Genomic DNA, 144,179 nt, shown 5'->3' on the forward strand with positions numbered 1-144,179 from the left:
GGATGGCACTTGTGTAGTCTTAACCTGGTTACTATAAATCAGCCCCACCGTCTCAGACACCACGGCCAACATAGCACAGGCTCCAGTTGCTCTTCGAACCAGGTGTATGTTGCTCTGTTATGTAACTTCACCGACCAAGCCTAGTCTCTTTCCCCAGTTGGTCACAGCCTGGGATTCAGTGTATAAATCCAGTACTGCATGTCTTACACATAACTGTTTTAAAGGATTTTATTTTGTGTATTATATATATATCAGTAATATACATTGCCATATAATGTAAAAAGGAAACATCTACCTGTGAACAATGTAACCAAGTGTCAAACCAACTACATCACCAAATAAACCTTGAACAGTGAAAAAAAACAAAACAAAACAAAAAATATTTTATTATTTACAAAATGTTATAGTGATGTATAATAGCATAATCTTGCAAATTGCAAAAATTTTGTTGTTATAAACATAGCAACAAATAATGAGACTTTATTAATAGATCTTGATTGATTTTTGGACTTCTTTTTCTGCGAATTCATTTCTTGTGTCATCACATACTTTCAGCAAATTAATTTTTGTTTGATATAATTGAAAGCTATGTCAGTTGCTATTGGGAAATGAAAGTAAGTTTTTAATTTTGAAATGGATCTTTCTTATAATGTAACTGTTCCTATTGATTTTGGGTGTATTTTGCAGCCTGTTTAACAATGGAATAAATTTCTGACAAATTATTTAAAAATAGAAGTCTTTATACATGTTGAACTGATCATTATTCTAGAACAACTTTCTGGAAATACTCTTTTCCCACAAGTCAATTTTAAGTCTGAATTTAATTTTAAATGTAAATTATAAATTTTATACTTTTGAAATTATAAAATTGTAGCTGGAGTAACAACTGGCATAACATTACATTGTAATGATTCCTCTGATAGTTCCTGTAACTTGTGAATGTCAACCAAGAAACCCCAAGTGACTTTAAGCTTTACTATAATTCTAAGTACCATTTTATGCATTCCATCACTGTATTTTAGGTTATAAGGGAAAATTACTTTAAAAGACTTTTCATTAATAATTGGCTCATCTGAAGTTTCATATAAAATTGTGCTCTTTCTTGTCAAATTGAGATCATCTTTAAATTTACATTTTGAAATCTTATGGGTATTTGATTTGCTGTGCTGCAGAAGTTTTCAAAACTAGGCTCTAAACTCTGAAGAATTCAAGTTGTTTCCTGATAGGCTTTATTGCAATGTCTGTGTGGGCTTTTATTTTATACTAATTTACTGTTGTGTGCTGCCTAAACTCTGGCAGTTCCTGTCCCAGTGCTCAGGAGTTATTTGTGCAAATGCCACAGACATGGAATTTAGGAACCAGACTGGCAACCTAGAGCCCTAGAGCAAGTCCTAGCCCTGGCCTTATGCAGAGTCTGTTTTCTCTTCAATCGCTGTCATTGCTGCCGGCAGCACTGCTGCTTATCCACTGCTCTCTGCACCTTCACTGTCACCAAACGGGGCTGTTACCCACCTGACCCCCTATTCTGACCCCCCCGCCCTGTGTCCTAACTGTCCTGAGGCTAATCCTCAGGACAATAGCTTGGTGTCTGGTGCTCCCTGTTCTACTTCCTGGTGTGACTATTTGTTCTGCTCATGCACATGCCTTGTCATCTTATTTAAATTCACAAGTTGAAAAAAAGTTCAGCTAGACATGGGGTGCATGCTTGTAGTCTCAGCACTCAGTATGCTGAGGTGGAAGGATTGCTTGGGCCTAGAAATTTGAGACCACCCTGGGCAACATAGTGAGACCCAGTCTCAAACAACAATAATAAACAAAAACCTCCACATGGGTTAAAAGATAAAATTATCAGTAACTTCAAGGTAGTGACAATAAAACATTAAACCAAGTACGGGGACCTTCTGAGGATGCGACTTTGTGGAACTGCAGAGATTGAATGGCTTTGAAGCCAGTCCTGACAGCAGGACCAAACTGTGGAGCAAGTAAGTTTTCTGCTCAGCCCATACACTCTCCAGGCTTCATGATATTCCACGTGCAAGTGGTGGAAAAAGATGCCGTGTGGAGAAAGCCTCAGGAGGAAAATCACAAGGAAGTTGCCTAAGGTTTTGGAGTAAGGCCTTGCCATTTATAGCATGAATTCGGCACCACTGGAAAAACAGTTCCTAATGAGCTCTGATAAAAATGGAACTTTAAACCACGAGACGTAAAATGATCATACTGCCTGAACTACTCATATGTTGGATCCTCTTGAATCCACCATGTAATAAAGTTGGTCAAGACCAGCATGAATTCTGGTAAGACAAAACAGTATATCCAGAACCAAGTAGGACCAGAGGGCAAAACCAAGTGCACAAATATGTAGTCTAGATTCCTACATCACTCAGTATGGTTACAACAGCACCCCTCTCTCAGCTCACTATGTTGAGACCACTCTGGGCAACATAATGAGACCCAGTCTTAAACAACAAGAATAAACAAAAATCCCTGCATAGATTAAAAGATAAAATTATTAGTAACTTCAAGATGGTGACTTACGGTCTCATATGAGCAGATGAAGGAGAAGGAAGCTTGGTTTATGGATACAACAGCTTGGTTCTATGGGAGCAAGATGGAAAGAGAGGGTGGCTGCATTACAGCCTCACTCAACATAAATTGTGAAAGACTGTGGTAAAAGAAAACCACCCTAATGTCCTAATGGACACAGCTTTGGTGGTACAACTGTCCATCCAGTTTGTGTGGAAGAAGACATAGCCTAAAGTTAAAAATATCCCCTTTCCCTCCCTCCCTCCAACTCTCTCTGCCTCTCTGCCTCCCTCCCCAGAGTGGTGAATAGCATTGGTGGATGGTCATTAGCCTGGCAGAAAAAAAGTTTGGATTGCAGACATGGAGGTCTGGGTTAGTGGCAATGGATGGACATACAGAACAGGCACAAAGTATGTGACAATATGTGAAGATTTTTGTAGTTACATTCGAATTTATGACATGAAATTATTAGTGTAACTAAACGTTAAGCCTAAATTTTCATATTAAAAAGCTGATCATAATCAGCAACATCATGAATCTTAGTAAATTTCATTTTAGCTATTAGTCTCAATCGCAGTGTTCAACAGTTAGGTTCTGTTAGACCAAGGTTCTCTCTTAACTCTAAGTAGGCAGCTATAGAGCCCTCCCAGTCACCTGGCAAGATTAATGTGGGAAAAGAGGCTGCTCTTGGCCAACACTACTTCTAGAATTCTAGTTAATGGAACTCACTTTTCTCAGGAAAGTAGGTAACTGGTTGGTGTTTTCTCTAGTTTTCATTTTATTCATTTAACTAATTAATTCAGAAAATATTAATCACCTACAATGTACCACAGAATATTTCAAGTAATGGGTATATATGAATGAACAAAATGGACAAGCATTCCTGCCCTCCAAGACTTACATTTTAGTGGTTGAAGACAGATAATAAGTCAGGAGAGTATATATTATATAGGAAGACTGTGAGTAGAGTGGAAAAAAAGAGAAGCAAGAAGGGAAATAAAAAACTACTGGGGGATGGGAAGCTGCAATTTCAAATAGGGTGGCCAGGGAAGGACACACTGAGGACATTTAAGCAGAGAACTGACCTGTGAGAAAAGAGTTAGATGGGTATCTGGGGAAAGATAATTTCAATAAGTACAATGACCTTGAGTCTGCTTTCCTACTTAGCTTGCCAATTTCCACTCTTCTAGTAATTTGATGATGATGGGGAATGGGAAATAACTTTGAAGTTTTGACTAATTTGCAAATGTTAATAATATATTGCTTTCTTGGCCTCTTTCTTCATCCACTTCAGCTCACTTTGAGTTTCTTTATCATAGTTTTTGATGGTGACATCCTAAAGTAGAATAGTGCTGAAGACTAGTAGTTATTACATCTCTTTCTAGGAGGTAGAGACAGAAAGGGCTAGGAAGTCAACTAAGAAAAGAGATTCAATGTCAGTGTCCTGCTCTGAAAGTCCTACTTGTTGAGAAGTTTGGCACGTGAAGGAGATCTTTGGGATTCATTCAGTGCCAGGGAAGATGGGGGGGGGGGCGCGCAAAGCAACAGTGACATAACAAATAGCTCCACTTTATTTCGTACATTTTAATATTAAGTGGTAACCAGAAGTTATAACATAGTACTTCTATTATAATTTAAAAACTATGGCTATGTAAGGGAAAAAGTTACAAAACTTCTGCTTTCCAACTATTAACTCCAGTTTGAGGGCCCTCTTATTGTGATGGTGTCAAGGGGCAGGCAATCTTATGAAAGTGTCTTGAACCTTAAAAAGTGTCCTGACCAACATGAAGCACCACTACTGTTCAGCAGGTGCATCGCTGCCTCTTTTAGAAGCTTGGGCAAGTATTTGACAGCATTAGGTTAATAAATATTCATTTGTTGTGAAAACTGGACACTTCAGGCTTTAAGAAAAGTTCAAGTCATTCTTCCTGAGTTATTTAGCCTTACTGCCTCAGTGCTTCCTTCCTTTATAGTGTTTGTCTTACTTTCCCATCTCAGGGACATAATACCCAACAACCACAACTTAAAGGAGAGGTTTATTTTGGCTCATTGTTTCAGTCTGTGGTCGGCTGGCTCCAAGGCAGAAACCAGATGGCAGAGGAACACGGCTGAGGGAAAGGTGCTTAACCCATGGCAGCCAGGAAGCAGAGAGAGAAGCAGGGGACAAGAGTAAGCCCTTCCACATCCTGCCTCCAGGGACACACCTCCCAACAGCAAGCCAGCTGTATAGCGCCCCATAATCCAGTCACCTTCTCAAACTCCACCTCTATTCAGAGGTACTTTTCATGATACTTTTGGAAGACGTTTATATCTAAACCATAACACAGTGAGGATTAAGTGGGACAACTCATGTGAATCACGAAGGACACCTAGTTACATGTGAAACAGCGCTAAAAATGTTGAGAATTATTATTAAATCCACAAAAATATCTATGGAAAAGGTGCACCTCGTGGTTCTTCTGAGGCCTAGGTTAAAGATATACCTCTCGTAAACTTGATTTTACCACTAAAACCAGCTCTATTGATTTCATAGTTTGTTCATCTCACGAACGTTAAGCCCTCATTCTGCGTTGCGTCTTGTATCAGGGAATTGATTGGCCTTAATCCACTAGTACTTTGTTTTTCACTGGAGAAGAAAGTTCACAGCGTTACTAAATCCCAAGTAGGTGCCAGGTGTTCTGAATTTTAGAAAAGTTATCGTTAGAAAATAACTAGAACGCCTCAAAGGCCCTCAGATCCTGTGGAAAGGTGAGATGGGCTGGGTATTGTGGCCGATTGTGTGAATAAGGAGCTCCTGGCCTCGACCTATTGGCTGGCGTTTAAAACCCACCCGGGGATTATTTCTGGCCGGTGGCTGAATAGGATACTAGAGTTGCCCTCTTTCTTGAGTTAAATCACGTGCTTCAAAGTGAAGGTGCTAGCAGCCGAGGGCCCTTCCCCCTCCGGCTGCATCCTGATCTGGCTCCGGCCACATCCTGCTCCCGGGGGGCTCTCCGCACCACGCTAGAGCGAGGCTGGATATCCCGGCCGCAGGTGTCCCCAGGTGTCCGGCGGCGCGGGGTTCCCTTCGGCCTCGGCCTGAGCCCGGGGAGGTCGGGGCGCGGCGCCCGGCGGAGGGCTCCCGAGCGGGAGCGGGGCCGCCCCTCCTCCCGGAACTGGCCGGCGCCGCGGGGCGGGAGCGCGCTGGGGCCATGGAGGTCCTTTCCGCGGGCGGCGGCGCGTCGAGGCGGGGGCACGCGGGGCAGCGGGGAGCCGGGCCTGGGGCGGCGCGGTGCGCCCTGGACTCGCGGGAGCGCGAGGAGCAGCCGGAGCCCGGCGGCCGCGCGAGCCGCACGGCGTCCCTAGTGAGCGGGCTGCTGACCGAGCTGTACAGCTGCGCCGAGGACGACGAGGCGGCGGGCGCGGGCCGCAGGCCGGGGGACCCGCAGCAACGCCGCGACAGCCTGGACAGCTCCACCGAGGCCTCCGGCCCCGACGCGTTCTTGGGCGGCCGGCCGGCGACGGGTCCCAGCCAGCGGCTCCAGATGCAGTACTTGCGGCAGAAAGGTGAGGGTCCGGGAGGAGGACGCCTGCGCGCACCTGTGCAAACCGGGGCGCCTCGGCCGATCGCGCGGTATGAGTTCGGGGAGTCCCTTTGGATCTGATGCCCATACTGCCCCATATTTTTGACCACACTTGGACTCCTGTCCCCGCCCTCGTACCCACTCTCCAGGGGTCGCTTAGAGTATCAGTGGTTGGAATGGTTGGCTTTCCCCTTCCTCAACGCCCAAGTGTTTGTGGAGTCCCAAGGGGAGAGGCTCCAAGGCAGAATTTAGTTTCGGCAGGCAGCTATTAGGATAGCTTTCGAGTTTCTTGTGGTTTTTGATGTGTGTACCTGAAGTTCCCCATAGGACTTTCGGAGAATAGAGGTGACTCCTATACTCCTAGGGGATTTTTTTTTTAAAAGTCCGCCCTACCTAGCCACACCACTTGGATAGTGTTTAGTGAAGCAGAATAATTTGATAATGCAGTTTCGAAACACAGCGTGTGAATTCCATTTCTGCCAGAATTTAAGGTTCCAAGCAACTCACTAGGTGTTTTCTGTTTTGTTTTTTTCTGTTCTCCCTGTGGATTAGTGGAGACTCTCCAAGCATTGGCTTCATTACAGTATTTACCTGCTGGTACCTTGAGTTGGCATGCAGAGGTCGGTCTGAGAAAAAACCCTTGATTTCATCTGAGAGAGGCTGGTTTTGTGTTTCTTATGTTATCAAACACTGAAGCTCACGTCCTGACAGATTTTTTTCCCCCACAAATGCTCATCATTTCTTGTCTTTCATACACTAACGCAGTTATTTTTTCCCCATAGATGTAGTGTGACCTCAGTTTACAAAATTTATTGAGGTGTGGAAAATAGAAGCTAAGTCACAATAATATTTCTTGGAAATAATGACTTTGTACTAAATTGCCAGGGGAGAAATGAAAGAAAGGGTATTTTATAATGGTCTCCTATCTTCTCATTGTAAAATCAGTTTAGCTGCTGGTGGTAGCGGGTGGGCAGGTGGGGGAAATAAATCTGTCTGCTTTCTCCAGCCTATCTATGCAAACAGCTTTTAGCTTCCTCTGTTGGCTTCCTGGTGAAGATTTTTTTCCTACAGATGATTGTTGCAAGTAGCTTCTACCTTCCTCCCGCTGTGTAGAATTTAGGCTGGAGTTGTGCCACTTCACTTCATACAATTGTTTGACTGTTTCTCATGCCAGAAGTTCCATAGGGTGATTGATAATTCTTTCAGACTCCAACAAAATCAGTTCTGAAGAATTGATTTGCCTTTCTCTTTCTACAAGGCTATTCACTTTTAATTACTGAGGCATTTGGCGTTTTAGTAATTTCCTTTTGCAAAAGGAGAATTGGCAAGACAAAGTTTAGAGAATAAGGAAATGGTGAAGCTTTGCAAGTGGACTTCATATAAATGACCATTCTGCTAATCATTGACAAGGCCTGTAAGAATCCATTTTGCTCCAGTTTCAGTCTTTTTGCCTGCCTAGTTGCCAGCTGATCTTTTCTTTCCTTGTAGTCAACCCTATTAGAGTGAGCAAGATGCCATACTCTAATGCACACAATCTCTATTGACAAACATCACTAGGGTGCTAAGATTAAAGAATCAGGTGATGGATACACTTGTTTGCTTAAATAATGTTGCTTATTAAGTGATTTTTTTTCAGTGTCAAGATGTCCCTCCTAATGACTACTCTACTCTGCATTCAGTTAAGAGCCTCATGTGATACACATGACCTGTGTATTAATTCTTCTCACTGTTAGGAATTTTGCTGTAGTACTAATGTGGCACCTGTTTAGATATTTAATATGTGCAGGTTCTTTGCTTAGGTGAGGTATCAAAATGGTTTCTCAGTAAATCTGGACCATCAGTGTTTCCATGGTGAGGAGGATGAACTCTGGAGCTGAACTCCTGGGTTGACACCCTGCCACAGTTCCTTACTAGCTGTGTGACCTTGCTATTTAATATCCTTTGGTCTCATTTTCCTATAAAGAGGGATAATAATAATGACAATAATAATACCTCAGAGGGCTGTGGTGAGAAGTACATAAGGTGATGTATTAAAGTGCTTAATGAATATTAGCGTGTTTTTTTTTTTTTTTTGAGAGAGGATCTCATTGTGTAGCCCAGGCTGGCCTAGAACTCACTGATCCTCCTGCCTCAGCCTCCCGAGTGCTAGGATTAGGCATGTGCCACCATATCTGGCTGTTAGAGATTTTTATTGTCATACACCCTGGAATTCCTTGGTAGATTGGTCACAATTTTTCAGATGACAATGTCATTTTTTTTTCAGTTAGAGGGGATGTGGCTGTTGTAGACCACACAAAGATGTTGTTTCTATCTGTAGGATGTTTATGTCTTAGCAGATATTGCTGTGAGGACATTTCCACACTCAAGTCTGAAAATTAGGAAGTATATATAATTCAGAGAATTGCAGATTCCTAGGTAATGTACAGGAAAATGAGATGAGTTTTTACATCATCTCAAACTGTTATGAATGATAGTTTGAGGTATGTAGACATTCTAATTTATCTGTTTAAAGGAAATGTGTTTTCTACCTTATATGAAAAAGTACTGAGTTCCTAAAATGAAGTATTGTACTTCATAGATAGGCTATTGGAGGACCATAGGTTTAAAACAAAATCAGTATCAACACATTTACCTGCATTACAAAATGTGGTAAAATTATTTACTCTTAACTGTTAATTTACAAAGATGAGTGCTTAAAAAATTACCAGCTGTTAAGTTTATCATTAATGTAAAAAGATTTTAAAAGATTCTTTCAAACTCACCACCACAGTACTTTGATAATCCAAAATGTACAAGCCAGTTTTCAGGCATTGAAAGGTAACTGCAATAGGAGCTGGGCATGGACAAATTAAGAACCTTTACTGACATGTTACAGGTAGCTTCAAGGTTAAAACTTGTCTTACCATATTTTACTCAAATTTATCTTACAGTATTTGGACAGGGAAAGGATCGAATGGGTGATTTATTTGATCAGAATGTATCAACTGTGTGCAAGAACCTAGAATTAGGAGGTTTAAACAGATATTCTAGACATTTATCTTTTGTGAATGTCACATTGGGATTTGTATTCCTCTTTGGGTATCTATTGTTTTATTTTTATTTTCTTTACTGATAGACCCTAATGAATTGAAGATGATCCTCCGAGAGCTAAAGTATAGAATTGGCATTCAGTCAGTGAAGTTACTCCGGCAGCTGAAGCAGAAAGATAGGCTTCTGCATAAAGTACAGAGGAATTGTGACATCTTGACTGCCTGCTTGCAGGCTGTGTCACAGAAGAGAAGTAAGTACTGGAGTGGGATTAGTCCTTTTGCCCCGTTTAACTGGAATGCTAGTGGAGCCATCAGTAGTCGATGTGTTTTTGAATATTCTGAAAAGTTCTGCATGGAAGCTCATACTCTCAGAACTAAGAACAACTCCGACAGCTTCCTGTTTTTTCAATTAAAGTGAATACTTAATGTCTAATGTCACAACCTTTGTTTTGTTACCCTACTTTGAGGTGGTGCTTCATTTTGCCAGTGGTTATTTTTACATCATGCTAAGACTAATTAAATTCTTTCTTTTTAAAGCAGCATTGAATAGACATAATCTAAAAGGCATGTCTTTTTTCTCTTTATCACTATGTTGCTCTAATAAGCGAATTAACCAGTTGACCTGAAGGAGACTGTCATAATAGGATCTTTCAAATTGCTCAAAAATCTGAAAAGGGCAAAATATTTTAACAATGAAGCCTGTCTCTTGCGTGATCCACTTATAACTAAGAGCTGCATGATTTGTTAATTGAGTTAAAAATAAATTGTTAAATTACTCATCTGTCGTAAAGACTAGATATAAAAACTTGTGACTTAATTTTATAATTCTCCATGCGATAGTTTTGAGTTTTATTCTGCTAACATTTCCCTATTTCTGTTTTGCATTCTTTATTAACATGCAGCACGGCAGATCAGTGTGTTCAGGTATGGTAAATATAGGCACAAGTGATAAGTTTTAATAAAATGCCTGTGGTGGCTTTTCAAGTGCATGTGAAAGTTACCCTTTATTACTCCTTTACTCTCACATTTTATATGTAAATTAATATATCCTACAGCTGTACAAATTAAGAAATGTTTGTTTTCATGAAAGAATTTTTAGGGCTTGACTAGTTTCAGGTAATAAAATTAATATACTATTCTAATGTTTATCATTAAAAGAAAAATTTGTGTTTCCTTGTTCATTATTTTGTCATTTGGCATTCCCAAACTATGATTTGTCCTTTTTACTAAAGGAAGTTTTACAGAGTATTTATTAGATAGGATGCAGCTGATTATCATAATGTTATTATTATGGCCCATATCAAGCAGGAATGTAATTGAATAAACTGTCTTTGAACAGGGTTTTCTTCAGAATCAGTCACCTTTCTGAAATAGCTAGAGAAAGAAATGTGTGTGTGTGTGTATGTGCACACTTATACCTATCTATAAATGTTGACATGTGGTACAAGTATTTGATAGTTTTTCATGGGTCCTGATTGATTCAAACATCAAATGAAAATTATTGTTTTCCCCTTCTATCATGAGATTCCTTGATACTGATTTTGTCTCCTTCAAATGTATTTCTGTACACCCACTATTATTGTTTGTACCAAAAGTTAAAAGCACAAAATAGTAAATGTGTAAAGTTTTGATGAGTGAGAGAGTACAAGAGAGGATTGAGCAGGAATCAGAAGACAGAGAGGAAGGCCTAGGGATTTACCTCAGTGGTTCTGCAGCCTGCCTGGCAAGTGCAGGGTTCTGAGTTCGATCCCCAGTACCAAAAAAGAAGACAGAGAGGAATATCAGCCTATCACATGATCATGGATTGATGGAGTCTACAGTGGTCACTAGGGATTGATGATCATTTAGAATTTAAATTTGTTTGATTGATGGGAAGATTAGCATTTGTCTTTTTAAACAAATATTCCCATAAGCACTCAGCTTTGCTTGTGAGTTTGTGAATGTGTATTTCTTATGTATGTTAAGGTTTGTCTCTGAATTCCAGCCGGGTTTTGGATCACAGAGGACATGGGGTTGTCTGGCTCCTTTTCTTGAGAGTTGAATTCTCACCTTGGTAATGTGACTCTATTAAATTGAACAGAACGTTTTTGTTAACACTTGTATTAGAATTATTACTCTCATATAGTACTTTACTGTGATATAGACAGTGTCAAAAATTTAACTGTTATCCAATTTAGAACTCTCAAGGTTAGATGTCTTGCACCTAAAAACCCAATTCCACTAGCTGCATATTTTGCTTTTTTCCTCAAAGTCAATTAATAATTTAAAAGCATATAGAGAGTTTTGAAGAATTGAGATTTTACTCTAACACTGAATAACTGGGCTTCATTTTAGTAGCAGTTGGCCATGATGTATTCAAATAGAACATGTTGACTTGTTTGTATTTAATATTCAAAAGTCCAGATAATCCTTATTTCTGCTTCCGTATAAATATTTTTTTAAGAGTAGGAAAAATTTGAGAGAAAGGAAGCTTCTGTCTGAGACAGAAGAGGGACCGGAAAGTGGGTTGCCCTTTTAAGTTTGATGCTTATAAATTCTTTGCATAAGTGACTTTTGCCTTTCCATAGCATGCAATAGAATCAAATGTTTTCAGACTTTTATTAAAATAGATTATTTCTCATTAATATACCAGAGGAAATATAATTTTGAAATAAGAAATCAGAATTAAATGTGGATTATGAATCAAAATGACTAGATCATTTTTATTTCTAACATATATGATATAACTGCTTAGTCTTTATGGGTTCTTACACTAAGCTTTATGGTAGTATCTCTTTGCTTTAAAACTAGGGTAGGGCTGGGTGTGGTAGCACATTCCTATAATCCCATAACCTTCTGGGTGGCTGAGACAGGGTATGAATAGGAAGTTCAGCCCCAGCCTGGGCAATTTACTGACTTAGCAAGAACCTGCCTCAAAATAAAATAAAAAAGGGCTGGGTATGTAGCTTGATGTGAAGGCCCTGGGTTTAATCCCTAGTACTACAAAAAATAAAATAAAGAAACAAAAACCTGAGGTAGGAATAAGAAAAGCAGGATCATGGTCTTAAAGAAGGGCATATTTCTCTCTGTATTCATCTAAGGATAACTTGGTATAACCAAACTTAATACTGGTAATAAAAGCTGATAATAAAATTTAAAAATAATAACAGCAGCTGTTATAATTTATTGAGTACATGCTTTATGCCAAATTATTTCTTTCCTTTCTCATAATAAGTCTCAAAACATGTATCTTTAGGCACATTTTATAAAATATTAAGATTCAGAAAGGTTAAGTAAATTGTCAAAAATGACACAGCCAATAGTGATTGCGGAGTATAAAGATAAGAGTTTCAAAAATCTATCCTTTCCACCATAAACTATAACATAAAAGGTTCTACTTTTTTTTAGCAATTAGATTACTCTGTAATATTATTGGCATATTACTGAGCAATAAGAAATTTATAACATGCAAAGGACAAAATAGAGTTCCGCGTTTATTAGAATGGTCTGCTTTCACATAATTTGCATATAAAGTTACTTTCATGTAATATAATTTTATCTTAGCTAGGTACACTTTATTTACCTTATCTTTGCTTGGCTAAATGGATTATATCGAACATCTATAGCAAGGTTTGTGGTAAAATCCATCGAAAGGCTTCAAGACAATGAAAAGAAAAAAAGAATATTTGGTCAAGAGGTTGATTTTGATGTGAAGAGTTTTATGTGGTTTGCTTAACCAGTTTTTCCTGAAAGCAGAGGGAGACCATATTAATTATTAACATTGTATAGTTTTACAGTTTTCTGCCTTGGTATGGTAAATATTTCAGTTAAATTGATTGTGTTTGTAAATTGGTATTATACCATGTACTAAAACCTAGCAGCCTCTTAAAAAATGGAATAAGAGAAAACATGAACAAAATATGAATATGCATAAAATATTATCTTTATTTTAGTCATGCCAGTAAATACAGTAGTTTTAGACAGTTTACAACCTCATTAATGTGTCCATTTTGGGATTCTGAATATAACTATTTTTTTTGTTGTTGTTTTTTTTTTTGAATATAACTATTATAAATGCCTTTCCCAGACTGGTATCTTGTTGAACAGGTGAGTGATCTTTTGTTTCTCTATGCCTTTGGTGGCTCTGAAAGTCAACAATTTTCATTTACAAAGAATTCTTTGTGTATGTTTTAATTATAAAATACATCCAACTAGCAATTCTATTCCTAAATATTTATGCAAGGGAATTAAAGACATGTCTCCACAAACACTATGTATAAAAATGCTCTTAGAAGTGTCATTCATAATAGCCAAAAAGTAGAAACAAATCAAAATCTATCAATGGGTCAATGGATAAATTGATAAACAAAATGTGGTATTATCCATACAATGAAATGTTATTTTGCCATAAAAAGAATGAAGTACTGATTCATATGATAACCTGGATAAATACTGGAAACATTCTAAATCTACATACTGTTATGATTCTATTTCACATGTCCAAAACAGGCAAATCCATAGTGGCAGAAAATATGTTAGTAGTTCCCAGGAATGGGGAGTGATGAGATTATTCTTGAATTAGATAGTGGTGATGGTTGCACAATTTTGTGAATATCACTAGTATGTACAGTTAAAAGGGGTGACTTTTATGCTGTGAATTATATTTTAATAAGTGTTAAATTGCAATGTACTTACAGGAACTTTGAAAAACACTGGAGTGTAAAAAGAGAAGAAATCATTTTTCTAAAGAAAATCCCTTCATATTTTAGAATATCAAGTTTTTTATTTATTTTCTTTGTTTTTGTTTTTGGTACCGGGGTTTGAACTTGGGATTTGCAAGGCAGGTGCCAGACCCACTGAACTAAATCCCTGGCTGTCAAGTTTTTTATATGCAGTTTTTCAAAAGTTGTTGTACTGTATAGCATTTCTGTATATATATATACATATATATATGTATATATATATATATTTTTAAATTTTTTAAATTTTTTTAATTTTTATTTTTTTTGGTACCGGGGATCAAACTTGGGTCCTTGCGCTTGCGAGGTAGGCGACGGAACCACTAGGCTAAATCCCTGGCCCACGTATACTGTCTTTTTCATGTAACGTATCATAAGCTGGTTTCATTGGTACAAATTACTCTTAAATATAACTTTTAATGACAAAACTAAAAATTTAGTTATCTTTCAGTCTATCATTTTGTTTTGTTATAACATTGTAATAGTGAAGAATTTTCTTTCAGTCACAAGAACAGAAACACTATTCAAAATGATTTAAATTGAAAAAGGAAATTGATTGGCATACATACTTAAAAGTCCAGGATTGGGCAGGGTGGTTCCAAAAACAAAGCAAAACAAAACAAAACAAAACAAAACAAAAATGCCATTTGGGCTGGGGATTTAGCTCAGTGGTTCCACCACCTGCCCTGCAAGAGCAAGGTCCCAAGTTCGATCTCCGGTACCAAAAAAAAGTCCAGGATTGTGCCTTCAGAAATAAGTAAATCAGGTACAGATGCTCAAACAGGTTCTTTGAGAATGTGATTTCATCTCTTACCTTTGTTTTCCTCTGTATTGCACAACACCAAAAGAGCTCAACAGCATCTCCAATTCAGCAATGTTACGGAAAGAACAGATTTCTTTTTCCACAGTTCCAAAAAAGTCCCACAGTACACTTTCCTTGACCTTCTTGAATCCTATGCTCACTAGGAATCAATAAGTAACTTATTTATACATTTAAGAAGGTGATGAGTACTACAGAAGTAAAAGAAGCAGCAGATAGAGTTGGAGTTGTATTGATACTGGAATTGGCAGTCTTTTAAATTTTAACTATTCTATTGAGTGTGTAATGGCTGTGTGATTTTTGTTTTCATTTTGCTCATGTGATTCAGCAGCTTTTCATGTTTGTTGGCTATTCCAATATATATGTTTTTGAATGCCTGTAGAGGCCTCTCTTGTCTGTTTCCCTGTTGGATTTCTACCTTTTTCTTATACATCTGTCAGTGCTTTTATATATTCTAAATTTGAACCTTTGTTGGTTATATGTGTTACAAATCTCTTTTTTGACTTTCTTTTTTGGCTTGCCTCTTTATTCCCTTAAGAGTGTCATTTAATGAGCAGTACTTCTTGACTATTATAGTCATTTCTCAGCCATTTAGCTTTTTGCAGTGTAGCGTTCATGGGCATGTGACCTGTGCAGTCACATGAAGTCCCATAATCAGTAGGGTCTCATACTTAGTTTAATGCTCTCCTGTTGCTGTCTCAAGTTCTTAATAATGTTTGAATAGGGGGGCGCCACAAATTGTGTAGCCATTCATGGCTGCATTTATGGCCCGTGCTTTTTCTATCCTTTTTAAGAAAGTTTTTTTTTTTAAACCCTAAATGTATGAAGATATGTTAATTTCTAGGTTTTTTTTTAATTAAAAAAATTTTTTGTTGGTACTGGGGATTGAACTCAGGTCCTTGTGCTTGCAGGGCAGCCGGCAGAACCGCTGAGTTAAATTCCCAGCCCTAGAAGGTTTATTTTTAATTTACTTTTTTTGGTGTGTGTGGTGCTGAGATTGAATCCAAGGCCTTTGCATGCTGAACAGGTGCTCTACCACTGAGTTACATCCCCAGGTTAGAAACTTTATTATCTTGTTTTTATATCTAGATCTAACTCCACCTGGGAATTGATTAATTTTATTTCTGTTATATGAGATAGGAGTCAAATTTCAATTTTTCTTATGTGTATCTAAGTGACCCAGCCCTGTTTATCAAACCTGTTCTGTGACATCATCTATGTAATATCAGATTACTATAGGTGTATGGATCTACTTCTAGGCTCTTATTCTGTTTTGTTGTTTTTATTTGTCTGTCCCTAAGCCAATAAAACAGTGTTTTAATAATTGTATTTTATTATAACTCTTAATGTCTGATCATGTATGTTATTATACCTTGTTTATTTCCAAGATTGTTTTGACTATTCTAGGCTTTTTGTGGTGAATTGCTATCTTTATAATGTTGAGTCTTTCATTCCATAAATGTGGTATATCCCTCCAACAGTATTTTAAAATTCAACAATATAGTTTTTTTTTGTAGAGGTCTTATATATCTTTTCCTAGATATATTCTTACAGAGTTGATGTTTCTTGATGGTGTTTTAAATTGCTATCTTTTAAGTTAATTTTCTATTTTTTAAAATTAATTTTATTGGTATATTTTAGAAATTTTCTATTTTTTTTCTGGTACATGAAAATAGTTTTTTATGTTGATTTGGTATCTAATCTTATTCTTTTGTTGATTCCAATAATTAATAAATTCTTTTGTATTTCCTAAGTATACAGTTTTTATCGTCTGTGAATACTGTTGGTTGTATGGTTTTCTTTTTCTTGCCTTGTGTACTGGTGGGGACCTCTAGATAACGTCAAATAGCATTAGTGATAAGGGATAGAAATTTTCTCCATGTTCAACTTCAAAAGGAAAGTTTTTAAAATCACTGTAAGTCCAATGCTTGCTGAAAGTTTTCTGTGTACCTCTTATCAAATGAAGGAAATTATTTTGTTCAGGTTGAGATGTGGAACTTTATCATATACTTTATGTGCTGTGTTCAAATTATATATTGAATTTTATAAATTCTTTTAATTTTTTTTTTTTGTACTGGGCATTGAACTTGGGTCCTTGCACTTGGGCAGCAGAATTCTGTTGAATGTTAAAGCAACATTACATTCCTGGAAAAATACTGATGAAGTTCTAATATGTTCTTTATATATAAATTGGCTGGGTTTAGTTTGCTAATATTTTGATTATGATTTTTGCATCTCTATATATTCATATGTGAGATTAGCTTATAATTCTACCGCTCTTGTCAGGTTGCTCCTCTCCTCCACCTCTGTGGTAACTCATCACCTTACTTTTCTTTATGCGTTTTCCCCTTCCTGTATTTTCTTTGTACTTTTTCCCTTTCCCAAGAAATATATGGTTTTGAAAAACTGACTAGCAAGCCCAAGCTTGGTTGTGTATGGAAAGAGTAATGTTGCTACTAGATAAAAGCTCTCAGAAGGTAAACCACAGTCTTTGGGTCGCTGTCTGGTGTTGGGTTCCCCTGAGAGTTCACGGGGGTCTTTCTGGGGGAGTCAGAGGGCATGGTTATAAATGAATCTTAGGACTTCTGTCAGGTGAATATTTGGACCAGTTACTGAATAATCAGCTAGGTTAGAAAGTAGCGTGCTTTTTATTTTTGATTCACAGCTCACGATGGCCTTGCTCCTGCTCTTAGAAGTAGGTCAGAGCACAACTTTTCTGAGAGCATGGAGAGAGGAGCAGGCATACTATCAACACCTTATGAGATAAGCAAGTACAGGTGAGAATTGAACCAGGTCTCTGGGGGGCCTTCTGTCATTACGTTGGAAGGGTGGCCCAATAGCAGGAAGCATCTTGTGTTGACTACCCTCTACACAACTGTTCTGAGCCATGCTGCTCCAATCTGCACTGGCTGCGCAGTGCCTGGCAAGCACTTGTCAATTCAGGATCTTCCATCACTCTCACGAGGAGGGTTAGAAAATAATTTAAAAATGATTTCTATTTACCCACAAACTTGGTTGAGCACAGTGAAGCATGAAAGTGGAAGAGCACTGCCATTGCTGGTTGGTGACTCACCAGGATTGCCCTGCTTGGTGCCCTCGCTGTCAGCGACAGCCAGCAGGGGGAGCTCTCTCTCAAGCCTTTATAAGAAGTTTGCTTTCTCTTTTGTCTCTCCTGAAGGACAGCCTATAAAACAGCCGATAAAACTAAAAATGAGGGGCTGGAGATTTAGCTCCGTGGTTCCGCCGCTTACCTTGCACGCACAAGGTCCCGAGTTCAATCCCCAATACCAAAACAAAACAATACTAAAAATGATACTAGAATAGATACCATATGAAAGAAGCAATATTATTAGAAGGGAGTATTTCATAATTTTAGATTTTTAAAAAAGAAGCATTTCCACACTGTTTCAAAAATATTCATTCAATAAATACTAATTGTTCATTTATGGTTTAACAGACGTGATTATAGGTACTGGTAATATAGTAAAGAGCAAGAGATCAAAACTAATGCCTCAGAATTTGAAGTGTTTTTATCCTAAGCATAAATTTGAGGCTAATTTTTCTCCAAAACAATCGACTCTTTGTAGAACAATTAACTGCATTTTTCCTATGCTAAATACTAAATCAATAGCAGAATATAAGATGATAATTAACTTATACTGAATGCTTACTTTTAGAAATTTTACTTAAATCTTCAAACTCCATTTTCTTCTGGAGAGAAATCGACAATTCTAGGGTTCCCACTTTGCTGCACTTTGGAGCCACTAGATTTTCCAAAGCTAGAAAATAGCTACTAGTGCTTGGCTCTCATTTTCTAGACATTTGGATTTAGTTGGGAATGAGTGTGATCTGAACTTGGTGATTTTTAAGCTCCCTGGGCTATTAAAATGTGCAGAAAATTCTAGGAGCCCCTGGACTATTGACAGCCCCCTGAAGAGAGGGTTGATGGTTTATACTCCTTTGAATCCCTATTCCACAGCATATTTGACTTAGAAGTAATCAATAAAGATCTAATGGTTAGCTCCCTGATAATTCTGCCTAAAGCTTATAGACATCACCATAATGATTCACTTGGTTACACACTTAACTCATTTGTCCCACTCTCCATTTATTATTCTCCCCTATCAGAAGTCCAGTTGTGATTAAATGTAAATCTGTTCATTCTGTTTGTGTATCTGCAAAGCCGATTGTGGCTGGAGAAATATTCCATGGCAATTACTTGACTATTCTCTCTCCAAATGTATGACTGCCAAACTCATGTACACCTTTGGCGCTTCCAGCGGTCCTGTTGTATTTTGCTAGTTGGTTCATGCTCCTTCTCTCTCTTTCTGTATCCCATTTTCTCTCCTCACTCTCACCTAGCAATTTTGCTTTATATTTCAGGAGAAAATAAAAGCAATCAAAAGAGAACATCCTTTTCCTTCCTTGTATTGGTAGCATTTCTCTTATTACTCAGAATGAACTCAAGTACACTCGACCCATCTTCTTTCCTACTCAATCTTCTTATCTGTTATTTGTTCTTGTCTTTTATCTGTTTTTCCATCTCTATTGGATCATTCCAATTAGTACACAAATCTATTTCAATAATTTATTATTTTAATAATGTTTATTTAGTTTTGGTACTGGGATCAAACTCAGGACTTTGTGATTGCTAGGCAGGTGTCGTGTCCTGAGCTAAATCCCCAGCCCTGTTTTATTATTTTAATAAGAATAATCTTCATCTATTTTGTCTTTCATCTAAAACAAAACAGTAAAGTCTTATCTATACGTTCTGCTGTTACTGCATTTTTCTATGTCTCTGTTTACCTGTAAAATGGACTTTAAGATTGGCCTTATTTCAGGAATGTTTTGAAGACAGAATTGAAAATACTTTGACATGTTAAATGTGTATATATATTTATTTATAAATTTAAAGAAGTACTGTGTGGGTACCTGCTAGATGCAGAGGTACAAACATGAAAACATACAATCTCTTTGGTGAACTTTCATGAAAAAAATGAAGATTCACAGAAAGAACTTAAAAAAATCAGAATATAATTATTATTCTGATAGTGGTCCTGGTATATTGAAAATGATTTTTGTATAGCTCCCATTTTCATAATGTGTGTGTTAACATTCTGAAGTCCTTAAAATCCACCTTTCCAATATGATCAGATAACAATGGTTTTAACTGAACCATGCTTCAGCCTGTAACTCCAATGAGTTTTTCAATATTTCAAGATAAGACAATACACACTTATTAATTTGGGGAAAATGCATAGGAGAAGGTGTTGCCAATACAAGGGAATTTTAGGGAGGTAAGTCAAGGCTGATTTGATCTTTTCAAGAGAAGGACTTACTTTGAGTGGCCTGAGATCACTGTAAAAACAAAAACTAAACAGTGTGAAAGGTTTGCTGAATTATCAAATACAGAATTGTTCTGTGGTTGAGTGGTAGAAAGAATCAGAGTCCAAAATAGTCTTTGTGTATATAGTTTCTCTTTTCAGTCCTGGAATCAGTCACTTGTATGTTACTGAGGCAAAATACTTAATATACACAATTTAAGGAGAAAAGGTTTATCTTGGGTCATGGTTTCAGAGGTTTTAGTTCATGGTTGGCTGGCTGCAAGGCAGAAATAGCATGGAGAAAGAAAGCTGCTCACCTCATGGCAACCAGGAAGCAGAGAGAACAGGAAGAGAGCCAGTGAGAGAGGTAGGGTCTGGGGACAAGACTCTATGCCTCCACTTTATGCTCCCAATGACTTGCATTCTCCAACCAGGCTCTACCTTCTAAATATCAGCTTTTTTATTTTTATTTTTTTGTGTTTTGAGATATGGTCTTGCTATGTAGTTCAGGCTGGCCCTGAACTCACTCACTGTGTAGTCTAGGCTGGCCTCAAACTTGCAGTGATCCTCCTGCCTCAGCCTCTGAGCATTGGGATTACAGGCATGCACCACCATGCCTGGCCAAACATTCAGCTTTGAATTCATCAATGGGTTAATCCTGTAATAAGATGAAAGCCCCCAGGTTCCACCACTCCCAGCCCAGAGGAAGGGGTTTCCGGGCTACCATTCCACCGCTCCCAGCCCAGAGGAAGGGGCTTTTGGGCTGCTGATACATGGCTCCCAGCCGAGAGGAGGTAAGCCGTGCGGGTGCCAAAAGCACCCCCCTCCAGTCGAAATGAGAAGACACGTAAACAAGTCTCAAAACCAGACTTCCAGATCACCTACAGCAACCCCACAGGGAAACAAGATGGATCACTCTGATACTCAACCACCTGCACTCCCTGAACTGGCAACAAAAGAGGATCTGGAAAAAATGAAATCAGAAATAATTTCTCACATAACAGCAGAGATTGTGCCCATAGTACAAGACAAGATTAATAAATCTAGAGAGGACACAGATAAAAAAAATAGAGGAGCTGAGGAACATGATGGAATCCCAACATAGGAAACAAATGGAATCCATAAAACAGATGCAAACAGATTTCCAGGAGATTAAAAACTCCATTGAAAGTCTACACAGCAGAATGAGCCAATGTGAGGACAGAATTTCAAATATAGAAGATAAGATTGCAAATAGTGACCAGGAAAAGAAAAGTTGCCTCAAAATTGTAAGGGAACACGAGAAATCATTCCAGTAGCTGCTAGTCGATGCGAAGAAGAATAACATAAAACTGACTGGAGTCAATGAAGAAACAGGAGAGAATGCAGATGACATAAAAAAACTGTTCACAGAAGTGCTGGCAGAAAACTTCCCAAGCAGGAAAAAAGACCTTGACATACAGATAAGTGAGGCATATAGGACTCCAAATAGCCTTGATCAAAAAAAAAATCTACACATAGACATATAATTGTTAAGATTCCAGAAGCCAAACAGAACAAAATTCTACAAGCAGAGAAAAGAAACAAATCACATACAAAGGAAAGCCCAACAGAAACACAGCAGGCTTCTCAACGCAAACTCTCAAGGCAAGAAGAGCTTGGAGTGATGTATTATTCCAAGCCCTAAAGGAAAACAGCCTCCAACCCAGATTGATGTACTCTGCAAAACTATCTTTCAAAATTGATGGAGAAATAAGATACTTTCATGACAAAGAGCACCTTAGGAACTTCATGAATACCAAACCAACACTCCAAAAAATTTTAGATAATATCCTAGGAACAGACAATGAGGATCACAACCCCAGGAAGCATAGCAGAATGAATCCATTGGGCAGGACAAGAAATTAAATGTAAAGGGGGAGAATCCCTAAAAAAAGAAAAAGTCATGAAATTCATATCCCTAATTAGTATATAATTCAATCTTGTTATTGTACTGATTAGTATTTTTCTGATTCTAGTGTTGCACACCTTTCCTTGTGCCGTACTATTTATCATCATCTTGTGTCTACTTTTAAATTAGTTTATTAATGAGCTGTAAGAGTTCTTTATTCTGGTCATAGGTTATATGCATTATAAATATGGTCTCTTTAAGGACTACTTTTCATTTTCTTAATGATGTCATTTAAAGTTCTAAATTCTGATGTAATCTCATCAATTTTTTCTTTTATACATCATGTTTTTTATATCCTAAGAAATTCTTGCCTATCCTAAATTCATAAACATTTTCCCTTATAATTTCTTCTTAAAGTTTTATACTTTTAGGCTTTCATATTTAGCTTCATAGATTCTTTCAAATTATTTTTATGTATGGAAATAAAGGGTTGAGGTTAATTTTTTTATATACAGATAGCAGGTGTTCTAGTGCCATTTGCTGAAAACACTATCTTTTCCTTGGCTCTTGAATTGAGTTCATGCTCTATAAAATGTTAATGTTAAATAATCTTTCAAAACTCAATGGACCATATATGTGTGGTTCTATTTCTAGATTCTCTGTTTTATTCCAATGATCTGTATATGTCTTTCCTTATACCAACACTGCCTTGATTACTGTAGCTTTGGAAGAAGTCTTAAAATAAGGTACTAAATTTCTTACAACACTGTTTTCTTTTTCTTTTTACTTTTCTAGGTCCTTTGTACTCTTACATAACATATTAAACGTATTACATTTCAATGTCCAAGTCTTCATTTATAGCAAGTATACATAGACCCGAATTTTTATGTATACCTTGTGTTTTCTAATCCTGCTAAATTCAAATATAAGTTCTAGGGCTCCTTGAGATGTCTCAATATTTTCTCTGTAGATGATCATTTCATCTATGTATAAAGATTTTACTTCTACCTTGCCAATCCTATCCTAATTGTGTCATTTTATTGCCAGACTATTTTGGTTTGGGCCTATGTTTCAAAGTTTAATGGACAGATGAAGAGTAGGCATATCTGTCCTTGTTCCCTACCTTAGGGAGAAAGCATTGTATCTTCTCCATTCATATAAGGCATTCTTGCTGGAAGTATGGAGTACATGTCTTTAATCTATTGAGAAGGTTCTGTTCTACTTCTAGTCTCCTGATAGCTTTTACCATGAACAGCTGTAGAATTTAGTCCAATACTTTTTCTCCAACTAGTGACAGGATCATATGGCTTTTTCTTTCTGCTTTAAATGTTTGATATAATTTATCATTTAAAATGTACATGAGCCTATTGTTGTCATATAGGTAGGTTTTTAAGCTAGGAATATACTTTCTTTAATAGGTGCTATTCAAATATTATATTTCCTCCAAAGTCAGTTTCATTAATTTGTCTTCCAAGGTACTCCATAGAAGTTGTCAAGTTTATTTCAAAAAAGATCTTTGTAATATGCTTTCTATATCCTTTTAAATTCTGTAAAATCTGTGGTAATGTCTCTAGATCTTGATATTGTAATTTTAAAAGTATATAATTGATATTGTTTAATAGGAAGAAAAGGTCTAAAGGAGCAGGGGAAGTGGGAGGGGTAGGAGAAAGGAAAGAAGGGAAAAGAAAAAATATGAGAAAGCCCTTGTGAAAGCCCCATCTCTGAACACATGAGACTTTTGGGGGACTTTTTTTTGGTACCGGGGATCGAACTCTCAAGTCCTTGCGCTTGCACAGCAGGCGGTGAAACCACTGAGCTAAATCCCTGGCCCTGGGGGACTTTTTTTGATCCAAACTATATAATAATCTGCTCTGGTTCCCAAAAGGCACATGCTCATCTCATTATGCAAAATGCCTTTAGTTGATCTTCAAGAGTTGCTAAAATCTCAGCAGTTCAAGCACTGCTCAACAGTCCAAGTCCAAAGGCTCTTCTGAATTAAAGGCAAACTCTTAGCTGTGAGCCCCTATAAAAAAAAATAAACAAGCAATATAATTCTAAAATAGGATGGCACAGAGTAAATATTCCCATCCATAAGCGAGGAATATGGGAGTAGGAAAGAATTGGACCAAAGCAAGATTGAAAAGCAGCAGGGCAAACATTAAATCCTATAGCTTCATGTCTGGCACGTAGGGCATGTGGTAGTGATATGTGAACTCCAGAGGGCTTGAGCAGCCCTGCCCCTATGGACTTCCTTGTTGCAGCCCACATGGCCTCTCTATTGGGTTGGGACTGTGCACTGCCTGTAGATTATCTCTCTAGATATTCCGTGTTCCTGGCATCTCTAACTTCCTGGGGACTCCGTTTCAGGTTCACATGTCACCCTCTCTGAGGCTTTCAGGAAGAACTTCAATCTTGTCACATATTGCCTGGCCTCCCAGGCATTCCTTTTGTAACCTAGGTGGAATTCTCCATGACCTCACAACTCTTGCATTGTGCATGCCTGCGCAATCAGCATTATGTGGGCAATGCTAAGGTTTGCCACCAGTGCAAGCCATAGTTGGGCCCTCTTGGGCCATGGCTACAGTGGCTTCTGAGTACCTAGATGGCCAAATACACAGAAACACCTTAAGCACTCGTGAACGAGAAGGGCACCCTGGGGCTGTCTTCTCAAAGCAGGGTATTTTGCTTTGCACTTTTATACCCTTGAGCCTACAATGGATGGGTTTTGACCAATTCCTGAGGTGTCTTCAAAGGCATTTTCCCTGTCATCCTGGTGCATAATTATTGGCTTCTTTTTTTGGATCACACTTAGCCTTTATTGGATACATCTTCCCATGTTTAAGTGACCAAAGAAAAGGTTTTAGTATTGGAAAGTATCATATTTTATTGTGAATTTTTTGTGTCTTATCCTAGTGAGTGTGAAATGAAGACTTCCCTTTTTCTAACCCATCTGCTAATCGAACTACATACTAATGGTATTTGCTATACTAATGGTTTAAGTTACAGAAGCTAAACAATAAAAATTTTAAAGTTCCTCAGCCATGAACCCTCCCCAGTCCCTGTAGCCCAGAGTGACCTCTCTCCTTCCAACCCTGTTCAGCCTTATTGCATGAGACACTTTTTCAACACTCATTAGAGGCCATGCTATACTTCTGCCTTTCTGTTTATGCATCTTCTTTCCTCCAGTAAGCTGCTTAGCATTTATATTACAGTAGTAGCCCCCTAACCTACTTGATGTGAACCAGAGGCAAGTTATCACCAAAGTCCATTAGGATTAAGAATGATGAAAATTGACACATAACTAGAACATTAAATTTTAACATAAAATATAAAACATATATTGTCTTGCCAGTCTTTTTACACAGGGGGAATCCTGTCCTTTAAATACTATTTCTTTTTGGTACTCAGGACCTTGTGCTTGCAAGGCAGGCGCGGTGCCACAGCTAAATCCCCAGCCCTAAATACTATTTCTTTGTAACTTCAGCCTCTAACACATTACCTTGCATGGAGACTCCGTTCAATAATATTGTCCAAGGGAGAGTGAAGTGGTTGCAGCACTTAACGTATTAATTTCTCTTCGATACTGAAAGCCCTCTGTGTCTCACCTTTCCTCTTCATGACATATTACAGGGGGAACCTTTTTGCTTTCTGCTTAAAGTTTTAAATTCTAAAGTTATACCAAAGGTAGGCTGAGGATGTAGCTCAGTGGTAAAGCATGCACTTAGCACATACAGGGCCCTGGGTTCAATCCCTAGCACCACAAACACATAAAATAAATGAAATAAAATCCCAGGGAATTCAGCTTTTGGGTCTGGGACAGAAGAGATGTTTCATTTTATGACAGTTGGGAATGTAAGTCCCCAAGGGGGTGATAGTGGACACACTGTAAATGGACTTGCCAGCTCATTGGAAAGCATGGGCCACCTCCCTCTGCTCTTTGGATTCTACCAGTTACTTGTGAGTGTGGCCACTAGGAGACCTCGGTAGTGTTTGTGCATTTGTGTGCATATGTGCACACATGCGTGAGTGTGCAAGTAGCATGATTTTCTGACTAAATGAAAAAAACCTGAGTTATGAGTGACATTCTTTTTAGTCTCAGAAGATGATTGCATATCTAATACTTCCCTTCATTATCAGCGTGGTTCTGTGTGATCTCTGTCCACACAGCATGCACAGCTTAGGGGCGCACCAGCACTGAAGGCCTCTCCAACTCCTCATGCACTGGTTAGCCAACCATGATTCTATCTTGAATCTTGTTTGCTCAGAAAGAACGTACTGTACTAATTTGAAGTAAAGAATAAGAAGACAAAAATATCTATCAACCATTCATGGGCCTATGAGATCTATCATCTTTTTAGAACATCATGGCCTATTGGTGTAACTATTATAAACTTGTCAGCAGTTTTTTATTAGGTTGATAAGGGAGACACTTCCTTTGAAGTCTAGCCATTCAGTGAGTGACAGTGACACCCACACAAACCCACGACCAACCACAGATAGATTTGAAATTTAACAATTTGGTAATACAGGACAGTTGGACTTAAAGAACAAAACACGTTGCCTCACTAGCATTAATTCCTTTAAAATTTAAGTCTACTTTCTCCTTATGGTCCAGAAATATTATTATTAATAGAATTAGTTAATTTCTCATCATCAGTGTTCATAAGCTTAACTAGTATGCTTCAGTGTAACAAGACTAACTTTCCATGAATACTGTGCTTAATATTAAAAAGAAAACAAAGTAATAAATTTCCAACAGATCATTAACATAGGCTTCTAAAGCTATTGAAACTAACATATGCAAATAAGTTAAGTGGTTGTGGACTTAATTTTAAGTTATCAGATCTAATACAGCCATCAAAATCCCTTTTGTTTTCTTTGTCTTTGGAGGATTTAGGTCAAGAACAGAGGAAGAAAAGTTCACTTTTGCAGTTTCTAAAGTTATCAAAATACCTTCAAAACCCAAAGAAGGTCTGACAAATTTTTGCCATCCAACTCAGAGGCACAACATACAGAATGGAAAATAGTCTATTCCCTGAGGATTCCTTTCAATGTAGCATGGAGTCATCTAGAAAGTCCCAGTAAAACCTCTTGTGAGATTTTAGTTCGAGGTTTGCATAAGTGAAGTTCTGGGGGTCTTTGATAGACATACATTTTGCAGGTACTGGAATCTACCACAGGATATTCACTCCAGAAACGAAGGTCCCTAAAGAAGCCTTTGAGATTGGCACATTTTGAAATTTCGAACTGCACGGACAAATTGAAAAACAGAGGGTGGAACAGTCAAATCCTTCCCATCTCTGGGGAGTGTTCCTGAGTCTCTCTTAGAAATAAACGTCTAGAATTTATAATATTGGGTGTGTGGACATCACCAGCAAAGTCCCTTTGCTAGAGAGTGAGTGCCAGGCCGAGAGAGCCTCATAGTCTTTGGTATGTATTGCTCTATGTTGAGCTGCTCCCGGGGGGCCAGTTAGAACCAGCTCAGAAAGATGCTCAAACTTCTCATGTTTAGGATCCTGACAGAAAGCTACTAAGAAAAGGAGAATATTCCCAGACATCTTGAATGCTTGAAGAGTCCACTCTTTCCAATGATTACTTTTTATTAGTCCTCTTTAATAATAAAAAATCAAATGATATGCTTATAAAATGGACATATCTACCCAAGGAAAGCATTTTATATCTTTTCCCTAGTTACCATTTCTCTCTTTGCAAACCACTGGTTTCAGAGTCATTATTTGGAGCCTAAGACTTGCTTCTCAATGTTGAGCTGAACTAAAGGAAATAAAATTCTCTTTATTTTATCTTTCTTATCATCAGCCTTTTCCTCCCGAGGTGGTGTTTGCTCAGATACAGAGCCATTACCTTCTTCAGACTTCCCTACATTCTCCTCTCAGGTAGATTCCTCCATCTTGATCAGGCAATTCCTTAATCAGGGCCCTTCTTATCAGCCCCTCTCTACTTCCTCTCTAACACTGCTGAGGTTTCTCCTAATTTGTCACTGGTCTTCTTTTTCCTCCATTTCCAAGACTTGAAGACTTTATCGATTGTGGACAGTTTCCCTTTTGTCTTGAAGGGCGGTGTCTGGGGATTGGTTGGAGGGCCATCTGAATTTGCTATGGAAGCTCTGTCCAGTTTGTCAGAGCTGCTGGGCTGTGGGGACAGCGTGGACACCGAGGTCTGACCCATGGCCGGGCTTTCGGGGCACAGGCTACTCCCATTGTGGGTCACCCCCACTGGTGGCCGTGCAAGCCTCCATGGCCCAGCCAGGCCCATGCCATGCCTGGGTCTCCCTGGCTTCTTTTCAGTGTCACCAGTCTCTTTAGTGACTGCATTTTGTTTACCCCAACTTTACACAGACTTCTTTTCTGGCTACACTGCAAGTTTTTCAAATATTTCTGCTCTCTGCTGCAGATTCTCACTGTAGATCTGGCTGAAAGCAGTGAGAAATAGCCAAGGCAGTACTTGAATGTTGCACTGCCTTGAATTTCCTCCAGCAGGTTAGTCAGCCACCTTTAAATTTAGCCACACACAGTTTTAGACATAGACAAAAATGTCGACAAATTCTATGTATTTTGAATGGCCTCCAGTCCAATTCCCCGTAGAGTACTCATTCCCATCCTTAGGAGCACATTTTTACTATTGGTATTGCTATCAGCATTCTTTTTTTTCTGTAGTTTTTTGAGACAGGGTTTTGCTATGTAGTCCAGGGTGGCCCTGAACTCATTGTATAGCTCAGGTTGGGCTCAGACTCTTGAGTGCTGGAATTACAGGCATTTGCTACCACCCCCAAGCCTCCTATCAGCATTCTGATCTTTTGAGTTCTTACCCATCAAGCTCTGCACACTGCCTTTTAGGCTTTCTCCACCATGATTCTCCAAACTTCCAAACTCCTGCCTCAAACTAGTTCTGAAGGCTCCTGAACCACATAGTCAGAGTCACAGCAATGATCCTCACTTCCTGGTACCAGTTTTCTACATTAGTTACCTTCCTGTTGCTGAAACAAAATACAACAAAATACCTAACGTATACAACTTAGAGGAGAAAAGGTTTATTTTGGTTCATGGTTTCAGAGATTTTAGCCCATGACTGACTGACTGGCTGGTTCTAAGGAAGAAATAACATGGCACCTGAAAGCTGCTCACCTCGTGCTAGCAGAGAGAGAGAGAAGAAAGAAAAGAGAGGAGGAGGAAGGAGAAGTAGGAGGAGGAAGAAGGAAGAGAAGAGGAGGGAGAGAGAAGAGGGGAGGAAAGGGAAGGACAGAAGGGAGAAAGGAAGGGGCTGGGGAAAGGAATAACCAGCGGATGTGTGGAGTATTAGAAGGAGGCCAATGCAGACCAACAGAGTTGATGGGCCCTGGAGGAAGGAGCCCCATGAATGGAGGAAAGACATTCAGCTACTTCAGAAGATGACTCCATAGTGGTAGAGGATGCCATGGGAAGAGGAGGAATCTAGGTGGGCTTGGGTAAGGTATGGGTCGCTCCATAAGTGCTGACAGCTAAGAGTCTTTCAGGGGAGCCACCAGGACTGCTAGGGAAGAATGTGGAACTGCTAGGAAGAACAGAACCCTAGGAGAGTAGGCCTAACCCAGGAGTGCAGTGTAGAGGAAGTTGTTGGATGGCAGAGGCAGAGTTTGGAGATGGTTTTATTTTCTATAGAACAACTTTCAAGAACACCCCTCATGTGTCACACATACAGTTATATGGAGAAGTCAAATAGGACAAGGATTGGGAAGGATTAGATTTTTGCTTTTTTAATGTGATGATAGAAGAATTTTTGTTGTGGTAAAGTGATGGGGAAAGAGGCCACATTATACTTGGTTTACACAGCAAGGGTGTGGTCATTCTGAAGTTTTTGGTGACAAGATGGGATGAGAATTAAGCATGTTCTGTGTTCCTAGCCTAGATCTTTATCTGCCCCTTGTTGGTTAGAATTGATTAACCTTTTTTCTTCTATACCCTACTGTTCACTATACTTCTATTAGAGCATCAGTAATATTTTATATTTGTTTCTTTATACATCTGTGTACTCCCTCCCCCATTAGACATAGATCTTTGGGGCATGGGATTTGTCATTCATCTTTTTTTCCTCAGCGTTTATGCAAAGCTTGACATTACAGTGGAGCTTGGTGAATGTGTGTTAGATGGCTGGATAGTTGGGTGGGCAGATAAATTAAGAGGTTGGATCAAAGTTTCTCTGTATGTATATGCACATGTAAAGCAGGTGACATGGTTACAGCAAGAGAGGTGGACCAAGGTATGCTTGGGGCTTAGGAATGAGAGTAGATATTTGGTATCATCACTTTGATAAACAGAAAAGGGACTAATTAGGAAGGAACAGTGCCAGGATGCTGCTGAGCAACTTAGTTTGTAAACATACAGAAAGTTTGTGGAGTTGTAACATCTTAGAATTTTGAAGCTCAAAAGTACCTGCAAGACTTAATGTAGTGCAACTTTCTGTTGAACACAGGACACTAGTATGTGTAACTGCCTTCCTAGGTAGATCAAAAGCAACTGGAGAGTATAGTTATCAGTCCATAAATGTTTGTTAATGATACTGTTAAAACAATCTTTACATAAGGTGGAATGGAGAATATGAAGTTGTGTCAGTGCAGTTAGGAAGAAAGCCTGAAAAGGAGATTGAAAATGTATGTCTTAGGCAGGAGAATAGCAAAGACAGGTCAATGCAGATGTATTGTCTTTACAGAGTATCTTCTTAACAGCATTAGGAACATTTACCTAGTCAATACTGAATGTTTATTTGACCCCATTTCCTCCCCCAAATGGAGGAGTATTTCCTCTGCCTGCCTCTTGGCATTTTTTTTTTTTTTGGCCATGATTTATATTTTCACTGGATTATATACCTTTGAACAATAATTAATTTTTTTCTGGTGTTGTCATGAACAAGCAAATGTCTGTAATGGACACTTTGCAGAAATATATTTTGATATCTGTGTTGGAAAAGAATAGTTTCTAATGAGTGCATGTCATATCACACATCTAGCCTATTAGACCTTTTTTTTGGGTTGTTGTTTTGTTACATTTAGTACTGCCTTCCTAGCCTTATTCTCAGACAGAGATGTTCCAGGACATGGTCATTAAGGCAGAAAGGTGTGCTGTTTGGCCTGTGATCTCTTGCATAAGGTTTGTTATGTATGAAAGGTTCATGTTCAGCTGGGCTGTATGGTTTTTATGTGTATCTGGGTCTTACATTTCAAGGAGTGTCTCCACAGCTTGCTGCCACTACACAGCATGGCCAGTAGAGGGCAGGGTGATTCCTTTTCCTGATCTGGGAGCTGGGACTCCTCTGTCTTCCCTCTGTCTCTGATGGCACCAGTTTTCTGTTTTATCAGATCACACTGACTCTAGAATCAGTTAGGTAATTAAAAGTAGTGGGAAAGGGACACAAAATGTGCTTCCTTGTCTCCATTATAACCTGACTCTTTTGTAGCAAGTCTCTTTTGGCCTACACTGGTAGCCTAAATGAACATTTTCTGCTCTAATTCTCCTAAGATCCCTGTAAAAGCTATAAAGAACCCAATCCCCAGCCTCTGGAAGGTGGGGGAGGTTTGGGGTCTTCAGGTTTTGGGTGATGATTCTTAGCAGAACATTAAAGAGTCTTCTCACATTTCATTCCACATCAAGGTCCACAATGCTCCAGCACTATTTCAGGAAGATGTGGATTTTTATGGAATGAAACCATCTGTGCATGTCTGTATTAATAGATTTTTGTTGTTGTTCTCAGAAAGATGTGATAATAACAGTCATCACTTGTAGAGAAGGAGCTAAATTTGTGAACGATACTGGGCTTTGAGGTCAGGAGTCCTAGTTCCTATTTTTTGATGCTGCTGGCTTTTTTTCTATAAATCACCCTGCTTGCCTTTGTTTACTTGTTTATAAAACAGTATTTTTCCCAGGAACTTACTGGTGACTCCTAGAGTGCCTCAGTGAGAAAATACTTTTTGGTCTCTATATTTGAAAGTGGGAACGATTAATCCTACATTAGAAAACATAACAGATTTTTGGAGAAAATCAGTTTCTCTCTGCCCCAGCATGACAACTAAAAATATTTAGTTGCAGTTTATCCCTGCATAAACAATGTCTAGTATGTGTCGCTGTTGTAGTCCTCACTGATAATCAACCGTAGTCTTGGAAGACAATGAGATACAAAAGTTGTTCCATGGGCCGGGAATTTAGCTCAGTGGTTCCACTGGCTGTCTTGCAAGCACAAGGTCCTGAGTTTAATCCCTGATACCAAAAGAAAAAGTTGTTCCATCGTGTGGCCCATTCAGTTTCAGTGTCCAGTGACAGTGTCCATCCTCTCCATGGATGGCTGGGTCAGGCTATCTGGAACTTCTCACACAGTTAATGCTCCATATTCTCAAATATCAATCTGTATTTTACTTGAAACAATATCCAAGTATGTGTCATCATTGTGAAGAGGTTAGGAAATGCAAGCCTGAGAAGGATTAAGTGACTCACGTTTCCCAGTAAATAACTCTAAACTTAATTCATAAAATAATGAAATTTGAGATCCTTAAGGATCATCTCATCCAGCTTGTTCATTTTACAGATGTGGAAATTGGCAACCCAAAAACTAAATAAGATGTTTAGAACTATCTCATACCTGTGAGGATGGCAACTATTTAAACAAATGAACAGAAAATAAGTTTCTGCAAGAATATGAAAAAAATTTAGCCCATTGTACACTGTTGATAGGGTTGTAAAATGGTGCAGCTGCTATGGAAAACAGTAAAAAAAAAATAAAAAAGAATTACCATATGATCTAACAATTCCACTTTTGAGTATATCCAAAAGAAATGAAAGCAGAGCCTCACAGAGATGTTTGTACATCCATATTCATAGTAGCATTACCCACAATAGTAAAACAGTAGAAGCAATTGAAGTGTCTGTAGATAAATAAATGGCAGAAAACATGTGGTATGTGTATACAGTGGAGTGCTATTTGGCTTTCAAAAAGGAAAAAAGTTCTAACATAAGCTACTACATGGATGAAACTTGAAGACGTTATGCAAAGTGAACTAAGTCAGTCTTAAAAAGACAAATATACTGTATGATCCCTCTTAAGAGAGATACCTAGAGTAGTAAGATTGACAGGGACAGAAGGTAGGATGGCAGTTGCCATGGCTGGGGAGAGACAGGAATGGGTATAGAATTTAAGTTTTGCAGGATGAAACACATTCTAGAGATTGGTTGCATAATACTGTTGGCTGGGTTTAACACCATTGAAACACCTACAAATGGTTGAGATGATATATTTTATGTTTTGCATATTCTGCCACAATTTTTTAAAAAAGATACTTTCAGCCACGTGAATAGTTGGTGCTGTGTTGCCTCTGAACTTCCTATCTGGTGCTTTTCCTAATCTGCACTCATGGTATTCTTTCTACAAAACTAATCATAGATAAAAAAACTTAAGCATCTTTTCCCAACTGGTTTATTACCATCCAGCAAAATAATTTTCACATTCTGATACATGTTACAACATGTGACTTTCCACCTTCTTCTCTTCTTCAAATCTCTCCTGTGTGCTCTGCTCCAAGTAGAATAAGTTACATGCAGTACTTAAAATTTACCATCTTCTCTGTCTTGCTCCATGCTGTTTTCTCTGCCTGGTACTTTTCTGCCTGCCACTACCCCTGTCAGCTAACATCAGTTTTGAGGATTCAGAAGACCCATCATTGTCCTTTTCAGAAAGTACTTTTGACCAATAATCTGAATTAGTGCTTGCTGCTCTCAGGGTTGTCTTCACCACACAACATTGCAACAGTCAGTTTCCTGTTCTGCATCTCCCACTGGGCCGTGCCTTGCCTGCCTCAGTGCTGTCAGTAGCTAACTCATTGCTTGCACAGGTATGCACTCAAAAATGTTTGCTGCAAGAGGAACTACAGACCTCGCCAAAAAGTGTATCAGACGTCAGCAGTTCGCTGTACTAATAAATGGGCCACCACTTTGAGCACCTCTTGTAATTGTAGAGGCCAAAGGTAACTTGTATTAATCTCATGATGTCTCAATAAATTTAGTATTAAAATATTTATACAAGTTTTTCTTTTCCTGATGTATACATTTTTTGGGCGGATGCTATATATTGGAAGATGCTTCTTTAAGAGGATATTCGCATTTGTGCAGTATCAATACCAGTTGCTAGTTTCCTCTTCTGGCTAAAAAAAGAGCATATCTCATTTTTTTTTATTGTGATAAAATATATATAGCAAAAGCTTGCCATCTCAAACCTTTTCAGTGCAGAATTCTGTGACTGTAATTATAATCAAGTTGTGCAACTATCACCACCATCCATTTCCAGAACTCTTTTCCTCTTACAAAACTGAAACTCCATTTGTTTGTTTGTATTTACTTACTTATTTATTTATTTATTTATTTATTTGTACCAGGGAATCGAACTCAGGACCTTGCACTTGCCAGGCAGACATGGTGTCACTGAGCTACATCCCTGGCCCAATTCTGTATTTATTTTATTTTATTTAAAAAATTTTTTTTAGTACCGGTGATCGAACGTGGGACCTTGTGCTTGCGAGGCAGGTGCCGGAACCACTGAGCTAAATCCCCGGCCCTCACCTCTGTATTTATTAACAGTGACTCTCCGTCCTTTTCCTCCTAATCCCCTGTCAACCACCATTCAGTATTTACCCTTTTGTGACGAACTTATTTCACTTAGCATAATGATCTCAAGTTTCATTGGTGCTGCAGCATAATACTGTATAATATTTATGCTATAACATGGATTTTTAAGGCCGAATTCCTTCTTAAGGCTGAATTCCTTCTTAAGGCTAGTAATTCATTATCTGTATATATGTTGTTCATATATTGTGACACCTGTCTATGGCTGCCTAGGTTGCTTCTGCCTTTTGACCATTGTGAGTAACGCCACCATGAGCATGAGTGCAACTCTGGTTTTTTAAACATGGCAAGTGTATCTTTGTTCTATGTGTCCAGTGATACACAAAATAATTTTAGTAACTTGAATTCCTTATAGCCCTCATTCTGTAGCATTTTTTCATCTGTTTTCTGGCCCATCCCATTTTCCCACTTTTTATCTTACGAGTTGTTTTTCTTAAAATTGTTTATCTAGCATGCCTCTGGATCTGTGACTCATGCTCTTCCTTTTGTTAGTGGCTTTGGAGCAACAGTGTTATAGATCTAGTCTAACCACTTGTTCCTACATTTCATATTGTTGTTCCTATATCTTTGGGATACTTGGCAGCAATATGTTTTTCTCCTTTCCCTCTCCATCAGACCTTTATTGTTCACATTTTTAGCTATTTCCATCAGAGGAAAGAGGATAAACAGCTTTTTGATGCTTTTCCCTTACCTGACCATTCCTTACCTTTCACACCTGTGGCTCTTCCTCCACCTTCCATGATCTCAAGACTTTCGGGAAATGAACAGTGACTATCTGTACTAGAGTCAAGCAACAGATACATTAGTGGGCTTGCAGAGGGATTTGTTTCATGTGTGTTCTGAATTGGGCCATCCTCCTTCTCTATTCATGTTTTCTTTGTTCCTTCAACACTATTTTCTCCACATTGCTTTGGTCCAAACCTGTGCCGCCTTCGTCATTTTCTGAATTACTTCCAACATGACGCAGTGTAACACATTTTACTGAAAGTTTCACAGTAACAATGAGGGGAAGGTGTAGAATAGAAAATAAAAGGAAATTGATAACTACTGAGTTAAATCTTAGACAGTACTGTTCTCAAGTGTTCTTTAACCTTCTCCTGGGAATTCCTTGATAATCTTTTTTCTGTAGGTCCTATTAATCTATTTTATAGCTCATCCACTCATACTGTCAGGAAGTCAGAAGGGTTCAGAGCCTAGAAGGTAAATCCACAACACTGGCCCAATGTGGAGGATTGAACAATAAACAAATTTGCTGCATATAATGTCTCTCTGTGTAGTTCCATCTCACCTGGGTGAGGTCAGGATGGTGATATTTCTTTTATCTAATGCTGATTTCCAATCAAGCTCTATCTCAAATTTTGTAACACAAGTGCAAGGGAACATTGAAGTGTTGACTAACTCTCAAAACTTAAACATCATAAGTGGTTCATGAAAATTTTTTTTTCTAGTGAGTATAATGTGGTGCAAGAGTTTTTAAACACTTAAATAACTGGACAGTTTGGTTAAAAATCATCTCAGAAGTTACCTTGAGACACAGTGATTATGACACTCTTGCCTCTCTCACAAGAGGAAACACAACAGTGGCTCAAAAACTATTCAAAACTGATTATGGTCTGAGTCTGCATCATTTAAAATCTCTTTCTGGAGAGGTTCTTTGGTTTACTTTCTTATCTTACTAACTCATTTCCTGTTTCCCTTTTCACCTTTGGCAAATGATTTTTGGAAGCAAATCATTTTTGTAATTTCTTGGGAAACTCAAGGTGGCCCAGATTTCTCCAAGATGAGATATAGGGTAGGTTGATGCTGAAAAGAGGCCCTGAGTGTCCTCCAGGCCTGACATGTCTCTGTGTTCCTGGAGTGACTCTTGGATGCCTTGTCATGATTCCATGGAAGATCCAGCCTGTTATTTGTAATCCTCACCAAAGAACTTCACTCATTTCCTCTGGTATTAGGAGATTCTTTTTGGTTAGCTGGCAGACTAGACTAACCTTGCTGAAGCTGCTGCTTTGTTATTTCTGCCAGAATGTTATGTGTATTAATATGTAAATAATATAAGGGAAGTTTGTGGAAATGATGGGCATCTCATTCAGTTAATAATATAAGTGGGATTTAAACAAGTCATATTTTTAGAACTTTCATGGACACAGTACACAGAGTGTGGCTTCAGAATGAGACAGATATGGGTTCAAATCTCAACTCCACCACTTATTGTATGGCATTGGGAAAGTTATTTAATCTCTTGGCTGGTTTGTTCATTCATTTATACCTTTTTTATTTCTTCTGCAATTAAAAAGTCAGAGGAGTACAAGGAAAAATACAATAATTTTCTATATTCTTACTACCCAGAATTAACTAGTTATGCTTATATGACTATTTTCCTTCAGCCATTTATTCCTATGCCTTGTAGACAGTTAACCCAATAATATACTTTAATAATACCTTTTCCTAATCCTCATTTCATGGGAAATAATATGTACTTTGTTGTGTTAAACAAGATATAGTAATTAAAGCACCCAGTCCAGTGCCCATCCCCAGTAAACACTTGAGTGCTAGTTGTGGTCATGATTAGCTATTGTTATCCTCCTCCCACCCATGGTTTTTTGTTTGTGCATCTCCATTAAAAATATAGTCCTGAAGGAAGAATTAAGATGTGTTATGTACACGTACCAGTTCCTCACAATGAGTGTAATTATTATGTGCTGCAAACATGTGCTAATAATACTGTAATGCCAAAAAATAAAAATATAATCCTGGTAAATTGACAAACTTATAAACGCAATTTTTTGACAAGCTATTTCCGCTTCTAGGATATATTTGCAACTCCCAACTTGAGAAATTGCTGTTAATACATGTAGAAACATAGAATGTGCCACAAAGCTTATTCACATAACAAATAACAAAAATGTATTCAAAGACCAGAACTTTATACTGAATAATGAACTGCATTTGGTAAGCTTTACAAAATAATATGGTTGAACCAAATTCAGAAACATGCATGCATTATTTAAAAAACGGTAATGAAGGAAGAATAGAAAACTGAGAAGAAAATCGCTCACTTAAATTGTGCTGTGCAAGGCTGATTTCTTGCTTGCAGTGATCTCCCAGAGCCAATGGCTACTGTGTAGTTAATGCTGGGCTTTATTAATTTGTGAGAGCAGGAAAGGATTGGCTTGTCAGATTGTAGCAAACGCTTTTCAAGTAACATGTTAAAAAAATCAAGATGATGAAAAATGTGGGTAATTTGTCAATTTAAATAAATGTTCCTTTTAATGGGCTTCCTGAAGTGGCTTTGCACTAAATGTTTAGGTCAAGTTGGACGGTAATATAATGAAAGTGAAAAGACGCTTTCAGTGACCTGATGATATTGTTGGTGATCTCAGAAAGTATTATAAGATTAAAATGTCTTTTAAAATGCACTAAATGCACTTGTACTATTATATTAATGATAAGAAAAATACTGTTTAAATAATTTACTGTGTGCCTAGCACTAGAGTAAGTGCTTTACCTATATCACTTGTTCCTTAGAATATAGTTGTCCCATTTTGTAGATGAGGAAATAGACAATTAATTTACCCAAGTTTACATAACTAATGAGTGGTGATGCAGGTATCAGCCAGGTGACTGGTTCTGTCCTCTACTAACTGCCCTTATGTCTGCAATTGCAAGAGCATCTGCATCTGATGAGAGCAAATACATGACATCTGTTTTTTTTTGTTTTTTTTTTTAAATATTATGAGACAGGGTCTTGCTATGTAGTTCAGGCTGGCCTTGAACTCATTATGCAGCCCAGGCTGGCCTCCAATTCATGGCAATCCTCCTGCCTCAGCCTCCTGAGTGCTGGGATTATAGGCATGTACCACCACGCCTAGCAAATACATGATATCTGAGCATTACATATTTTGGAAATTTGTTGGAGAGACTAAGAATAGTATTTGGATTTTTTTTGTGCATTGTACAAATGTTAGTCAAAATAAGTGTTTGTAAACACATGTGCTTATTTCTTTTGTATTTGAACAGAAAATCATTTTATTATTGAGTGGGAAGGCATTCTCTGCTTGACATGATGAGTTTAAGATTTTTTTTTCTTTTTAATAATTCATGCACAGAGTGTCAAAAGCATACAGCATCCCATGCTAGCTGCAAATGGGAGGAGAGAGACACAAAAACTAAGAAATAGTCCCCGTAGTCAAAGGAGTTTATGATTATTGAGTGGGAAAAGTCTGCCTATAAATAATATAAGGGCATGGATGAATAGAGTGTGGGGATGGGAAGTGTAGCATGTGGAATACAGGTGTTATGGAAGGCACCATTTTTAAATGTCAAACCAGAGGAACCCAATCTGGTATTCTTTGTGTGCCACAGATAGAATTAGAAAGACATTTATTTACTCAGTATCTACTATGCATTGCTACCTGTGATAGAAAATTACTTTGAATTTTTCCAAAATACACTGTGGTACAGATTGAGTTTCTATGATTGGAAAATCTAAAATGGTCCAAGATGTGAAACTTTTTGAATGCCAACAAGTGCCACAAGTGCAAAATTCTATACCATAAAACTTTGGTTCATGCACAAAATGATTAAAAATACTTTATAAAATTACCTTCAGCTCAGGTGTATAAGGTTTATATGAAACATAGATAGCGTTTAGACTTGGGTCCCATCCCTAAGATTTCCCATTATGTACATGCAAGTATTGAATCTGAACAAACAAAATCCCAAATTTGAAATACTTCTGATCCCAGCCATTTTGGGTAAGGAATAATAAACCTGTACTTAGTTTTCAAGTATAAGGAAGGTTTAAAATTTAGAAAAACCAGAGGTAATTTTTTGAGAACATAATCTATTCCCTTCCTAGAAACTGGCTTATCTGATTGATGCTGCCATTAGGCCAGACTGATGTGCTGCCAAGTGATGCTCTGTGGTAAGCAGGGACAACGACAGTGTTAATTAGAGGTGACAGTGCTGCTATGTAGTGTAATACGCCACACTGGTACTGCTTCTAGAAGAAGAGAATGCAGAAAATGTATTTACTACGAGCTGTCTTTTTCCTTAGGAGTATTCCTTTATTACCAAAACTTTAGGTTGAATTAAAAAAACAAGAACATAAATATGACCATTTCCCAGGATACATTGGTGGAATTCCTATATGTTTATGACAGCAAAGATAAAAGCAGATGTAAATCACCAGCTAACTATGCTGTCTTTGAAATGCTGTGGATTATACTGACTCTGATGTACCATACAGTTTGTCTTACCTTCAAATATCTATCACTTGTGTGATTCAGAGATGGGCATCTTCCTTTCAATATAGTTTCTAACATGATTTGAAATTCTTCTAAGTTCACTGCTCCTTGATTCAACCACAACTGAATGTTCCACTATTCTGCGTGTTGAAAACATAGGAAAAAATGGATCATTTCTGTTAAATGTTCCTTTCGAGTTAATGTTTTTATATTGACTTTTGAAATACAATGCAAATTCTCTTTAAACAGGTAGGGTTTTATTTGGGGGAGTTATTTTACTTCGTATAATATTTAGGCTAATTTTTTTCATCTGGGTTCATAACTGCTTTAAAAGTAGCAATAGAAAAGTTGTATATGTGGAGGGAAAAATGATGAAATATGGTTATTCAAGAAGATGTTTTAAAATTAAGTTCTAAGAATTTTTAAAATTAAGGTTTAAGTTGGTTTCAAAAGTAAGACTACTGTAGCAGCAGCTCATTGAATTGGAACACAGCAAATGTAATCATAAAACAATAAGGAAATCTGTAAAATAATTTATAGCTTTTACTTTTATATACATATACATAATTAGGCACATTTAAAAACTTTCAGATGATGATTTGGGCTCAGTTTCATTGCTAGAACTTCTGTGCCTGTCCTGGAATCTTACAGAATGAGAATAATGATCTAAAGATAATGAAAAATTCTTTATTTCTTTTTTTGTTTGTCTGTTTTTGTTTTTTGAAACAAACTCTCCCTATTCAGGCAGGCCTCAAATTCACTGTATAGCCCAGGCTGGCCTTGAACTCACAGCAATCCTCCTGCCTCAACTTCCCAAGTTCTGGGATACAGGTGTATACCACTATGCCCGGTATAATGTAAAATTCTTGATGAATACATAAAAAAAATTTTTTTTTGGTACTGGGGATCAAACTCAGGTCCTTGTGCTTGCAGGTCAGGCGGCAGAACCACTGAACTAAATCCCCAGCCCTATATAAAAATTTGATTTGTTCAGAATACCCTTTTTAAGCCAAGCAAATACAATACATTTTATAGATTTTTTTATAATAAGGACTGACACTAAAAAGGAGTCTTATTTGTTTAAAGTTAGATATACTTGAAAATATAACAACTCAAATTATATTCTGTAAGGGTTATAGTTGGCTGTTTAGTTTACATTTGATAGAGGTATTCAAATAGGTTAATAGACTCTGCATACTAATTGATTGCAGAGAATCATAGGGTTGGAAGCTATTTTTCTGGTCTGGATAGTCCAACCTCACATCATTTTAAATGTCTTCCCAGTGCTCTGCCTGCTGGGGAGCAGTCTCCGCCCAACAGCCCCAACCGAGAGGGCATTTGGGATCTCATTGAGGCTGTGTGTTTTATTAGTTGAAGCAGTCTTAGATTTGCTGACACCGGCTGTCTACAACTCCCACTGAGCAGATCTAATTTAGCCTCTTGGGCAAACACAAAGCTAATCTCAGGATTCCTGCCAAGAGAGCAAGGGCGCTAGGGCAAGAAAGCAAATGAAGAGGTCTGAGGAGAACATCAGTGGTACATTCTGGCCAGTTGGACTTGCCTTGTGGGGAGGCCTGGGCCCTGTGCTGGGGTGGACTGCTGACAGCGCTGCGAGAGCCGCTTCACTTTCCAGTTACAACAACGCTAACAAAAGTCACCCAGATGTAAATGAACTGAGTGCCTGCTTTGTGCCAAGCACTGGGCCAGACTCTTGACTTTCATTGTATCGTTCTGTTATCAGAACAACTCAAATATTCGTTCTGAAAACGAGGAAACCAAAACCTAGAATTAAGTCTCTTACCCAAACATATAAAACCACTAAGTACTGGCTTTGGAATTCTAACCTTGTTCTGCTGTGGCCAGCACTTTTCTGACCTACTGCATTGCCTCCTGGAGGGTCTTAGCAGTTTTGGTGACCTGTGTGCCTTCACATAGCCCTTGTCAGCCCATACATTTGTATCATTTCTGAATGAACTCAGCTTGCAATGGGGAGGCTTCCAGATCTGGCAAGCCCACATTATTGCTGATTCAAATCTCTTTTTTTTTTTTTTATGGTACCAGGGATTGAACTTGGGACCTTGCGCTTGCGAGGCAGGTGATGGCACCACTGAGCTAAATCCCTGGCCCTAAATCTCTCTTTTTCTTAATACTTCTCTCATCTTATAAAAATTAAACATTACTTTCAAAGGCACAGCCCTTCTCTCTAGGCATGTGTATTTTTGCCAAATGAATGTCAATCAATATGAGAGACTTCTTTTATATCCTTCCACTGGGTCAAAAGAATCAGAGTAGCTTGGTGTTAAGGGTCAGGGAATCTAAATTAGCCAGATTAAATGATAGTCACAACTTTTAAAGTGAGGAGTCTAGATTTTCCAGTTCCACTCTTAATGTAAAGAGTGGAATACAATTATAAAAAGATCGAATGAGCTAAGGCCTTGTCTTATTTTCAAGTGAAATTTATTAGCTCAATGAAATCTCTGGGGAAGCACTGGAACATGCAGTATTTAAAAGGTATATAATGGTACCTTTAAAAAGTACAAAGAGACAACAGTATTATAAGTGAGCCCTTCTCACTGTCCTTATAACTATACTCACTGAAATGTAAGCTCCTTGAGGGTGGAGCATGTTGTTCATGCTTTCATTTCTCATAGATCCCCACATGGTGCCTTGGCCACTGCAGTTGATCAATAAGCATTTATTTCATGAGTGAATGAATAAAAGAAATATAAAGATGACTTTTATGGATAAAGCATACTCATCCTGTAGTACTGAATCCATTTCAGTCATTTTGAGCAAGAAAGTACTTCACAGAAAATAACAGAGGTCTAGAAGAATAATATGATTTCTGAAATCTTAGGTTAATTATCTGTCAGAAGTTATGATCATCTGGCTGCACAGATTTTAAGTACATTTCCAGTATGGCACTCAGAAATGGAATTTCTGTTTCAACTATGGATAAAATTATTAGATACATTTTTAATTTTGAAACTTGTGATCTGAAAATGTAACTGATTTTTCCCCCCTAGGATCTTTCATCTAAAATGATGAGCGTGCTTGGAGGAAATTCTGGGAGTGGTTTTGTTTTTGAAAATATCTTACCGAAGTATGTAGTCCAGAGAAAACCTAAACAAGAATACTAGGAGATAGAAAAATAAGACAGTGTGATTTGTGGTTGGAATTTCAAAGCTTCTCTATTCCATGCTTGATAGAGCCCTTTCTTTGGATTTAACAAAATACAAAAGCCACACCTGATTGTCTTAAAGGATACCTGTATTTAAATAGAGAAATTGTTTTTATGACTAAGAGGAGAAAATCATATAAAAAGAAAGTAAAATGTTCCATGTACATAATGTGATGTGTCAGATAGTTGTAAAGTTTTTTCTTCCCCTTCGGTTTCTTCCTACTGCCCTGCCACTGTGTTTCTTTCATGAGGGAAAAATGGTTTTGATACTCATCATCATGAGCTCACAGTGTGTGGGCTCCATCCCGGATAATGGATTGAAGGAACTACTTAATAATGCCTTACTTTTACATAGGTCTGAGGAGAATGTTAACTACTTATGGAACTGGCCATACATACTGCGTTAGTTTTCCATCACTAAACAAAATATTTGAGGTAATTAATATATAAAGAGAAAAGGTTTATTTTGTGCTCCTAGTTTTGGAGTTTGTTCATGGTCAGTTGGCCCTATTGCTATGAGACTGTGGTGAGGCAGCACATAATGGATGGAGCACACAGTGGAGCCAAACCACTTACCTCATCAGGAGCCAAGGAACAAACGGGAAGAAGAAGAGACCAGTGCCCACTGTGCCCTTCAAGGGCATGGCCCGATGACCTCCCACTAAAGACCTCTCACGAGGCCCTGCCTCTTAAAGGTTGTACTACCTCCCAATAACTCCAAACTGGGGAACAAGTCTTTAACACACAGGCCTTTGTAGGGCACTTAAGATCCAAACTCCAGAAGGTACAGTACTAGGCATGGATAGGAGATGTTATTTCTATTACTCAAGACTTGTCCACAGACCTTCAGAGGAATTGTGGGGAGAAGGAAGAAGGGAATACCAGGTTTTATGCCATCAGACTTCCACATTTTTAGTTAGCAGGAGAACAAAATGTACCCATCTTCTGCCCAATAGGAGACAGCATGGATCTGATGATCTGGAAAGATTCTTTCAGAGACTCCGTGTGCTCACGAACAACTGCCAGGAACTCTGCAGCCCTGTGGATGAGCTCCAGGCCTGCTGCCTCAGAGCAGCTGGCTTCCTGAGGTTTTTTTCTGTCCTTGCAGCAGGCATCCAGGGCTTTTTCTCTCGGTAATTGTCACTGCAAGTTCTGTTCATTTCCTGAAGAAAAGCACGTAGTCCTTTTTTATTTTAAAACTTTACTGTTAAACAAGAATAACAGCAATAGGACACCAGCAAAGCTTCAGACCTGACTCTCTTCTAGGAGCCTTAGGGGTCATAGCTTTTCTTCCTTATGTTGTGCTTTCTTTTCCTTCAAATGCTTTCCTGTCTTCTATTTAAATGACAAGTTTGCTTTCCAGAAAGCCCCTTTCCCAGCATGTAGGCTTGAAGATGCAGGGAGTGCCAAATGGCCCATAATTCCCTGTGCCATCCTGGAAGCTTGTATCTCTGGGGATGTCCCACGGGTACTGGACTCTGAAACAGTCAGGGCCTTTCCTTGAACCTTCGTTTGTTTTTTTTTTTTTTTAGCAATACAAAAACAGTTTTTTATCCAATGTAAAAATTACTTGGCTCTGCTTTCCTTTCCCCAAATTCACCTTAAATCATCACTGTTCTGAACTGAGCCAAGGTATGGTTTGCCCCAGTGTGAGTTCACTGATGTTATCTGATTAGTAACAATGGCTTGATGAGTAAGGAGGGATGGCTGCTCAGAGCCTCGGGCAAAGTCCACACTGGCCTGTTCCCTCTGTGAGTTGACTCCACATGCCATCTTTAGCTTTTGGAAAACAATATTCCAGACATGAAATAAGAAACTATGAGTCACACAATAAATATAATACTAGCCTTGTGCCATGGCTGCTTTTATAGTATTGTGTTTTAGTACTTGTTTAATTATGTGTTTGCTACAAAAATTGGCAGTCTCGGCTTTCCTCTCAATGTAAACAAAATAATATTGCTTTAATTCCTTTGCTACTTATCGCCATAATAGTAGACACTTTTTTTTTCCCCGAGTTTCGACTTCTAAGCAGTTTTACAATGAAAAGTCTTCAAGGAAGCTTTTTTTTTTTTTAAAAGTCTATTTTTCCTTGTAATAAATCAAAGGAGATGAAATGGATGTTCATTTCAAATGTAAACATGCTCCTGCATTGCTAGGAAGAAAAGTATTGTAACTGAGAAAGAATTTTATGGACAGGCCTTTTCATAACACATCTGGTGGCTTGGCAGTCCAGGGTCTAGACCTTGCCTTTGGCAGTCCAGAAAGTTGATTTCTTCAGCTCACTGGGCAATTGAGTGAACTCGGGCAATGGCCTTTGTTAGCTGGTCTATACATTTTCTCCACTGCAGTAGCCTATGTGGGAAGCCAGATGATAATCAGAATTCTTCCTGGTGGACCTGAGATCAGAGCCAGAGGGGGAGCTGGGTGGTCTGGATGGCATGTATCACACAGCCCCGGGCTGGACATCCTCCCCACCCCAGACTGTGTTGTGGAGCAGAGCTGGTCACTCCTCCTCTGGGTTGGTGAGGCTGCTTCTCAAGCCAGTTCCATGGGAGATAGTGAGTATGAACAGTCTGTCTTATTAAAACACAAGGACAAACCCCTGAAGGCTTGAGTGGAGAAGCACTCTGGAAGACAAGACTGTGCATGGAGGGACTGGCTGTCTTTCTGGAGCCTTCGACTCATTCCAGTTCCCTGACTTTGATTTTGGGTGTTCACCACCATCTCCTGACCCAAGGCATATCAGGCTCTCTAAAACATTGGCCAGATAAAGACAAACAGCAGATCTTTCTTTTGTCATCGGCATTGCTGAGATAGGCTGGAATAGTCAGCGGATATATTATTAAAATTAAGAGAAAACTGAAGGATAACGAACACATACCCAAACTGTAAAAGCATCGGGCCAATGAAGGATAGACTTCTGTACCTGAGCGTGGTGCAAAAGGTTAGGAAATGTACACAAACTGTTAATGATGATCAGGTTAAACAGTGACTTCAGTTTTTAAAGAAATGCTCTTTCAACGACTACTGCTTTTTTCAAAGCCTCTCTATTTCAGGAGGCTACAGGATAATAGCTCACATATCCCATATTATCCTTATCTGCTCTGGCAGCTGACTAACTCATTTTAACAGATTTTTGTACATTTTTGTTTTGAGACAGGGTCTTGCTATGTAGTTCAGGCTGGCCTTGAACTCACAGAAATCCTGCCTCAGATTCCTAAGTGCTGGGAGAATCGAACCAGTTCTAACATTGACCCCCAATCCTGGGGGTACTTCACAAAGCCCCGGATATACTGATTACCAAATAAGTACACCAGACTCATAGGAATGATTTCTTTTATTGGTGTATTCAGTCACAATATGAAAGCATTTTTAAAAATAGTCAATATTATTTTCAGTAAATTGCAGCCATTGTTTTTGGTATTCAAATTGTTTCATCTTTGGCCAATTGGAGCCTGTTTATGTGTTCTTCTGACAAGATGCCATTAAGTTTGGAGACTTCCTTTCTGAGTTCATCAAGATGTTTCAGACTCATCTTGTCACATTCTTCTGGTCTAGCCCTGGAATCAGTCATTCCTCAAAAGAGCCTTTGTTCCTTTTAGTGAAGAAATGGTTTTTAGGGACCACAACCTGGGTGCTGGTTCATTGCTGCAGAGTTGTCTGTTCTTCTGAACTGACTTATTGAGTTCATACTAGAATTTTCAATTTAAATATATTATAATATTTTAAAGAACATTTAATTTTTTATTGTATTTTTCATTACACCCAAAACATTTTGGTTCCATTTGGCATTAATACAATTATTTATTTGCTTTATCTTATTGTGAATATGAAGATTAAAAACGAATAACAATACCACTAAAATTTAAGATTTCTTTGTGGTTCTATTTGCCCTTGGAATATATAGCACTGTTGATATAAAGTAAAAAAAGGTGTGTCAATGTAATTGTTTTTTTTCTATGTTCTTATACTATCAACAGGATATTTGGTTTCATTTTTCTTTCATTTTTACTTTTTAAGAGTTTAATTTTTAAAATTTGTAATTATTAATATAACATTATTATAGTTAAAACTATATAAGGGAAATCCAGAGAAGTCACACTGTTCCTTGTTTCCACACTGTTCCCTTCCCTGTAAGTTTTAAAAATATATTTTTATTGGTGCTTATTAATTTTATAAAATATTGGTTTTCAAGGTGATATTTTCATATGTGTGCATATTTGAACATATCCATCCCCCTGTATCCCTCCCTTCTACCCCCTTCATTCTCTTCCTCTTGCCTAATAATAATCTCCCTTCTATCTTCATGTCATCTTTTTTAAGATTCTACATACTAGGGAAAACATGTGATACGTGTCTTTTTGAGTCTGGCTTATTTCACTTAATGTGATGATCTCCAGTTCTATTCATTTGCCTGTGAATTACACGATTTCATTCTTTACAGCTGAATAATACTCCACTGTATACATACCATATTTTCTTTATCCAGTCATCTGTTGATTGGCATCTAGGCTGGTTCCATATCTTGGCTGTTGTGAATTGTGAAAACACAGGTATGCAGTTATCTCAGTAGATGCTGACTTTAATTTATGTACCAAGGAGTGGTATAGCTGGGTCATATGATAATTCTACTTTTAGTTTTATACTGATTTTCATAGTGGCCTCTACTAATTTACATTCCTACCAGCACTGTGGAAGGGTTCATTTTTTCCTACATTTTTTTGGAGACAGGATCTCATTATGTAGTTCAGATTGGCCTTGAACTCACTATGTAGCCTCTGCTGGCTTCAAACTCAGTGATCCTCCCCCTCAGCCTCCCAAGTGCTGGGATCACAGGCATGTGCCACCACACCGGACTTTCCCTGCACCTTTGCCAAGTGTTTTTTTTGTATTCTTTTTTTGGTACCAGGGATCAAACTTGGGACCTTGTGCTTGGGAGGCAGGCAGCGGAACCACTGAGCTAAATCCTCAGCCCATATATATATGTATGTATGTATGTATATATATATATATATATATATATATATTTTTTTTTTTTTTTTTTTTTTGTATTCTTGAGGATAGCCATTCTGACAAGTGGAATCTCAATGTAGTTTTGATTTCCATTTTCTTAATGGCTAAAGATACTGAACATTTTTTTGGTATACTTATTGGCTGTTTATTTCTTTTAAGAAGTGTTCAGTTCATTTGCCCATTTATTGATTAGTGACTTGATTTTTTTTTTGGTGTTATGTTTCTCCAGTTCTTTATATATTTTAGATATTAATCCTCCATTGGAAGAGTAACAGGCAAAGATTTTCTCCTATTCTTTAGGCTGTCTCTTCACTCTGTTGGTTGTTTCTCTTACTGCGAAGAAACTTTTTACTATATATATATATTTTTTTACTTTTTACTATATATATATTTTTTTACTCTCTCTCTCTCTCTCTCTCTCTCTCTCTCTCTCTCTCTCTCTCTCTCTCTCTCTCTATATATATATTTTGGTACCAGGGATCGAACTCGGATCCTTGTGCTTGCGCAGCAGGCGGCGAAACCATTGAGTTAAATCCCTGGCCCAGAATTTTTTTCACTATATATATTTTTTTTCGAAGAAACTTTTTTAGTTTTAAATTTTTTTTCGAAGAAACTTTTTAATATGATGTCCTTTTTTTTTTTGATTCTATTTCTTGAGCTATTGAAATTCTACTTTGCCTGTGTCTATGGATGCTTTCAAGTGTTTCCCCTATGTTTTCTTCTAGCAGTTTCATCCCCATGTTTAAAAAATTTAGTTTAGGGTTTATTAACCACTGTTTCTTTTTCTCAAGATTAGCAAATGCAAATATGTTTATATCCCCCACACCTTCCCCCACTCATTCATTTTTATGATAAATACTCCATTGTAGTTTAAGAATGGCTTTTTAAAAAACAGTAGTGATGATTAATACTAGTTCAGAACTATTGAAGTTCTGGAGAGATGAGGAAACACTTGTTTTTAAAACGGGAACACTTTTCAAGAAATATATTCCCCCCCCCAAGGGAAACAACCATTAAAAAAAAAAGGTCTCTTTAACATGCCCTCCACGCCTCCCCAGGCAGCGAGGCAAGTTTAACGCAGTTTGAGATGAAGCTTGTGCATCGCCATCTGCCAGCTTTTAGGCCGCGCTGTAGTCACACCCGAGGCTGCTCTGCTGAGGTGATCTGTAACTCGAGGCTCGCGCTCTTTGGAGGCCCCTCCAGCCTCTCTCACGGGACAGACGCGGAGATCTTGGCCTCTGTTTCCGGGGTCTGCAGACTCCGGGCTCTGGGGCTGCCGGCCCGGGCGCCCCGCCTGCTCGCTGCGAGGCCGGGCTCGGGCTCGGGGGCGGGAGCGCCGCCTCCCTTTCCGCGCTGGCTGGCTCTCGCCCTCCCTCCCCGCCCCAAGCCCTCTCCCGCCTCAGCTGTGCAGGCTCCGCACTGCAGATGCCCGCCCGCCTCCCCAAGCTCGGCGGCTCCCGCGGTGCCTCGCTGGCCCCCGCGATCCCCGAGAGCCGTGTGAGCTCTTGCTGCGCCGCGGGGACCCTCGCCTGCCCGGACGCGCAGAGTCCTGCGCGCAAAGCCACTCCGCCCGCGGGTCAGCGGGGACCGAAGCCCGGGTCGCCCTCGGATGCGGCAGGACAAGCTGACCGGTTCCCTGAAGCGCGGGGGGAGATGTCTGAAGCGGCAAGGCGGCGGCGGCGGCGGCGGCGGCGGCGGCGTGGGCACCATCCTGAGCAATGTCCTCAAGAAGCGCAGCTGCATCTCGCGGACCGCACCCCGGCTGCTCTGCACTCTGGAGCCGGGTGAGGACGCAGGGCTGCCGAAGGGGCGCCGGGAGCCCGGGAGCCAGCGCTGGACTGGCCGAGGCTGGGCCGCGCCTCAGCGCTGGAGGAGCTCGGTCGGCTCGGGAGGGCGCGGCGCGAACCAGGGCCTGAGTGGGGCCGCGGCCTCCCGGGGCGCGGGGCCCCGGCTGCTGCCTTCCATGGACCCCTCTCGCGCGGGGGCAAGTGCGGGCGGCTACCCCAGCCCTCGGAGGTCGTGCCACCTATTGTGCCTCGTAGGAAGCCAGACCCTGAAAGGTGTGTGGGGCGGAGAAAGGCATAGGTTTGGCACCAGAGGTGGGGTGGGGGGGCGACGACTGAGAAGAAACAATCGACCACATGTGTGTTTTCCTAAGAATCCCTGTGAAGCGAGTGCCAGGGTCAGCTCCTCGGAGCCTCAGGTCTGCGCTCGGGGTGGAGAGCAGGCAGGAGACCCGTGCTGTGAGTCGGGTCCGGGAGCGCGCCTGGCCGCACCAGGATAGGCCCTTTCCGCCACCAGCCGGTGTTTACACATCCCTGCCTCTCCGGGCTGCGGAACTCCCAGGCAGCCCCGCCGCCTGACATTCTTCCCGGGGGGGGGGGGGTTAGTGCCCAGCCCTGCCTCCTGGGCACAGAGGTATCTGCCAGAGGTGGCCGCCCATGGAGCCAGCTGTATTCGCCCCGGTGCTGCGCGCCCACCTTTCCCTGGAGTGGACCCAGCTGGGCTCCACGCGGTTCCTCGTCTCCACTCCCGGCACGCCAGCGCCTTCTGGGACCTGCTGTTACCCAGCTGCGGGAGAATCGGCCCAGGCACCGAGTCCCAGAGGGTGGAACGCGTCTCTGCTTTCCGAACCTCGTGGTTTCTTTGTTTTCCTCCCCAAGGAAGTGTCTAGTTGCAGAGACTGTAGTGTTTATTCACCGTCTTTTTCCACCCCCACCCCTTAAAAAAAAATCTCCTTCCCGCTTTAACAGTGTTTTGTATTTCTGGATCCGGAACAGCTGTGATTATCAGATGAAACATAAGCCTTCTCCTCTCCTTTATTCAGTTAGAAGAAAAGGGCTGAAAATGACCTGATGTAAGATTTGCATGCAGGCGGCGAATGATCACTTCCACTTAAATCCTCTGGCTCATTTTCGATCATGAGAAAATAGTTGTGGTTTTGGCTAAAATAACCCCAGCTGAGTTTCAGCACTGGCAGGCAAACGTGATGCCGAACAGGTGCGGCCCCCCGCCCCCGAAGTCAAAGGAGCGTATTTGGTCAAACATACAGGGAACCCAGCAGTTTTTGTTTTTGTTTTTAGGGTGGTAGAAGTACGTCGGCGGGAGACTGAATTTCCTGCTTTGTTGTAGTAAAGCAAACGCTTGGATTATATGCTCCCAATTCAGCACCCCGATCCTGGACAGCACCCTCAGGACAGTTTCAGTACTTTAAATCTTGACCTGGAGCGGGAGGGCCTTTTAGGGATCACTGTATCACTGATCACTAGGGGCAGGGCTGCTTTTAAATTGTCGCACAGAGACGAGAATCGGTGGGGTACTTAATATTCCATCAGAGAAGAAAGTCATCTAACCAGGCGTAGTATGGTTTTGACCGGGAGTTTTGAAAAGAAAAATCAAGGCGTTGACTGATTGCATGCCTGGGATTCTCTATCATCCCTTGACTTTAGAAATCTAGGTCCCAGTGCGAGTATTCACACTCTCTTCCAGGGTTCCAAGAAGAGCATGTAAATACTGTCACAGGCTTGGGCAGATCAATGTGTCTCTTTCCTGTTGGTTGACTCCATATATATGTCTTTAAAAAGATCAATCTACTTTGTAATAATAATGAAAAATAATATAATGATAGTTAAATATTATTGCTATATAAACTCTGAAGATTGTTTCTAAGCACTGGGAGTTGTGGAGAAGTTTTCAGTATACCCAACCTGCAATCAACTCCTTAGGGGCAAAAAAAATCATTTGATTTTTACAATTTGTAAAACTGAATGTTGTTGGCAAATGTCAAAACTTTAAAGCAATGTCTTTTAAAAGTAACTTCAAATATCATTGGTTTTTGAAGTTGAAGAAAAATAATATATAGCACTTTCAGATTTGATTATAACTTTTAGAGGAGTTAAGCAGGGATAAGAATTGTCATAATTTCACTTCAATAATGGCACATAATTCTAGTATGGAATTCTGAATAAAGGCCTTAATATAAGTATTAAAATACAATGTTCATATACTTTCCCATTTATTTATTTCTAGTCTGTAGATTTGGGATTCTAATGAAAGAAGATTACTTGGGATTAGAATTTGACTGTATTTTTAGCTTGTTGTTTGTAATTTAACACATACACTGTTTTGTCTTCAATAAGTGTATCAAGACAGAATTGAAAATTATATGCAAATATCCAAATAGAATTGTTATAATGGATCATTCCATTATAAGAGGAAAGGCAATTACCTCCTCTTTCTTCCTCCCTCTCTCTCTCTCCCCCCATCTTCTTCCCTTCCTCCCTTTCTTCCTTTCTTCTTGTCCTTCCTTTCTTGGTTGTGCTGGGTATCAAACCCAGGGCCCTCTGCATACTAGGTAAGCACTCTAACATTGAACTATATCCATAGTCCCATGATATTATTTTACAGCTTTTGATACTCCACTGAGGTTTCTTTAATAGTCTTAATCAGGGCTGGGGATTTAGCTCAGTGGTTCTGCCACCTGCCTTGAAAGTGGAAGGATCCAAGTTTGATACCCGGTACCAAAAAAAAAAAAAGAAAAAAAAATTAAGTTTAGGCCCAGGGATTTAGCTCAGTGGTTTCGCCGCCTGCTGCGCAAGCACAAGGACCTGAGTTTGATCCCCGGTACCAAAAAACAAATAGTTTTAATCCATGCAAGTATCCTAGAAAAACAAACTCTGTTAAGAATTCTGTTCATATGTTTCATAAATATTAATTACACCATGCTAGGAGATTTACAATTAGTTACCATACCAGTCCTCTGATAGACATTCTCATTTTAAAGATAAAAGAGTTGACGCTGAGACAGGTTAAATAGTTTTTGATGTCTAGGAACCAAAGTTGAATGGAGGTCTCTGTGACTCTGGAAACCATCATCCTATGTAATAGCCTCATCCTTTTAACATGGAGTATTTTCTATTTGAATAAGACACTTTAAAAAGAAGATACTTTTCATTTTAACATGATTAAAATTTAGTAAAATATGTATTTTAAATGTGACAAATCAGTAGAATTAAGCTTTTATTACTTGGTATAATTTGGTATAGTTTCCATAAATAACTACTTATGTATTTTCTTTTAGGTGTTGATACAAAATTGAAGTTCACTCTTGAGCCATCATTAGGTCAAAATGGTTTTCAGCAGGTAACTTTATTTTTGGCTTGGAATACACTCATTCTGGGGAAAAAGCAGGGTACTCTAAAATATATACATATACATATATATATATATACATATATATATGTATATATATATATATACAATTTTTTTTTTGGTACCGGGGATCGAACTCGGGTCCTTGCGCTTGTGTCTGAGATTTATTTTTAAAGTGAGAATATTGTTTACTTTGATATGCATAAGAAGTCATTTTTTGCTTTTCAGTTTCAGATAAAATAACCTTTGAAACTGCAAGTAACCTAGGTTTATACTTGCTATGAAAAATTTTGTACTTTCCATGAATCGTACAAATGTGAAAACATTTAAAAACCAAATTTCTGTTATTCTGAACACCTTATACATGTCTTGGTTTTTGAACCAGAGCTTTCAAACTACTGTAGTGTATTGTCACAGATGTTTTTAGGGTCCTTAATGGGCAGGGTTTGGGGGCAGTCACAGCCCCTAGACTGATAACTTCTGGCTGAAAGAAGCTTTAATTATTTATCCTAGTGTGCTGTACTAATTTTATCATATTCCATGGATGTCAAGATAGAAAAAGTTTGAAAAGTGTTTATCCAGGTCAATATTCTCTGATATTTCTTCTCTGTTCCCAGTGGTATGATGCTCTCAAGGCAGTTGCCAGACTATCAACAGGGATACCAAAGGAATGGAGGCGAAAGGTAAGGTGGTTTCATAGGGCTACAATAGGAAAGGATTACCTGTGTCTTCTTTAAAGTGTCTGGAATGTCAGAAATGTATTCTAGGATTAGTAATTTGATTTTTCTCTCTTCCTCACTCATGCATGCACTGAGCATTTATTGATCCATTCATTCTGTGCCAGGTATTGTTCTAGGTGCTGGGGATGCAGGAGTGGAAACAAAAAAAGCAGACAGAAGTTTTTGTCCTCAAGGAGCTTACAATGAATAAAATATAAAGTATGTCAGATGGTGATAAATGCTATGGATAAAAATAAAACAAAGAAAGAAATAAGGCGAGTGTGAGAGAATGGGGTAAGGAGGTGGAATTTTAAATAGCAAAGGCACATGTGAGTAGGGCCCTGAAGAAGGTGAGAAGTCATCCATGCAGCTACCTGGGAGAAGACTGACCAGGCAGGGCAAACAGCCAATGCAAATGCATTCAAGTGGGAGCATCTCAGGAATGGTGAAGCCGAAGCAGGTGGTGGTGATGGTTGGGGCAGGGAGGGGAGCACAGAGAGCAACAGGGAAAAGCAATAGGAGAGGTGGGTCATAGAGGCAATGTGGGGGCTCAGGTCATGTAGGGCCTAGGCTATAGTAGGAGTTGGGCTGCTGCTGACTTGAGAATATAAGAGACCAAGACAGAAGCAGGGAGAGCAGTAGGAGACTTACAGTAGTTTAAGTGAGATGGATCAGAGTTGTGGTAGAGATGGAGGGGGTCAGAAAGTTGAGCTGACATGAATTTCTAATGGGCTGAATGTAAGGTGTCAGAGGGATGTCAAGGATGACATCAGAATTTTGGCCCGAGTGATAGAAAGGTAGAGTTATTGTTGAGAGGGTTGAGAGGAGCAGGGGTGTATGATTGGATATAGATATTTATGTAGAGTTGAGGGTGCTGGTGAGTTACACGATGGTTTTAGATCTGTTAAGCTTGAGATGCCTATTAGATGTCGAAATTGAAGGTATTAAGCGGGCATTTAGAAAAACAATTCTGATGCTTAGAGGTCTGGTTAGAGATATTAATGATATAGTAAGAGGTCAATGCTATTTCTGCCAAATTATGTTGAAATACTAAAACTTGAAAGTATTCTTAGCATATTCATTTATAAATCTAGGAGTTCAAATAAATCTGAGAATTCAAATATTGAGGGATCCTAAAAATAAAAATAGCATTATGAAATACATTTTATACAAACTGATTTTCTGGGTAAGATAAATGAGTAAAAATATCCAATGACTTTTTTTTTGAAAAAAGTTATTCATCATGGGAGTCCATCTGTCAGTTTTATGTGTGTGACGGAGGAATGATTTAACAGCAGAGGCCTGAATGATGACAAAAGGCCCATTCCTCATGAGTGACCAGGTGGCTCTTGCCCAAACAGAGAGAGAGATTCAAAGCCAAGAAGAATGCAACTAGAATAGAATTTCAATGAGCTGAAATAAAATTTGAAAAGAATGTTGGTTTAGGCTCAGAAGCATTCATAATGTTGGGGTTGTTCCTTGGAACACGGTCTAAACTCAACAAATATTTATGAAAGACTTGATGAAAAGCCCCAAAGGGTACAATTTAGTATAGTACAAATTTTGAGGAGGCTGTTTTAGATCTCTATGTATAAGCTATATGTGGTCTAGGAATAGTTTCATTTTCTTGTTGGATGTAATAACTATTTTCCAATAAAAGTGAAGCTACATATTCTACTTTAGCAATCTTTATGTAATATTTTAGGTTTGGTTGACTTTGGCAGATCATTATTTGCACAGTATAGCCATTGACTGGGACAAAACCATGCGTTTCACTTTCAATGAGAGGAGTAATCCTGATGATGATTCGATGGGGATTCAGATAGTCAAGGTAATGCCCCTGACATTGGCCTCTTGTTCTAACCACCACCACCTCCACTACCTCCATTTCCACCTCCACCTCTTAAGAGCCAAATGATCAGTATGTTATGGTCTAAATGTCTGAATATTTTCTGCCACCTCATTTCATTATTTAATAGCTTTTTAAAATGGAAAACCCTATGGCTTGTCTTCATAACTTTAATTGTTGCCAGTAAGAAAATTATTCCATTTATATTCAGATTATTTATCTTCCTCACTCCATGGAAGATTGAAATACCCCCTCTTTTTTTTTTCCACATAGTTTGAGTCAGTGCTGTCAACTGGGTTTTTACATTATAGTCAGTCATTGAGAAGCTAAGTATATTTTATTTTAGAATCATTTGGCTCTTATTAGGGTCTTTGATAACTTTTTAATTGTTAATTTATATAGTTAGGTTAACTGATGGATCTATTTTAAACCAAGCGATTGAGAGTTCAAGGCAGCTGTGCTTTCCCTACCTGGATTATTACACTTGCTTAGAGACTGGTGGTAAAAGCCAAGGATGCAGATTTCATTTGATTACAGAGTAATCCTCTTACATAAGGCTTTATTTTAGCACATGCTTTTTTATTTCAGGGTGCATTACAGTGTGATGCTAAGCTAAGATTTTAAAAGGAAGATTGTTTCATCCAAATTTTGGCTGCCACAAGATGGCTAATGTTTTGCATATTTGAATATACTTTCTAAAGGAGGAAGTACTAAAATGAGCGACTTTCCAGTCTAACTTGGTCTGTTTCTGACAAATGCTAAAAAAAAGTATGGCATTTCACATTGCATTCTTAAAACCTTTGCATTATCCACATTTCAGTTGTTCATTTGGAATTTCAGATTAGGTTTTACAGAGAAAGTATTTCATATTTGAAATATTTTCTTTCTGTTTGACTTGTGAATTAAAGCACTGAACATTTATAATAATCATGTTATTAAGAGGATCTCTGCTCACTGAGGTGAATGCTATGTAAGTAAAATGACTTCAGCTCCTGAAAATCATAGACTCTGCTCAGTAATTATAGATATTCCCCTCATTACATGTGAAAGCACAGCAAATGTTTCTGTTGTTACATAAATTTATAAAACAATTTGGACAGAGTGATTTTTCTGCCTCTTTATAGTGCAGATACATTTTTTGCTATTTTGATTTTACTCCTTAATATTATTCAGAGTTTTAATAGCAAAATATACCATATTTTGAAGCCAGGCATTGGTGGCCAATGCCTATAATCCCTGCACTTGGAAGGCTAAGGCAGGAGGATTGCTGCAAGTTTGAGGCCAGCCTGGACTACATAGTGAGTTCAAGGGCAGCCTGAACCACATAGCAAGATCCTGTCTCAAAAAACAAAACAAAGGTATATATATCATATTTTGTAGAAAATAATAATATTAACATCTATCATATATCTGTTGAAATGACTTGTATACATATATGAATAAAGCATACTATCATTTTATATAAATTATGTAATTTTTGTTAATTAACACTTTTTGGGTTAGTTCTGGAAATACTCTAAGTAGAAAATTAGCCTGACTGAACTTCGTGCAAGTCTCAGCATATTAAGAACATTAGGAAAAAGAAAACTAAAAAGTGAAAGATTTATATGATCTGAAGAGAAACCAAAGTAGGGAAAAAGAAAACTAAAAAGTTAAAAATATTTGGCCCATGTGTATAAGTTACATATACATTTTAAAAGCTAAAAATCCAGGCTGGGGATGTCGCATACACAAGGTCCTATATTCAATTCCCAGGGCTGAAAAAAAACCAGTATATAAAGTAAAAAGTTATAAAATGGTTACTAAAAGTCATGTTGCTAATTTTAATTGTATTAAATGAATGGACAACAGGAGGTATTGTTTTTTTAGAGGGAGTATTAAGAGTTTATTTTAAAAAATGGTTTCCTTTTCTTTTTAGGACCTTCATCGGACAGGGTGTAGTTCTTACTGTGGCCAGGAAGCTGAGCAGGACAGAGTTGTGTTGAAGCGAGTGCTGCTGGCCTATGCTCGGTGGAACAAGAATGTTGGGTACTGCCAGGGCTTTAACATCCTGGCCGCACTAATTCTGGAAGTGATGGAGGGCAATGAAGGGGATGCACTGAAAGTGAGTAGCTGGCTCTGATGGAGGTAACTGAACGTCTTCTAGAGTGAAAAACAGGAACCATAATTCTCTACTTGTATGCCTCTCCCCTTTCCAATGTGTTTTCCGTGCCTTTGTAATTACCTGTGTTAGCATCTCTCCCAAGTTAATTCCATGTCAAAGGACAGAATCATGTGACTACCAACTGTGTTTTGAATCTCACTTGTAAGTCAAGTTGCTTTTTAAAACACATTAAATATTAATTGTATTAATTATCCTTTTTTTGATTAATAACTTAGCTGCTTAAAACAGCAAGCTTGTATTACCTCATAGTTTCTTTCAGCCAGATATCTGGGTACAGCTTAGCCTGCTTGTGGTTACCTCACTGTGGCATTAAAAATATTTGTGTTCAAAATATTGGTTGTGGTCTCATCTGAACCCTCAGTTGGAGTTGGGAGCATTTGCTAAGTTTTTTCATGTGGTTATTGGGAAGACTTAATTCCTCACAGGCTGTTGAACTAAGAATCTCAATTTTCTTTTTACTGCCTGTTGGCTGGAGGCCTCTTTCAGATCTTTGCTACATAAGCCCTTCCACCTTACAACCTGGTGGCTAGAATCTCTCAGAGGGAGCAGGAGAGTTAAAGGGAGCAAGCAGGGCAGAAGAGTTTGTTATAGATTTGTAGCCAAATATCAGAAGTGACATCTATGATTTTTTTAATATTCTGTTCATTGGAAGTGATTACCAGGTCCAGTTTATACTTGAAGGGAATGGCCTACTATACAAGGATGTGACTACCAGGAGGTAGACCTGCCTCTTACGCTAGTAACATTTAATCCTGGTTGGACTGTCTTGGTTGCTTTACTCTTTCATGTTTTGGGAAAGGTATGGAGGAAGAGGTCTGACAGTGTCTATAGAAGATGTTTGCATGGAGAAAGGTTATGGAGGTGACTTATATCATTATTTTTTAATATGTGATGCCTCAGACCTTTATTAATGAAAAAACAGTTCTGGAACCACTTTAAGATGGAACACTAGGGCCGGGGATTTAGCTCAGTGGTTTTGCCACCTGCTGCGCAAGCACAAGGACCTGAGTTTGATCCCTGGTACCAAAAAAAAAAAAAAAAAAAAAAAAGGATGGAACACTAGCATGTAAGTTTGTAGGTTTGAAGGTGAGTCAATCAGTTACCAAAAATAATCTTTATGAGAAACAAAGCCTTTCCCATGCAAAATGGTCTTATTTGCTTAGGGCAGTGTGGGTTGCCAATTCATGTTTGAACCTTTAAGCTGGTGTTAATTACAGTGTTTGTGATGTATGAGATGAATACTTGGTGTTTATGTTCAAGTCAGAGTTCTGAGTGTAGTGAGTATACTTCAACCACCAACTAATGTGATATGGAAGATAAACATATTATTCCTGGTTTTATACAGATCATGATAGATTTAAAAATAAATCCAGTCAGACATGATCTAAATTGGTATTCACCCTCTCACTTTTCCCATTCATGTATTTAAAGAAATAGCTTCGAAGCTACTTGTTCACCAAATAGGGGTTGGGGAGAGAGAAAGGCAGTGCCGAATCAAATACTTGACTTTAAAACATTTTAAATTAAGAAGCAATTTTGTTTATTCAATCTATCAGCATTAGTGTTTTTTTCCCCTAGGTGTCATTTTTATGACTTTAAAATAGGAACTGTTCTGTTGAAAAGCTGAAATGAGTGATTCTTAGGAGGTAGGATGAGGAAGCTTGGGGAAAGGGATGTATGTGCCAGTCACATCATGAAAGGACTCAGTGATGCTTGAGAAACTAAAAATTCCCACAAAAAGATAGGTTAAAAAAAAAAAGATAGGTAAAGCTTGGAAACTGCATATTCTTTATTTTACCTCCAAGAGAAAAGCACCATGCATTGAGATACTATACATCATCACCATTTAGGAATGTGTCAACCTTGTGGTTAGACATTTAATATGCAAAGGAGGCTGCTGGTGCTGGGGAAATTATTGGGTGTCTGTGTTCCTGCTTCTCTGCACTTACTGTTTTTCCTTAGTAACTGTTTTGTTTCTAATTACTTGTTAAACATTTGAAGCTCTCCCATTACGTATCCTTCTTCTTGTTATTTTTTAAGACGTAAGATTTGGCCTTTGAAATTCAGTAGTGGGTAGAGTGAGCAAGTTGGCTCTATATATTAACCCTAGACTTTGAGATGACTTTACACTGAGAATTTTATATTACTAGGATAATTGAAGAAATATTTATTTTTCTTGCTTTCATGTAGTTCTGAGGGACTCATAATTTCTTAATAAAAAGGTCAGTATTTTTCTTGGTACTATATAATCCATAGACCATTACCTTTATGTTTGCCTTCATAGTCCTATAAATCCCTTTTCTCCCAATCTGTGGAGCACTAGGTTCCCACCAGGGCACTCTACTGAGAATCTACTCTGTCCCACGTGGGACCTCCACCCTCCACATGGGCTGAATGTCCTCCTCTTCCTGTTGCTGAACTCCTTATTCCAACCAATGATACATGGACCAGGTATATCCTATCCTAGCATAACAGGCAAAGGCCTGATCACTCTTGAGGAAAGGCCTCAGAAGGGCCTTCTCAAGAGCCTGCCCTTGCATACTTTTGTATGCATTATCTAGAAGTAGAAATTATGAGTCAAGAATGAGGGAAAAAAATGGGTCCTTGGCAGGGCTAGAAGATAACGTTTTTTAAAAATAGAATTTTGTAGTATCCTGGAAATAAGAAAGTGTGAGACAGCTACTTTTCCACCAACATATAGAGCCAGGTGTGATTTTCTTTTCTTTCTTTCTTTCTTTTTTTTTTTTTTTTGAGGTACTGGCCATTCAACCTAGGGCTTCATACATGCTAGGCAAGTGCTTTACCATTGAGCCACACTCCCAGCCTATGATTTTGCTCTTAATTTCGTTTTCTGGTGCTCTCAGAGTGAGCTGGTATTTAAGGGAGTTTACAGAGTGTCCCAGCTGACAGGGAAAAGGCTAAGGATAAAGGTACAGAACTGATATGTGTTTTGCTAGGTCATTCTAGTGATTCTTTACCTTTTAGAAAAGGTCGTGCAAGTAGAAAAATCAGAATGAAAATACTAACTTGAAGAATTTGTGTGATAACCTTATGAAAGAAATGCAGATTTTAAAAAACACTCCCAGGAGAGGAAAATGGACAAGAGGTCACCACCAGGTGCACTAATAACCCAGGTTGATAGGGAGTAAATGTCAAGGGCTACCTCAATGTGGGTGTTTTATGACAGGCCAGCTCATGGAGGTTGTAAAACTGTTGATACTCAAGAGCCAATCCTAAGGCCCCTGCTGGCTGCTGCTGAGGCTTGTGTTTTCTCACTTTTCAGTGAGGCTGAGGGTTGTGTAATCATAGCTACTTACAGGGTGAACTCAGGTCTGGCAACCCATCTAGAAATTTTAAATAGCAGCAGACTTTAGGTCTGAGTTACTTAGATATTTATGCTGCCTGTTCCTTACACAGGGTATAGATAAGCTTTGAAAAATCCAAAACATTCGATACTGACATATTTAAAGGATACTGTGCTTTGGCCAACTGTATTTTATTTATTTGAATGCCTTCGTTTTCTTTAGGACATGTTGGAATCCCGGTTGTTATGAAGCAGTCTTGTTCTTTATCTTTATCTTCAGATTATGATTTACCTGATTGATAAGGTACTTCCTGAAAGCTATTTTGTCAATAACCTTCGAGCATTGTCTGTGGATATGGCTGTCTTCAGAGATCTCTTGAGAATGAAGCTCCCTGAATTATCTCAGCACCTGGATATTCTTCAGAGAACTGCAAACAAAGAAAGTGGAGGTAGAGATGATTCATTGTTATTATATCTTTGAAAATATTTGGCTTCTCTGATTCCACTCTATAAGCTTAAACTTGAATGGAAATACATATTTCCAGGTATTTCTGTTGTAAGAGTTTGGTGCAATGAATAGATTTCTAGAGAATAAAAACAAAACTGAAAAAATATATATTTTAATATATAAGGCTACATGTTGAACCTCTTAACTGGTTATGGGAAGGACATTGGTCATGAGCCTAAAACTCCATTGGTACCAGTTCAACAACTAACAGGATATATTGTACTCTAGAAGGAGAATGGTTTACATGTATTACAATCTAGTTAAGCTGCTCTAAACTGGTAGGTACATGAGGTCTTTATAACAGAGTTGCAGGTACAATGTTACATATACTGTGGCTTTACCAGAACCACTGAGGTTATGGAAAAGTAGCTCTGAGAGTAACTGGGCTAAGTAAATAAACCTACTGCATGCCTTCTGTGGCTATGCTCTGGACATCAAAAAGAATGGTCAGAAGTTTGCTGTTTCCTGTACATGGTTGCCAGTTCCTGTTGTAGACCATACACTCACTTACATCTGGAAACACTGGGCCGGAGATTTAGCTCAGTGCTTCCGCTGCCTGCTTCGCAAGCGCAAGCTCCCTAGTTCGATCCCTAGTACCAAAAATAAAATAAAAACAAAACAAAACAAAATCTGGGAACATAGTAAAAGATTTCGAGGATCTCATCTTTGATTAAAATACAGTGGAAATTTTAAGGCAGTTGGGTGTCTCTAACATTTCTTTGAAGCCATTTAAATAATGTCTTTTAATTTGGTGTGCCATATAACTGTATACCTGCATGGATTTCATAATGCTAGCAGGTAGACCAGACTCACCTGTCCTATAGTCAGACACACTTCACCGAATTACACATTTTCTCCCAAATGCCTTGTATTTGGCTGTGAAGAATAACCTCAGATTCTAGTCTCTGAGCAAATGTTTGTTCAAAGGTAAGGAAGAAAATGAGTTCAGGAAAACAGATCTCTTTTGCTTACACTTAAGTAATTATAAATACTGATTATAATTGATAAGGATGATCAGTCTAAAAAGCTAAATTTTTTTATTTCATTAAAATGCACACTTATCCCAGGAAGTGGGAGGGAATGTTGTGCCTTTAATGAATTTAGAAATTTCATGATGGACTGGGCCCCAAATCTTTCTTCAAAACTGTGTATAATTTAGTTCAAAATGTTTTATATTTAATGCTTTTAAATATCTAAATATTGCAGATTTTCCAGCTAACTTTCTGTTAGTGATTTTGAGTTTAAATCCATTGTGGTGTAATAATTATGTATGTAATTTAAGAAATAGGTGGATAATTTCTAATGAACATTTTATTCTTATTAGCCACATTTGAATAAAAGTATGCTTAAAATTGTTTGAAAAGCTGATGGCTTTTACAAAGCTAAAAATATTTTCTTTTTATTCTGTTTTTGGTGAGGAAAACTTTCTCCTTAGTATTCAGTACCCCATAATAGGTAGAACCAGAGTAAGTTTTAGGTGAAGATTTCTGAGTTTTTATAAAGAAATTGTGAAGCTCATGTTACTGAGATTTTATTAAAAACACCTATGTTCTTCCAGAAACATGGAAGAAAGAAGAGGAAAGAACCAGGAATTAGAATGAAGAAAGCAGTCAGTAAAATATAACATTTTTGGTGGATATGGGAGTCTGAAAGAGGAGAGAGTATTTGTATATCCTAAAGGTGCTCAATTCTGAAGAAACTTTGTTGCTGTTTTGTTTCAGGTGGATATGAACCCCCACTTACGAATGTCTTCACCATGCAGTGGTTTCTGACTCTCTTTGCGACATGTCTCCCGAATCACACAGTATTGAAGATCTGGGATTCAGTCTTCTTTGAAGGTTCAGAAATCATCCTAAGAGTGTCTCTGGCCATCTGGGCAAAGTTGGGAGAGTAAGTGATTTCTCTCTTCTGCTGTGTTCTGTGATATGGAGAACCTTAAGCAATTTTTGTGCTCTTAAGTGTAGAGCATCGATGTTTAAGTGTGAGGAACAGAGAAAGTTGTGAACTTTGTTGAATTCCTTTAACCTCCTGAAGTCTCAGCTGGCTGTTTGTTCTGGGGCAGGGGGAGTCTGGGAAGGGACAGACTTCTTCAGGTCTGTGGGATCTCCCTTTCCTACTTGGCATATGTATCCTGGCTGATTACCTCTTCATCGACATTTCTCTGGACATGTGTGGAAGAAAGAGGGGTATCCAGGTGGAAGAGAAAATGGAAGATCTAGAGAAGCAGGTGGATTTGTTGAGTCATATCACAATTTGTGTTATTTATGGATCTTTAGTACTTATCTTGTTTTGCCTTTGAGAGCTGTGATAAAATTGAGGTAACCTGTACAAAGTGTTTGGTTCACAGTTATTATTAATTTTGGTGCACAATTATGAGTAGAACATGTGGACTCGTTTTCATCGAGAATTACTTCTATGTTGAAATCTGGTTCTGCCAAAACATAGATTTTACTTACATCCTTTACTGGTGGCAGGGCTGAGAAAAGGTATTTCCACTCATCCCTAATGTATTATGCCTTACTTTGTATATTTTGGATAATGGAAGATACATTAGGATGCTTGTGTAACTTGAGAAGCAGAGTTTTCAATATTTCTTTCCTAGTGACTGGAGTGGGTACCCATGGACAATATGTTAGAAAACCAATGCACCACTGGCAGTGTTTTGTTTCAAAATCTTTCTAATTAGCCTTTTTATTTATGATAACTGGTTTCTTGGGAGACTTGCAGCATTTTGAATTTTTTTTCAAAGAAAGATCCACCAAATATCAATTTGGGATTAAAAAAATCATTATTTTGTATAATTATTTTTAAACACCACATAGCTATCTCCTTTGCCTTATTGTGTACTGGTTTGGGTAGGCCAATAAGTTCATCTGTATGGGATTTGGAGACTATTCACTTAACTCTTCACTGTCTCCCATATCTACCTCCTTCTGCAGTCACACATTTCTTTTTTTTTTTTTTTTTGGTACTGGGGATCGAACTTGGGTCCTTGTGCTTGCGCAGTGGGTGGCAAAACCACTGAGCTAAATCCCCGGCCCACAGTCACACATTTCTAAACTGTTCTATGCATTGTAAACTTTTTGAGTTTTGGTATTTCCTCTGGTTATTGGGTAACTAGTTTATAGAATTAAAATGGTAAAACACTCTACTGTGTGGTGGGTCAGTGATTGTCACCTGTGTGTTAGTTGATGATGATGGGGCAGGAAAAAGAGATAAAGCTGGTTTTCTTCCTACCTATTGGTTATCTGTAGGATCAGAATTTACTTTTATGATAGTCCCAGGGATGTCACAATGTTGACGTAAAAGTATGGTATCTGCAAGTTAAAGCCGGTACTCATTGAGTGTTTGCAATGGAGAGGTACTGTCCCAAGTATTCCATGTGTATTATCTCATTTATTCTTTGCCATCATCCAGTGAGGTGTGTACTGTTATCTTCATTTTTCAGATGTGAGAACTGAGGCTCAGAGAAGTTCAGTGAATTACCCAATGTGTTAGTAGGTACAATGGGTGGTTTTGAACTAAGACATTCTGACTCTAGAATCTGTGCTCTTAACTATGCAAATATATTGATAATAAGTGGTTACTCTTTATGAAATTCAGGATTTCAAATGTTTCAGATTTTTAAAATTTTTATTTTATTAGTACATGTTTGTAGTACATAATGATTATATTCATTACAGAGATGTAGTACAGGTACATAACACATCTTAATTCTTTTTATATCTCTATCTCTTTGACTCTTGGTCTCCTTCACATTTGCAAAAAATCTTATCTCCCTGTTTCCTATTATCTTTTATATTGCTCTTTATACTGTACTTTGGGTTCCTTACATAAGAGAAATCATGTGATATTTAAACTTGTGTATCTGATTTATTTCACTCAATATTATGGTCTGGATGCATCTGTTTTCCTACAAATGAATCAAATTTATTCTTTATATCAGAGAACTACTCCATTGGATATAAATAGTATATTTTCTTTATTCATTCATCTGCTGATGGATGTATAGGCTGTTTCCAGGATTTAGCTATTGTGAGTTGTGCCACTTTTTTTTGTGCCAGTGCCTTTGTTTTTATTACCATAGCTTTGTAATATAACTTGAAATTTGGGATTGTGATGCCTCCTGCTTTGCTCTTATTGCCCAGGATTGCTTTTGCTATTCTGGGTCTCTTCTGGTTCCATATAAATTTTAGGTTTATTTTTTCTAGTTCTGTGAGGAATGCTATTGGTATTTTGATTAGTACTGCATTAGATTTGTATATCAGTTTTGGAAGTATGGCCATTTTGACAATATTGTTTCTGTCTGCATAGGAATAGGAGAAACCTTTACATTTTTTGATGTTCTCCTCATTCTCCTTTTTCACAGCACTATAGTTTTTGTTACAGAGGTCTTTTACTTCCTTTGTTAGGTTAACTCCAAAGAATTTAATTGATGCTATTGTGAATGATACTGGTTTCTTAATTTCTTTCTCGGTGAGTTCATTATTAGTGTGTAGGAATGCTACTCAACCTTTGTGTTGATTTTGCATCCTGCCGCCTTGCTGAATTCATTTATTAGCTCCAGGTACCTTTTGGTGAAATTTTTCATGTCTTTTAAAAAAAATTTTATTTTATCGGTACCTTTTAGGTACACAATTTAATGACATTTATCATTGGAAATTTACCTAATCTTTACATAATCTCTCTTGGTTCTTATTTTTCCCTCTTCCCCTGCCCTCCTTTCAACCCCTCCATCCCTCCTTATCTACAAAGACTTTGTTTCCATTTTTTCTTTTTCTCATATTAATTCCATTCCCTTCTTTCCTTTCCCCTACCCCTCCCACTTGCCTTCCCCTTTGGCCCTTTTCTTCCTATTTCACATTATCTATTATACCTTTTAGTCCTTATTTACACCTTCAGTTTCTCACATTAGAGAAACTATTCGGTATTTACACTTGTGTGTCCTATTTATTTCACTTAAGACTACCGCCTCAATGGGCACCATTTAGCTATATATGTCTGTTTAATTTCTCATTTTTTATGGCTCAGTAGTACTCCATTTTATAAAAAAAACTTATTTTCTTTATCCAGTCTCCAGTTGATGGGCAATTGGGCTGCTTCCAAGTTTTAACTATTACAAATTGTGCTGCTATGAACATGGGTGCACATATATCACTGTGGTATGATTCTTTTAATTCTTTGGGGAAGAAACCCAGCAGGGGAATAGCTGGGTAAAATGGGACCTGTAGTCCTAGTTCTTTGAGGTATCTCCATACTGATTTCCACAGTGGTTGCACCAGTCTGCACTCCCACCAGCTGTGGAGCAGGGTTCCTCTTTCCCCACAGCCCCGCCAGCATTTGTTATTGGTTGATTTCATGATAGCAGCCATTCTTTCTGGAGTGAGGTGGAATCTCAGTGTTGCTTTCATCTGCATCTCTCCAATGACCAGTGATGTTGAACATTTTTTCATGTGTTTATTTGCTATTTCTACTTCTTTGTCTGAGAAATGTCTGTTCATTTCAGATGCCCATTTTCGGATTGGGTCTTTAAATTTGGGAGGTCTGATTTTTTTAAGTTCTTTATATATTCGATTTAGTAGACCTTTGTCTGAGGAACAGCAGGTGCAGATTTTTCCCACATTGTGGGTTGTCTCTTCACACTGCTGGTGGTTTCTCTTGCTCTGCTAAAGCTCTTTAATAAGAAGAGATCCCACTTGTTGATTGTTTGTGCTAGTTCATGGCCAAATGAGGTTTTGTTCATAAAATTTTTTCCTACATCACTGTCTTCAAGAGTTCTACCTTACCTCTGTTCCAGCCGGATCAGCGTTTCTATTTTAATATTTAGATCTTTAATCCGTTTTGATTTTAGTTTAGTGCAAGGTGAGAGATATAGGTCTGGTTTTAATCTTTGGCAAGTTGACCAATTTTTCTAGGACCATTTATTAAAGAGGCTATCTTTCCTCCAGTGAGGGTGTTTGGCTCCTTTATCAAAGATGAGATGGCTCAGTGTGTCTGATGTTGCTTGTGCATCTTCTAATGTGTTCCACTGGTCCTCAGGTCTGTTTCTTTGCCAGTACTATGCAGTTTTTAATCACAGTAGCTTTGTAGTATAGTTTCAAGTTGGGTGTTGTGATACCCCCTGCCATGTCTCTGTTACCTAGAATTGCTTTTGCTATTGTGGGTCTCTTCTTGTTCCAAATGAATTTTTGAATTGTTTTCTCAAGGTCTGTGAAGTATGGTGCTGGGATTTCAATCGGGATTGCGTTGAATCTATATAACAGTTTTGGAAGTATGGCCATTTTCACTGTGGTGATCCTTCCCACCCAGGAGCAGGGGATGTCTTTCCATTTTCTGATATCATCTTCAATCTCTCTTTTCAGAGTGCTATAGTTTTCAAAGAAGAGGTCTTTGATTTCTTTTATTAGGTTGATTCCTAGGTATTTCAGTTTTTTGGATGTTATTGTGAACGGAATTGTTTACCCTATTTCTTAGTCTGTTGTTCACGTAGAGGAAAGCTATTGATGTTTGTGTGTTGACCTTGTATCCAGCTACTCTACTGAATTTGGTTATTGAGTTTAGAAGACTTTTGGTGGTGTTCTTGGGGTGTTTTATATAGAGTATCATGTCATCTGCAAATAATGACAATTTGACTTCTTCATTTCCTATCTTTCTTCCTTTTATTTCTTTCTCTTGTCTAATTGCCATGGCTAATATTTCCAAAACTATATTGAACAGGAGTGGTGATAGTGGACATTGTTGTCTTGTTCCTGAATTTAGTGTGAAGGATTTCAGTTTTTGACCATTTAGCATGATACTGGCTGTTGGTTTTTCATAGATGGCTTCTATCAGTTTGAGGTAGAGACCATCTATTCCAATTTTTTGTAGGGTTTTTATCATAAATGCATGTTGGATTTTGTAGAACGCTTTTTCTGCATCTATTGAGATGATCATATCGTTTTTGTCCTTGGCTCTATTGATATAGTGTATTACACTGATTGATTTTCGTATATTGAACCATCCCTGCATCCCTGGGATGAATCCCACTTGATCAGGGTGTATGATCTTCTTGATGATCTTCTGCATTCTGTTTGCCATTATCTTATTAAGGATTTTTGCATCTATGTTCATTAGTGAGATTGGCCTATAGTTCTCTTTTTCGGTTGGGTCTTTCTCTGCTTTGGGGATCAAGGTGATGCTTGCTTCCAGGAATGAATTTGGGAGTATTGCTTCCCTTTCAATTTCATTGAAGAGTTTAAACAGTAGTGGTAGTAGCCCCTCTCTAAATGTCTTGTAGAATTCAGCAGTGAAGCCATCAGGGCCCGGGCTTTTCTTAGTTGATAAGTTTTTAATTACATTTTCAATTTCATTGGTTGATATTGGGTTGTTTAGGATTTTTAGGTCTTCTTCGTTCAACTTTGGTAATTCATATGTATCTAGAAATCTGTCCATTTTTTCTGTGTTGTCCATCTTATTGGCGTATAGGTTCTGGAAGTAGGTATTGATGATCCTCTGGATTTCTGCTGGGTCTGTTGTAATTTCACCCTTTTAATTCCTAATTGGATGGATTTGGGCCTTTTCTTTCCGTTTTCTCATAATGTTGGCTAAGGGTTTGCCAATTTTGTTGATTCTTTCAAAGAACCAACTCTTGGCTTCATTGAGTTTTTGTATCGTTCTCTTAGTCTCCATTGCATTGATTTCTCCTCTGATCTTTATAATTTCCTCCCTTGTGTGAGCTTTGGGGTTGTCCTGCTCTTCTTTTTCTAGAAGCTTGAGGTTCAGCATGAGGTTGTTTAATTGGGCTCGTTGTGTTTTCCTAATATGCGTATTCACTGCTATGAATTTCCCTCGTAAGACTGCTTTCATTGTGTCCCATAGATTCTGATATGTTGTATTGTCATTGTCATTTAATTGAAGGGACTGTCTGATTTCTTTAATTTCCTCTGTGATTCATTGGTTATTGAGAAGTGTGTTGTTCAATTTCCACGTGTTTATGAAATTTTTTGAGTTTGCTTTGCTGTGGATCTCCAATTTCATCGCACTATCGTCTGATAATATACAGGGGATAACTTCAATTCCTTTGCACTTACTTAAACATGTTCTTTGTGTGAGTATGTGGTGTATTTTTGAGAATGACCCACGTGCACCCGAGAGGAATGTGTATTCTGATTTTGTGGGGTGGAAGACTCTGTAAACATCTGTTAAGTTCATTTGTTCAAGAGTTTGATTGAGTTCTAGTATTTCATTACTTACTTTTAGTCTAGTTGATCTATCTATTTGTGAAAGTGGGTTGTTGAAGTCCCCCACTACAATTGTATTAGTGCATATATGACTTTTCATGTCTGTTAGTATTTGTTTAATATAGTGGGCGCACTAGTGTTTGGTGCATAGATATTTATGATTGTCATCTCTTCCTCTTGGATTCTTCCCTTTGCAAGGATGTAGTGTCCTTCTTCATCTCTTTTTTTTTATTTTATAAGATAAAAGTGCATTTTAATAAAGAAAAGTTTAACATTCAAGCCTCAGACATTCTTGGGATACTGGGAAAAGAAATTTTTCACTTCTTCCCAACTCCCTGACATAACTGTGAGGGGAGGGTTGACAAGTTGATCTGATCTCAGAAGGAAGAGCAGGCAGGAGACTTTCTTCCGAGCATCTCCTCTGGGGCTTGCCTGGCTGTCGCGTGGTCTGTGCCTGTCGCCTACCTTCGGCACCCTTGCCCGAGTCCCCTGTGGAATGCAAGGATGCTGCTGTGTGTGGGGCAACAGGGCACATCAGCTGGCGGAGAAGGGTGGCTGTGGCAGTGATGGGGGAAGTACAGGGATGGGCCAGCCAGAGGATGGTGGGGCAGGGGGATGGGGAAAGGGAAAAAGGGAAAAAGGGAAAGAGGCAAGAGGGAAGAAAGCCAAAGAAGGTGGGGTGGCACTGGAGGGCAGGACGGTGTATTGGGGAATGGTGTCCAGTTCCTGGATTTCCATCAACTCTTGTCTGGGGGAAGGGTCTCTGTGTACTTTGTTTTTCTTCATACTGCCTAGGTATTCCTGCTGCAACACTGCCAGCACCGATGCTAGGATCTCATCATTATCCTGGTCGTTCAGACCGAAGGCAGAGGGGGACATCTGCTGAATGAGGGGCCAGCACTCCAGAGCAGGGTAGAGGGCCACAAGGCGGGGGAGGAGGTGGCCCAGTCAGCTCCTGCTGAGAACTGACTGCCTTGTACCTGGTGCACAGGGTGAAGGAGCTCTTTGGCAAGAGCTAAGACAGTGCCTGGGGAAGGGGGCTTGATGCCCAGCTCAGCATGCAGCTCAGGGTGTTTGAGTGAAGAAGCTGAACTCCGCTGCCGTGGAGACCGGCTAGTCCACTCCTCCAGGCCACTGGAGGCTGCTGCTGTGGCCAAACTGCATGTGGCGCTGGCTTTCCAGGGCTGGCTGGGCCCACGGACTTGGCGGGCTTGTTTCTCCTGATCCCTGAGCCACTGCAGGTAGGACTCACGAGCCACCTGCTCCTCTATGGCCTCATTTGTGGCCTCCCAGTCTGTGGCCCATTTCTTGTCTTCTAACATTTGCTGTTCAATCCATGATTCCTCTGAAGTTTTTATGGCATTCTTCATCAGGGACTGCTCTGCAAACCCTGGTTTGAATGATGGCAGGCCCAGCCCCACACCAATGGTGACCTTGTTAGGATTCACCACTGAATTGTAGTGGATATTCCGATGATAGCTGACACGGATGGGTTCATCCTCATTTTGGTGGAACCCATGGAATGTGTTCATAGGTACTGTGCTGTACTGGTACACCTCCATGGGACAGTTTTGTACATCTCCACCATGGCCTGCACCTCAATGTGGTTTCCATGGGAGTTGTTTTTCCGCTTCTGGTTGATGTAGGTGGTGAAGTCCTCTGTGACATAGTTGGAGAAGTAGTCAGCATTCTTCATCAGATAGTCCATACAGTGCTTTTGCACAACTTCGTGCATATCCTGGTCTCCATACACCTGGTCAGCTACAGCCCGGGATAGACAGGCGCCATCCTCCTTCATCTGCTTGATGATGAAGCCTTTCTTGTCCCTTAGGGCCTTTTCAAACCAATGTTCCTGCTGCTCGACGGTCGCAGGGTCCATGGCCTCAATGCGTGCCCCAGCTGCTTCATATTCATCCTCACTGTTGTAGCCTGCATCGACCTCCTCACGTTCCAGGCTGCCCCCGCCAACTGCACCAACCCCAGGAGCTTGGCGCCGCTGCTTGCTATGCCCAGGACCAGAGCAGTAGCCGCCCATGGCACTACCCATGCCCACCACCACCCCTGACGCTGCTCCACCCAGAGCGTCACCCGGACCGCCACTGGGACCACCAGGACGCCCACAAAGAGATGGAGAGGCCTGCTGTGGCCGAGGGCCTGCCACTGCACCAGGCGGGACAGCCAGCGCCCAGCGGTAAAGAGCACCCGGTGGCCCCGGTAGCGGGCCCTGGGGTGGTGGTGAAGCCCGGGGATGGGCCCCTACGACGCTGGAATCACGATCGCAATCCCCACCCACGCCCGTCCCACTGCCGCCGGTGCCCACACCCCCTCTGTGCCGGCACTGGGGGCAGCGGTCCGGGCGGTGGCTCATTGGTGGGGTCGGCATCGGGAGGTGGCGGCTTCTTCTTGGGGAGAATAGGCATGGCGGCACTGCCGAGTACCCCCCAGCTCTTCTTCCTTTCTCTTAATCAGTGTTGGTTTGAAATCTACTTGATCTGCAAAGAGGGTGGCTACTCCTGCTTTTTTTCGGGTTCCTGTCACATGGAGTATTGTTTTCCACCCTTTAACTTTCAGTTTCATTTCTTATATTGGTCATTCATGGCTTCCAGCATGTTTCTGAGCTCATCTATTTTTTTTTAAATCTGTTTCTGTTCTAGAGCCTCTAATCATGTCTTTCACTCTGCTCACCATCTCTGGAGTTATCTGGGAAATTATTTCTGTTTTGAATTTTTCTAGAGCCTCATTCATCTGTTTTATTACTTCCCGTACTATCAGTTCAGGGTGTCCAGGTGGTTGATTATCGGATTTTTCCACCTTCTTTCCCCCAGAATTTGCCCTTTGTGGGGTGAAAGTCTGAGTTTGTGCCTTTCTTAAATGTCTTCTCATTTTTGTTTTTGGTATTGTCCTTGGTTTCATTCCTGGGTTGATACTTTGAAGTTGTTTATTGTAAGTATCTTTGTTGATGTATTTAGAACACTTATGGAATGGTTGCTTCTCAGAGGTGTCTCCCAGATATAGCTGGTCTTTAGGTTTTGAGTCTCTAATGGCTCTGAGACTGTTTCATTTTCGTTATACCAGGAAGGACAACTGATAAGATCAATCACAACACCTTAGCCCAAGTGATACAATCAGGAACACCATGGCATCAAGTACCTCTTAGAAAATGACAATTTGTGGTAGTTATTAATCTATTACCTTTAACTGTGTGAATTAAATCAAAATCAAGGACTAACCCAACATATGTTTATAGTGAATAAACTCAATATAGCAACTTTACCTTTTGGGATGGGGAGTTAGAAGGAGTTGGGGAGGGAGGAATACATAAGTTGAAGAATAGGGGAAGGTTAGCAGTGAGGCCAGAGGACACAGGCAAGAGAAGAAAAGAAAGATAAAGAAGAAATACCAATTAGGGGCAAAAAAGGAACATAAAGGGAGATGAAGAACAATGTAGGACAGCAAGGGAGTGAGGCAGAGAGAGAGAGAGAAAGAAAAGAGAAAAGAAAGAAAAAAGAGAAAAATAAAAATATGAATAGTAGCAAAGAAGAAAAAAAATTGAAAATAAGAGCAAAAAGAAATAGTGGTAACTTTGAAAATAACAAACGATAAAAATGAAGGGCCTCCTTCAGGGTATGTCTCTGCTGTCACAATAGACAATGTGAGCAGTAGTGTGTGGTTATAAGTCAATGAGTCTCAGTAAGCCAGTCACAGACTCGTGAGATTCAGGCAGATTTCTGGCTGCAAGTCCCAAGTTGAGCTCCCTGTCCTCCTGCAGGGTTGAACTCTGCAAAGTTCTACTGCAGGTTCTAGCTGCCTTTCCCCTGAAGATAGTGCAGGTTCCGATGGGAGGTGATGATTCCTCCAACTTAGCAAGCACGGTGGCCTGGTGTGCCTTTATTGCAGAGATTCTCTTCACTTTTCCAGTGGGCTTCTGTTTTCATCAGGGAGCCTGAGAGAGGCCCTCTCTCTGTTGTTCACGTCTGCAGCTCAGGACAGTGGCCTTCATGCTCCCCTGTGCCTTTGTAGTGTGGATCCAAGTAGCTGTACAGCCAAGAGGCGGGGGCTGTTGTCCTGGTCGAAAGTGGTTGGAGCGAACTGGACTGATCAGGGCACACTCAGCCTGTGCGTGCGTGCTCTGCCCGTGCGCATGGCCAAGCTGGAGGCTGGTGGGGAAGCCCTGGGGGTCCTCACTGGCTCAGTCTCCTGGTTGAAAGTGGGTGGAGCGAGCTGGACTAAGCAGGTCACACTCAGCCCTCAGTTACTCTACCAGTGCACACGGCCAAGCTGGAGGCTGGTGGGCAAGCCCCAGGGTCCTCACCGCCTCAGTCTCCAGATCGTTCTCCTGGTCAAAAGTCTCGGCTAGCTTTTTATTAGTGTCTTCTGTCAGCTCATTGATCACTTTGTTTATTAAGTTCATTATCTGTTTAGTTATGTCATCTTTAAGCTCGTTGAGTACCTTTTTGATCTGTTTTTTGTCCCTTCTTTTATCATTTCATATAATTCAGCTGTTTGGCTTTTGATTCCCTCTCCATCAATGCCCCATGGATTAACTTTGGAGGAGTTGGGGGTTTGGGGAGGCATTTTGTTTTTTTCTCATGTTTCTATTGTTATTTTCTGTTGAGGTTGAAAGTTGGTTATAGTGCACAAATGTGTTGCCAACCTGGCAATCTCTTCGGTTAGTGTCTGCTTTCCAGTGATGTGCTGTTGGTGTGGCTAACTTTAGGCCTTTGCTCTGTTCAAAGATCTGATCACCACTGTTAATTTGGGGAGGGTGCAATGTAATTGGCTCAGCACCCAGTTCTCTTGAAATGAAACGCAGTATCGTTAATGACACAAAGACAAACCAGATATCAGTATATAGAAAAATTAATTAGGGAACAACTATGTCATCCTGGAAATGGTAACAAAATTAGCAACAATAATAGAGTCAAAGACAAAATGGATATTGACATACCACAAGAGCCAATAGTAGCTACCATGGTACAACCTTTAACAGTACAGATCTGTAATTATGATATAGATACAAAATACACCAAATATTGACATACAGTAAATACTCAGTGTAACAACTATACCACCATTAACAATAGAAAAGGATTCAATAATAGTCCATTATATATCTAAAGATTAAAAAAACTTAATACTAGTAAAGATGAAGTGGATAAGGGGGAAATGAAAGAAATAAAATTCGAAAAATAAAAGGAATATTGTAAGGTGTAAAGTAAGATACAAGATTCTATTAAGTAAAATAAAATTAATAGAATTGGATAAAAGTAACAGAGAAGAAAAAGCAAGAAAAATAAGAGAACCAAATAAAGAGAAAACAAATCCTTAAATGCTCAATATTCAATGAAGAAAAAGAGATATGAATCCAAAAAATTTTCTCTGTGGTTATGAATGAGTGGCTTCTTTCCAAGGTCTACAGTATTGGGGGAGGGATAGTGTGTCACTACTAAGACCTATTTTGTTTCCACATCCATGTTTTTGTGTGAATGCTGAATCCTGCACTCTTTCCTGCAGGGTGTGGTTGGTCAGTGATGTCCGTCCTATAGCTGATTCACTCAGCCACTCCCAGTTTCCCTGTCCTGAAGTCACGGCTTTCTTTGTCCCCAAGTTTCTGTGTGCCCCAAGTCACAGCTTTCTCTGCTTAGCTTTTGGCCTGTGCATTTGTGAAGTGTCCTGCCCCTTCCAGGGTTCTCTCTGTTTTTATACCCTGACAGTGGCAGCCATCCAAGTAGAAGTACTTCCCTGTTCACATTGGCAGATGGAGAAGGCAAACAGATCACTGAATCCATTCTGGGTGTAGGCAGTAGGGCAGAGTTGGGATCAAGCAATCTGCTGTACTCCATATCTGCACTGTCAGACCCAGCCCCATCTGAAAATCGCACGACCGGCCTGGCTTCTCACCACAGAGAGTGGAATCCTCATGTCCTTCCCAGCCTGAGCTTAAACTTCTCTGGGAATCTATGTCAAGCTTGCATCCTCTCCATGACTGTCTCTTGTAGCCATCTTCCACCAAGTCACTGCGATAGGGTGACCCCAGAAACCCTGAAGTGTAGTTTTTCTGTGGCTCAACCTTAAACAGTTAACCCCTTCCCCAAATGGTTCCTGATTAAACACTCTCTAATACAATGGGAGCTACACAGGATTTCTTCTCCAATTCTAGCCTTCTATTCAGAAGTAGTCACTTTCAGAGCAAAACTCCACACCTTTTTTTTTTTTTTTTTTTTGAGGCAAGCTCTCACTATGTAGTGCAGGCTGCCCTTGAACTCAGCTGGCCTTGAACTCATGGCAATCCTCCTGCCTCAGCCTCCCACCTGCTGGGGTTACAGGTGTGTGCCACCATGCCCAGCCCCCATAGTATTTTTTCAGTGTATAATAACCATGGGCTTTCCTTGGGGCTAATGCTGCTGGCTCATTGTTTCTCTCGGAGCTGCTGACCCTCTCTGGGCTTATTTTGTATTAGTGAAGACAAGTCCTCCTCCCTGGGAGCTGGGGTTAGTCATTCTGACTGCTCTGTTTTTTTCTCTGCTTTGTGCTCAGTTTCTTTACCTTTGTAGCTTCTGGTTTTCCTATCATCTCCCTCTCATTCCTAGAGATCCAGTTCTTTTTTTCTTCACTGAGTTGTTTCCAGGTATCTCAATTTCAGGTTGTAGGGAGGGTGTGTTTTGCTGCCAATCTTTCTGTTCCAGAGTTCTTGTTTATTAAGAGTGTATGTCCTTTGAGCTTGCACTTGTGAGTGGCAAGGGAAGGCAACCAGCATACGTCAGGTACTGACAGTGCCTATCATTCTGTTGGGGACTGCAAGCACGTCATCTCTTTCACTTCTTCTAATAGGCTTGTGAAGTATGAAAGATTTTTCCTCTATCTTTTCAAGTGAAAAAACTATCCCAGAAAGGTTAATTAGCCACATACCTAATGAGTAGCAGAGCTGGGACTTGCATCTGGATCTTTCTGATTCCAGTGCCTGTTATATTCCCCCACAAATATCCCATTGGAAAACCATAAGCAACATAGAGGTAATCTCTAATTTTTATATCCCCAAATAACATATATGCCTTACATATGATTATACCTGGGATCTCTCCATTCACCTTGCATCTGCAGCTTAGAATTTTTTTTTCTTAAATTCTTTTATTGGTATATTTTAGGTATGCGATACGTTTACATATATCATTGGGTGCTTGTACCTGTACATGATGTATCTTGGGTCTTATTTTTTCCCCATTACCTGTGCACCCTTCACTCCCTCCACCCTTCCCTATTTACATGGACTTCATTTCAGTTTTTTTTCTTTTTTCATAATTTTTCCTTTCCCCTTCCCCTCCCACCACCCCTACCCCTTTGGACCTTTAATTCCTATTTCAAATTATCAATTATTCGTTTTAATCATTTTAGCCCTTATTTACACTTTCAGTTTCTCACATTAGAGAAACTCTTCGGTATTTACACATGTGTGACCTATTTATTTCACTTAAGAGTATGGTCTAAATATGCATCCATTTAACTATAAATGTCTCTAGTTTCTCATTCTTTATGGATGAGTAGTATTCCACTTTATAAAAAAACCACATCTTTATCCAGTTTCTAGGTGATGGGCACTTGGGCTGTTTCCATGCAGCTTGAAATTTTTTCCTTTCACTTGACTGTAAGTTGTAGACCATTAATTCTCCTTCATTAAGATCTGTTTACATGTCCTTTTTCCATACATGTCCTACTGTTTTGCTATATGATCTCATTGCTTCATACCTGCCCTGTTGTGCTGTGTGCTCTCTGGTCTCCTGATTATTCCCTATACTTGCCATGTGTATTAGTCTGCTTTCCTGTTGCTGAGACACAATACCCAACACTCATAACTTATAGAGGAGAGGTTTAATTTGGCTCATAGTTTAAGTGGATTCATTTGGTGGTTTGCAGGCTCCAAGGCAGAAACCTCATGGTGGAAAGGTTTAGAGGAGCAAAGCTAGGTAGATGCCAAAGCAAATCAAGTTAACACTCTACCCCAAATGCCACAGTGTGTCACCTCCCGGATGATCTTGCCAAGAGCACAGCTACTAAAAGCCTTTCTACCCGTCTTGTCCTATAGAGGCTCAGCTAGTAGGTGAGGCCTTTGTGATCTGCTAGCTGCAGCTCCCACTGGCTCCCTCTGGCTGTGCAATGATCCCCCGCCAGTCTTATGGAGCTACTTGCAGGCCCTGTATAGGGCTGCTGTTTTCTTTGTCCTTGTCTTTGCAATGCTTTTTTTTTCTTACATCCTGGAGGGCATTTTTCAAAACTCATCTCAAGTATTTTTTCTCCTCTTCACCCCCTGGGGTAAACTTAATCACTTTTCATTTATTCTCACATGTTGTGCAGTATTTTTGTAATAATATTTCAACTATTTCTTTTATTTATTTACATGACTGTGGCAGTGGGGTTTAAAAAACATTTTGGAGCTAGAGGTTTTTGCGTTACCATATTCTTTTTTGGATGACTCTAAAAATCGTCCATTGTGCATGTCAAAGCATATGTTTTATGGTTGGTCGGTAAAGAGAACTGTCCTATATAAAGAATATTATAATAGATGAAATGTTCTTTGATTTAGATTTTTCCTTTTTTTTAGAACTCTTTTATTTTTGTGTGTGTTACTGGGGATCGAACTCAGGACCTTGTGCTTGTAAGGAAAGCACAGTGCCACTGAGCTAAATCCCCAGTGATTATTCCTTTTTAAAAACCTCATTTAAAGGAAAGATTAAAATCTAATTTGTCTCACAGTGCTACCAGGTGATAGATTCTTCCCCGAGAAGAAAGTTCTGCCTGTGAAAACATTCTGTGAACTGATGAAATATGCAAATAAAGTTCTTGTAGTTTTCACCTTTTAATTCCACTGTGGTTTGATTTCAGTCTGCTAATGATATCACTGCAGATTAAGACCAGCAGATTCCCTGCAGGGGATAATTGTTCTTCAGTACCCAATTTTGCACATGTGATCTCTGTTCAGTGGTGGGTATTCTGTTGTATTTAATGTGTCACATGGAAACAATACAGATACCACAGTGCGGCTGTGAGGCTGGGGGAGCCAAGCAGGAAAGATGGGAAATCATTCTGTAACGAGTACCTCTAAATGACTTTGTTTGTTTGGAGATGGGGTCTCACAGTGTTGTGAGGCTGGCCTTGAACTCCGGGGGTCAAGCAGTTCTTTCTCTGTTCAGCCTTTTGAATAGCCTGAACTATAGCTATGCATCATTGCTCCCAGCTTGCTTTTGGTATTTTTTATTTTTTCTCCACATATAGCATGCTGTACTGTGAATGTGACCCAGGAGTTTGATTTTTGTTGATTGCCAACTTGATTGATTTGATGGCAGGAAGCAGCACATCTTGTACTCACAGGATGTACTTGTTACACAACATGAGTACCCTAAACCAATCCTTTCTCTGTCCTTTCTTCATCTAGACAGATAGAATGTTGTGAAACAGCAGATGAATTCTATAGCACTATGGGGCGCCTTACCCAGGAGATGCTGGAGAATGACCTTCTACAAAGCCATGAACTCATGCAGGTGAGTGGGCAGCGTGTCCAGCCTGGGTGTGGGAGCCCAGGGTACTGTGGGAATAAATGGTGCTGGGCAGTGGTCATGGGAAATGTGTTCAGCCAGCTCTCAAACTTAGTTTTTCAGTTGACTAGAGTCAATGTATAGTTTGGTAAGAATCTGTGTCACAAGAAGAGAGAAGAGACCAAGCATGGTGGCCCATGCCTGTAATCTCAACACTCAGGAGGCTGAGGCAGAAGGATCGCTATGAGTTCGAGGCCAGCCTGAGCTACATAGTGAGTTCAAGGCCAGCCTGGAATACATAGTGAAACCCTATCTCAGAAAAAACAAAACACCTAAAACCCAAAACAAACCAAACAACACCCCCCCCATTATGAGATAGAAGAAATGAATATTGGCTGTTTGTTGGGGTCCTCTTTCAAATCATGTTGCTTAAAAATCATTGAGCCCAAGATAAAAATAGATTGCAAAAGAAAAGATAAAACCACTCGATGTTTATTCTGAAACTGATTCTTCCTGCCCTTAAAGAGAGGGTTATGGGGTAAAAAAATTATTTTGGGGAAGAAATTATTGAGGATGAAAGAGATTATTTTAATCAGCCTTTTGGGTTTATTACCAACTCAGGTTACTAAAAATTAATCATAGGTTTCAGTTTGGAACACTTGAAGGATTTAGTTATTTTGTGGGATGTAACTGCAGTTCAAGATCATGTTCAACAAGTCACTGAAATTGACAGCAGGCATCAAAAAAGATAGCTGATCTTTGAGTGTTCTCTCTTCCATTAGATTCTGAAACATAGTTTTGCCCTTGTTCTCCTTCAGCACTTTTGACCACTTCTCTTCCTGCCTCTTCCTCTTGCCACTGACCATCTGTGTGATCTCTCTGAAGTTGTCCTTGGCCTTTCTTTCTTCCTTTGATACGTTCTCCTTTTTCTTGGTTTCAACTTTCACCTTTATGCTGGATTCCATGCTTGGGGTCACTTTTGAGTGCTATAGTCCAGTCAAACAAACTAGAAAACTAAGGTTCAGGTACTGATTTAGAGCTTGAAAGAGGGTGATCTTCATCCTTCACTTACTTCTTGGTACTCCCAGCTCCTTCTCAGAATCTGTTGCTGCTGGGGATGGTGGTGCACATCTGTAATCCCAACACTTGGGAGGCTGAGGCAGGAGGATTGCTGTGAGTTAGAGGCCGGCCTGGGCTGCATAGTGAGTTCAAGACCAGGCTGAACTACATAGTGAGACCCAGGCGCTCGCGCTCTCTCTCTCTCTCTCTCTCTCTCTCTCTCTCTCTCTCTCTCACACACACACACACACACACACACACACACACACAAGAATCTGTTTCTCTTAGCAAATAGCTAACTGATTTATCAAGAACACTCATTGCCTACCATAACTTTCCTGAGCTTTCATATTTCCATGTTTCTTTGCATTGTCATCTCTTCATTCCTTCTTGTCTGTCTCAAAGGAGGAAGTTTTCTACCTGACCCTGAATTTGTGCTTGGATTCTAGCTCTTCTCATAGTTCCTGGGCCATTGCTTCTATGTTCATACTCTCTTGGAGGGAGGTGCCTTATGTTGAGCATCATTCCATGTCCTACATCTTTGCCTGGCATTTTCCATGTATCCTGCAGAACTGCCAGAATCATATGCCTAGAGAAGGACTCTGAGAGAACAATCCTTCTCTCTCCTAGGTGAAAGTCCCATGGCTTCTCCCTATCTACAAAACAGCATAGATTTCTCAGCTAACTATCCAGTGCTTCTTACTATTTGGTGTTGATCTACATTTTCAGCCAAAGCTCTTGTTCCTCCTTCCATACCTTTATCCTAGTCTTATCAAGCTAAACTGTCTTCCATGCTTGAAGAAATACCTGGAAGCACATTTTGCCTATACCTGTGCTTTCTCAGTGATCTTTGCTCTTCTGCTTTCACATACCTTCTTTTGGAAAGTTTCAATTCAGATACTGGCTCCTTCATGAAACTTCTCTCACGATCTTAACTTAAAAAAATCTTCCATTTCACTGAGTATTTTATTTGTCATATCTTGAATGCTTTCATCATATTCTGCCTCAAATTAGTACTGTATCTTATTCTCTCAGTGATACTGGAACTTCCTTGAGTGCAGAAGCTACTTAGCACTTTGCCTTCATGAGAGTAGCTCTATAAGTTTATTAATTCAGCAAGCAAACATTTATCGAGAGTCTCTGATTAGTTTTCTGCCTTTTCTTTTTCAATCAGTGTTTGTTGGTTTACACAAAGCTTGCAGATGACAGCCTTCCTTCCTCTTTCTTTCTCTAATACAGTCAGCATCTTGATGGGAAAGTAGTTGTCCGCACTGTTGCTTTCTTCATTTCATTGTGCTACACACTGAGGGCTTCTGTGAGTACTGTAAATAAAATGTCTCAGCTTTGTTTTCTAGGCTCCATATTAACTTCTCCAAATATTTATGGAGCATCTCTAAATGTCAGGTACTGAACCAGATTCTGAGGATACAGATGGGAAGAAGATATGGGTTCTATCTCCAGGGGGCTCATAGTTTCCTATAACGTAGAGTGGGATGTGCACTGAAAGAGAAGTGCTGGGAGCTGTGGAGGAAAGAGGGCCTGATGCCTGATAGGCAGGAAGAGTGGGAGGGGCTGGGGAGAAATTGGAAATGGTTCCCCTGAGGGAATTAATGTTCTTTTCTACCTTTAAAGATGAATAGGAGTTGGCTGGGCTCTATGTGTGTGCATGCAGGTGCCCGGGACATTTGTTGGAGGCGCTGATCCAAAGTGGACTGTCAGTGGCTGGTGGTTAAGGGAGCACCCTGAGCAAAGGCATAGCAATGGGATGCTGGGTAGTGTGTAGTTGACACCATGAGGAGTTTGGCACTCAGGCCTCGGTTAGGGAAGATTCCAGCCCATTGTAAGCAGCTTGAACTTGATCTTTAGGGCTGACATTATGAAACTGTGTTTGTTGGAGTTGTAGGGTTTCTGTGGACCCTTGGAAAGGGAAAAAGAGCTGTGAATCCAAAATATTTTTAAGAAGATGAGGAAAATGTTTTGAGTTGTGGGTATTGTTTTGTTTTGTTTGTGACAGAGTCTCACTCTATAGCCCAAGCTGGCCTTAGGCTTGCAATCCTCCTGCCTCAGTCTCCCAAGTACTGGGAATACAGGTGTGTGCCTGTGATCTGGACCCAGATTGAGCAGTGTTTTATATCAACTGTACATGGACAGCTCTGTGAAAGATGGATCTGAAAAGATTAAGTCTGACAGCAGGAAGGCCTGTGAGAAGGCAGGGAAAGGTAAAGACAAGAATGGAACAGAGGCAATATTTAGAAAATGAAATTGCTTGGGTGTGGTCTTGGAAACTGGATACAGGGATGTGGGGAAGGAATAGGGGAAATGAAGGAAACCTGTAAACTTTTGGCTTGGGAGGAAGAGTAAGTTTATTTGGGGGAGGAGGTGAGTGCATTTTCAGGACGCATCAGAGGTGTTCTTTGGCTGTCCTGTTCCTTAATCCAAAGGTATCCCTCACTGCTTCAAAACCGAAATCTGCCTGCTGGTCATCACTCTTTTCCTGCCCAGGCCTCTGTAGGCCCTAGTTCCCTCCAGTGCTGCATCAGTGGAAACCCCATGTGCCCACATGGTCTCAGCTCAGCTCCTCTCTTCACCCCCACAGCCTCCATTCTCTGCCCTCACTGATGATGCCTCCTCTTTACTAAAGATTTTCAACAGTTGATTTAATGCCAACTGTGGATGATTAGATGTCATTTTGTACTTTTCAAGTATGTTAATTTTTTTCTCTTTAGGAAGACACAAGTTTCTTGATGAAAGGGGCTTCATATTACTCTCTCTGTAGCACCCAACAGAGTGCTAAGAATATAACTGCTTGCTCAGTAACTATGCAGAATCATAGAAGATTTTATTTTGAGGCAGTGGTTTTTAAACTGGACTGTGTAAAATAAATATTTCTGGAGTATATAAAAATGTAGGTATTTGGCCCATGGATATGTCTGAGACAGGTGGCTTTTAAACCAGTTAGAGAAACTGGTTTTAAAAAGGCTTAAATATCAACTTATCTAGTTCTGTCATTTTACAGAAAGTTACCCTGCTTTAAGAAAATCCTAGAGAGAGAATTATGGGCTGTGGCATGACTGATTAGATTCCATTTTAGTAGTATTTCCAAGTCATGTCAAGGAAAACATCTGAGTGAAGATGAACTAAGCCTAACTTTGTGCAAGTTATATTTTCATATTTCTTGTAAAACGTGTCAGTAATGAAAAAAGGAAATATAATTCCTTTTCAACAGTGCCTAAATATAAATGTCTATTTAAATGTATATTGGTATTTCAGATAGTAAATAGACTTGTCAATTTTCCCTGGCATCCAGAATATCAGAAATGGTGAATGCCATTTCAAACCACTCTTTCTGAATTCATTCTTAAAAAAAAAATTCAATAACTGTGATCCAGCTATGGTGGACCATAAATCTGTCAACAAACTTGACATTACTCCAGATGAAAAATGTGGGCTGAATATAAAGTCTGTATTTTTGAGCTGAAGAGATGAAAGGATTCTCCTCTTCTGGCTTTTCCTGATGCTCTGTCTTCTAAGTGACGTACGCAAGTTAGTATACTGGGTCCCCTCTGTAGATCATGTAACTCTTCTAATTAGCGGAGGCCAATTTTTGCTTTTAAAAAATCTGTAGTGTTAAGTAGGGAAATTGGGGAATGCTGTTAAAATAGTGTATCTGGATTTCAGCAGCACCTTTGACAACATCTTTGGTAAATTTCTTGAGGGAAATATGGAGTAAAATTAAGTTTCTATTATTAGAAGGATGGTATGTGTTTTAACAATATAGTTCCCTGTTGTCTGGAAGCAGCTGTCACATGCCTTAGGCCAGAACTGCCCTTGGACCCAACTCTTCACTTTTTCCATCAGTGATGGGTTGGAAATCTCAAGGATGTGGATGCTTGTTCAATACAAGGACAATGTTTGATTAATTAGTTCTGTCAAAAATTGAATCCATCTGCCCTGCAGAATGGTGTGTGCCCATAGCTGGAAGTGTTTAGGCAGCGCCTTTGAGGCCATCTGTTAGAGATGCACTAGAAGAAGCTCTTGCGTGGGAGAGAGGTTGAGCTAAATTATGTTTAAATTCCTTTAGAACCCTAAGATTCTATTACTGTACCATTTTGGCTCTAAGAGCTTAGTAAAATTTATTTCTTGAAATCTGTTGTAAATCTCTAATTTGTAAGTTAGAAGCCTAGAGGTTTTTATGTACTCAGAGTGCTGTCATGGTGAGCCAGAGATACTTAAGGGACATAGGACAAATACGCCTTCAGACATGTGAGATCTTGAATAAGTGAGCAAATATAAGCAAAGAAGAACTATAAACAAGTTTGCTTCAGACACACTGATTGCTTCTTTGAAGGACTAAACATAAGTAAACAATAGAAGAAGGAACCTGAAATAGAAAATAGAAGCCTTCTCTCTGTCCCCCTCCCTTTTCTTTTCTTTTCTTTTTTCTTTTTTCTTTTCTTATTAGGGGTCTTCAGTCAAGAGTGCTCAGAGCCCAGACCAGATGGTGTAAAATGGAGAGGCAGGAGGTGCTTCCCATTCTTCCATTACAAAACTGGACAAAGAAATTTTCTAATGCCTTGTTACAAAACTAGCAAAAGTAAAACACAGGTGAATCTTCTGCTAGACACCCCATTTTTTGTCTTCAGTGATACATCTTACTCATAAGGAATTTAAAAATCCCTAGCATTAGTAGTCTCATATTTTTTTGTTCTTTCATTTTAAAAGGTTGATCCAAATCATATGGCTTTCTTAAATGTCTGAACCAAGTTATTGAACTGTTAAGAAAAAAGAAATCACATGAGTGAGGGCATGGGTTTGTCCAACTGAGGGATCACATTTGGTGTATGATGGTCAATCCATTCGAGCCCATGCTGCTGTGCCTGAGTTCCAAAACTGAGCTTTGTTTCTAAAGTTAGGATTTTACATCTCTTCCCTCCCCTCAAAAGGGTGTGGTGGAACTAAGACATGGTCATAGGAAGGAGGGAAGAAATCTGCAGTGGCAGCGAGGCAGCTGTTGGATACCTTTGCAAGATCAGAGCATGAGAGTATACTCTAACATTATTAATAAAATTATATGAAGTATTTCACTCACACAGAATGTATTAAGAATAGCATAACAAAACCCACATAATCACCACCAAGCTAAAGAAATAAAATATTAGCAACATGGGTGAACATGCTCCTACTCTTCTTCCTGATCTTACCGACATCTCTCTTTTCAGAAGTAGCTATGACCTCTGAGTTTCATGCTTTTCATTTTTTAGACGAGGAAAAGGAAGCTAGGAAGATTGAAAATTGATGTAATCTCACATTTCAGGCTTATGAAAGCCACAAGATACCTTCTGTTTCTTTTTGGGGGTTAGAGACACACTTTACTGTTAGTAAATTTGTACTGCTTTTGGATATACTCAAGTATGTAGCGTATGTGATAAGACAGTTTAGAGGTGACTTCTGTGGTCCCTGTAAACTAGCTTTGCTTCAATAAGCATGAAGAATTGAAGGAATTTTAGCCAATACTTGTTTGGAATTTTGCAGTGGTATTATAAAGTATAAGTGGATGCCATGAAGTTTGGGGACAGTCAGATAAATGTTCAGGGTGTTAAAAATTGGAATGGATTGTCACAGTGGTGGCATTGACCTACAAAGTGATTGAAGTCCCTTCAGAGCCCTCCTGTTCCTATCCCTGCACGTATTAGATGTCTTAAACCTTCAGAGAAACAGTCCTGCTAATACTGTTTAAAAATATTTTCCTAGAAAAGTGTTAGGATATTTTATTGGCTTCATAGACAAAATGAAAGTGTGATTAATATGCATTTCTAGTCAGTAAGAAACTGAAGGATTGTAGAAATTTGTTTGGAGCTATTAAATTTTTATAAACACAGAAGAGCAAACAAGATTATTCTTGCTGATGAAATGATACATAGTTTTGAAATGCTGGTGTTAAGTGCAGATGCTTTTTCCTGTTTTTAATTACAAGTTTTTTTGACAGCCTGTGTTTTACACCTTGTCGCTTTTTTCTTTTCCCTTAAAAATAAGAGCTAACAATTTTCACTCAGAATTCATTTATAGACATTGTAGAAAGGTGGTATCTGAAGAAAACTTGCAGTTGATCACAAGATCACCCATGAGATAGTTTTATTCAGAAGGCTGACATTAATGTGCATAAAAATCATTGAGACACTGGAAAGCAAGGTGTATATATGAAGGACATTTATGGACTGTTGGTTATAGAGGTGACAGGCATTGTGGGTTTCTGAGTTCATTCAGTATCAAATGACTGGAGGGAGCCAGACTGTTCCGTTTGCTCACCCATGTTCACCAGTTGGAATGCCCAGCCAACTGGGCATTGATTTGAGGACTCATTGTTATGTTTGTCAATACAGATTTGGTATCCCTTATCTGAAGAGCTTGGACCACAAGTGATTCAGAGTTTGGATTTTAGGATATTTACTTGCATGTAATGAGACATCTTGGGAATGGAACCCAGGTCTAAAAACGAAATTTATTTATGTTTCATGTACACCTTATATACAAATAGCCTGATGATAACTTTAAAGTCTTTCTAGTGCACCTGAGTTTTGTTTGTGTTCTGATCTGTGAGGTTAGGTGTGAAATTTTCTATTTTTGGCATCATGTTGGTATGCAAAATGTTTTGGATTTTGAAGCATTTTGGGTTTTGTTTTAGGGATGCTCAATCTACAATGTTCTTTTGTCTTTAAAATGTATATTAGGATAGAATCTCTTACTTGCTGTGTATCTGTCTCTTCACCCTCAACATTATGAAACTTTATCTTTTTGGGGTGGGTAAGAGTGGTTTAGGGCCTCCTTTTAAGACAACGTTTTTGCTTTTATTTTTCAGACTGTGTATGCTATGGCGCCATTCCCTTTTCCACAATTGGCAGAGTTGAGGGAAAAGTACACCTACAACATTACACCATTTCCAGCCACTGTGAAACCCACTTCAGTTTCTGGGTAAGGATTTCTTTTTCCTTGTTGTTTCATGATGGAAGTCTTAGTACCTTGATTATCATTTTTGTAAATTAGTACTTATTAAGCCCTAGAAATATGTGCAAAGTAATTTGGTTCTTAAGAGCTGAATAACTTTTCCAAAGGTTTTGTTTTAAACTCAAGAGAGATTTTAATAAAACAAAATCCTAAAACGAAATCCAAAATGCTTTCCAAAGAAGTTTGGAACATAGTCTGAAGGAATGTTTAGCAAGCCCACAAAATATTTAAAATCTCAATAATTAAAATTATGTGGAACTGGTGTACAAATGGACAGATGAGCTGATTTAAAATACTGTAAAGACCAGAAATTGACAAATATATATACAATTTAGTATATGAAAAATTAGTACATTAAATCAATGGTGAAAAAGTATACAGTTTAGGAAATAGCACTAGGCCAATGAGAATTAATCTAGAAAAAAATCATTCCTCATGTTGTATATTCATATATGGATGAAAGTATTAAATGGAAAATATGAAACAATTAGTGGAAGAAAATATGGAAAAATTCCTCTAGTTCTTTGAAATTGAGGAGCCTTAGTAAATTATTCAAAATAAAAATAAAGGAAAAACATTAAATTTAAGTACTTAAAAATTGTTTTCTACCTGGCCAAAGCCAAAACAGATCCAAACAAAATATCTATAAACAGACTAAAATATATTTGTTGGAAAAGTATTTTTAACTTCTACACAAAATAGAAACTGATATTTCTAATATATAAAATTCCTAGAAAACAATAAGAAAATAGCTACCCAATAGAAAAATGATGAAAAAATGGATTGAGCAGTTTATAAAAAGTGCAGTATCATCAGTCCTGAAAAGCAGCCTAAAACTACCTATTTTTTACCTCTTGGCAAAAATTCAAAAGCTTGATAATGCTCTCTGTTCATAAGGATATAGGAAATAGATAACTCCTGTACATTGCTTGTGGGAGGTTAATTGCTAAAGGATTAGGGACAATCTGTCAGTATATACCAAAATTACTAATGCATATATCCTTTGTCTCAGCAATTCTATCTTTATGACTTATCCCACACATTTATTTTTACACATTCAAAACACAGTATATATTAAGGTTATTTATTGTAGTGTTGTTTACAATAGTATAGTATTGGAAACTAAGTAGGGACCATTAACAGCTGGGTTCCATAACATGGGCTATGTAAATATCAATACAGCTATAGGAATGGGTAAGAAACCTCTATGTGAATGTAGAAAGATTAAAAGCAAAATGTAAAAGTTTATATGGTATGTTAATATTAATTCAAACCAAGGAGAAAAATTTATATAGATATATCTGCTTATCTGTGCATAAATAAGTTGAAGAATACCCAAGAAATTGGTAATAAATGTCACCTATTGGTGTTTTTTTGTTTTTTTTTTTTTGGTACTGGGGATCTAACTCAGGACCTTGCACTTGCAAGGCAGGCATGGTGCCACTGAGCTAAATCCCCAGCCTACTTATTGGAATTAGGTAGGGCAAGAACTAGGAAGAATTTGGCAAGAATGGAAGACTTTTAATAAATCCTATAATTATGTAAATATGACATTTAAACCCATGTGATTATATTACTTATTTTTTTAAAATACCACTATTTTCTTTCACTATTTATTTTTCTTTTATGTTTTCCTAGACGACACGGTAAGGTTGGAGATAGTGATGAGGAGAATGACCCAGATGATGAAGATGCCATTGCTAATACAGTGGGGTGTCTTGGACCTTTCAGTGGGCTCCTGGTGCCTGAACTTCAGAAGTACCAAAAGCAGATTAAAGGTAAATTGGTGGCTGTTGATTTAGATTGTCACCATGTGTTACTTCATCATAACAAGGATATTATTACTGTATCCTTGCAATTATGTACTCCAGGATGACACCATCACTTTCTCCACATTTGATTGTAAGTCTTTAAAGTAGCAGTTCCCCCTTTTATTTTCTTCTCTGGAGAGAAGTGATTTTAGTAACAAATGAAGTAAATGTATGAGATGTTCAGCTTTTATCTGAACAGCAGATATCAGCAGAGGTTAGAATAGTTGAAATCTCTTAATCTTTTAGCTAGTTCCGTGTCAGATTTCCATGTTGTACTGGAGAAGCCTGGTTTCCTGCCTCTCTGTTCTGTGCAGTTTGTGAATATATGCTCCTTGCAGTAATCATTCCTCTTTCTTGGATGTAACCTTAATTTTATTTAATGGATGAATCTAGTCATTGTTGGTGTCCAGGAACAGAAACTCTATGAGATGTAACACTCCTAGGAAGCAGCTGGGAAATGTTTGTTAAATGACTAAAAACATTCATTTCTAGTAACACAGTGGTCTGAAATTTTGATCCATTTATAAAATGTGTCAGTATTTTTAACTTAAGGAAAGTATACTTTTAATGACTGTATAAACTCTGCAAACTGCCAGTCTTTTATAAATCTGCATGCAGTTGTATGAGTATCTGCACAATGATTTTAGACATGTGGTGTTGTGTTTTTCTAAGGGAATTTCGGAAATGGCAATGATTTTTATCTAGGAACAGTTGATCTTATGTTTATATAATAAACATAGAAGTAACAAAATCAGCCAGTAAAGCTCAGTTGAGACACACAGACTAATATGAAAATATAGAAGCTAATCAAAACAAGGACTAGACAAATTCTAGGGGACATTTTTGTGGTTTTGAATTTCCTGGAGGTTAAGATATTACACTGGGTTATAGTGTGATTAATTCCTATTTGATCCTATTACTGTCTTCTGAGCTGCTCTTTTTGTTTCTTCCCTGAGTGCAGAGGCCAGTGAAGACCAGAGTCTGAGGTCCAACAACATTGCAGAGTTGAGTCCAGGAGCCATCAATTCCTATCGAAGTGAATACCACGCGGCATTCAACAGCATGATGATGGAACGCATGACCACAGACATCAATGCCTTGAAGCGGCAGTACTCTCGAATTAAAAAGAAGCAGCAGCAGCAGGTCCATCAGGTGTACATCAGGGCAGGTAATGGGATTCTTTTTGTGAATCAATTTCATCCTGATGAAACTTGTACAGTGAAGACCTCAGGATTACTAAGTGCAGCTTGGTATCCATAGGCTCAGCTGGCATGAGATAGTAGCATGTTTAGCATCTCATTTTTTATTTTATTAGGCTTTAAAGAAGAAAAAAACCATGGGTTCCTTATAGGGCCCAAGGACCAATCAACCAATGGTATTAACCACATCTTTATTTTGTGTGCTTATGGAGATGGGTTGACAAATGATATACAGTGTTGCAAATCCATGCAATCCTTGGACTTGAGAAATTTTTTTATGCATTTGATTGTGGAATATATCTGTGGACTAGTACATTAAGCTATATACTAGTCACTTAGTAATATAACAGATGTTGTGAGCAGGGAAAATGGGCAAAAAACATTAAAAAGCCTGTGTTCACTGATGAGTAAGCAGTATCTTAGGAGTGTACTAAGAACACAATTAGAGTGCAGTTGGAATGCTCTTTTCCAAGGATTGGCAAGCTTAATTTTTCTTTTAATTTGGAAAAATCTCTGAAGAAATTACTTTATTGTTTAATATATGCTGATTTGGGAGTGATTATTCTTATTTTAACTGAATATCCTCATGAAAATTGTGCTTGTCCAGAGTTAACCAAGATGTAAATTTGACATGTTTTTAAGTGGCTTGTGAGCATGTGACTGATCTTGCATAAAACGTGAATTTACCGCCACTTATCAGGAGGAATAGGCAACTCTTGAAGGTTCTTATTTTATTCTGAATTATTAAAAAAGCAATCACAGATCAAAATATATATGCATATATGAAAATATCACATTGAAACCCAAACTTTTATAAAATTAATATGTACTAATAATAATGTATTTTAAAAGGAAAGCAGTCACAAACTGAGCAGTAAGTGGAAGCACTTTAATTTTCAAAGCCCTGGCATTTTCATTTCCTTATTTTATCCTTAAATCATCAGGACTATAATACGATCCATAGTGCTTTCCAGGAGAACAAAGCTTTTGGTGATTTCTAGTTGTCAGCTGGCTTCCAAAATCCATTGAGAACACATAGGTTGTTTTCCATGTTTAGGACCAGGACTAAGCAGTTGATTCTGCTGGGATTCTCAGGATCCTCTGTCTCTTTTATCTCTCACTTCATTACATATCTGTGGTGTGTTCTTGACTTACCTTTTAGGAGCTGACAGCTGATAATCCATAGGGTCATAGTGCTTGTCATCTTAATTTTTAAAAATTTCAAAGAATTTTCTGCATATAAGACCTCTGAGGTTGCTCTCTATGAAAAACAAAGGCTCGCTATAAAAAACATTAGGAAGAGTAGGCACTCATTAATAATGAGGTGGTCAGAGTCCCTGTTCCCTTTTAATTCCCATCCTGCAGTCTCCTCTTTGAAGAGAGAGGACTTGGTTCCCCTGGTGCTAGGGTTAAATTCACTTCTTCTGTCCTCAGTCACATGGCCCTGCCATTACCTACGTGTGGTACATGGGGAGAAATATAGGACGGGATGGGGATCTTCATGTGATTGCTGTTCAGAGTGGATGTGTTTTTCTGTCGTATGTTTCACACAACCTTTCAACATTTCTTTCAGACAAAGGGCCAGTGACCAGCATTCTCCCATCTCAGGTAAACAATTCTCCAGTTATAAATCACCTTCTTTTAGGGAAGAAGATGAAGATGACGAGCAGAGCTGCCAAAAACGCAGTCATCCACATACCTGGCCATGCAGGAGGCAAAGCATCTCCTGTCCACTATGAAGACCTTAAAACAAAGCTCAACTCTCCATGGCGAACTCACATCCGAGTTCACAAAAAGAACCTGCCAAGGACCAAGAGCCATCTGGGCTGTGGTGACACCATAGGGCTGATAGAGGAGCAAAATGAGGGCTGTAAGACCAACAGCCTGGGGACAGGGGAGGACTTCTCCAGTTGTTCAGTCGCTACAGCTGAAACAGAAGGCAGCAACTCTGAAGGTGGCACCATGAGGACAATTGAAGGCCAGTCCCCAGAGCCAGTGTTTGGGGATGCTGATGTTGATGCGTCTACAGTTCAGGTGAAGTTAGAAGCCTTGGAACTGAACCAAGGGGATGCTCCTGCTGAAACTGAACCCAAGGCACACCTGCTGTGCCAGCAGAATGTGCCAGAGCCACACAGTGCCCTTGGAGAAAATAAAGCTACCAGCAAACCTCCCCAGGGCAGCCACTCAAAAACACCCATCTTTAGTCCATTTCCTAGTGTCAAACCACTTCGGAAATCAGTCACCGCCAGGAATTTGGGATTATATGGTCCTACAGAAAGAACCCCAACCGTGCACTTTCCTCAGATGAGCAGGAGCTTCAACAAATCCAGCAGTGGGAACAGTGGCACTAAGAAACGATGATGTCTCCGATCAACTTTGTGTCTGGACTCACCTCGGCATAATGACACGGGAGTTCCAGTGACACCCTCCCAGTTTTATTTGTCTAATGAAAATGAATAGCAGTTCAGAGATAAGCAACAGAAGCCCTTTGCAATGGGAATTGGAAGTTTTATATTGGGAGCTAGAATAGGGATGTTTTCACATCCACCTGATAAAATGGATTCTTGGATTCTTTTTTTTTTCCCCAGGAAAAATAAATATTGTGGTTTTCAAGTGTGGGGTTTTCCCAATTTTTCCTTGTGAACTATTTAGAAAAGACTATCTAGACTGTCATGTCTTCTGTCCTGTTCTGAGCGCCTTTCAGAGTCCCTGTAACACCTCCCAAATCTTCAAGTTCTCTGGGTGTTACTACTACTTAGCATGCATACACCAGCTTGTTAGAACAGAAACTGTAAAAAGAAAGTAAGTTTTAGGTGCAAAAAATTCCTGATTTTACTCTTCCTGCCCTGTTGGTTGGGGGATTGTTTGTGTGTGTGAATTCTCTCTCAGTACCTATCACCAAATTGATTTTTATTCCTATGCTAAAATGTAGGCGAAAAATTAAGATGGTTTTTTAAAAAAACTTTCTATTTCTACCTGTGAAATGAAGAAGACCTTTCAACTGTTGAAATTTAGGTTAATAACCAAATTGAAGATCATACGCAGAGAGCATAAATGGGATATGTGTTAAATATTTGCCCTGGACTGCTTGCTAATTCCACTAAGCTTTTCTCGGAGTTCGTTTTCTTCTCTGAAGGGGAACATTGGTTCTCAGTGGTACAGATGACTTGATGGCTCTGCATAGAGCTTGTCTTCTGTCCTCAACCACGCAGCTCATTTACCCACTGCTTTCTATGGCAGATGCACCAGACTCTGCTCAAAAGCCAGAACATGGCACCTGTGCCTCTGCTACTTGAATTTTGAGCTTTTTTGATTGGATTACTTTGTTACTTGAACACTGCCTTTTTCTGGAGAAGGCCCTGTGCTTTCTAGCTCTCTCTCACCCACTCTATTCCTGCCCTGGTCCCAGTGGGTCAGAGATAGCACCTCTTGTCTCCACTATGCAGTTGGGAATTCTGAGCCACACAGAGGTGAAGTAGCACTTGAATCACTCAAGGTAAATACTCCTGGTATTCCATGTGATTTAGCCAAATTTCCTCCAGTGCAATAGCCGAGTTTATTGCTCTTTGTACACAGATGCATTGGCTACAGAGTTTGTACAAACCAAGACTGGGAAGCCATTCACCACAATCCCCCTCCCCTCCCAGTTTCAAAAGACCTTTCTCCATATGGTACAGAATCCTACGACAGCATTTCACAAAACCAGCTTTGACCTCCTTATTCTGCAAAGGTAGTTCACTTTAAAATTGCTTCATGCACTTGTCATTTGGCAGAACAAAAGGCTCACTCTTCAATCCTCTTCTTCCCACCATCATTGGAATAGATTCACATCCTTATCATCATCGCTGGGAGACCTTGGCAATGCTCACAGCAATATTGTCAGTGCAGTCAATATTAATTTGAACTAGCTAATTTTTAAATTTTGAAGCCAAAGCTATAGTTTTAGAAGGGACTTTTACTATGAGAGACAGCCATTTTTAAAATAATAAAATAGAATGTGGTTGTGTGGGCTTTTTTGAACAGAAAACATGAGAATGACATATATAGTGAGAAAAGCTTATCCTCTTGGTGGTAGTTTTACCCCCAGAGGAACTGAACGGGAAAAGTATGACTGATAAATCATTGCAGTTTTGGCCTCGAGTTCTGCACTGTCTGAAGTTAGCATGCAGCTTCTCAATGAGCAGCTACATCCACAGCCTGCTTTTGGGAAGGGTGTGGGAGGGCGAGTTGGGCTCACTTTTCATACCACCCCCACAAGATGAGGTCCACTGAATTTCTCAAGGCTAAGAAAATGACATGATTTTCTTCCATCTGCTAAACTTTAAGATAAGAATGAGTCCACCTCGTAATTGCACCCCTCATCCCATCCTAAACTAGTCAGACTGATCATGTTCCCCTGGAGGGATATCTGGCTCGAATAGAGTTTTGTTCTTTCCTCCCTGGAGGCAGCTCACTGGCTCCCTGAGGAACTGAGCCTGGGAGGTGGATAATGAGATGGAGCTGTCTGCTGGCTGTCTCAGTGTTGGCACCACATCCTGCGACCTACCAGTGTTTCTTCTTGCCTGTTTCCCAGGGTAGGGCTTCCTGAGAAAGGAATGGATGAGATGGCATGTGGTTTAGAATAAGTACGGGTTGAATGATTGAACAACTGAAAAGATGATAGTCCTTTGCAGATAAAAATGACCTTGTCAGAATTTTAAAACTCCAGCTAATTCCTGTACCAGTAACACATGCATGCATTGTACCAAGTAATCTGTAAATCAATCAAATTTTGAGCCTTGCCTACTTTACAAAATAAAGACATGTGAGTAGCCTCTACCACACAGCATGTGCAAAGACCAGTATGGACCTGCTATCTTCCCTGTGTATTGGATACTGTATGCAAACACCAGAAGTACTTAACAAGTAGCAGTATATTACTAGATATGTCTGTACTCTCTTAGCACTTTTTGGAGAGTCAACTCTGCACCTCTGTCCTCTTTTAAAAGCCTCTAGATCTAAGCCTAGTTTGTAATGTTGACCAATGGGGTGTAACTGTTTGGAACATTGCATTCCCTTTTTTTGGTGTGTGTGTGTCATTGTTTTGAAGAATTGTACTGATTACAAAGATATATGCATAAAGATCCTCGTTGTGGTGGTTGTGCTATTTTATATCCAAGCATGTGGATGAAGCACTATTGTGACATTCCCTTCTCCTTTTTCTTGTCACCCCCTTCCTCCCCTGCTCCCACGTGGTCACCAGAACCAAGGAACCAACCCAGGAAGCTCCCACCCATCACTGGTTTGCAGGGTGGCCTACAACCTGCCTATGCAGAATAGCTGTTCCTAAATGTGAATAAGCAGAGTATGTGTATATGTAAATTAGCGTTAAGACTTAAATGTCCTTCGTTTTGATAAAATAGAACAATAAGAAAATTTAGCTTCATGAATAGAGAGCTGTGATCAAGTGTACAGTTGCTACCATCTCACCTCATAAAACCTGTATATAGTTTCTAAACTACTTTTTTTGCTGTCTACAGAAATCAATTGAGGAAAAACATTTTTCCTAATTAGAAAAGTAACATGGTTTAGAACATTTAGAAAACACAAAGACTCATCAATATTGTGGCACAGATCTTTTCAATATGTTCTTTTGTTGTGTGTGTGTGTATTACACATGCACATATATATACTGCTATCTACAAAACGGCACAGCCATACTCATTTAAGTGATCTTTCTGCTACAGCACTGTTTTTGGAGACTGATAGTCCATTATGTGTTCTGATCAGAATTCATATAACCCGTACCTTGTTGTCAAACTAGTTTTCTGATTGAAGACAGTAGTGGAGAGTGGATCCTAATAATTGCATCTTTGTGCAGAGACTTAATTGTTTCTTAAGATATGTTCATAGAAGGGCAGTTACAGTGTCAAAAATATGTTAATTTTAAAGAAGACACATAATTCTCCAAATTACCATCCTTAAAGCTTGGCCTTACACAAGTAGAGAATGAGAACGGCAGTTTCTCTACATCTGGAAGAGACAACATTTTATTCTTTTTTTTTTTTTCTAGATCCTTGAAGTTGAAGTGTTGATAGAAGTAGGGATAATATTACTTCATATTTCATGCCTGACTTTTAAGTGAATTCTTAAGATGTTTACTGAGGTTTCTGGTATATTCCTTTAATTGGGTTAAGGAAATTGCCTTTCTTTGCTTGTTAAGAGGTCTCTTTTTCATCAACATGTGAATTTTATCAAATGAACTCTAATTGTACTTGTGAGAAGAGAGTAGCACTTGAGACTTGGTATCTTGAATTCAAGAAAATGGGCATTACTAAGTTCCATCAAAGAATATTAGTTCTTTTAGAGTTTATAGCAATAAAAATTTTAAGTGCAAAATGTCCATTAAAGTATTAAATTTCCTTGGAAACAGTATAAACATCAGAACGGGAAATGGTCAAGTGAATTAGTTTAACTACAGGATAGAAATACAATGGCTGGGCCATTGAAATGGAAGTTATTAATAACAGGAATTTGATTAAAGTCAGCAAAATCTAGAGTCAGAGCCACTAGGTTGTAGCTGTGGATGAGAAGTTCCTTCTAGATGGTGACTGGGTTCAGAACCACATGTAGTTCTTCCACACGGGCAGGTGAGAAGTTTCTTCTAGATAGTGACAGGGTACAGAAGCACATGTAGTTCTTCCACATGGGCAGCCTATCTTTTCAGCTGAGGACCACACAAGGACTGATAGACTGTAGGTGTTGGATCAGCTTCCATGCAGCTTATTGCTGGCCGTCTCCTGATGCGGACTGTCTTAGCTCTGCTGCTGTAACCAAATACCATAAAATGACTGGTTAAACAAAGGACATTTCTTTCTCACATTTCTGGAGGCTGGGAAGTTCAAGTTGTTGACATTTTGGCATTTGGTGAGGATGCTCCCTCTTCCTGATTTGCATGAGGGGAGAGAGCTCACATATCTTTTAAAAAGGAACAGTTGATCAGGCTATCCCTTCAGTCACAATCCTTCCATTATCTTCATTTCCTGGAGGATAAAAGCTACAATCCTTAGCATGATCAGTCCCATGGGTAATTTCCCAGCTTATTTCCCCACCATCTTCCCCATGATTGCATTCTGTGTTCTATTATCATTGGAACTATGACATCAAATGTTTGCTGAGCTTCTCTGTGCTAGGCGCTGGCCAGCTCCTTTATGTATGCTGCCACACTCATTTCCCCAAAAGCCCCATGTTGCTGCATGAGAAATGATGAAAGTGAGTTGAGCACTTAGGTCCTTGACCACTGTCACCTAGCTGGTAACTAGCTGAGTCTGGACCTGTCTGATATCAGACCCTGAGCTCTTCACTTATAAATTGATGTTTTACCTTGGCATAACTACAAGATACCTGAGATAACCAACTTAAAAAGTTTTATTTGGCTCATTTAAAAGATTTGAGTTCATAATTAGTTGGATGTATTGCTTTTGGGCCTGTAGCGAGGCAGCACATCATTGCAAGGATTGTATGGTAGAGCAAAGCTGCTCACTTCATGGTAAAAAACCTTAAGAGAGCAAGAAAGGGAAAGAGATCCCTCAAGGGTATGTACCCAGTGAACCGAAGATCTCCCACTCGGTCCCACCACTTAAATCTTCCTCCACCTCCCAGTAGCATCAACATGGGTTTTGGGGGCTCATTTAATATCCACACTGTTGCACTTGGCACATATGAGTTGTAACTTCAAGTTCTTTGAGCTCCCTGCTCCCCCAACATCCTTGTACCTTTTGTGTATTCATAAGTCTTTGCTTAGAGCACCTTCTTTCTTCAGCCTGCCTGGCAAACACAGCTTTTGTAACACAGCTTTTGTAAGTTTTTTTTCAGTATTATTATACACATAACAGGGTTAAGTTGAGCCCATGACATTCTCCAATTTTGTGACTGGGAGCAAATTACCTGACACCTGGAACCTTCATTTTCCACATCTGTACAATGAGAATAAAATTGGTCTCGTTTCTTGTGGGCATTTGCTACCTTTGTTGGTTAGAATTTACCTTCCTTTAGTAACAATGCTCTGATTTGTTTGGGGATCCAGCCCTTCTCCACCTCTGTTCATGTACTTCTGGTGAGATTGAGGGCCCTAGAATGTGTGCCTGAGCTCAGCCACTCTGCATTCTCCCTCCAGCCATTGTCACTCACCCACAAATAGCATATAGGTAAAGAGACTTGGTTGTTAGGCTCTTGTTCTGAACGCTCAGGGAAGCAGACTCATTTCTATTGGAATTGACTGGGGAAGAGAAGGCCCCCAAAATTGCAGCCATCCTATAACCATGAGGGAAGAGCTTGGAAAACAGGATCAATACTTGATAATTCTTCTGAAGCTAGGAAACAGAGAATCCAGGCTCTCTTCATGTCACATGAACCCTGGTTCAGGTCACACCTGAAGCTAATTCATCTCCTTACCACATACTGTATCAGCTAACATTCCAGTTTTTTATTTTAGCAAGTTTGGTTAGATTTTTCTATCATTAATTAGAAAAATTCTTAACTGGAACAGAAGCGTTGTGAAGATTACAGGTTAAAAGCAAAATAGTGTATATATCATTAGCAAAGAACCAATATTATTTTTACTTTACAGTAAAATGTTTTGGACGTTCTCTCCTCATTGTGATAACAAAGTGTAGGGCACTGATAGACTCAGGGAACATCCTCTTAGTTTTGTGAAGAGGATTCTTTCATAAAGCTCTTTGAATCTTCTTTGGTCTGGTATCTGTCAAGAAGGAGAGGTGATTCTGAATATTAAATGGTCCAGCCTTATTTTTTTATGGCATATTTTCTTTTAAATTAATTTTGAATTTGTTTTACTAATATTTTAAACTTTTTATTAGTACATATTTGTCATGCATATTGGTCACATTCATTGTAGGGAATTTGTACCTATTCATGATATACCTTGAGTCTTTTTTTTTCTCATTCCCCTCTTCTCCCTTCAACGCTTTTTCCCCTCCCCATTTACAAAAGCTGTGTTTCCATTATTTCTTGTACTCTTTTTTATCCTTTTCCCTTCCTTTCCTCCTCCCTTCTTCCTATTTGAACATGTTCTTCCTACTTCCCAATATTTATCCTCCATTTCTATTTCTATGCTCCTTATTTACCCTTTGGGTTTCTCATGCAAGAGAAACAATACAATATTTAAACATGTGTATGATTTATTTCACTTAAGATTATGGTCTCGAGGGACATCCATTTTCCTACAAATGACTCAATTTTATTTTTTATGGTAGAGTAGTACTCCACTGTACATAAATGCCAAATTTTCTTTATCCATTCATCTATTGGGAATATAGGCTGTTTCCAAGATTTACCTATAGTAAATTGTGCTGCTATAAACATGAATGTGGATATATTCTGTGGTTTGATGCTTTTAACTCTTTTGGGAAGATACCTAGGAGGGGAAGAGCTGGGTCAAATGGAATCTGTAGTTTCAGTTTTTTTGTGGAATCTCCATACTGCTTTCCATAGTGATTGTTACCAGTCTATGTTGAACCATCCCTGCATCTTTGGGATGAATCTTACTTGGTTGTGGTATATAATCTTTGGGATGATTTGCTGCATTGTTTCCCAGGATCTTATTGAGGATTTTTGTATCTATGTTCATTAAGGAGATTGGCCTGTAGCTATCTTTTTTGGTTAGATCCTTCTCTGGTTTTGGTATCAGGGTAATGATTGCTTCCAGGAATGAGTTTGAGAATATTGCTTCCCTTTCAATGTCATTAAAGAGTTTGAGGAGTACCAGCATTAGGTCCTCTCTAAATTTCTTGTAGAATTCAGCAGTGAATCCATCAGGACCTGGGGTTTTCTTGTTGGTAGTTTTATTTATTAATTTCATTGATTTATTTATTAATAAATAATTTAATTTATTAATTTCTTCAATTTCATTGACTGATATTGGGTTATTTAGAATTTTTATATCTTCTTGATTCAGCTTTGGCAATTCATATGTATCTAGGAATCTATTTCTGAGTTTTCCATCTTATTAGAGTACAGGTTCTAGAAGTAGGTATTGATGATCTTATGGATTTCTGCAGAATCCATTATGATTTCACCCTTTTCATTCCTAATTGCACAGATTTGAGTCTTTCTTGTTTTTGATAAGATTAGCTAAGAGTTTGTCTATGTAATCTTTCAAAGAACCAACTCTTCATTTCATTGATTCTTTGTGTTGTTCTCTTAGTCTCAATTACATTAATTTCTGCTCTGATTTTAGAAAATTTCCTCCCTTCTGCATGCTTTGGGTTTAATTTGCTCTTCTTTTTCCAGACCCTTGAGGTTCAATGTTTGGTTATTTGTTTGAGCTCACTCTGTTTTTCTGATGTGGGAATTCACTGCTATAAATTTCCCTCTTAGGACTGCTTTCATTGTGTCCCATAGATTCTGGTATGCCATTGGAATTATTGTTTAATTGTAGAAACTGTCTAATTTCTTCTTTAATTTCATCTGTGACCCATTGGTTGTTCTGGAGGTTCTTATTAAATTTCAATATATTTAAACATTTTTTTGTACTTTCTTTTTGCATTGATTTCCAATTTCAGTCCACTATGATCGGATAATTTCATTCTGTCTACTCTAGATTCACTAATCATTTCCTTCACTATGATCATGTCTCTTTTTAAAAATTAATTTTATTGGTACATTTTAGTTATACAATATAATGACATTCATCATTGGAAATTTGCACCTTTACATAATCTCTCTTGGTTCTTATTTTTTCCCCATTCCCCTGCCCTTCCTTCAACCCCTCCATCCCTCCCTATTTACAAAGACATTGTTTCCAGTTTTTCATTTTCTCATATTAATTCCATTCCCTTCTTTCCTTTCCGCCCACCCCTCCCACTTCCCCTTTCCCTTTGCCCCTTTTCTTCCTATTTTACATTTTAGTCCTTATTTACACTTTCAGTTTCTCACACTAGAGAAACTATTCGGTATTTACATGTGTGTCCTGTTCACTTAAGAGTATTGCCTGCATGTGCATCCACTTAGCTATAAATGTCTCTAATTTCTCATTTTTTATGGCTGAGTAGTACTTCATTTTGTGAAAAAAAACATTTTCTTTATCCAGTCTCCAGTTGATAGCCAATTGGGATGCTTCCAAGTTTTAACTATTACAAATTGTGCTGCTATGAAGATGGGTGCGCATATATCACTGTGGTATGATTCTTTTAATTCTTTGGGGAAGGTCCCCAGCAGTGGAATAGCTGGGTCAAATGGGACTTCCAGACTTAGTTCTTTGAGATATCTCCATACTGATTTCCACAGTGGTTTCACCAGTCTATGGTCCCACCAGCAGTGGAGCAGGGTTCCTCTTTGCCCACAGCCCCGCCAGCATTTCTTATTGGTTGATTTCATGATAGCAGCCATTCTTTCTGGAGTGAAGTGGAATCTCAGCATTGTTTTCATTTGCATGTCTCCAATGACCAGTGATATGGAACATTTTTTCATATGTTTATTTGCCATTTCTACTTCTTTGTGTGAGAAATACCTGTTCATTTCAGATGCCCATTTTTGGATTGGGTCTTTAAATTTGGGAGGTCTGATTTTTTAAGTTCTTTATAGATTCTAGATAGTAGACCTTTGTCTGGGGAATAGCAGGTGAAAATGTTTTCCCACATTATGGATTGTCTTTTCACACTGTTGGTGATTTGTCTTGCTGTGCAGAAGTTTTTAATAAGAAATCCCACTTGTTGATTGTTTGTGCTAGTTCACGGGCAACTGAGGTTTTGTTCATAAAATCTTTTCCTATACCAGTGTCTTCAAGAGTTCTACCTAACCTCTGTTCCAGCCAGTTCAGCGTTTCTGTTTTAATATTTAGAACTTTAATCCATTTAGATTTTAGTTTAGTGCATGGTGAGAGATATAGGTCTAGTTTTAATCTTTGGAGAGTTGAAACCCAATTTTTCCAGCACCATTTATTAAAGAGGCTACCTTTACTCCAGTGAAAGTGTTTGGCTCCTTTGTTGAAGATAAGGTGGCTGAGTGTGTCTAAAGTTGTTTGTGCATCTTCTAATGTGTTCCACTGGTCCTCAGGTCTGTTTCTTTGCCAGTACCATGCTATTTTATCACAGTAGCTTTGTAGTATAGTTGCAAGTGGGGATTGTGATACCCCCTGCCATGTCTCTGTTGCCTAGAATTGCTTTTGCTATTCTAGGTCTCTTCTTCTTCCAAATGAAATTTTGGATTGTTTTCTCAAGGTATGTGAAGTATACTGCTGAAATTTCAATTTGGATTGCATTGAATCTATATAACAGTTTTGGAAGTATGGCCATTGTCACTATGTTGATCCTTCCTACCCAGGATCAAGGGATGTCTTTCTATTTTCTGATAGCATCTTCAATCTCTCTTTTCAGAGTGCCATAGTTTTCAGAGAGGAGGTCTTTGATTTCTTTTATTAGGTTGATTCCTAGGTATTTCAGTTTTTTGGATGCTATTGTGAAAGGAATTGTTTTCCCTATTTCTCTCTCAGTGAGTTCGTTGTTCATATAGAGGAAAGCTATTGATTTTCATGTGTTGTCCTTGTATCCAGCTACTTGACTGAATTTGGTTATTAAGTCTAGAAGACTTTTGGTGGAATTCTTGGGGTCTTTTATATAGAGTATCATGTCATCTGCAAATAATGACAATTTGACTTCTTTGTTTCCTATCTTTATTTCTCTTCTTTCTTTCTCTTGTCTAACTGCTGTGGCTAATGTTTTCAAGACTGTATTGACCAAGAGTAGTGATAGTGGACATCCTTGTCTTGTTTCTGATTTTAGTGTGAAGGATTTCAGTTTTTTTCCCATTAAGTTTATTGGTACATTTTAGGTATAGAATACAGTTGCATTCATCATTGGGACCTTGTACCATTACATGAGTATCTTGATTATTTTTTTCCCCTTCGCTTGCCCTCCCTTCACCCCCTCCACCCTTCCTTATTTGCGAAGACTTTGTTTCCATTTTTTTCCTTTTCTCATATTTTTTCTTTTCCCTTCTTTTCTTTCCCCTACCCCTCCCACTTCTCCTGCTCCTTTAGACCTTTTCTTCCTATTACACAATATCAATTATACATTTTCAAAATTACAATATCAAGATCTAGGAGACATTACCATATATTTTACAGAATTTAAAAGGATATAGAAAGCATATTACAAAAATCTGTTTTGAAATAAATTTGACAACTTCTAAGAAGTACCTTGGAAGACAAATGAATGAAACTAACTCTGGAGGAAATATAAAATTTGAATAGCACCTATTAAAGAAAGTATATTCCTAGCTTGAAAACCTACCTATATGACAACAGCAGGTTCATATACATTTTAACTGATAAATTATATCAAACAATTAAAGTAGAAAAAAGAAGGAACACTTCTCCCCTCATCTTAGGAACTCAACATTGTGTTAATCCTAAAACTGGATAAAGATAATAGAAAACATTATGAACATAGAAATTTTTTTTTGCACTTTATTAAATTCTTTTATTGGTACATTGTAGGTATACAACACAATTACATTTCTCATTGGGAATTGTACCTTTACATAATGCATCTTGGTTCTTATTTTTTCCTCATTCCTAGCCCTCCCTTCACCCCCTCCACCCTTCCCTATTTACAAAGACTTTATTTCCATTTTTTCCATTTCTCAGCATTTTTCCTTTCCCTTCTTTACTTTCCCCTGCCCCTCCCACTACCTCTACCCCTTTGGACCTTTTCTTCCTATTTTGCATTATCGATTATTCGTTCTAATAATTGGTACACTTTAGGTATACAATATAACGATATTCATCATTGGAAATTTGCACCTTTACAGTCTCTCTTGGTTCTTATTTTTCACCCTTGCCCAGCCCTCCAACCCCTCCATTCCTCTCTATTTACAAAGATTTTGTTCCTGTTTTTCCATTTTCTCATATTAATCCCACTCCCTTCTATCCTTTCCCCTAGCCCTCCCACTTTCTTCCCCTTTGCCCCTTTTCTTCCTATTTCACATTACCTATTATACATTTAGTCCTTATTTACACTTTCAGTTTCTCACACCAGAGAAACTATTCGGTATTTATACATGTGTGTCCTATTTATTTCACTTAAGAGTATCGCGTCAATGTGCATCCACTTAGCTATAAATGTCTCTAATTTCTCATTTTTTTATGGCTGAGTCGTACTCCATTTTATAAAAAGAACCACATTTTCTTTATCCAGTCTCCAGTTGATGGGCATTTGGGCTGTTTCCAAGTTTTCACTATCACAAACTATGCTGCTATGAACATGGGCACACCTATGTCACTGTGGTATGATTCTTTTAATTCTTTGGGGAAGGTCCCCAGCAGTGGAATAGTGGGGTCAAATGGAACTTCCAGTCCTAGTTCTTTGAGGTATCTTCATAGTGATTTCCACAGTGGTTGCACCAGTCTGCACTCCCACCAGCAGTGGAGCAGGGTTCCTCTTTCCCCACAGCCCCACCAGCATTTGTTATTGGTTGATTTCATGATAGCAGCCATTCTTTCTGGAGTGAAGTGGAATCTCAGCGTTGTTTTCATTTGCGTCTCTCGAATGACCAGTGATGTTGAACATTTTTTCATGTATTTATTTGTTATTTCTACTTCTTTGTGTGAGAAATGACTGTTCATTTCAGATGCCCATTTTTGGATTGGGTTTTTAAATTTGAGAGGTCTGATCTTTTTAAGTTCTTTATAGATTCGAGATAGTAGACCTTTGAGGAAGAGCAGGTGACGATATTTTCCCACATTGTGGGTTGTCTCTTCACACTGCTGGTGGTTTCTCTTGCTGTGCAGAAGCTTTTAGTAAGAAGAGATCCCACTTGTTGATTGGGCTAGTTCTCGGGCAACTGAGGTTTTGTTCATAAAATCTTTTCCTAACACAGATGTCTTCAAGGGTTCTACCTAACCTTTGTTCCAACTGGTTCAGAGTTTCTATTTTAATATTTAGATCTTTAATCCATTTTGATTTCAGTTTAGTGCATAGTGAGAGATATAGGTCTAGTTTTAATCTTTGACAAGTTGAAGCCCAATTTTTCCAGCACAATTTATTAAAGAGGCTATCTTTCCTCCAGTGAGGGTGTTTGGCTCCTTTATGGAAGATGAGATGGCTGAGTGTGTCTGGAGGTGTTTCTGCATCTTCTAATCTGTTCCCCTGGTCCTCAGGTCTGTTTCTTTGCCAGTCCCATGCTGTTTTTATCACAGTAGCTTTGTAGTATAGTTGCAGGTTGGGGATTGTGATACCCCCTGCCATGTCTCTGTTACCTAGAATTGCTTTTGCTATTCTGGGTCTCTTCTTGTTCCAAATGAATTTTTGTATTGTTTTCTCAAGGTCCGTGAAGTATGCTGCTGGGATCTCAATTGAAATTGCATTAAATCTATATAGCAGTTTTCAAAGTATGGCCATTTTCTTTTTTTTTTTTTGGCAGTATGTAGAAAGTGGTTTTATTATAGGGATGGCAGTGTTGGTTCAGCATTGGAAGATCCACCCCCAAAAGTAATCATTTTAACAGAGGAAAGGAGAAAGCCATATGATCCTGTCACTAGTTGGAGAAAGAGTATTGGACTAAATTCTACAGTTGTTCATGGTAAAAGCTATCAGGAGACTAGAAGTAGAACAGAACCTTCTCAACAGATCAAAGACATGTACTCCATACTTCCAACAAAAACTCCTTCTATGAATGAAGATGATACAATGCTTTCTCCCTAAAGTGGCGAACAAGGGCATATATGCCTACTCTTCATCTGTCCATTAGAGTTTGAAACATAGGTCTAAATCAAAATAGTCTGGCAATAAAATGACACAACTAGGATAGGATTGTCATGGCAGAAGCAAAATGTTTATATGTACATGAAATGATCATCTACAGAGAAAATTCTAAGAAATCTCTAGGAGCCCCTAGAACTTGTACTTGAATTTAGCAGGATTAGAAAACACAAAGTATATATAAAAATTCAGGCCCATGTATACTTGGTATAAATGAAGAACTGCATATTGAAATTTAAAAGTTATGTAGGAGTACAAAGGACCCAGAAAAGCCAAAAACAAAAAAACAGTGTTGGAAGACGTTTAGTACCTAATTTTAAGACTTCTTCTAAAGCTACAGTAATTAAGGCAATGTTGGTGTAAGGAAAAACATATAGATCATTTGAATAAATCAGAGAATATAGAAATAGAACCACTCATATATGGTGCACTGAGTTTTGAAAGATTATTTAACATTAGCATTGTATAGAATATAAACTCAATTCAAGAGCCAAGGAACAGATAGTGTCTTCAGCAAACGGCACTAGAACACCTGGTATCTGTATATAAAAAATTAACTTCAACCCTTTTTTTCCATACATGAAAATAACTTGAAGGGATCTATGAACCTAAATAAGAAAGCCTAAAAGTATAAAACTTTAAGAAGAAATTATAAGGGAAAATATTTATGAATTCAGAGTAGGCAAGAACTACCTAGGATACAAAAAACATGATGTATAAAAGAAAAAAAATTGATAAATGAGATTCCATCAATATTTAGAACTGTAAATGACATCATTAAAATGAAGAGTAGTCCTTAAACAGACCATATTTCCAATGCATATAACCTGTGACCAGAATTCTTAGAGCTCATTAATAGACAACCCAATTGAAATGTAGACATAAGAAGATGACAAATAGCCAGTATAGCACAAGGAATGGTATGCAATTCTAGAATCAGAAAAATACTAATCAGTACAATAATAAGATTGAATTATACACCCATAAAGGAGATGAAGTCAAAAGTTTTAAAAGCCTTGTCGTGACTTCTTCTTTTTGTTGGATTCTCCCCTTTTGCATTTAATTTGTCACACCCAATGGATTCATTCTGCTGGGTTTCCTGGGGTTGTGATCCTCATTGTCTTTTCCTAGGGTATTGTCTAAAATTCTTTGGAGTGCTGGTTTGATATTCATGAAGTTCCTGAGGTGCTCTTTATCATGAAAGTATCTTATTTCTCCATCAATTTTGAAAGATAGTTTTGCAGGGTACATCAATCTGGGTTGGAGGCTGTTTTCCTTTAGGGCTTGAAATACATCACTCCAAGCTCTTCTTGCCTTGAGGATTTGCATTGAGAAGTCTGCTGTGATTCTGATGGGCTTTCCTTTGTATGTGATTTGTTTCTTTTCTCTCACTGCTTGTAGAATTTTATTCTTCTGTTGGATTTCTGGAATCCTAACTATTGTATGCCTATGTGTAGAATTTTTTTGATTAAGGCTAGCTGGAGTCCTATATGCGTCACTTATCTGTATGTCAAGTTCTTTTCCCCTCCTTGAGAAGTTTTCTGCCATCATTTCTGTGAAGAGTTTTTTTTTATGTCGTCTGCACTCTCTCCTGTTTCTTCATTGACTCCAATCAGTCTTATGTTATTCCTCTTTGTATTGTCTAGCAGCTGCTGGATCGATTTCTCATGTTCCCTTACAATTTTAAAGCAATTTTTCTTTTCCTCCTCGCTAATTGCAGTCTTATCTTCTATATGTGAAATTCTGTCCTCACATTGGTTCATTCTGCTGCGCAGACTTTTGATGGAGTTTTTAATCTCCTGGAAATCTATTTGGATCTGTTTTATGGATTCTATTTCATCATGTTCCTCAGATCCTCTATTTTTTTTATCTGTGTCCTGTCTAGATTTATTAATCATGTCTTGAACCATGAGCAAAATCTTTGCTGTTATCTGAGTAATTATTTCTGATTTCATTTTTCCCAGATCCTCTTTTGTTGCCAGTTCAGAGAGTCCAGATGGTTGAGTATCAGATTGTTCCATCTCATTTCCCTTTGGGGTTGCTGTAGGTGATCTGGAAGTCTGTTTTTGAGGCTTGTTTATGTGTCTTCTCATTTCCACGGCGCGGGGGGGGGTGCTTCTGGCACCCACGCAGGTCACTTTCTCTGCCCTAGGAGTTTGGGATGGCAGCAGGGGAGCTTCCTTCCGGGTTCTGGGACTGGCTCAGCTTCTCTGCCCCAGGAGCTTGGGATGGAGGCAGGGGAGCTTCCATCCAGGTGCTGGGACCGGCTGAGCTTCACTGCCCTAGGAGCCTTGGATGGAGGCGGGGAGCTTCCTTCCGGGTGCTGGGACCGGCTCACCTTCTTGGCCCTAGGAGCCTGGGATGGCAGCAGGGGAGATTCCTCTGCCATTTTCACTATATTAATCCTTCTTACCCAGGAGCAGGGGATGTCTGTCCATTTTCTGATAGCATCTTCAATCTCTCTTTTCAGAGTGCCATAGTTTTCAGAGAAGAGGTCTTTGATTTCTTTTGCTAGGTTGATTCCTAGGTATTTCAGTTTTTTGGATGCTATTGTGAAAGGAATTATTTGCCCTATTTCTCTCTCAGTGAGTCTGTCATTCGTGTAGAGGAAAGCTATTGATTTTTGTGTGTTGACCTTGTAACCAGCTACTTGACTGAATTTGGTTATTAAGTCTAGAAGACTTTTGATGGAGTTCTTGGGGTCTTCTATATAGAGTATCATGTTATCTGCAAATAATGACAATTTGACTTCTTCATTTCCTATCTTTATTCCTTTTATTTCTTTTTCTTGTCTAATTGCCATGGCTAATGTTTCCAGAACTATATTGAACAAGAGTGGTGATAGTAGACATCCTTGTCTTGTTCCTGATTTTAGTGTGAAGGCTTTCAGTTTTTGACCATTTAGTATAATATTGGCTGTTGGTTTTTCATAGATGGCTTCTATCAGTTTGAGGTAGAGACCATCTATTCCAATTTTTTGTAGGGTTTTTATCATAAATGCATGTTGGATTTTGTCAAATGCTTTTTCTGGGTCTATGGAGATAATCATATGGTTTTTGTCCTTGGCTCTATTGATATAGTGTATTACATTGATTGATTTTCATATATTGAACCATCCGTACATCCCTGGGATGAATCCCACTTGATCAGGGTGTATGATCAGGGAGTAGAGATTCTCTCTAAATGTCTTGTAGAATTCAGCAGTGAAGCCCCTCAGGGCCTGGGCTTTCTTAGTTGATAAGTTTTAGAGAGGAACTGGTGCTACTACTGTTTAAACTCTTCAGTGAAATTGAAAGGGAAACAATAGTCCCAAATTCATTCCTGGAAGCAAGCATCACCTTGATCCCCAAAGCAGAGAAAGACCCAACTGAAAAGGAGAACTATAGGCCAATCTCACTAATGAACATAGATGCAAAAATCCTTAATAAGATAATGTCAAACAGAATGCAGAAGATCATCAAGAAGATCATACACCCTGATCAAGGGGGATAAAACAAATACTAATGGACATGAAAAGTCATATATGCACTAATACAATTGTAGTGGGGGACCTCAACACCCCACTGTCACAAATAGATAGATCAACTAGACAAAAAATAAGTAATAAAATACTAGAACTCAATCAAACTCTTGAACAAATGAACTTAACAGATATTTACAGAGTCTTCCACCCCACAAAATCAGAATACACATTCTTCTCAGCTGCACATGGCTCATTCTCAAAAATAGACCACATACTCACACATAGAACATGTTTAAGTAAGTGCAAAGGAATTGAAGTTGTCCCCTCTATATTATCAGACCATAGTGCAATGAAATTGGAGATCCATAGCAAAAGAAACTCAAAAAAATTTCATAAACATGTGATAATTGAACAACACATTTCTGAATAACCAATGGGTCACAGAAGAAATTAAAGAAGAAATCAGACAGTTCCTTCAATTAAATGACAATGACAATACAACATATCAGAATCTATGGGACACAATGAAAGCAGTCTTACGAGGGAAATTCATAGCAGTGAATATGCATATTAGGAAAACAGAACAAGCCCAATTAAACAAGCTGATGCTGCCCTAGGAGCATGGAATGGCGGTGGGGGAGCTTCCTTCTGGATGCTGGGACCGGCTGACCTTCTGGATTTCAGTTTTGTTTCTTTTTAAATTGCTTTGTTGGTACATTTTAGGTATGCAACACAATTACATTTCTCATTGGGAATTGTACCTTTACATAATGCATCTTGGTTCTTATTTTTTTCCCCATTCCTAGCCCTCCCTTCACCCACTCCACCCTTCCCTCTTTACAAAGACTTTATTTCCATTTTTCCCATTTCTCATCATATTTCCTTTCCCTTCTTTACTTTCCCCTGCCCCTTCCACTACCCCCTTTGGACATTAGAGACCATCTATTCCAATTTTTTTGTAGGGTTTTTAAAATCACAAATGGGTGTTGGATTTTGTCAAATGCTTTTTCTGCATCTATGGAGATAATCATATAGTTTTTGTTCTTGGCTCTATTGATATAGTGTATTACATTGATTGACTTGCGTATGTTGAACCACCCCTGCATCCCTGGGATGAATCCCACTTGGTTAGGGTGTATATGTATAATCTTCTTGATGATCTTCTGCATTCTATTTGCCAGTATCTTATTAAGGATTTTTGCATCTATGCTCATTAGTGAGATTGGCCTATAGTTCTCTTTTTCTGTTAGGTCTTTCTTTGCTTTGGGGATCAAGGTGATGTTGCTTCCAGGAATGAATTTGGGAGTATTGCTTCCCTTTCAATTTCATTGAAGAGTTTAAACAGTAGTGGCAGTAGTTCCTCTCTAAATGTCTTGTAGAATTCAGCAGTGAAGCCATCAGAGCCCAGACTTTTCTTAGTTGGTAAATTTTTAAATATGTTTTCAATTCCATTGATTGATATTGGGTCATTTAGAATTTTTAGGTCTTCTTAGTTCAACTTGGGTAATTCATACATATCTAGGAATCTGTCCATTCTGTGTTTTCTATCTTTTTGGCATATAGTTTTTTGAAGTAGGTATTGATGATCCTCTGGATTTCTGCTGGGTCTGTTGTAACTTCACCCTTTTGATTCCTAATTGCATGGATTTGGGTCTTTTCTCTTTCTGATAAGCTTGGCTAAGGGTTTGTTAATTTTGTTGATTCTTTCAAAGAACCAACTCTTGGCTTCATTGATTTTTTGTATTGTTCTCTTAGTCTCCATTGCACTGATTTCTGCTCTGATGTTTATAGTTTCCTCCCTTGTATGAGCTTTGTGTTTGTCCTGCTCTTCTTTTCCTAGAAGCTTGAGGTTCAGCGTCAGGTTCTTTAATTGGGTTTGTTCTGTTTTCCTAATATGTGTATTCATTGCTATGAATTTCCCTTGTAAGACAGCTTTCATCATGTCCTATACATTCCAATATGTTGTAATGTCATTATTATTTAATTGTAGGGACTGATTTCTTCTTTAATTTCCTCTGTGACCCATTGGTTATTCAGAAGTATGTTGTTCAATTTCCATGTTTTTATGAAATTCTTGTGTTTTCTTTTGCTACTGATGTCCAATTTCATTGCACTATGGTCTGATAATATAGAATGGATAACTTCAATTCCTTTGCACTTACTTAAATATGTTCTATGAGAGAGTATGTGGTCTGTTTTAGAGAACGACCCATGTGCAGCTGTAAAGAATGTGTATTCTGATTTTGTGGGGGTGGGACACTCTGTAAACATTTGTTAAGTTCATTTGTTCAAGAGTTTGATTGAGTTCTAGTATTTTGTTGCTTATTTTTTGTCTAGTTGATCTATGTATTTGTGACAGTGGGGAATTGAGGTCCCCCACTACCATTGTATTAGTGCATTTTAAATTTTTTTATGTCCGTTAGTATTTGTTTTATATAGTTTGGTGCACTAGTGTTTGTTGCATAGATATTTATGATTGTCATCTCTTCCTTTTGGATTGTTCCCTTTACAGGGATGTAATGTCCTTATTTTTCTCTTTTAATTAGTGTTGGTTTGAAATCTACTTGATCTTCAAAGGATAGCTACTCCTGCTTTTTTTGGGGGTTCCTGTTGCATGGAGTATTGTTTTCCACCCTTTAACTTTCAGTCTATGTAATTCTTTTTGAATTAAGTGTGTTTCTTGAATGCAGCATGTTGTTGGATCTTGTTTCTTGACCCATTCTGCCAGTCTATTTCTTTTGATTGGTGAATTGAGACCATTAACATTGATGGTTATAACTGATACATATTGACTTATCCTTGTCATGGCTTTTTCTTTTTGTTGGATTCTCCCCCTTTGTGTTTAATTTCTTGTCTCGGCTGATGGATTCATTCTGCTGTGCTTCCTGGTGTTGTGGTCCTCATTTTCTTTTCCTAGATATGATCTAAAATTTTTTGGAGTTTTGGTTTGGTATTCATGAAGTTCCTGAGGTGCTGTTTATCATGAAAGTATCTTATTTCTCCATCAATTTTGAAAGATAGTTTTGTAGTGTACATCAGTCTGGGTTGGAGGCTGTTTTCCTTTAGGGCTTGGAATACATCACTCCAAGCTCTTCTTGCCTTGAGAGTTTGCGTTGAGAAGCCTGCTGTGTTTCTCATGGGCGTTCCTTTGTATGTGATTTGTTTCTTTTCTCTCACTGCTTGTAGAATTTTGTTCTTCTGTTTGGTTTCTGGAATCTTAACAATTCTATGTCTATGTGTAGATTTTTTTTTTTTTTGATCAAGGCTATTTGGAGTCCTATATGCCTCACTTATCTGTATGTCAAGGTCTTTTTTCCTGCTTGGGAAGTTTTCTGCAAGCACTTCTGTGAACAGTTTTTTTTATGTCATCTGCACTCTTGTTTCTTCATTGACTCCAATCAGTCTTATGTTATTCTTTTTTGCATTGTCTAGCAGCTGCTGGATTGATTTCTCATGTGCCCTTACAATTTCGAGGCAACTTTTCTTTTCCTGGTCAGTATTTGCAATCTTATCTTCTATATCTGAAATTCTACCCTCTCACATTGGTTCGTTCTGCTGCATAGACTTTCAATGGAGTTTTTGATATCCTGGAAATCTGTTTGTATCTGTTTTATGAATTCCATTTGTTTCCTAGGTTGGGATTCCATCATGTTCCTCAGCTCCTCTATTTTTTTCATCTGTGTCCTCTCTAGATTTATTAATTGTGTCTTGCACCATGGACACAATCTCTGCTGGTATCTGAGAAATTATTTCTAATTTCATTTTTTCCAGATTCTCTTTTGTTGCCAGTTCAGGGAGTCCAGGTGGTTGAGTATCAAAGTATTCTATCTAGTTTCTCTTTGGGGTTGCTTTAAGTTATCTGGAAGTCTGGTTTTAAGACTTGTTTACATGTCTTCTCATTTCAGTGAGGGGATGGGGGGAGGATATGTGCTGCTGGCGTCCACATGGCTCACTTCCTCAGCACTTGGGGGGTGGTGGTATGGCAGCCCAGAAGGTTCACCTCTGCGCTGGGGGCAGTTCTGCTCCTCTGCAGTTGGGTTGGTGGTGGCCCATCATGTCTTTAATTATCTCTATTTTGGTTTTATCAAGATATGTAGTCATCTGTTTTGTTACTTCTGATGCTACCATTTCATGAAATCCAGCTGGGTTTCTTTTGATTTCTTCCACCTCAGTGTCCCCCTGATTTGCTTTGGGTGAGTTGGGGGTTATGGGTTGCTTCTTGGTTCTGTGTTTCTCATTTTCTTTTTTTGTTTGTTTGTTTTCTGTTTTGAGGCTTGTAAATTATTTATGGTAGGGAACTTTATTACTAGTCTCAAGACATCTTTAGGAAATGACTACTTTTCAGTGATGTCTTCTAGCTATACCTGGCTTTTGGCTTTTGAGTCTATCCCAGGATCTTACCTCTTCAACTTATTAGGGATGACATGTTCAATTAATTAGGGAATTAGGCTTGTTTGGCCAAGCACCCAGTTCTTTTGTACTGGACTATAGTATTGTTTATGACCTCCAGACAATCTAGGTATTGTCATACAAGGAAGAACAATTGATCACAAGTATGTCACCTTGGCTAAAGTAGTATAGTCCATAATAACAATAGCATCAAGCACAGGCAGTAAAATGACAAATTGTGATAACTATTAATTCGGTGCCTTTACCCACTGGTACAAGATTTATAGTTATACAACAAAATCTAAGAGAAATCAGAAAATTATATACAGTAAAATTTCATTCAATAGAGTGATTTTACCCTAAGGGGAGAAAATTCAAAAGAGTTACAGGAAAAAAAATAGAGAAATAATAGAGAAAGAGATTAGAAGCAATGTTGAAGGACAGAGGAAGATTACCCAAGCCTTGAGAAACCGGTGAAGAAGACAGGAGAAAAAGAAAAAAGAAAATAAAAAAAGGAGAACAACAACAGTGAACAAAACCCAAACTAAAAACAGTGTTCACATTCATGAAAACAAAAACCAAATGAACACCCTGCCCCCCATCCCAAAAGCAAAGAAGAAAGAAATTTCTCTGTGAGTTCAAGCCTGTGATTATCTTCTGGGAACTACCATTTTGTGGTAGCATCCAGGTCAGTATGTGACTCTGCTCTTGGTGGTAGAAAAAGGAAGCAGTCAGAGCCCAGATCCATGCTGGAACATCCCAGCAAGCCTGCAGTAGGATTAGGGTGGAGTGCAGTAAGCTGTCAGTAGTATTAGGGCAAGGCTCTTGTTCTGGCAATTTCAAATTCACAGAAGTTCAGGCTGATCCTGGCCTCTGGTTTTGGGGTAGAGGCCTGGGTTCTTTAATTTTAACACTCTGTCTCTTGCTGGGCTGACTATGGCTACCTGACCCTGGACATCTCCCATGGTTGTCCCTCACCAGTCACTGTGGATTTTTAACACTGGGAACCCTTCAACAAAGCCAATCTACAGCTGCTCTGAGTCCTAAGTTCACTTAGCCCCTCCATAAGCATTGTTTCCAGGGAACACTGCAGTCACTTGGACTGGAGTCACTTACCAGCTGTTGTAGCTCACAACATCCACTGCTCCATTCCATTGGTGAGTTTCTCCCAAGAGGCCTCTAGAGTCACCTGCTTTCATTTTCTCTTTCTGTAGATTCTGTCTTCCTTTTTCTTGCCACAAATCAGGAGCCAGGGAGAAAGTGCAGGTTGCTCTTTTCTTTTTCTGTATTGAGATCTATCTCTTTGCTTTCTCTGTGGCCTCCAATTTTCCCTTCAGATCCTTCCTGGGTCCCAGGGATCCACCTCCCTCTTTTTCTTCCCCAATTTTTTATTTTGCAGTGTCTGGATTCTGAATCTTGGAGAGGTTGATTTGTTCCTGCTTACTGCTTTGCCATCTTCCCAGAAATCTCTGTGCCAGCTTTATTTGCCATTCTGGTTCCATCTACATTCAGGGCTGAAGAGAAAAGAGTGACTGGAAGCAAATATGAAGCACTGTTTCATGAGTTCGACAAAATCAAGGAGCCCCAGCACAGTAGTGGTAGGATTCCCCCCGCAGAGTGTAATGGAAGCAGAGACTGTCACTTTCTCTGCCTTCTCTAGTTAGCCATGCAGCTTTCTCACAGAAAGGGCTCTAGAGCAATGATGGCCAACCTTTTAGAGCTTTCAACGATAACATCTGGTGTGGCATGCATGCCATAGGTTTGGCACCACTGCTCTAGGGCTGTCTGATGGTGACTGCAGGGAAACAGCAGATTTGAGTGCAGAAACAGGTCCCACAGTGCTTGGCAGAGCCATGGGAACTTCTTTTGGGAGCACACTTGTTTAGGAGCACATAAACATCTGAGGATTTAAAGGAAACGTTGACCATGTCAATGGAATGGGACTTATAGGTCTTGTTTCAAAAAATTTTGAGAATACAAAGAATTGAATTTAGAAATTCCATATGATCCAGCTATTTCTCTGCTAGGTATCTTCCCCAAAAAGCTTAAGTCATTATACTACAGTGATGCATGTTTATGGCAGCACAATTTATAATAGCTACATCCTGCAAGCAGCCTGTATACCCATCAGTTGATGATTGGATAAACAAAAAGTGATATCTTTATGTATTGGAATACTACTCTGCTGTAAAGAATGATAAATTTGAGGCATATGTAGGAAAATGGATGCACCTGGAAAATATAATACTGAGTGAAATAAATAAGACACACAAGCTTAAATACAATATAGTATCTTTCATTTGAGGGAAAGAACAAAGAAAATGATGAAGGATGGATAGAAAGGGACAAGGAGACAGATCTCATCCAATAGGGCAGTGGTCCAAGGGAACAAGGATGAGGGGTGAGGAGAAGGGGAAAGGGAAATGAGAGGAATAAAGATGTTTCATGTACAAGATTCTAATAACTCCTGGGCTGGGGATTTAGCTCAGTGGTCCTACTGCCTGCCTCACAAGCACAAGGTCCCAAGTTCGATCCCCGGTACCAAAACAACAACAACAAAAACAGCCAAAAAACCCTGCCAAAAATGCTATAACTAAGAAAATATGAACAAGTATGCTAAGAAAATATGAACAAGTATTTAAAAGGTGAAGGGACCAGAGGAGAAGGGAGAGGAGGAGCAAAGGGGAAGGTGACTAGAAAAAAAAAAAATTGAATTCCCTGGAATCATGAGCCTTTCCTCCTTTAAGTTTCAGATGTTGGGTATTTTGTCCCAAAGATGGATAAGTAGCTAATATATATAGAAAATTAGTACAAGAGAAGTGGGGTTGTTGCTGTGACTACCTAACTATGTGATTTAAAGCTTGCTGCAATCATAGTCCAAAGGGACCTGGGTACTATTCTTACTTATAGCAGACCCTGGTGTTCTCTACATGATGCTGGCTTTACTGGCATGCAAAGTGCAAGAATTATGGGGTCAGAGAGGCGTCCACTTAGATTTCAAAGGAAGGCCTAGGATGCCAAGCAAGGAGAACCCTCAGAGGGCAGTGTGTGAAACTGTGGGAACAAAGCCAAAGGTATAGTGGAGACCCCAGGAAGTTGGAGATGCCGGGAATGTGGAATGTCTACAGAGGAAAATTGCAGCCCATGAGTGGATCTAGCCCAAGAGAGAGGCGACATGGGCTGCAAACAAGTACATAGGCATAGGACTGCCAAAGCCCTCTAGAAATGACAGTTCACCACCATGTGTCAGATGCTGAACATGGAACTACAAGCTTTAATGTATGTCCTGCTGGGTTTTGGTCTTGCTTTGATCCTATTTTTTTCTATCCTTCTATTTCTCCCTTCTGGAATAGGAATGTTTACACTGTGCTATTGTACCTTGGCATTATGTAACTTGTTTTTGATTTTTACACAGGTTCAGCGGTAAGATTTTGCCTTGAATCTCAGAGGAGACTTGGACTTTTGGAAAATGCTGGAATTGTAAAGACTGGAAATTCTTTTTGTTTTTAAATTCTTTTATTGGTACATTTTAGGTATACAACACTATTACATTTCTCATTGAGAACTTGTACCTTTACATGATGCATCTTGGTTCTTATTTTTTCCCTATTCCTAGCCCTCCCTTAACCCTCTCCACCCTTCCCTATTTACAAAGACATTATTTCCATTTCTCAGCATTTTTCTTTTCCCTTCTTTCCTTTCCCCTGCCCCTCCCACTACCCCTACCCCTTTGGACCTTTTCTTCCTATTTTGCATTATCGATTATTCATTCTAATCATTGGTACATTTTAGGTATACAATATAATGACATTCATCATTGGACATTTGCACCTTTACATAGTCTCTCTTGGTTTTTATTTTTCACCCTTGCCCAGCCCTCCCTTCAACCCCTCCATTCCTCCCTATTTACAAAGATTTTGTTCCTATTTTTCCATTTTCTCATATTAATTCCATTCCCTTCTTTCCTTTCCCCTACTCCTCCCACTTCCTTCACCTTTGCCCTTTTTCTTCCTATTTCACATTACCTATTATACATTTTAATCCTTATTTTCACTTTTAGTTTCTCACACTAGAGAAACTATTCGGTATTTATACGTGTGTGTCTTATTTATTTCACTTAAGAGTATCGTCTCAATGTGCATCCATTTACCTATAAATGTCTCTAATTTCTCATTTTTTATGGCTGAGTAGTACTCCATTTTATAAAAAAACCACATTTTCTTTATCCAGTCTCCAGTTGATGGGCATTTGGGCTGTTTCCAAGTTTTAGCTATCACAGACTGTGCTGCTATGAACATGGGCACACATATATCACTGTGGTATGATTCTTTTAATTCTTTGGGGAAGATCTCCAGCAGTGGAATAGCAGGGTCCAATGGGACTTCCAGTCCTAGTTCTTAGCGGTATCTCCATACTGATTTCCACAGTGGTTGCACCAGTCTACACTCCTGCCAGCAGGGAGCAGTGTTCCTCTTTCCCTACAGCCCTGCCAGCATTTGTTGTTGGTTGATTTCATGACAGCAGCCATTCTTTCTGGTGTGAGGTGGAATCTCAGCGTTGTTTTCATTTGCGTCTCTCGAATGACCAGTGATGTTGAACATTTTTTCATGTATTTATTTGTTATTTCTACTTCTTTGTGTGAGAAATGTCTGTTCATTTCAGATGCCCATTTTTGGATTGGGTCTTTAAATTTGGGAGGTCTGATCTTTTTAAGTTCTTTATAGATTTGAGATAGTAGACCTTTGTCTGAAGAAAAGCAGATGAAGATTTTTTCCCACATTGTGAGCTGTCTCTTCACACTGTTAGTGGTTTCTCTTGCTGTGCAGAAGCTTTTTAATAAGAAGAGATCCCACTTGTTGATTGTTTGTGCTAGTTCTCGGGCAACTGAGGTTTTGTTAATAAAATCTTTTCCTACACCGATGTCTTCAAGGGTTCTACCTAACCTCTGTTCCAACTGGTTCAGAGTTTCTATTTTAACATTTAGATCTTTAATCCATTTTGATTTTAGTTTAGTGCATGGTGAGAGATATAGGTCTAGTTTTAATCTTTGGCAAGTTGAAACCCAATTTTTCCAGCACCATTTATTAAAGAGGCTATCTTTCCTCCAGTGAGGGTGTTTGGCTCCTTTATCAAAGATGAGATGGCTGAGTGTGTCTGGAGTTGTTCTGCATCTTCTAATCTGTTCCACTGGTCCTCAGGTCTGATTCTTTGCCAGTATCATGCTGTTTTTATCACAGTAGCTTTGTAGTATAGTTGCAGGTTGGGGATTGTGATACCCCCTGCCATGTCTCTGTTACCTAGAATTGCTTTTGCTATTGTGGGTCTCTTCTTGTTCCAAATGAATCTTTGGATTGTTTTCTCAAGGTCCGTGAAGTATGCTGCTGGGATCTCAATTGAAATTGCATTAAATCTATCTAACAGTTTTGGAAGTATGGCCATTTTCACTATATTAATTCTTCCTACCCAGCAGCAGGGGATGTCTGTCCATTTTCTGATATCATCTTCAATCTCTCTTTTCAGAGTGCTATAGTTTTCAGAGAAGAGGTCTTTGATTTCTTTTGTTAGGTTGATTCCTAGGTATTTCAGTTTTTTGGATGCTATTGTGAAAGGAATTATTTGCCCTATTTCTCTCTCAGTGAGTCTGTCATTCGTGTAGAGGAAAGCTATTGATTTTTGTGTGTTGACCTTGTAACCAGCTACTTGACTGAATTTGGTTATTAAGTCTAGAAGACTTTTGGTGGAGTTCTTGGGGTCTTCTATATAGAGTATCATGTCATCTGCAAATAATGACAATTTGACTTCTTCATTTCCTATCTTTCTTCCTTTTATTTCTTTCTCTTGTCTAATTGCCATGGCTAATGTTTCCAGAACTATATTGAACACGAGTGGTGATAGTGGACATCCTTGTCTTGTTCCTGATTTTAGTGTGAAGGCTTTCAGTCTTTGACCATTTTGTATGATATTGGCTATTGGTTTTTCACAGATGCCTTTTATCAGTTTGAGGTAGAGACCATCTATTCCAATTTTTGTAGGGTTTTTATCATCAATGCATGTTGGATTTTGTCAAATGCTTTTTCTGCATCTATGGAGATAATCATATGGGTTTTGTCCTTGAGTCTATTGATATAGTGTATTACATTGATTTATTTGCGTATGTTGAACTATCCCTGCATCCCTGGGATGAATCCCACTTGGTCAGGGTGTATGATCTTCTTGATGATCTTCTGCATTCTATTTGCCAGTATCTTATGAAGGATTTTTGCATCTATGTTCATTAGTGAGATTGGCCTATAGTTCTCTTTTTCGGTTGGGTCTTTCTTTGCTTTGGGGATCAAGGTGATGCTTGCTTCCAGGAATGAATTTGGGAGTATTGCTTCCCTTTCAATTTCATTGAAGAGTCTAAACAGTAGTGGCAGCAGTTCCTCTCTGAATGTCTTGTAGAATTCAGCAGTGAAGCCATCAGGGCCCGGGCTTTTCTTAGTTGATAAGTTTTTAATTACATTTTCAATTTCATTGGTTGATATTGGGTTGTTTAGGATTTTTAGGTCTTCTTTGTTCAACTTTGGTAATTCATATGTATCTAGGAATCTGTCCATTTCTTCTGTGTCGTCCATCTTATTGGCGTATAGGTTCTGGAAGTAGGTATTGATGATCCTCTGGATTTCTGCTGGGTCTGTTGTAATTTCACCCTTTTAATTCCTAATTGGATGGATTTGGGCCTTTTCTTTCCGTTTTCTGACAAGGTTGGCTAAAGGTTTGTCAATTTTGTTGATTCTTTCAAGGAACCAACTCTTGGCTTCATTGAGTTTTTGTATCATTCTCTTAGTCTCCATTGCATTGATTTCTCCTCTGATCTTTATAATTTCCTCCCTTGTATGAGCTTTGGGGTTGTCCTGCACTTCTTTTTCTAGAAGCTTGAGGTTCAGCATGAGGTTGTTTAATTGGGCTTGCTCTGTTTTCCTAATATGAGTATTCACTGCTATGAATTTCCCTTATAAGACTGCTTTCATTGTGTCCCATAGATTCCGATATGTTGTATTGTCATTGTCATTTAATTGAAGGAACTGTCTGATTTCTTCTTTAATTTCCTCTATGACCCATTGGTTATTCAGAAGTGTGTTGTTCAATTTCCACGTTTTTATGAAATTTTTTGAGTTTCTTTCACTGTGGATCTCCAATTTCATTGCACTATGGTTTGATAATATACAGGGGATAACTTCAATTCCTTTGCACTTACTTAAACATGTTCTATGTGAGTATTGGTCTATTTTTGAGAATGATCCACGTTCAGCTGAGAAGAATGTGTATTCTGATTTTGTGGGGTGGAAGACTCTGTAAACATCTGTTAAGTTCATTTGTTCAAGAGTTTGATTGAGTTCTAGTATTTCATTACTTATTTTTAGTCTAGTTGATCTATCTATTTGTGACAGTGGGGTGTTGAGGTCCCCCACTACAATTGTATTAGTGCATATATGACTTTTCATGTCGGTTAGTATTTGTTTTATATAGTTGGGTGCACTAGTGTTTGGTGCATAGATATTTATGATTGTCATCTTTTCCTCTTGGATTGTTCCCTTTGCAAGGATGTAGTGTCCTTCTTCGTCTCTCTTAATCAGTGTTGATTTGAAATCTACTTGATCTGCAAAGAGGATAGCTACTCCTGCCTTTTTTCGGGTTCCTGTCACATGGAGTGTTGTTTTCCACCCTTTAACTTTCAGTCTATGAGTTTCCTTTTGAATTAAGTGTGTTTCTTGTATGCAGCATATTGTTGGATTTTGCTTCTTGACCCATTCTGCCAGTCTATTTCTTTTGATTGGTGAATTGAGACCATTAACATTGATGGTTATAACTGAAACCTATTGACTTGTCATTGCCATGACTTTTTCTTTTTTTTGGGTTCTCCCCCTTTCCATTTAATTGCTTGTCATGCCAGATGGGTTCATTCTGCTTTGCTTCCTGGGGTTGTGATCCTCAATGTCTGTTCCTAGGCTATTGTGTAAAATTCTTTGGAGTGCTGGTTTGGTATTCACAAAGTTCCTAAGGTGCTGTTTGTCTTGAAAGTATCTTATTTCTCCATCAATTTTGAAAGATAGTGTTGAGGGGTACATCAATCTGGGTTGGAGGCTGTTTCCTTTTAGGGCTTGGAATATGTCACTCCATGCTCTTCTTGCCTTGATGGTTTGTGTTGAGAAGTCTGCTGTGATTCTGATGGGCTTTCCTTTGTATGTGATTTGTTTCTTTTCTCTGACTGCTTGGAGAACTTTGTTCTTCTGTTGAATTTCTGGAATCTTAACAATTCTATGCCTATGTGTAGATTTTTTTTGATCAAGGCTAGCTGGAGTCCTATATGCCTCACTTGTCTGTATGTCAAGGTTTTTTCCCCTGTTTGGGAAGTTTTCTGCCATTATTTCTGTGAAGAGATTTTTTATGTCATCTGCATTCTCTCCTGTTTCTTCATTGAGCCCAGTCAGCCTTAATGTTATTCTTCTTTGCATCATCTAGCAGCTGCTGGATTGATTTCTCATGTTCCCTTATAATTTGAAGGAATTTTTCTTTTCCTGGTCACTAATTGCAATCCTATCTTCTATATCTGAAATTCTGTCCTCACATTGGCTCATTCTGCTGTGTAGACTTTCAGTGGATTTTTTCATGTTCTGAAAAATCTATTTGCATCTGTTTTATGGATTCCATTTGTTTCTTATGTTGGGATTCCTTCATGTTCCTCAGCTCCTCTCTAGATTTATTAATCATGTCTTGCACTACGGGCACAATTTCTCCTGTTATCTGAGAAATTATTTCTGATTTCATTTTTCCCAGATCCCCTTTTGTTGCCAGTTCAGTGGGTCCAGGTGGTTGAATATCAGAGTGTTCCATCTCATTTCCCTTTGGGGTTGCTGTAGGTTATCTGGACGTCTGGTTTTGAGACTTATTTATGTGTTTTCTCATTTCGACTGGGGCGGGGGGCTGTTAGCACCTGCATAGATTACCTCCTCTGAGCTGGGAGAGGTGGGACAGGGGCTGGGAGCAGCGGTAGGAATGGTGACCCAAAAGCCCTTTTCTGTGGGCTGGGAGCAGCAGGAGGGATGGTGGCTGGGAAGCCCCTTCTTCTGGACCAGGAGTAGTGGGATGGCGGCTCAGAAGCTCCTACCTTTTAGCCGGGAGCGGTGGGAGGGATAGTGGCCCAGAAGCCCCTTCCTCTGGGCCAGGAGCAGCAGGACAGAAGGTGGCCCAAAAGCCCTTTCCTCTGGGCTGGGAGCAGCAGGAGGGATGGTGACCGGGAAGCCCCTTCCTCTGGACCAGGAGCAGTGGGACGGCGGCTCAGAAGTCCCTACCTCTGGGCCGGGAACAGCGGGACCCAGTACCTTGGTCTGGTGGTCTGGTGTCCTCTGTGTCTTTGTAGTGTGGAACCAGGTGACTGCCTGTCTGCAGCAGAGTGATTCGGCATCTTCTGCGTGACTTGGGACCTTGGTAGGTTGTGCACAGACCTGCCTGTCTTCAGCAGGCTGATTTGGCATGTTCCGTGAGACTCAGGACCTCGGTAGGGCGTGGGCAGACCTCAACTCCAGTCAGTCTTATGTTATTCTTCTTTGCATCATCTAGCAGCTGCTGGATTGATTTCTCATGTTCCCTTATAATTTTGAAACAATTTTTCTTTTCCTGGTAATTAATTGCAATCTTATCTTCTATATCTGAAATTCTGTCCTCACATTGGCTCATCCTGCTGTGTAGACTTTCAGTGGAGTTTTTCATGTCCTGGAAATCTATTTGCATCTGTTTTATGGATTCCATTTGTTTCCTATGTTGGGATTCCATCATATTCCTCAGCTTCTCTCTTGATTTATTAATCATGTCATGCACTAGGAGCACAATTTCTCCTGTTATCTGAGAAATTATTTCTGATTTCATTTTTTCCAGATCCCCTTTTGTTGCCAGTTCAGTGGGTCCAGGTGGTTGAGTATCAGAGCGTTCCATCTCATTTCCCTTTGGGGTTGCTGTAGATGATCTGGAAGACTGGTTTTGAGACTTATTTACATGTTTTCTCATTTCAACTGGGGGTTGGGGGGGTGCTGTTGGTGCCCGTGAGGATCACGTCCTCTGAGCTGGGAGAGGTGGGACAGGGGCCGGGAGTTGCGGTAGGGATGGTGGCCCGGAAGCCCCTTCCTCTGGGCCGGGAGTGGCGGGATGTTTGGTGGCCCTGAAGCCCCTTCCTCTGGACCAGGAGTATTGTGACAGTGGCTCAGAATCCCCTGCCTCTGCGCAGGAATTCTTTAAATGCTGAGAACTTGATTAGCTCTAGTATAGTGGTCTGGTGTTTTGGTGTCCCCTGCGTGTTTGTAGTGTGGAACCAGGTGGCTGTACAGAGAAGAGGCCAAAGGAGCGGGGGGCAGGTCCAGTGGATTTTCGCCAGGGTGTGGGCTGATTTGGTATTTTCAGCGCAACTGGCAACCTCGGGACCACGTCTGCACACCTGCCTGTCTGCAGCGGGCTGATTTGGTGTTTTCCGCGTGTCTCAAGACTGGAAGTTCTTAAGGAAGGATGGAATCCATTTCACATGAGATGGACATGAGACTTTTGGGGCCTGGGGATGAATGTTAGGGTTTAGATTTTAAATGTTCCCCAAAGTCTCATGTATTCAGAGGTAGGGCTTTTAGAAGGTGATTGGATCTGTGGGGGCACTATACTTCTTGGTCAATTAATTTATTAATGAATTCCTAGTTGCATGTATTGTAGGGAGGTGGAACCCCATTGAAGTAACTGGGGACATAATACATAAGGTTGTATTTTTGTACCTAGTGTCTCTCTTATCTTTCTCTCTGCTTCCTGATTGATGTGATGTGGGCATCTTTTCTCTGCCTGTCTTTCCACCATGGCATTTCTGCCTTGGAGTCAGCCAACCATGGACTGAACCCACTAGAATTGTGAGCCAACTAAGCCACTCCTTTAAGTTTTGAGGGTTGAGCATTTTGTTCTAGTGACAAGAAAGTAACTAATCAATAAACTGAATCTTCTTTTTTTGAGTAAATGTATTATGGAGATCATTCTACAATAGTACAAGTAGAGCTGTCTCTCTCCTCTTTACTGCTCATAGATTGCCAGTTTTGTTCTTCACAGTATGTGTTTATTCTCATATTCATTGTTAGATAACATTTTCAATTCCATATCTGTGGAATATGCATATCACTTCATGTTGTTATATCACAAATAAGCAAAATTAGATATAGGATAAACTATAAGGTATGGAGTTGTCAAAATATGCACTTAAAATTTTGATAAATATTGTCTAATTACTCTGCATACATTATATACATTTTCACTTCCATTGACAATGAAAGGAAATGGTCAGTTTATCTTACCTTCACATTATACAGTACTTCACCAAACTTTTTGATCTTTCTGATTAGAAGATATTTAATGTATATATTAAAATATGCATGAAGTTGATATATATTGAAGTCTTTATATGTTCTTTGTTCATAAGCTGCTCATTTGATCTTTTTTCTTATTGATTTATGAATTTTTTATGCATTGAGAAAAATATCTGTAATATGAATTGGGATTTTTTTCACTTTGTCAATTATCTTTTGATTATTGAATTAGTAAGGGCTATCTAGAGGAGCAGGATTAATAGTATATATGTACTCCTTGTTGGATTAATTTATTAATGACAAATGTATATGTGGAGATTTCCTAGATTGGCTTATATGATCAGGAGCTGAATAGTCCCACAATGGCTGCTTGTAGACTGGAGGACTAGAGAAATCTGTAGCTGCTGAGTGTATGAAGCAGGAAGCCTCAGAAGAGGGACTAATGCTACAACCCTGGTTCAAAACTGAAAGCCTAAAAACCAAATGGAGATTGGCTGGTGCAAATTTGTGATTCATCTGGATTTTTAGTCCACAAGCAACAGCAGCAGCAAAAACCATACTTGCTTAAGAAGGATTGATTGATCCAGTGATTGCACACACACTTCCCCTTCTTTTTCTGTTCCATCTGGACCCCTGGCCTATAGGATGGTGTCATCCACATTCAGGGAGGGTCTTTCGCACTCAGTTCACTGATTCACACATCAGTCTTCTCTGGAAGCACTCACACAGACACACTTAGAAGTGTGTTTTACCAATTCTTTATGCATCCATCAATCCAGTCAAGTTGACTACCAAAATTAACCATCACAGCATGTACATAGATTTAAGACACATTTATCAATTATTTCCATTCAATTCTGGGTTTTTATTCCTATTTATTGGTCTGTAGAATCAGGATTTACTGGTGTGGTATTCTCACAGATATCACACTGTTGAGGTAATAGCTGCAAGTAAGAGCCAGTGCTTGTTGAGCCCTTGCAGTGCACAGACATTGTCCTAAGTATTCCATGTTGATTATCTCATTTATTCTTCAGCATCATCCAATGAGGTATGTATTGTTATCATCTTCATTTTTCAGATGTGAGAACTGAGGTGCAGAGTTCAGTGAATTGCCCAAAGTCACTGTGTTAGTAGGTAGAATAGGTAGTTTTGAACTAAGACATCCTGACTCTAGAATCTGTGCTTTTTAATTATGCAAATATATTGATAATAAGTGGCTACTCTTCATGAAGCTCAGGATTTTAAGTGTTTCAGATTTTTTAAATGTTTATTTTTATCAGTACATGCTTACTATACATAATAATTACATTCATAGTGGGGAGTTGGTACGTGTACATAGCACATCTTAATTCCTTTTATGTCCCTGTCTCCTCCTTCCCTCCATCTCTTGGTCCTTCCCATTTGCAAAAGGAAGTTTCCCCATAACCATGCCAACACTTGTTATTATTTGATTTCCTGATAATAATTCTTTCTGGAATAAGATGGAATCTCAGTGTTGTTTTATTTTGCATTTCTCTATTGCCAGAGATGTTGAATACTTTTTCATATATTTATTGGGCATTTATGCTTCTTCTTCTTAGAAATGTGCATTCATTTCAATTGCTCACTTTTGATTGGGTCTTTTTTTTGGGGAGGGGTTTATTTTTTTGAGTTCTTTATATATTCTAGATATCAGTCCTTGGTCTGAGGAGTACCTGACAAAAATTGTCCCCATTCTGTTGGTTGTTTCTTCACTCTGTTGGTTGTTTCCTTTGCTGTGGAAAAGTTTTTTGATTTGATGTGATCATTTATTGAATCTTGATGTTATTTTTTGTGCAATTGGGGTTTTGTTCAGAAAGTCTTTGCCTATGGCTAGGTCTTCAGAAATTTTACCTATTTTATCTTGCAGCAAATTGTTTCTGTTTTAGTATTTAAGTATTTGAGCAATTACCATTTTAGTTAAGTACACGGTGAGTATATGGGTCTAGAGTCAATCTTCTGCATGTGGATAGCCAATTTTCCCAGCATCATGTATTAAAGAGGCTTTCTTTACTCCAGCATATATTTTTGACCCCTTTGTCAAAGATCAAATGGCTGAATGACCTGGAGTTGTTTCTACATTCTCTTATTCTGTTCCATTGATCCACATGTATGTTTTTGTGAGAGTACTAAGCTGTTTTTAATCATTGTACCTTTGTAATATAACTTGAAATCTAAGATTGTGATGTCTCCTGCTTTGCCATTGTTGCCCAGGATTGCTTTTGCTGGTGTGGGCCTCTTTCTTGTTCTGTATGAATTTTAGGATGGTTTTCTCTAGTTCTCTGAGTAATAGTGTTGGTATTTTGATTGAGGTTGAATTAAGTCTGTATATCAGTTTTGGAAGTATGACCATTTTTACTACATTGTTTCTATCTATGCAGGAACAGAGGAGATCTTTCATGTTTTCTGCAATCTTCTTTTTCAGAGATTGAAAGTGTAGTTTTTGTTGTAGAGGTTTTTCACTTCCAAAAGATTAATTCCTAAGTATTTAATTTTTCCTGATGCTGTTGTTTTCCCAATTCTTTCTTGGTGAGTTCATTATTGCTATACAGGAATACTATTGATTTTTTGTTTGTTGATTTTGTATCTTGCTGCCTACTGAATTTGTTAGATGTAGGAGTCTTTTGGTGGAATTTTTTGGGTCTTCTATGTAAAGGATGATGTAATCTGTGAATAAGGATAGCTTGACTCCTTCCTTTCCTATACATATTCCTTTTATTTCTTTCTCTTGACTGATTGCTCTGGCTATAGTTTTGAGTGCTAAATTGAACAGAAATGATGATAATGAAAATCCTTGTTTGTTCCTATTTTTAGAGGAAAGCTCCCAGATTTTCCCCAATTTAATATGATGTTGGCAGTAGGTTTGTCAAAAATTGCTTCTATTAGACTGAGATAAGGTTATTTTATACCTTTTTTTCAAGGTTTTAATTATGGATGTATGTTGGATTTTGTCAAAGGCATTTTCTATTTATTTTTTGTAGTACATGTTTGCCACATATAATGATCACATTCATCATGGGGAATTTGTACCTGTACATTATATATCTTAATTCTTTTTCCCCCATTCCCTTCCCCTCCTTTCAATTCTTCTTCCCCTTTCCATTTACAAAACCCCTGTTTCCATTTTTTCTTTCTAGTCTCTCTTTTTAAACCCCCCTTTCTTCTTTCCTTCCCCTCCCCTCCCTTCTTCCTCTTCCCATTTGAACAAGTTCTTCCTGCTTCCCTAGATCTAGCTTCCATTTTGCTCCTCATTTACCCTGTCAAAGTTCTTTTTTGTATCTATTGAAAGTATTGTGTGATATTTTCCTTGCTTCTGTTTATGTAATGTTTTATATTTTTTGATTTGTGTATGTTGAACCATTCTTGGATCCCTGGGATGAAGCCTACTTGGTTATGATATATGATATTTTTGTTGATTTGTGGCATTCTGTTTGCCAGTATCTTGTTGTTAATCTTTGCATCTATGTTCATTAAGAGATTGGCCTCTAATTTTCTTTTTCAATTGAGTCCTTGTCTGGTTCTGGAATCAGGGCAATGGTAGCTTCCAGGAATGATTTTGGGAGTACTCCTTCTCTTTCAATTTCATTAAAGAGTTTGAGCAATATTGGCATTAGATCTTCTCTGAAGGTCTTATTGAATTCAGTGATCAATCCCCTATGAATCCTTCCTGGGTTTTCCTTAGTTGGTAGGGTTTTTATTCCTCAATTTCTTTGCCTACCTTTGGATTATCCATGTCTGGGTTCAGTTTTGATAATTCATATGTATCTAGGAATCTATCTGTTTCTTCTGAATTTACTAATTTATTGGAGTACAAGTTTTTGAAGTAGTTACTATTAATCTGGATTTTGGCAGTGTTTGTTGTGCTTTCACCTTTTTCATTTCTAATTGCATGGATTTGGATCTTTTCTTTCTTTTTCTGTTAAGATTGTGTCTTAGTTACTTGTTGCTGCAACACAATACTCGACATCCACAGCACTGGTACTATGCCTGCCTGTTCACCTGTCAGCTCACCAGTGTGCTCCATGATTTTTTTTTTGTAGTTCCCTGGGCAGAAACATTTTGTTTTTCCTCTGCTATAAATGATCTCTTAAGTCCCAATCTTCTAAGGAAATTTTACCGTGGTATTTTGCACCTGTTATTTCTTTGTAAACTATCAAACTATGCCACAAATGTTTAGGATTAAGAAAAATACAACCATTGGCCAATGCTTTGTATTTTGAGTGACATCATAGTTGCTGCATAACTCATCAACATCTATGCTGCCTTTGGTTTTGTTGTAGAAAGTTTCCATCTCAGGCTTTCATTTTGTTGAGGTTTCCCTCTCAATATTCATTGTGGTGCATTGTTGACAACAGCAGTACCAGGTTGGTTTTTTTTTCCATATATGAGGGCAATGTAAATCTTTCTGAAATCCAGATTGTACTATACAATTCTCTGTTTTGAAATTACATTTCATTTGGAATTTCTGCTTTGTTCCTGTGTATAGTTCCTGCACTGCTCAGCTTGTGCTCAGTCGATAGCTTCAAGGCAGAGGCCTAATGGTAGAAGGGTATTGTGGAACAAAGCTGCTTAATTCATGGTGGCTGGAAAGCAGAGCAGAAGAGCAGTGCTAGTGTGGTAGGCCTTAGGAACTAGACATGGACTCCAAAGCCATGCCTTCTTGGCCCACCCAGAGACACCCAAATCCTTGGGTGAATCCCAAAGCTAATCAAACTGACATGCTACCATAACTGCCTCAAAAACCAAGTTTCGTTTATATAGTGGAGCAGTAAGGGTCGGGCTTTTTATGTGGCCCAGGTCTGAGTTTCTGAATCAGAGGACACATTGTGGGGTTAGAATAAAGTCTTTCTCTGTCTTATGTACCCTACCTTAGGACAGGAGTCATGGTTGCACCAACAATTGTGTTTTTACATCCCATTTCATTGGTCTTGTAGTCTGTGAAAATCCTCGCAGATTCTGACAATAAGCTGACTTAGGACTTGTGACTCTGTCTTGTTTATATTGACATCAGAAAGTCCCTGATGCTACTATGTTCCAGAGCTGCCTGTAGATCCCTGCAGCCTTTCATGGAATCCATGAGGTTGTAACTATTTCTGTAATAACGTGAAGGTGGTAATTGGCTTTTCTCTGGACTTATTTTGTCATAAGCATATAAAGAGTCTTTCAGAGGCTGCATGATTTGTGATATCAAAACAGAGTGCAGAAACAGATATGAGAAGCCAGCTGTCTTATATTAAACCAGACATGAAGAAAATTCACAAAAATATTAAGTATCACCACTCTCCCACCAAATTTATTTTTGAAAATGTTATTTCTCTATTGAATTATCACTTTTTTTTTGGTACCAGGGATTGAACTTGGGACCTTTTGCTTGTGAGGCAGGCGCCGGAACCACTGAGCTAAATCCCCAGCCCCCATTTTCACTTTTTTATGAATTAAAATATTTTGATTTGATTATCATATAGAAAATATCAAAATATATATCATCCTTATAGTTAAACTCTTTAGTGTTTTTATAATTTTTAAGAGTTTATGGAAGTGGGTCTTGAGGCCCAAAGCTTTGAGAGCTGTGGGTCTCTGTGATAGTGAAATAAACACAAGATAACAATGACTAATATTTATTGAGTTCATCTTTCTTCACAGGCATTGTGCTCAGGGCAACTTAATTTTTACACTTCCCTTAGAAGTAGATGCTAATTCTCCTGATATTACAAATGAAAAGCCTAGAACTTGGAAAGCACACATAACTTTCTCAGTGTCACGGAGCTAGAGAGGGGAAGAAGGTAGAATTGAGCTTTGAGGAATATGGCTGTAGCTCCATACCTTAACCACCTAGTGCTAATGTCTAGCAGTCTGCCCCTCTACCTGTCCTCACCCAGCCACTTCCCCCAGTTAATGATTCAATATAATCAGTTGAGGCAAAAATGGGAGGCAAGCAGAGAAGATACTGTACCACAGACCAAGTCTCTTCATCTTTGAGTCAGGGTTGGACTGGGACAACTTCTAGCCTCCATGTGTGGTACACTCCACATGGGCTACTAGATTCTAGAATACTACAATCATCCTTAATCTCTTCTCTTCATGTTTCTTTAGGAGCTGAAAGGCCATGGTTATTAAGAAACAAGTTCTGGGGCAATGTGAATTAGACTAAGGTGATCCAGAGGAGTGAGGCTGACAGGAAAGGCCCTGACCAATGTGGGTGCATCCTGAGCAAGAAGCTTTCCCTGTTATTCCTGGAGTGGGCAGTGGTGGTAGTGGTCCATTGTGGCCCCAGGACCAGGTCATTGTCTCTCTTTTGTTAAAGTGTACCTGCGATTGTATGCTGTGTTTGTCCTGGGTTCATTTGAAAGAGGTAAATTTTGCTTGAAAGTAGTTTATTACCCTAACTTTCCTGGCTATAACATGAGTTGTCCCTTTATTGAAATTAGAGAGGATTTCAACACACACACACACACACACACACACACACACACAACTGGAATTACCAATAGGTGATGGGATATGTTATACCAGTATTTATCACTAGGATGTTGGCTGTTATGAGGGCTTTCTAACATTTGGGAAAGCCAGGTGGAGAAGAGAACAGACTCCCCTTTTCTTCAATTTAAGAGCTGGGTGAATTTTTAAAAAATCTTCAGTGGGAGGAGATTAGAAACCATAACTTTATAGAAAATGAAAGCTAAGAACCACTAAAATGTACAGCTAGTGGCATAGAAAAGAAAAGGACAAGGAATCATGTTTTAGTTAAAAGGGAAAAGATTGTGTTTCTAACTTGAGGAAAAAAATTACATGTTGGTGAACATTAATAAGTGAATGCCAAAGAGGCCTAATAGTCACACAGACTTGGGTCACAGAAAAACTTTCAATATTTCTTTCTGCCCAAAGCAGGGATCAGACTTTACTTCCCCAAGGCAGATTAGCCTTGAATGGTTGCATATTTGCATAAAGTCAAACAATTCCTTTCAATTTCTTCTGCTCCCTTAAACAATTGCTATACAAAGCTCTTTTATTGCCTTATCCTTCTAGCCAAGAGTACCTTATGACCTCCTGAAAAGCACCTGACTTCCCTAACTATGGCAACATTCACTTGGCTCTTTAAAGGTGTTAGGCTACCCTTGGGCCCTAAGTCTAGGATGGTGAATCAGGGCATGGACTGTCAAAATAAGCAGGACTCAAGCTTTGTCCTTCACTTTCCTTAGTTAATGTATGGGGCTTGCCACTTGCTAGAAGGTAGCAGAACTGAGGATATTTAGAAATTGGAAAATCTTAGTTACAGCTGAGTTCACAAAATTCTGAGCTGGAGTTGGACACAATATGACTGCTTCTCATGTGGGAAGACAACATGGAGTCAACAAGAAGTTCCAAGGTGAGACAAACTCTCCTTTGTGATGTTCTGGTGATGCAATGAGCTATGGCTAGGTTTAGTTGACACTGACAGCAACACTCTCACAGCAAGAAAGCACTGCAGCTTCGCCTATCAGTTAGGTCAGGTTCCTCCCCACAAGGAACTTAAAGTTTAGCAGGGAAAGAGAGACAGGTGGACAAAAGGCACAGCAATCCAATAAGTGCTCACGTAGGAATGCCCCTTTCTTTGGGATGAGGGGAAAGAGGAAGCAGAAATGTGGAGAAAATAGTGCGAGGAGGTGCAGCAGGTAGGGAAGGGAGGGTTTATCTCACCCTCAGTTAAATGGAAGAGTGTGCTATAGATGAAGGAGGTGGTGGGAGGTTGGACTGCAGGAAAGTGAAAGGAGAAAGGAAACTGTGAGGCAGAAATTTAAGAACCTTAAAAATCCCACCCCCACCCTCTCTATCTTAGGAAGAAATTGAGCATAGATAACCTTTACCTGAGTAATCACCTTTCCATTTCATTTGGTCCAGTTTATGTTGAGAGCATTTGTATTTGACCAGATATCAGATATTTCATAAACAGATGAAACATGAGTATAAAGAGTACAGTATCTGCCGGGGATTTAGCTCAGTGGGTCCGCCAACTGCCTTGCAAGTGCAAGGTCCTGAGTTCGATCTCCGGCAAAAAAAACCCAACCCAGTTTCTATAAAATATAATGAAAGCTTTGGAAAGACTTGATAAAACAGAGTTACTAAAAAAGGCTATTGAATAGAATGAAAGAAATAATTGTGTGAGGAAAAAAAATGATCAGTGGAGGGAATTTTGTTTCATGAGTATTTTAAGGTTTGCATCTCTTTGGTAAACAAAAACTGAACGTTATTGGTGGTACTTTATTATCATTACCATTATTATTATTTGTAATGCAGCCTAGCAACCCTTTACTGGATTTGCATTCAGGAAAGAAATCCTGATTGTGCATCAAATGAGTAGTGAATGAATCCATAGTCAGATCTACGTTGTAGGTTAGTCTTTGGAGAGCTAGGCACGTATAATTTTAAGGATTCTTTGTTTTGCTGAGTTTTTTGACTTTCCAACGAACTTTCCATCAGATAAGATTGTATAAGAGTTACAAAAGTAGAGTGAGAAGGCTATTTTGTTTTGTTTTCCTTGCTTGAACTGTGTGTGATTAACTACCTGACCACTAGATGCCACTGTTGTTTCATGTGACCATTGGCGGATGCCTTAGTCCTAGAGAGGCTAGAAATTTTAAGGATGGTGTGTGTGTGTGTGTGTGTGTGTGTGTGTGTGTGTGTGCGCGCGCGCGCGCGCGCGTGTGCGTGTGTGTAAGGGAATAGGAATGGCTCCATTGTTGGCTCTGTCCCCACATGCCCATTCTGGATATTTTCAAAAGTATATGGATCTGGTTACTGGATAAGAAGGACTCAGGTACAAAGTTCCCAGCCAAAGTGTACTAGTTTTTAAAGGACGATTTCAGAAACATTTTTATTTAAAAACAAGTTGAGAGCTGTGATTGATGCTAAAGGAGAGCAAATGTTACCACTGGCTCAGGGCATACACACTACCTGGTGACCTGTGCAGGTCACTCTGTCAGAACAAGATCCCCCACAAGGTGGCTGTCCCTGGCTGCACAAAGGATAAAATTGCAGTCTAGACACCAACAGTACCCTCTTTGAAGAATAGCATGCAGAGTAGTGGCCCACGCTGGGGTTGAGGAGTAGGGTAGCCCTACTGTGTCCTGACATAGCCATGAAGATGTCCTCTATAGGTCCTGACATCTGTTCCAAGGACCACAACTGGAAGAGCTCTTAGAGGTCATCATTTGAACTTCCCATTAAGTGAAAGCAGTTCTTTGGAAATCTTTTGGTAGAAGAACATTCTCCTACTACAACACTATCTGTGCTAAGATCCCTAGTTGGATCATTTTATTGTGGGGCACCTCTTTTAGAAGATGCATTCTACATTAAACCCAAGGCTACCTCCCTTCAATTTCTCTTAATCATCCCTGATGTAAATTCCAGACTCCTCAATATCAGTTCAGGGCAATTCAGTATTTATTTATTGAAAAGTTTTAGGTCCAAGGCCCTCCGTTCAGCAGCCTAGTGGACCCTCTGGAGACAACTGGGACGGTCAATGTTTTCTTACTATGTCATTGCTGGGAAGAAACATAACATTCAAGCTAAGGTCTACTTCACACCATGAGTAGGGGGAATGGGTACTCAATTTGGAAGCTTCTATCCAATGACTGTATTGACTTATTATGTACTATATCAATGCTGGTTCATTTGGATTTGAGGTAGATTTAAATTCTGAGATCTTTTTTTCCTCAGGATCTATATCAAACAAATTTTTTTTCCATTCTATACTTTAAATGGAAAATTTCACAAAGTACTCACCCAATCATTCACTTAGTGGCTGTTGAGTACTTCACAGTTACACACGTCACTTAGCAAAGAGATATGACAATTAGTTTAGCTTTTGCTCATTTTGTGTGTCTAGCTGACTCTTCCAGGGCTGTGTCATTCACAGATTTGAAATATTTGCCTGCTCTGACTTCATCCTAATTGCAAAAGTGTGACTACTTGTGCTTGTTTGTTCTATAGGAATTTTAGATGACTCTGACTAATTTTATGGAATTTGATTCAATATCAAGGAATTTGAGTAAAACTTAGCTTGGATTTGCTTCAATTTATCATCTTGTAAAAAATAGTGCTTTAAAAATTTTCAAAATGATTACATAGTCCCACATTTTTAGTATAATTTTGTACATATGATATGTGATGATGTTCAGAATAATAGTGTTTGTGAGGGAAATAAGAAATAAATAATATGAAAGCATATGCATGTTACACAAATGAAGCATTTATAATTTTCATTTTCTCAAGCCCAGTTATTATTTGAAGTAATTATGACCTTGAAGGCCCTTTTTGAATAATAATCTCTAGGAGTTTCTGATTTGAGAGTGATCTTAAGACTAAGCAGCCTCAGTTTTATGGGGGAAGTGAATGTTTCTAAGAAACCATTTATCTGTTGTGAACAAGAAATACATCAGGCATCTTTTTTCTTATGAATACATTGACCCAAGTTCCAATTCTGGCTTCGCATCACATGGTAACCATGGATGTCACACTGGCTAGATCAACAATCCATATCATTGGAAGAACTAACCAAGTCAAACAGTTTCAAGTACTCAGTAAATGTTGGGTAAAACCTTTTAATTTGACTAAATAATTAATGTATTGTTTGAGAAAATACTGGCCATTACATGTTGAAAGGGTTTTGTTGTGATGAAGTTAAGGGTTAGGAACAGCTACCTCCCACTGCCCAGTTTTGGTCCTTAGGTACTTATTTTGATAAATTTCAAGCACACTGATGAAACAAATATCTACACTGTGCACTACATTTTGTTATGCTAATGGTTTGGTTATATATTTCCAGGAGAAGTCCTTAAGAAGAGTCCAGGTTTAGAGATAAATTTTTGATTTACAGATTTTCATTCATTGATAGAATGTTTTCACTTAGCTTGTAGGACATGACACTTGCTTAGTTTTTCCTCCTACCTCACTGGTTGCAGTTTTCCATCTTTTTTGCTGGTTCCTCCTTTTTTTCCCACCCTTTCCATATTGGGATGTCTCAGAGATCAACCTATGGTCTGTTTTATCTACATCTACTCCATTGGTGACCCATTCCAGGCCCATTTTGAAGATAACATTTTTATGCTAAAAACTCCAAATATATATACTTCCAGCCTCCAACTCTCTCTGAACTCCAGACTTACAGATTTAATTGCCTACATGGCATCTTCACTGGACATAAGAGAGCTCCTGATTTTCCCTTCCATGTCTGCTCCCCTCAGCTTTCTCATTGAAGTTTATGTTAACTAAGAGCAGCAGTTTATAAGGTCAGACAAGTAATAAGGGCCCAGATCCCATAGGGATTTGTAGGTCTTTGCATGAACTTTGAGTATTCTCTCAAATGAGAAGACATTGAAGGGTTATGAGCAAAAAATGAGATTATCTGACCCTTTGAAAAGCTTATTCTGACTGGTTTGTGGAGAACAAATAAGAGGGGCACAAGGATGTAACCAGAGAGACCAAGTAGGAGGCTATGGCAATAACCAAGGTGTGAGCTTGAACCAGAGAAATAGTAGTGCAGATGGTGAGAAGTGGTTACATTCTGTATTTAGCTCAGTGGTGCCGCTGCCTGCCTAGCAAGTGCAGGGTTCCGAGTTCAATCCAGGTACCAAAAAAAAAAAAAAAAAAAGTAGAGTTAGAAGGATTTGTTGGCAGAATGTTAAAAAAAGAAAAAGAGGTAAGCAAGGGGTGACTCCATGACTTTTATTCTGAGGAACTGGAAAGGTAGAGTTAGGTCCATTGAAGAGAGACAAGATTGCATGTTGAGTTTGGGATATTTATTAGATTTTGAATAAAATATTTGAATAGAATATTGAATATTTGCATTTGGAACTCAGTAGTGATCTGAACTAGATACAAAAATTTGAGAGTCATTTCCATATGGATACTATTTAAAACCTGGAGACAAGACGAGAGCACTAAAATCTAAAACATTTGAAGGAGAATTTCCTATAGCCCTTGAGCATTGTGGTGCGTCTCAGGGATATCTGGTAATGTCTGGAAACTTTTTGATTGTCACAGTTTGGGGAGGTCACTACTATTGGCCTCTAGGGGCTAGAGGCCGGGGATGCCAGTGTATCTCCTTCAATTCATAGCACAGGTCCCCACAACAAAAAATTATCTAGTTCAAAATATCAATAGCTTCAAAATTTGGGAACCCTTGTGTAGGATGGAGAACTGGAGACCAAGCACTGAGTATAGGATTCTGTAGTATTTAAGAGGTAGAGGCAGGAAAATGCATATAGGTGAGATCCTGAAGGCAAGAGGAGAAAGTTGATCAACAAAGCAGTGTATCAAATGCTGATTAATCAAAATAGGAACTGAGCATTTATCATTGTATTTAGCAATATGCTATCACAGGTGATCTTGATAAAAACAATTTCAGTGTACAGTATATGATGAATGAATTTAAGATAGAATGAATGGAAAGAAATGGATTGGAGATAACTAGTACTGAAATGTCTTGGAGAGATTTTACTGCAAAGAAACTGGGCAGTGGTTGGCCAAGGTTATCAGAAAATTGGCATGAGTTTTGAGTATGGCCAGACCACATCAAGGGCCTCAGGACTACAGGCAGATTCAGGACAAAATGAATCAGGATCCAAGTCAAGATTGAGGCAAAGATCTAGGGATCAATTATTTTGGGGTGTTGGCTTCCTGGGCCATAGACAGATCTGATAGTCTGAGCCAAGCCAAACCAGACAGATGTAAAACATTTCTTTATGTGTTATCCTTTCAAACAAAAGACCAGAGTTGGCTATAATAATTCTTTACAACACCTCAGCACACATTCTGTTACTTTTAACTTTTAGGGTTAAATTTACTTTGTGTTGCTTTGAGGGTTGTGCTACTTAATCTCGATTGTCACCTTGACTGGATTAAGCAACTCTTGGAGTGGTGACTGGATCACGGGGGCACTATACTCATAAGTAGGTTAATCCACTGATGTCTAAGGCTGAATGTGCCACTAGGAGATTGGGCCCTGTTGGAGGAGGTAGATCACTGAGGGTGGGCTTTTGGAGGGTATCTCTCTCACTGATGCTCTTTTCCTGTGGGCAGCTTTTCCTCACCATGAACATTTGGCTGTGATGTTACTGCTTTGCTGCCAGCTGACCATGGACTAAAACCTCTAAAACCATGAGCCTAAATAGACTTTTCTCCCTTTAAGTTGTGTCAGGTATTTTGTCCTAGCAACAGGAAAGATGACAAGTAAGGGTGAATTAAGTTTCATGGAAAGTGGATGTCTGGACTATTGCAGCAGCCATTTATTTGACTCCAGCTTTCTTCCCTTTGCTCCTTTCTCTATTTCCAGAGTGATCTTTTTAAATGCTACTTTGACTACACTATTTTCCTGACTAAGCACTATTCACACTTTCCCATTCTAGTCAAGATAAAAACGTGGACTCCTTTTGGCAAACAATGTTATCTCAGTTTATTTCCTACCTAGGTCTTCCAACCTCATATCCTGCTTTTCTCTGCCTTACAGTGTATACTGAACTTCTTGTGTCCACTCCTCCACAATCCACCTTGCAGCTTCATACCTCCATGCCTGTGCTGAAACTGGTTATACTTCCGTAATGCTTTGCCTACTTTTCTGTGCATGGCTAACTCCTGCTCACTGATGGAGGTTTATTACCTTTAGGAAACTGTGTAAATTAGAATTAAATTTTATTACAAATGACAACAAAAAACAATGGTGGTATTACTCGAAACACAGGAAGAGGAAGTTATTTAGAAATCCACGGAGAAGAATATCTGATGTATCCCCAATTTGTTCATTGAACAGCTATCATTGAACAGAGACTGGCAAATCCCAGCCTCATCTTTGTTGGGTTTTGAGACTATAATGTTGTTGCTACCTGGTATGTGCCTTCAAATCTAAGGAATTGAACAGTCATAACTTTTGCATTATTTTATTTCACTTTTTATCCTGAGGCTTGTTTTAAATTAATTCATTAGTTCATTAATTCAATGACTATTTGATTCACATGCTAGTTCACTGGTAACTCACTATTTTAAAAGCCTGTTGTTTTTCTGGTTGCTGGAGGTTTAAGAATAGCAAACCAATTATTGCTTTGTAACCTTTCATATTCCTGAGATGAATTATCTACAACATTAATTATTCTTTGTACATTTATTGTTTTTTGTTTTTTTTGGTACCAGGGATCAAACTCAGGACCTTGTGTTTGAGAGGCAGGTGGTGGAACCACTGAGCTAAATCACCGGCCCGTGCACATTTATTTATTTGTTTACACATCAATATTGAGCACTTGTCACTTGCCAGACACAGTGCATGGTGTTCAGGATGCAGAATGAAAGACATCCTTTGTCCTGAAGAAGCTGCAATGTAGTGTCATGGTAGCAAAGGAAAGTGACAGAGTGGAGTGTAACAAGTTCTTAGGTCAAGGTATGCCTGAAATGTTATGAAAGCCCAGAAGAGGAGCAAGTGATTGAGGCTTGGAGACTGGAAAGAATCTCAAGGGAAGGTGATGCCTGAGCTGATTGATGACCAGGCAGCAGTAAACTAAAGTAGAGTGAACTAGGGACAGCTTCTTAGAACTGCTTGGTATTAACAATTTGGCCCATAGTACCCTAAATAAATATACAACCAAAGTGAAAACAATGTGCTTTATAAGGAAATATTATTCTATTTCAAGACTCTTGTTAGGGTTTACATCTAGATGTTCTTCCAAAGCCTCATATGCCCATCGGTAAGGCTTTTAGAAGGTGAATGGATCATGGAGCTTTGATACTTATCAATGGATTAGTTGACAGATGAGTTTATAGCTAAATGTGATGTTGGGAGGTAAAGCTTGGTTGGAGGAGGTGGGTTGCTGGGTGTGGGGCCTAGAAGGGTCTATCTCTCTAATCCCCAGTGGCTATGGCATGAAGGCACTTTTCCTCTGTTGTGCCCCTCTGCCATGACATGGTGCCTTGGAGCCAGGGGACTATGGACTGAACCCTTTATGAACTGTCAGCCCAAACAAACTTCTCCTTTAACTTACGGTGTCAGGTATGTTGTCCTAGCAACAAGGAAAGTAACTAAGACATTCCTTAAGCTCCATCACCCCTACCCCAAGTTATAAATATATAAATTCCCTAATTGTAACTGGATTCCTACCTAGATCTCCTCCTAGAGAGACCTTATATCCTTTACCCTAATCTACATCTCAAAAACATCTTCATCTGTGATACCTACAAATCAACATCATTCATGGGCTCATCCAAAGAAAGAGATGAAGGGTGGGTAGAATTGAAGGACAAAGTAAAGTTAAGGGTGGAGGGTGTTGAGGCTTTGGGATGAGAAAGGATCAGGAATAGGGTAGGGCTGCCTGTTGCACATACTAAGTGGCAGGTCTCTTCTGCCTTATACTTCAGAACAACTCTATTTCTAGGGTACAAAAGAAGCTGGAGGGGATCTTATCCACTAGTCAGGGGATTATGGAAATGGTCCAAGTGAGTTTTGCTGAGGGCCACAGCGATGGTAATTTTATGTGTCATCTTGATGGGGCTAAGTGATATGTAGATGGCAGGTAAAACATTATTTCTAGGTGTCTTTGTGAAGGTGTTTCTGACTGAGTAAAGAAGATCAACCTCATCAATGTAGGCCTACCCAGTCCACTGAGGGCTAGATACACCAAGAGGGGAAAGGGAGGGTAAATTCACTCTCTGTATTTGAGTTGGGACATTGTTTTCTGCTGTCAGACATCTATATTCCTGGTTCTTGGGCCTTTGGACTTGGGCTAGCACTTCACCCATTGTGCCACCCTCTATTGCTACTCAGAGTTCTCAGGCCTTCAGACTTGGAGTTTGGACTAAATTATAACATAAGCTTTCCTGGATCTCTAGCTTGCAAATGGTAGAGCATGGGACTTGACTTCATAATTACATGAGCCAGTTTTCATAATATTTCTCTTCCTTTCTCTTTCCTCTCTTGTGTTTCTCTGGAGAACTTAACTATGCTATGGTAAACTTAATTTCAGCTATGATGAACAAGGGACAGATATGAGACATAGTATATTATTTTATAGCATTCTTCTGATTATAAAATAAATACATATTCATTGTGCAAAATTTGGAAATATAGAAAATTATAAAAGAGAAAATAATTACCAGAAATTTTAATATCTAGAGATAAGACTTGCTTATATTATACAATAGTTTTAGAGCATATTTTCCATGTTTATGTGAATTATATAACCATTCTATAAAACCAGGATCCAATTTTATATACAGTTTTTCCTGGTATTGTTTAAAAACTTTTAATAAAACATGCCTAACATAAAATGTACCATTTAAAGTATACAATTCCATGGCATAAAATACAGTCATATTTTTATATGTTCCTGGTACTGTTTGAATTCTTTTTACATGTAGATATTGTTCCTCTCAGCTTAAGAAAATTCTCTTTTAACATATCTTTTTTTTCTGGTTCTCTTGTATGTGTAAGGGTGGATGTATATTCTAACCAATATATCACTTCCTGAATTTACATTCTGAGGTGAGTGTAGCAATGTGGGTTCTTGTGGGTTCTCTATTCTTACCCTTCTTCTTAATTTAGGTGCTTGTTTTGATAAGGGAGAAGAGCTTTATTTTAGAGAGAGGTCAGCAAAATTCCCTACAGGTTAGCCAAGTACTTAGTATGCAAAGAGTTTTTGGTAGTCTGTATAAGGAACCAGAGCCTCACTTGATAGGAGTAAATGTCCAAGTAAATGTGCCTTTGCTATCACAGGTCATCTGCAGAGAAAGAAATATCATTTCTCAATAGAGAACCATCGTCCTATTTGATGATGTGTGCCTCGGGCATCTGGAATTGAGACAAATGTTCTCTGTCAGAGCCAAGAATCTGGAAAAGTGGGTGGAAACATCAGATATGATTCAGTGTTTCAAAATGACACCCAAGAGAACTTATCAACACTCAGTTACCAGGCAGTAGCTCAGTGGGGGTGAAGAGAAAGGCTGGGCACGCGTGAGGGTATGAATGTGGACAATGGCTGACGCTGGTGATTTTTGTGAGAATATTTCAGTGCCTAGCTCAGTGCATCTTCCTACTGGATCAATATGGAGCTAGATGATCACTTGTTTAACTTATTACCCTCTGTTGGATTTTATTTTCATACTTTCCAATTGCTATAAATAATGCTGGGCTTGCATATACAGCTCATGTACTTTTTTCTTTTAATTATATTTGCCCATATCACTCTTTTAAAAAATGTTAGTTTGTTCCCAGTATTTTCCTACTACTATAAGTAATACTTGGATAAACATCTTATATGCAAATATTTTTCCCCTGTTCAATTATTTTCTTAGGATAACTTTTTAAAAGTAACCTCATTAGAGAGCATGTATTTTGTAAAAATTTTGGGTACAGATTGCCAAAATACCTTATAAAAATGTTGCACAAATTTACTTAGCTATTACTATGATTAGGTATATTTTGTGGATGGTGACGGGCCTTAAACATAAATAGCAATTTCACCAGGGAAGTGTGCCCTACCTCAGTGGCCAATTTATTACTATTTTTTTTAACTGTATATCCTTTTATTGGTACATTTTAGGTGTACGATATAATGACATTCATCATTGGAAATGTGCACCTTTACATAATCTCTCTTGGTTCTTATTTTTTCCCCCTTCCCCTGCCCTCCCTTCAACCCCTCCATCCCTCCCTATTTACAGAGACTTTGTTTCCTTTTTTTATTTTCTCATATTAATTCCATTCCCTTCTTTCCTTTCCCCTATCACTTCCCCTTTGCCCCTTTTCTTCCTATTTCACATTATCTATTCTACCTTTTGGTCCTTGTTTACACTTTCAGTTTCTCACACTAGAGAAACTATTTGGTATTTACACATGTGTGTCCTATTTATTTCACTTAAGTCAGTGGCCAATTTAGAAGTAGTCTTTCTCCCTAAGTGTGTGGTTGCCTGTGAAAAATATCTTGGAAACTTTCTTTAACCCTATTCATTGGAAAATGTACCAAGGCATGAGGTAGGGCTCTCTGAGTTGGTTTAATGACTATGCACTAAAGGACCATGAAAAAGTTAGCCTCTTCTTAAGGGAGTCTTGAGACATGTGGCCTCATGACATTATCAAGTTGTCCGGAATGTTTGTTATGCATTAATGGGGTAAAAAAGTCAGTGATATTTAGAACTATTCCAAAGACCCTTTGAAAATATTTAGGGCAGGGGATTAATTGATGAGGTCCTTCCAAATAGGGCTTTTAGTCCAGCAAATTATATTTAGACACCTGACACTAGAAATATATAGACAAATTGGAGAGAGTTCAGAGAAAAGCAATAAAAATGATGAAGGGATTGGAGGGACTGATTTATGAGGAGAGATTAAAGTAACCAAAAAACCAGAGCCAGGACTCAGAAATGACTTCAGGGAACACAATAACAGACAACAAATATTTCAAAGGCATAAACCACCAAAGCAGGAACATATTTAGCTTAGTACCCAAAACATAAGCAATGGCAGTGAGGTGAAATGACAAAGAAGAATCGAGACTTACTAATTTATTTAGGAGTGTCTCTAGAGAGAGGTTCGAAGTTCCCTGACTGGTAACAGCAACAGACAGCACTCAGACACCCCAAAGAGAGGATTCTAGACTGGAAAACAAGAAAATAGACATGCAGGTTAGATCGTGCCAAAGTCTGGAGTGCTTCCACATTTTAACCTCATGGCGACCATATAAATATACTATCTGGGGTCCCAAAGGTAAAGTAA

At 38.9% G+C, this 144,179-nt stretch overlaps 1 protein-coding gene and 1 pseudogene across 9 annotated transcripts; one reads left to right on the top strand and one right to left on the bottom strand.

Moving 5' to 3' along the window:
• The first annotated feature begins 5,699 nt into the window (after positions 1-5,699).
• On the top strand, positions 5,700-95,578 carry Tbc1d30 (TBC1 domain family member 30). Of its 9 annotated transcripts, none has more exons than XM_021241457.2 (14): positions 5,700-6,069; positions 9,202-9,366; positions 53,024-53,085; positions 53,712-53,777; positions 55,519-55,644; positions 57,581-57,766; positions 61,411-61,579; positions 63,360-63,528; positions 79,285-79,390; positions 87,300-87,412; positions 89,084-89,223; positions 90,218-90,424; positions 90,572-90,631; positions 92,029-95,578. In XM_021241457.2, the coding sequence occupies exons 1-14, from the start codon at positions 5,715-5,717 to the stop codon at positions 92,814-92,816; spliced, it is 2,712 nt and encodes a 903-aa protein (XP_021097116.2). In that variant the 5' UTR covers positions 5,700-5,714; the 3' UTR covers positions 92,817-95,578. The 9 variants fall into 9 exon arrangements, with proteins under 9 accessions (XP_021097116.2, XP_087048369.1, XP_087048367.1 ...); XM_087192241.1 differs by having other exon boundaries at positions 5,827-6,069; positions 92,101-93,068; XM_087192243.1 differs by lacking the exon at positions 9,202-9,366 and having other exon boundaries at positions 5,826-6,069; positions 92,029-93,068.
• Positions 70,392-72,277, bottom strand: LOC106010746 (OTU domain-containing protein 5 pseudogene; annotated as a pseudogene).
• Positions 95,579-144,179: the final 48,601 nt, after the last annotated feature.

This window comes from Heterocephalus glaber, unplaced genomic scaffold, assembly GCF_053883595.1.
Source record: "Heterocephalus glaber isolate CG9 unplaced genomic scaffold, H.glaber_assembly_v1.0 deba00001569, whole genome shotgun sequence".
NCBI lineage: Eukaryota > Metazoa > Chordata > Mammalia > Rodentia > Bathyergidae > Heterocephalus > Heterocephalus glaber.

Bases quoted from the DNA above. Each gene is read 5' to 3' on its own strand.
- Tbc1d30 (XM_021241457.2), top strand. From the start codon at position 5,715: ATGGAGGTCCTTTCCGCGGGCGGCGGCGCGTCGAGGCGGGGGCACGCG. The intron at 55,645-57,580 runs GTAATGCCCCTG...TTTTCTTTTTAG, and splicing joins TGGGGATTCAGATAGTCAAG to GACCTTCATCGGACAGGGTG. The intron at 57,767-61,410 runs GTGAGTAGCTGG...CTTTATCTTCAG, and splicing joins ATGAAGGGGATGCACTGAAA to ATTATGATTTACCTGATTGA.